The following is a 144,179-nucleotide window of genomic DNA, read 5'->3' as shown; positions in this document are numbered from 1 at the left end:
TCCAATGCCTATACTGAAAAACTTTTATCTTGGTATTCATGGATAGCTCCAGGATGTCAAAGACAGAACTCATTCCCTTTACTCCTTAATTTCACTCTATTTCCTACTCAGTCAAGCTACCCTTCATCCTGCATTCCCTGTTTTAGTAAATAAAGGCACCACAATTTATCATGAGTGCAAAACAGGAAACTGAGTCTTACTAAAATCTATGTTCAATCAACTCAACCCCCAAATAACTCTCCATCTCTTCTCCCACGCTTGTTGTTTCTGTTTAGTCTCTAAGTTGTATCTGACTCTTTGCAACCCCATGGGCTGCAGTCTACAAGGCTCCTTTGTCCATGGGATTTCCCAGGCAAGAATACTAGAGTTAACATTTTCTCCTCCAGGGGATCTTCCTGACCCAGGGATTGAACTTGTGTCTCCTGTATTAGCATTCTGATTCTTTACCACTGTGCTACCTGGGAACACAACATTAGGCTCTCACTTTTCTTGCCGTAAGTACTGTAATTACTTTGCAGTGGGATTCTATGTCTCTAGTCACTTGTCCTTCTAATTCTTCACCTGCTGACTCTCAGTGTTATCTTAATAAAACAAAATTTTTATCACATTATTTCCTTCTTGCAGGCCATTTGGTGATACTTTGTCACCCACAAGAAAAAAAAATATTTTAATAGGAAAGTTCAGCATCATCTTTCTGCCATTTCTTAATAATTTTCTCACTTAGACACAGTTAGTCTTAGAGATTATTTTTCTCTAGTTCTCTTCCTTTACTCAAGACTTAAAGACTACATACCCTAAAAGAAATGAATTTGTGTTTGATTTCCAAATATTGCCACTTCACTTCCCTTCTGTAGATTACTGCAAGCTTCCCTTTGTACATCACTATATGTTGTGGTATGAGGAATACAAAGATACCCCACAGATACTTCTAGTATGACCCTGTATCACAACAGTGCTGGTCAGGCAATGCTTAGCATGTAACTTATTTCATACAAGTAATAAAATATAACTATCTTCAGAATTTGGCCCTTCCTACCTATAGAACTTCATCTCCTTTTACTCCTCCCCTTCTCTCTATGCTTTAAAAAAAAAATTCACCTGTTTGCTTGTTTTTTTAAGATTTATTTATTTATTGTTGGCTTTGCTTGGTCTTCATTGCTGCGCACAGACTTTAATTGTGATTGGGGGAGGGAATGGGGTGGGCTACTCTTCCTTGCAGTGCACAGGCTTCTTATTGCAGTGGCTTCTCTTGTTGCAGAACACAGGTTGTAGGCACATGGGCTTCAGTAGTTGCAGCTCCTGGGGCTCAGGGATCGTGACTCACGGCCTCCAGAGCACTGGCTCAGTAAGTTGTGGCACTCAGAGCTTAGTTCCTCCGTGGCATGTGGGAATTTCCCAGACCAGGGATCAAATCCATGACTCCTGCATTAGCAGGCATATTCTCAACCACTAGACCACCAGGGAAGCCCCCACCTATTTTTTTTATTTTTTTAATGTAAAGACCCTTTAGTATAATTGATTGTGATTTAATTTACAAAAATCTAGTACGTTCATAACTTTGGGGGGAATATTTGCATAAAGTTGAATATACTACACAAATGTGTGTTAGCTTTTAGATATTTCTTTGCAAAGGACTATATTCTTGCAAGCAGCAAGAATATAAAAGCTGTGTGTTTAAAACTAGCCCACTATCAGTCAGTTCAGTCGCTCAGTCGTGTCCGACTCTGCGACACCATGGACTGCTGCACGCCAGGCTTCCTTGTCCATCACCAACTCCTCAAACTCATGTCAATCGAGTTGGTGATGCCATCCAACCATCTCATCCTCTGTCGTCCCCTTCTTCTCCTGCCTTCAATCTTTCCCAGCATCAGGGTCTTTCCCAATGAGTCAGTTCTTCGTATCAGGTGGCCAAAGTATTGGAGTTTTAGCTTCAACATCAGTCCTTCCAATGAACACCCAGGACTGATCTCCTTTAGGATGGACTGGTTGGATCTCCTTGGAGTCCAAGCAACTCTCAAGAGTCTTCCCCAAAACCACATTTCAAAAGCATCAGTTCTTTGGCACTCAGCTTTCTTTATAGTCTAGCATTCACATCCATACATGACTACTGGAAAAACCATAGCTTTGATTAGACGGACCTTTGTTGTCAAAGTAATGTCTCTGTTTTTTAATATGCTGTTGAGGTTGGTCATAATTTTTCTTCCAAGGAGCAAGTGTCTTTTAATGTCATGGTTGCAGTCACCATCTGCAGTGATTTTGAAGCCCCCCAAAATAAAGTCTGTCACTGTTTCCATTGTTTCCCCACCTATTTGCCATGAAGTGATGGGACCAGATACCATGATCTTAGTTTTCTGAATGTTGAGCTTTAAGCCAACTTTTTCACTCTCCTCTTTCACTTTCATCAAGAGGCTCTTTAGGTAGCCCACTATACTAAAAAAAAAAAAAAAAAATTAGAGCCAATAAAGTTGCCCAGTGGAAAGCCACTAAAGAGAGCTTGAGAAGGACTCCATGAAGGATGGAATTTCCTGAAGGATGGGATCTCCTGGGCTCTCTTTGCAGAGGAAATCTTTGCCTGTTCTCCCCATGGATAGTGGAACAGAGACATCTGTGTCCAAGTCAGAGAGTAAGGAGCATTTCTTAAGACAAGCCCAATATCACATCTAATATGATCCACATCCTTCTGAGACACTGCATGAGGAGAAGACAGAGATGATAGGGAAGTTTTCACCCGTTGAACTATAATTCAAGTGGCGTCTCCACCCACAGAGAGGCACTTACACAATCAGACATATTTACAGTTCATTCCATTCCATTCACTGGCACAGAATAGCATGCATAATGCAGTGTTTTTATCAAAAGTTTCTCATGTAAGAAATTAATGCCGAACACCCCTCAATTCCTGTGAATGGAGTAATGGCTCCATGGAATAAGAAATCACTAGAATTGTAATAAATGGTGAAAGACTGAGACATTCTACAAATGAGAACACATGTAAGTTTTAAAAGATACTTGAACTAAGGGATTGTGGTTTTTAAAATTTGAAGAGGAGCATCGTTTGTCCAAACACATATGGAATGTACTGATTTTCCAAGTGATTTTTGGCAATTAAATTGTAAAATCTAGTCTAATTATTCTTTTACTTTTCTTGGATTAAGGTGGGCTTTTAATTTTCTATTTTTTAAAAATAATGTACTATAGAATAGACTTTATTTTTTCACATAAAATGGCCTGTTTTTCATTTGTGGGTTATCAGGATTGAATCAAAGCTACTGTTTTAGTGAAAAACTTGAATATATTCATTAATTCATTTTAAATGATATGGCTCAATTTATAGTGCTAAATAGTAAAATACGGAGCTTATATTTTATTGAAAGAAAAAATAACAACAGTAAAAAATAAACAAGGCAATCTTTGAGAGTGGTAAGTGCCTAAAGGAAATAAATAAGATGATATGAAAATATACAATAATAGCTAACATTTATTGAATACTTATTATGTGCCTGAATACTACAGTCTTCACATGTAATCCTGTACTATAGGTACTATTATCCCTATTTTACAGATGAGGAAACTGAAGTTCATGTAGCTTAAATGATTTATCCAAAGTCATACAGATACACAGTAATAGAATGAGGATTTGAAGTGAAGCAGATTCCTATGTAATGATGGGCTACGATATTTGAATCAACTGTCCTGCTGAAAATAACCAAAATACCTCAAAGAACCTCATCTTAAAATCATTAAAGAGATAAGACAGTTTTTAAAGAGACCAAAATTGAAGGAAAATGAGAGCTCTGGAAGGTAATGGGTACAGAAGGGAAGTGGGCACTGAAACTGTTTTTGACTTGAAGGCATTTCCCCATCTGGGTAAATCAGAAGCTTTGTTTTGATGGCCTTGTTGGACAAGAGAGATGACTCAGTGGAGAATCTAGTGGAAGACCCTCCTTTCAATAAACTGAGAACCCTCCTCCAAAGGGCTGCACATTCAGGACAGACATGAATCAGAAGGGAGACAGCCCAGAAGAAAACTTAAAACCTCTAATTTAATTGCTATCTCAAGACTTAAACTTATAGCTTGGGATGGCAATGTCCCCCAGAAGTCTAGCAAAAACAGAAAAAAATTCTCTCTGGAGTTAAATACCTTCATCTGTGGGCCTCCAATTATTTCTACAAATAATTTTCAAATATAGAATTCTATACCTAGAGAAAACCAGGAATATAAGGAAACTAGATTTGCAACCCCAAAAGACTTCGGTGGCAGACAGTAAAAGAACTGTGCTGACTTTGTTGAAACAAATAAAAGATAAGCTTGAAGACATTAGGAAATAGAAAACTATAAAATGGTTGCTTTGTAAAGGAGGAATTTAAGAAAGATAATGATTGTTGCTGTTTTAGTCGCTAAGTCGTATCCTACTCTTTGTGACCCCATGGACTGTAGCCCACTAGGTTCCACTCTCCATGGGATTGCGCAGGTAAGAATACTGAGTGGTTTGCCATTTCCTTCTCCAGGGGATCTTCCTGACCCAAGGATTTAACCCACACCTCCTGCACTGGCAGGCAGATTCTTTATCACTTAACCACCAGGGAAGCATGTGGATAAATGATGAAGACAACAATTAAAAAGCTATTATAACAGTTTGCACAAGGAAAATTCTTTAAGAACTACTAAGCATATTAAAAAGCAGAGATATTACTTTGCCAACAAAGGTCCATTTAGTCAAGGCTATGGTTTTTCCAGCGGTCATGTATGGATGTGAGAGTTGGACTGTGAAGAAAGCTGAGCGCCAAAAAATTGATGCTTTTGAACTGTGGTATTGCAGAAGACTCTTGAGAGTCCCTTGGACTGCAAGGAGATCCAACCAGTCCATCCTAAAGGAGATCAGTCCTGGGTGTTCATTGGAAGGACTGATGTTGAAGCTGAAACTCCAATACTTTGGCCACCTCATGCGAAGAGTTGTCTCACTGGAAAAGACCCTGATGCGGGGACAGATTGGGGGCAGGAGGAGAAGGGGATGACAGAGGATGAGATGGCTGGATGGCATCACCGACTCGATGGACATGAGTCTGATTTAAACTCCGGGAGTTGGTGATGGACAGGGAGGCCTGACATGTTGCGATTCATGGGGTCACAAAGAGTCAGATACGACTGAGCGACTGAACTGAACTGAATGAATAAATAGGTATCAATCATAGAAATGATTAGCCACACTTTAACACTATATTCAAAGTGTAGATAAAGTTATAAAAATGTCTAACAAATCTGCGGATAATGTGCAATTAGGATCAAAGGAAACTATATTAGGTGATAAATTAGTACCAAAGAAGACCTCAACTTCTTGGTGTGAACAAATAAACTGAAATTAAGCAGGGTAAATATAACATAGTAATGACAGGACTTAGTACAGCTCCTATAAGATAAAAACAAAGATTTTCTTGGACAGTGAGTCCAACATGAATGAACAATTTCAACAGTGGGCTCATTAATTACTCTAAATGATAGTGCCCCATTCCTTTGTACTATATAAACCAAACCTTCACGTTAAGGTCATTTATGGGCACCTTGCTAAGACAAAGGGGACAAAGATGATGAAAGAGGGCAAAAAAAACACATCATGTTAGGAACTTTTGGAAGAACTGGGAATAATTTAAGGTTTATCATGTTTTAAAAAATGGATATAACACCTAGGTAAGATTCAGGACCTGTGAGTAAAATATTTAACTTATTAAAGTGAACAGTTTCCTAAAAATGATAATTTCCTTAAGACGGAATGAACTACTTTTTATAGTAGTAACTTTCACGTCACCTGTGCCATTTAAACATAAGTTAGACATGCACTTGGTGGACAGTCACATTAGAATGTAAGGTTGGACTGTGTGCATATACACACTACTATATATAGAAGAGATAACTAATAAGAAACTACTGTATAGCACAGGGAAGTCTCCTCAATGCTCTGTAATGAGTTACATAGGAATAGAATCTAAAAATGAGTGGATATATGTACACATAAAACTGACTCGACTGCTGTACTGCAGAAACTAACACAACACCTTAAATCAACTATACTCCAGTTACAATTAATTTTTTAAAAAGGTTGGACTGTGTGATTTTTAAAAAAGTTCTTCCCAACCTGAGAATTTATTATTTGATATGTATTAGTTATCCATTACCGACTAACAAATGACTACAAGTATAGTAGCTTAAAACAATACACATTTATTATTTCAGTTTCTGTAAGTCAGGAATCTAGCGATGGTTCAGCTGAGTTCTCTGCTGCAATGAAGCTCTGACCAGGGCCGAGGTCTCAAGTGAAGATTTGAATGGGGAAGGATCTGGTTGTTTCAGTTCTTCAAAGGGTATTGTACTGAGGGCCGTAGGTCGCCATAGATCACTCTCATTTTCTTAGCATGTGGGCCTCTCCAATATGGGAACTTGTGTTATCAGTATGTAAGCAGTCTGTTAACAAGATAAGAGTGACCTACCTTAACTGTGACTTACTGTGTAACCTAGCCACGGATGTGACATTCCAGCATTTTGCCCTATTCTCTTGATAGAAACAAGTCACAGGTCCTTCTGCATTCAAGATGAAGGTATTACAAGAAGGCATGACTACCAGGAAGTGGGACTCTCTGGAGGCCAGGTCAGAAACTACCCTTGTCACACTATGAATCAATAAAAGAGGTATGTTTAGAGTATTGAGGAGATAGGGAAAATTGGGAGGAATCAGAGAGTTGGTTATCTAGTCAAGAGTAAAAGGGATTGAGAAAGGGATGTAAAAATTCAGCCAGAATTTAGCAATCTATGATACAATGTTCTTTAGGACAAAGTCTGTTATGTTAGAAACTTTGCTCTGGCAGAAGAGTTATAACTAATACCAAAATCTAACAAATGTATCACAAGAAAAAGAAAACTACACTTCATTTATAAACATGTGAAGTCTTAATACTAGCAAAGAGATTAATCAGTATAACAACAACAAAAATCTATAACTTAATCAAGTATAGTTCTTTCCAGGCAGGCAAAGAAAGTCCAATATTAGAAAATCTATTAAGATCATCAATCCTATGGTTCAAAGAAGAAAAACTCCAATTCATGATCATCTTCACATATGCAAAAAGGAGGGGATAGCATTTAGTAACATGGAATATTTACTCCTGAATAAAAAGTCTTGATAAAATCAGAAATAAAAATATGCTTCTTAAATAAATGATTTAAAGTGTTAGAACAAAACTAGCTAGTATGGTAGACTGGTCGCCTGACAGTCCCCATTAACAGCCTTCCTGTATTCACACCTTTTGAAAGTAACTTTGCCTCTCCCTGCATCAAGAGGTAAAGTCTGCTTCCCACGTCTTAAATTTAAGTTGGTCTTATTACTTGCTTAGGCTAACAGAATAGGGCAGAAGTGAATTTGTGTCAGTGTTAAGCCTGGTCCCCAAGAACCCTTGCTTCTTTCTACTTTCTCTCTTGGACATCTGATTCCATCTTGAGCACTAACTCTGGCTAGCCTCCTGCAGAATGAGAAATCACATAGGGGAGAGTCAAGAGGTGCCAGGCAAGCCTTGGAAGCAGAGTTACCTCACCATCAAATGGTTGCATGCAGACACATAAGGGAGCCCAGGTGATACCAGCCTAAATTACCAATTTGACTTGCAGTATCATGAACTAAATAAATGGTTGTTTGAAATCATTGTTCTGAGGTTTGTTTGACAATAGCAGCTGATACAGCTAGCAAGTCCATGAAAATCCTGAACTGATTTTCTTGGTTTTGGAAATGTTAACATCTGGCTACTTCATCGCTCCATTCAAAAGAATGGAAGGAGGAAGGCAAGGAGGAAAGGATGGAGAGAGAAGAAAGGGGTTCAAGTTACATCCAAGTCACTTAATGTTAAGTTTCTGAATGGTGACAAAAGGAAATATAATGGAGTGATGAATCTGTAAGAATAAGAGCTTTCATTATTGATTTTTTGATCAGACTTAGGATAGTGATACTTGGCTCATTGTCTCAAGATGAAATTATCTCTAAGAATGCCTTAATGCATTTAAAGGAGAATTGCCTTGGATGAGAATTTTAGCTGGGTTATGTCTTTTTCCCTTACAGCTTGAAATGCAGATTCATGATAATTACTCAGACTTCTTATTCATTTTTTTGTTTTTGCCAAGATGATTACTGTAAGCTACAACACTTTAAATCACAGTGGAGTCATAGAATTTCCAAAGGCAGAATATTACCTTCATGTTTTGGTTCAAAATCCATCTGCTTTTCAACATGTTCTTTTGGCATTTGAGCACTTTCCCTCTTGTTGTGCAATTAAAATAGGATCCTTATATTTCCATTTTCTTTTGGAAAATATTCAGCAAACGATAGAATTGGAAGGATTGTTTGGGGGATACTATCTCCTTGCTACTTAATGCTTTTCATTTTTATTGCTGTTGTTGTGTGGTTTCTAAGTTGTGTCTGATTCTTTTGTGACCCCATGGACTGTAGCCCGCCAGGATTCTCTGCCCATGGGATTCTCCAGGCAAGAATACTGGAGTGAGCAGCCATTCCCTCCTCCAGGGGATCTTCCTGACCCAGGGATTGAACTCATATCTCTTGCAGCTGCATGTGGGTTCTTTACCACTGAGCCACCAGGGAAGCCCTTTCCTTTTTATTACATGTTACTAATTGCTCCACATTAAACACTACTACTTTTCCTTTCTGATGCTCTGCAGGATTGACTACAAAGTAAAATATAACTCAGATATTCAAGATTATCTTTTGAGGATTGCTAGTCATTCAATTATATGCTACAAAAATTAGATCTCTAGATTACACAAAGCAAGGTAAATCTGAAAGACTAAATAGTCTATTAAACATCCGAAGTCCTGATTAAGTGAACACTGTGAGCTCTAGATTCTTCTTGAGGAAGAAACAATGGGCCTTGGGGATTTTTCATAAGTCCCCATGATGTCCTCGAGTCTAACATTATTAAAGGATATGAGTAACTTCAAGTCTGTTTAGAATCTCTAGAACTGAGATTTCCCTCTAAACTTAATCCCAACTCTTAAGTCAAATCTTATAAATGAATGAACCAAATAGTTTTCAGGAGTAAACACCCTTCTCTCTTTATTTTCTTCTCTGAAGGTCTATTATTTGACTGGAAGAGGTCTGTCCTGGCATAAAAGCTTTAGAACTCCACCACTGCTTAGTATTCCTCCCATCTCAGGCCTTCTCTTTTTGCTGCAGTCTTTTCTGCTATTTATCTCAGAGATATTTACCAAGCATCTGGTATGATCATGACATTATGCCCTTTGATAAAGAGGCTGTGGTCTTCCCTCAGGGAGAGAGATATTGAAGTCATTCTTTGAAAAACACTCCTTTAAAAGGTATTGTTACCTCCATCATCATCAAGAAAGCTTTTTGGCATCCTTCTCTTAAAAAAAAGCATTCACAATTCCTTCTCTTTAATAATAAAGACAATTACGCTTTGTTATCAAGTTCCAAGCTCAGTTTTCCTGCTTAGAAAATGCATGCACTCTAACCAATAAACTAGATTCTGAAAACTATGAAAAATACATCCTTAATTGCTTGGCAATCAGAGGTTGAGCTCTGGCAGGTTCGGACAGTGAGTCAGGAGGACAGTGAAGGTGCAAAGGGCTCTAAACACACTTCTCTTTCCATTACCGTCACTGGAACGCACAATTGTGCTTGGTCAAAAGCAGTACAACTGTTAACCACATGGGACAGAAAAGTCTGTTTTGGGCAAATTCTTTTCACATGTAGCACTTCATTACTGTTTTTTGTTTGTTTCATTTTGTCACAAATTGCCTGTAAATTGGGAATAATTTCACTAGCAAAATGGTTATGGGGAAAATGTAACATGGTGTGAAAAACTTATCAACCTCTGGGGCCAGGTTTTGTGACAAGATCCAGTTCTTCTTAATGATGCAATACTCACAGCCAATCAGATATTGACTCCTGTCAAGCTGACCTCTGTAAATCCTCCCATTTCTCTACTGTCTACAGTCCAGTTCAGTTGCTCAGTCGTGTCCGACTCTTTGCGACCCCATAAACCGCAGCACGCCAGGCCTCCCTGTCCATCACCAACTCTCAAAGTTTACCCAAACCCGTGTCCATTGAGTTGGTGATGCCATCCAACCATCTCATCCTCTGTCGTCCCCTTCTCCCCCTGCCCTCAGTCTTTCCCAGCATCAGGGTCTTTTCAAATGAGTCAGCTCTTCACATCAGGTGGCCAAAGTATTGGAGTTTTCAACTTAAACGACTGTCAACAGCTGTCTACAACCACTGCCCTAATTCACTTCCTTTCCTCTATTCTTTTGCTTTTGGTTCTAATTGGGTCTCCCCAGTTCCTGTCTTTCTCTTTCCTGTCCATTCTGATTTTAATAATCTTGAGACACACTTCAGTATTATGTTTAATACTGACATGTTTAAAATTCTTTCCTTGTTCTCCATTACCTACCGGGTAAGCTTCACACTTCTTCTGAGGCACGCACAACACTCCTCCTTCTTGACACCACTTCTCTTGCCCACTCTCCTCAGCTCCCCCCACTCTCACAGGTACTCTGGCAGAATCAAGTTCACCTCCTCACTCTGTCCTGTACCTACTCTTGTCTTCCCTTCTGCTTCTGCACTTTCAGTTCCCTTTAACTGAAACATCATCCTTATCACTTCTAGTGTAAATGCTCTCTCTCCTTCTCGGGTCAAATCTGATGCCGCCTTATTCACAACATCTCCCTAATATCTCCATGTAAGTGGGACCAATCTAACCCACTTCCCCAGCCTGAGTGGAAGAACTAGTTCTCATTTCAGCTTAAGTCACTCTGAGGCTCTGTTTTACAGAATATCCTTCCTATGGGAGAGCTGCCCTCCATGGTAACTCCAGCACCCCTAGGCATGCTGTCTCAGGTCCCGTGGGCAGTAGCAATTACTCTCATCTCCAGGGCTTGTTGCTGTTGTGCAGACCTGCAGTGGTGTCCAACTCTGGGCAACCCCATGGACTGCAGCACGCCAGGCATCCCCGTCCTTCTGAGGAGTTCATTTTCAACGTCATATCTTTTTGAAGAGCCTTTTCACACTGTTCATGGGGTTCTCAAGGCAAGAATGCTGAAGTGGTTTGCTATTCCCTTCTTCAGTAGACCATCTCCAGGGGAGGGGGCAGAAAAACAGAAAACGTGTTTATAAGCCAAGAGGCCCTTTCCTTTCACCCTCTTTGCTCTCATTACCACACTACACTGTTGGGAAAACACCAAGAGAGTGGTGTCACACCTGTGCCACACTTCATGTCCATTATTTGAGAATCCTTGTCTTCTTGGACACATACTACCATCCTCTGAAGAAATTCCCTTGGAGGCTTCCCTGGTGGTCCAGTGGTTAAGACTCCATGCTTCCACTGCAGTGGGTGTGGGTTCGATCCCTGGTCAGAGAACTAAGATCCTGCATGCCTCACAGGTGGTGTGGGGCCCCCCTCTCAAAAAAAGAAACAAAGAAATATCCTTGGAAACACCTAGGATTGCATGACTGTTATTCCTCTGCCATCATTTCCTCCACAGGAGGGACAGAAGGAAAAGCCTCTCTACCTTCAGGCACACACAGCTGCATCTTTCTCCGACCACTCAGAACGCTGATGGACTTTGGTTACTTGACTCCTCAAGTCTACACCGGAGCCTTTGCCCAAGGTAACATGGGCAGTGCCAGAATAGCTTGTTGCTGAGGGGTTTCCTTCTCAGTCTCACACTCTAGCTAGAGCCTCCATCCCATGCAAGGTAGGCAGCCTCCTCTTGCTTCCTGACTTGCGTCTCATTACCACGAACAAAGCTTCACATCACTCTCCATTCAGGTAAATGTGCCTTGCAGTAAGCATCCAAGCCTTTAGGAGATATATTGGTTAAAATGCCCTTAAAGTATCAAAAAACCCCAAAAGGAACAAACAAGAAAAACCTCTAACTGGATTAAACTATAATGAGATTTGCTGATTGACAGCTCTGCAAACTTGAGGTGGGATAGGGTGAAGGACGACTTAATCCTATAGATAGCCCTGTTTCCTAGTGATTCTTGGTACTGTCTTGCTCTTCATACTGACTTCCTCCTCAAGCCTGGTGATGGGTATCCTTAGAAGTCTGAGTCTCATACCTACACACAACGTCCAGAAAGAGTTTCTGGGTCACTTCTGCAAACGTTCCTTGAGAAGTGAGCAAAAAGTTTCCCAGGAGCCCCAGAAAACAGACACGGAAGGACAAGACAACCAGTCAGGCTCACCCCCTCCATATGCATATTGGTTGTATGGGACACAGGAACAAAAGTGGGTTCTGTTAGGAGTGACAGTAAAGAATGCTGGGCAGGCATCCTCTAGAGAGAAATTTCATGCATGCCTCTTAATAGCTGTCTTCTTTCTGAACTGGTGATGCAGAAAACATCTCACATTGATTAAAATCTTAGATACTGAAATATTGCTTATTTCTTTTAAAAAAAGCTTTTAGAATCTTACAAACATAATATTGAGAGAAAGCAGACAGACACAAAAGAGGATATGTACTGTATGACTCCATTTATATAAAGTTCAGGCAACATTCTTTTGTGTTAGAAATCAGAGGGGCAAAGACTGGAAGGGGGCATGAAGAGGAATTCGAGGGATAATGTTCTGTTTCTTGATTTCTGCTAGTTACACAGCATGACTTTAATTTGTGAAAATCCATCCGGCTGTGAATATATGATTTCTGTGCTTTTTGAGATGCCTGTTTTACTTCAATTAAAAAGGTAAACATTTAAAAATGAAATTAGAGCATGAAGTGCTGTGCAAGTATTACAGATACTGAGGCAAACAAAGCCTACTCCAGATTCAAGGGCTTCATAGCTGAGTGGAGGATTCATGAGTCCGTGCGTGTGTGTTAGTCCCCCAGTCGTGTCTGACTCTTTGTGACCCCATGGACCGTAGCCCGCCAGGCTCCGCTGTCCATGGAACTCTCCAGGCAAGAATGCCGGAGTGGGTTGCTATTTCCTTCTCCAGGGTCATAAGTCCATAGCCCATCATTATACGGTGTTAGGACAGTTTCTATGATATGAGGCATCAAATCCAAGGTTGGGAAAGGCTTTCCAAAAAAGGATGATATGTCAGCCGAAACAAACACAGTGTGTTTGTGGGTATGAATTTGCCTGGTGAGGGATGAAGGGTTGCTGTGAATGCAGAGATAACAGACCACTTGAAACTAAGTCAGCATGACCGGATCTGGGCGTTTAAGGGAAGAGCACATGTAAACGCTGGAGAGGTCAACGGAAGCCTTTTTGGTTATGTTAAGGCGGCGGCCTTATCCTGAGGGCAAAGGAGCATCATAGAAGGGAACTGCCCCTATCTGTCATCAGCCAAGAGCACACTCAGCACCCGTCGTGAAGGGAATCCTACTTCTGTGTCTAAGATACTGGAAGTAACCTCCATGAAGAAACTGACAGGCCTTACAGCTCGGCTGAAAGGAATGAGCGGGAAGCTAAATGGTCTGCAAGTCAGATGATCTAAATTCCTACCCCAGTTTTCTTACAGCCTTGATCTGTACCTTTAATCAAGGAGGAACAGGGACGGGAAAGAGCACTTACTGACTAGATCCACTACTTAGGCTTAAAAACAGAACTTCTCCAGGCAGGAAGAAACATAAGCAAGTTCATTTCTTGAGAGTAGAGGAGCACAGACAAAGGCATTTGGGCATTAGGTGTGGTCAGGCCAAGCGACTAGTGTGGTGAGGGAGGGATGCTGAATGAGTGAAAAGGAGCAGGGTGGGAAATGCAAAGGTGACTCTGGGCCGAGTTCAGTCCTGGCACCATGGCAGACTCAGTTCAGTTCAGTTCAGTTGCTGAGTCATGTCTGACTCTTTGTGACCCCGTGAACCACAGCATGCCAGGCCTCCCTGTCCATCACCAACTCCTGGAGTTTACCCAAACTCATGTCTATTGAGTCGACGATGCCACCCAACCATCTCATCCTCTGTCGTTCCCTTCTCCTTCTGCCTTCAATCTTTCCCAGCATCAGGGTCTTTTCAAATGAGTCAGCTCTTCACATCAGGTGGCCAAAGTATTGGAGTTTCAGCTTCAACATCAGTCCTTCCAATTAACACACAGGACTGATCTCCTCTAGGAAGGACTGGTTGGATCTTCTTGCAGTCCAAGGGACTCTCAAGAGTCCTCTCTAGCACCACAGTTCAAAAGCATCAATTCTTCGGCGCTCAGCTTTCTTCACAGTCCACCTCTCACACCCACACATGACTACTGGAAAAACCATAGCCTTGATTAGATGGACCTTTGTTGACAAAGTAACGTCTCTGCTTTTTAATATGATGTCTAAGTTGGTCATAACCTTCCTTCCAAGAAGTAAGCGTCTTTTAATTTCATGGCTGCAATCACCACCTGCAGTGATTTTGGAACCCAAAAAAACAAAGTCTGACACTGTTTCCACTGTTTCCCCATCTATATGCCAGGAAGTGACTGGACTGGATGCCATGATCTTAGTTTTCTGAATGTTGAGCTTTAAGCCAACTTTTTCACTCTCCTCTTTCACTTTCATCAAGAGGCTCTTTAGTTCTTCTTCACTTTCTGCCATAAGGGTGGTGTCATCTGCATATCCGAGGTTATTGATATTTCTCCTGGCAATCTTGATTCCAGCTTGTGCTTCTTGCAGCCCAGTGTTTCTCATGATGTACTCTGCATATAAGTTAAATAAGCAGGGTGACAATATACAGCCTTGATGTACTCCTTTTCCTATTTGGAACCAGTCTGTTGTTCCATGTCCAGTTCTAACTGTTGCTTCCTGACCTCCATACGGGTTTCTTAAGAGGTAGGTCAGGTGGTCTGGTATTCCCATCTCTTTCAGAATTTTCCACAGTTTATTGTGATCCATGTAGTCAAAGGCTTTGGCATAGTCAATAAAGCAGAAATAGATGTTTTTCTGGAACTCTCTTGCTTTTTCGATGATCCAGCAGATGTTGGCAATTTGATCTCTGGTTCCTCTGCCTTTTCTAAAACAGCTTGAACATCTGGAAGTTCATGGTTCACGTATTGCTTCAAGCCTGGCTTGGAGAATTTTGAGCATTACTTTGCCTGAATGTGAGATGAGTGTAATTGTGCGGTAGTTTGAGCATTCTTTGGGATTGCCTTTCTTAGGGATTGGAATGAAAACTGACCTTTTCCTGTCCTGTGGCCACTGCTGAGTTTTCCAAATTTACTGATGTATTGAATGCAACACTTTCACAGCATCATCTTTCAGGATTTGAAATAGCTCAACTGGAATTCCATCACCTCCACTAGCTTTGTTCACAGTGATGCTTTCTAAGGCCCACTTGACTTCACATTCCAGGATGTCTGGCTCTAGGTGAGTGACCACACCATCACGGTTATCAGTATCATGAAGATCTTTTTTGTACAGTTCTTCTGTGTATTCTTGCCACCTCTTCTTAATATCTTCTGCTTCTGTTAGGTCCATACCATTTCTGTCCTTTATTAAGCCCATCTTTGCATGAAATGTTCCCTTGGTATCTCTAATTTTCTTGAAGAGATCTCTAGTCTTTCCCATTCTATTGTTTTCCTCTATTTCTGGAGGAAATATATTTCTGGAGAAAGGAATGGCAAATCATGGCAGACTAGATACTCTGAATGATTCTCTACTATCACACTGCCAATTCCTTAATACATTTTCAAAAGCATGCTTTTAAGAGAAATGCTGAACTCATAAGAAATCAAGACAAATAACTTAGGGCCAACTTATCCAAGTAACTGGGAGGGTGATGAAGGGAAGTGTAGGTTTTTAAGGGAGTTGGCTGACTGAGTGACCTCCAGGAAGTCATTGGCCCCTTTATATCACATTCTCTTCATGTGCAAAACGAGGGTGCTGAGCAAGCTCTAGTGTTTCCCCCGTAGGGGGTAGGGAGGCTGGGTGCTTCTCCTCCCAAGCCCTTCAATTCTCACTATTGTGTTTACTGCTCTGACCTCTGCGAGGCAGAGTGGACCTTGGAAGGGTCATAGTCTCCTGTTTCTATTCTTTTTGTCCTCTGGAGATTTAAAGCCTAATAAATTATTCAGAACTTCAAAATTTTCAGGTAAAATATAACATTAAAATATTGAGCTTGGCCAAAAGCAGCAGAAAAAAAGCAATTCTCATTTCCTTTTTAAAAAATCCTACATTTACTTCATATAAAGTTAATAATGTAAACAGTGGGTGGGGGGAGGGTAATAAATGGCTTACTCAGAAGAAATGCTATCTCTTTTCCATCAGTACGGAATCAACTATGTAAATCAACTATACTGCTTATCCATCAGTATAAGCAGAATTTCTAGCTTCAGGTATATAAAAATACTCAGTGAATATTATCTTAGGAAAATGATAATGCTATCACTTAAATGAGCAATTTGTGTGTTTTAACAGGCTTATAGTTGTGCAAGAGTGAGTGCAATGTTCAGAAGTCATCCTTTAGAAATGACTTCTATTTCAGAGAAGCAATGTTCTAGTATTTTGGGGAAGTAGTTATGCAAAAAATTTTACACAAAATACATTACTTGAAAAAAAAAGCATTCATTTGGTTATGGTTCTTTAAATTCAAATAAATTAATTTTAGGTTTTTAAGAAGCTGTTGAAAAGTTCTCTTTCAAGAAGGAGGCGACTGTTGTTTTTCTTTGGGCTACTATATTTGCTTTGTTCCCAGACAACAGGATTTATAAACTTTTGTATTTGTTAAATCAGTGAGAAAAGCCTCAGTCACTCTTCAGTGGTAGCTATGGAAATCTAACTTCAAACGTGTATGTAAATTATTGTAAGAAAATAAGATGGAAAGAAAGAAAGGAGAAATCCATAATGAGGAAGAAAAAAAATAAATTTTCACTAGGTAAATATAACTCACAAGTGCTATTGGGAACTATTTATCCCTGCATTTTTCTCACTTACCAGGCATGAAGAAATATCATTAAGACCCTGCTATCATTTTTATTGTATCACTTTTTAAGTTTATCCTATGCTTAAGCCCCTTCTGGGGGAAAATACACACCCTCATGCAGGATTTTGAAAATCACTCTGGAAGGGATTCTGTGAAAATATATATATATACATATATAAAATGCAACAGAAAAATGTGACTCAATAGTTATTTGTCTTACCTACCCCATAGGTAACATTTAGGGAAATTTAAACCAATATTTTCCATTATTATAGGTAATAACGCTGATTTTCTTTTGGTACTAAGTAATATATTTCCTTACAGTGGAATTAGCTTATCTGAATGACAATAATTCATTCCCAATCTTTCCCACTGGAAGAGTTAACAAACATGGTTAAATACTGAGGGAGAAAAACAACCAAGGTTAGGGTCCTTATTGGAAATACATTGAGTCCCTCAGTTCAACTCACTTTATTTTCCCACTTCCTGACTAACATGCAGCATCGTGCTTTGGCACTAGCACATTTCTACACACTTCTCACGAACTAGCCTTTGATTAAATGATGAGTTAACTTACTGTACCCTCCCTTCTATAGCCCATAAAATAAATCAAGAGCTCCAGAGTAAATATATATGACTTTTCACAGATATAGAAATCGAATTAATGGTTACCAGGGTATACTGATTCACTTTGCTCTACACCTGAAACTAACACAACATTGTAAATCAACTATACTCTAATAATAGTTAAAAATTTTTTTTAATAAACTAAAATTGCAACCTGACCTCATTTGATAAAAAATGACTGTTTTCCTCATCATCTTCTAATACATTCAGACAATAGAGGAGGCAGAAAGTTTTAAGTGCTATATCCAAATTGAAATCTCAGACTAAAAGGTAGAGATCGAAATGACAACTCTACCTTGTAAAGTTCACATGTCACTGAGTGACTTGCAGTCAAAGAACTAGGAGGTTTCAGAATTGTGCTTTGCTAAGCATCCCTGGAATTGAATTCAAGAAGAGGATTATTCACAAATGATGAGGTCATCAATGAAGCACAACTGGGTTTATATACAAATAGGAAAGAGAATTGGTTAGATTCATGATGTATCAGATTAAACACAGAGATGTTAAGCAGAGACGTGATTCTTCCTATAGCAATAACTGTCAATATAATTAATCAAATGTGCTTATTCTCCTTCTACTCCTGGCATGACTTGTCATTTAAACCATATTGATTTTTTAACATTAAAAATTTTTATATCCAATCCTTCTAAGACATAGCTGGGAACTCCTCGATAGCCAAAAAAATTATCTTTTAAAAATATCTTCCTATAACGTCTGGCACTAGGTTGGGTATTCAATAAGTACTGGTTTGGATAAGGCTGAGCACCGAAGAATTGATGCTTTTGAACCGTGGTGTTGGAGAAGGCCCCTCTGGACGGCAAGGAGATCAAACCAGCCAATCATAAAGGAAATCAATCCTGAATATTCATTAGAAGGACTGATGGTGAAGCCAAAGCGCCAATACTTTGGCCACATGATGTGAAGAGCTGACTCATTAGAAAATACCCTGACGCTGGGAAAGATTGAAGGCAAGAGAAGGGGACAACAGAGGATGAGATGGTTGGATGCCATCACCGACTCGATGGGACATGAGTTTGAGCAAACTCTAGGAGATAGTGAAGGACAGGCAAGGCTGGCATGCTGCAGTCCATGAGGTCACAAAGAGTTGGACAGGACTGAGTGACTGAACAACAACAAGGAAATTAAACAAAAATTGATTTTAATTTGAGCAATTCACTTAACTGTTTTTTTCTACTTAGAAATAACACATGGTCATTGGAGAAATTGTGAAAAACACAGAAAAGCTAAAGGAAAATTAAAGAGTCATCACAAATCCTAAACACCCTGTCAATTTTACAAATAAAACCACCAGTTATTTATTTTACCAGCAAAATGAGTTTGGAAATGACAGAGAAATTATAATTCATGACATGCAAACTATGGCAAACTGTAGGCCAGTTCAGACAACAAAGGTGAGGAATGTTTAATTTTATAGGGAAAAGAAAAAAAGGGTGGGGGCAGAGTTGGGAGAAGGCTGCTTTGAACTGAAAGTCCATTGGTGGAAATTTAATGGTGGACAGTTCAGGTGGTAACGGTTGCCCATTGGCTGAGTAGTTGCAATTCTCATTGGCTGGGCTGTTGCTGTGCAAGGAAAAAAATCTTCCTTTTTCCTGCTAGAGTAGTAAAATAAGCATCTTCCTGCCCAGGAATGTAGAGTGAGCTCTGAGAGGAGCCTGAGAGCTCCTCGTTCAGGGTTTCCCAGCTGCATTTTAAATGCGATTTCACTTTATTGATCTTCACAGTCTTTTCCCTACTCCTCTTCTGCCCTTAGAAATAACTGAAAATTCTTAGTCTTTTTGCTATGTTGGTTTGTAAGAGAAAAAACTGTATAAAGCTACACATAAAGTTCAATGCCCAACAGTTTTTACCTAATAGTATAGAACTTTTTCCCATCAATAAACATTCTTTTATAATATGACTTTTGTGCCAATATAGTATTCCATTTCATGGGAGTACCTCAATTACTTTGCCAAAATCTTATTGTCTCTCATTTTTCCATTATAAATTATTCTACTGTGATTATCCATGTTCATATCATATCAAATACACACAGCAATTAATAATTAATCAAGTGATTGATTGATAAGCTCTGCTAAGGCAGGACATTTAATTTAAAGGAGACAAAGAATGGAATTAAGAAATTAAATAGATATGTATAATCATGTATTACAGACATTACATTTTCATATAGAAAAATTACCAACCTCTTGAGTTTTGAAGTGTGGCTAAGAAATAAAATACTAAGATTTTTCAAGAAAAAAAGTATGCCTTGATAAAGTGACTAATTTCTATTTTTAGAGAATAATGTGACTATAGATAATCAAAGCCTTAAATCATTTAACAGTGGAGCAAACAAAAGGCCTTGCATTTATTTTCTGCACAATTTTCTGTATCTTAGTGAGTTACTAAAAAAGAAATATGAGAAGAATTCTAGCTAATTCAGGAAAGTTTGAAAACAAATGCATTCTATACAAATTATAGAAATGCTGAATGAATTGATAGATGATCATTGCTCAATTTCAGTCTTGTGTCACATGTAAAAACCTATATTGCTTTTTTTTAAAGCCTAAAATTCTGGATTATAGTTACATACTTATTTAATTCTCAGTATAATGAGACCATCTATCACAGGCCAATATCAGATTTCTAAAAAATAACTACCATCAATACAGGTGGATGAAAAAAACTCAAAAATATCTCAGAATATGCTATTTAAAGGAATCAGTGCATGGACTATTTGTTTTTACTTCTTTTCATTGGTTAGCCCTACTGATAGTTGGTGATCTTTTTTTTACCCAAAAATTTCAATAGGAGATAAAACATCAAATTATTTATAAAAAAGGCTTTAAGGGAAAGTATTATTACTAAGTTTATCAGTCTTTTATCCAATTTGATCCCTTGCACCTGAAGTAGCTTTATACCTTAAATAAGGACCAATAAGTAAAAGAATAATAAAAGAAAGCATCAAGAGGAAAAGAAACAAAATGGAATTAAGCAATGGGATGAAGAAATTCACAAAGAATCTAGGACTAAATAATTCACACTATTCTCAGAATTAAAATTGTAAATCTAGCCCTGTAACTACAACCGGTTATTGCTTAATAATGACATAAAGACTATCGAAGTTCTGAGAGGAACATGTTTAGATAAAATACATTTACAAAGTGTCTAGACCCACATCATCACCGTCACTCCCGTCCCCGCCACCATTTTTATCAATTTACATCATTACTTATAACAAAGGAATGTTCTGGTCAAAAATGATTTCCCAGGCATTTATTGAGCAACAGGTTGCTAGAACTCAAGAATGAATAAATACAGTCCTCAAGAGTACCACCTGGAAGGGAGAACGATTTGTAAAAACAGCAGGTTTTGTTGTTGTTCTTTATTCGCTAAGCTGTGTCCAACTCTTTTGCAATCCCAAGAACTGTGGCCCGCCAGGATACTCTTTCCATAGGATTTCCCAGACAAGAATACTGGAGTGCGTGCCATTTCCTTCTCCAGGGGATCTTCCCAACTCAGGGAATGAACCTGCTTCTGCGTTGCAGGTAAATTCTTTACCACTGAACCTTCAGGGCCGTTCATAAATGATGCATATTTAAATTTTATTTATTTATTTTGGCTGTGCTGGGCCTTTGCTGCTGCACGTGGGCTTTCTCTAGTTGCAGTGAGTGGGGGCTACACTCTAGTGATGCACAGGCTTCTCATTGCAGAGACTTGTCTTGTTGCCGAGCAGTGCTCTTGGGCACATGGGCTTCAGTTGTTGCAGCTGCCAGACTCCAGAGCACAGGCTCGATAGATAGTTGTGGCCAACTGGCCCAGCTGCTCACGGCATGTAGGATCCTCCAAGACCAGGGCTTGAACTCGTGCCTCCTATGCTGGCAGGTGGGTAGTTAACCACTGAGCCACCAGGGAAGTCCCAATAATGCATATTTAAATGCCTATTTTTCATCACCTTATAGAGTTAATCTATACAGTTGCCCTTCCCCAACATAAGACATAACTCTTCACATATTTCTACTTGCCTCCATCCCCCACTGTCTTCCACATTGTGATGGTCTGATGGCCAAAGAGCCCATTTGATATCCACGGTCTTAATTTAATGTGATTCAATAATTTGGTGAAGGGTGTGTGAGAGACAGGGTTAGAATTAGAAATGAGCAGAGCTGGTGAGAGAGAAGGGGTGACCTGGAATATGGAGTTTCTTGTGGTGAATGACATAAACACTTAGACAAAGGCAGCATGGAGACAGTCCTGGTAGACTCAAGGCAGATAGTGGGGTCATAGGAAGGCTGTGTATGTGAGCGGCAGGGAAAGAAGATCTGCAGTATATTCAGGGCTCATTTATGACCTCAAGAGTTAGAGATAAGGAACCAGAGAAATCCTATTTCCGAGTCTTCTTGACACCTACTGACGAGGCTGTGTGACCTGGGAGATATGTCTTACTCAATGTGTACTAGACTCACCTTTGACCCCTGCTTGTCAGGACTGCAAATGGGAATTTAATAACTGACTACAGCCTCTTTATAGGGGAATTCCATAGTACCTAAGTAAACAAAAAGTGAATATATACTTTGACTCAAAAATTTTAGGAATTTTCCTGCAAAATATTGTCATGTAGCAATCGACTTAGAAGCAAATTAAATAATCAATGGTAAGTTTAGGACATAATTGAGAAGGAATACTCCAAGTAGCCATAAGTGTGGGTAGACCCTATCTTGGGGTCTTCTCTGATGGTTCAGTGGCTAGGACTCCACGCTCAAAATGCAGGGAGCCCAGGTTCGATCCCTGGTCAGGGGAACTAGATTTGACATACTGTAACCAAGACCCAGAGAAGCACACACACACAAAAAATAGATATAAAAAATATAATCAATAATTAAATTTGTTGTTGTTCAGTCACTCAGTCATGTCTGACTCTTTGTGACCTCATGGATTGCAGCATGCCAGGTTTCCCTGTCTTTCACCATCTCCTGGAGTTTGCTCAAACTCATGTCCATTGAGTTGGTGTTGCCATCCAACCATCTCATCCTCTGTTGCCCCCTTCTCCTCCTGCCCTATGTCTTTCCCAGCATCAGTATACAGTAAATTCATATTATAATATAGGATAGATAGCTAAGCAAAGTTAAAAGCTGCAGAACAGTAAGCATAGTATAACGTCCTTTATATAATTTTAAAAAATCATAAAAACCGATGCTTGTCTAACATACACAGCAAGCACTTTGAAGAGTATACTACACGCAGGGCACTGTTTTAGGTGCTTTATGTATTAACTCAATCAGCTATGAATTATCATTATTACTATTCTGTAGATAAGGAAACTGAGACACAGACAGTGTACGTAATTTGCACAAGAACCCCAAAATGTTATGGGGTAGAGCTTGAATTTTCTCCTGAGCAGCCTGGGTCTATGGTCTGTGTTTTTAAGTACACTAAATTGCCTATCGGGTATATAAATACATAGAAAAAAAATTAGAAAAAATATGTCCCTAACTGTCAACTATAGTTATTTCTGAAAAGACGAAAACTTCTAACAATTAGAAAATATTCACTTGTGTAATTTTTTTTACTCTCTCAAAAAGAAGTCACTGTATGGTTCCACCAGGGTTGTGTACAAGTCTGCATCAGATTATGTGCAAAGTACAGTGGTGGCATTATTTAAAAGGGTAAGCATATGGTTATTAACTTGCCTTGAGGAATGAAACTTCAAGGAGGAGGGGACTTTTGAGTTCTGAAAGCTGAAGAGTTTGCCAGGCAGACATTCAAGGAGGGACATATAATTGGTATTAATTAACCTTTTTGAATGGATGTAATCTAGGCAGAGGGGACACATACACAAAGTCTCAAAGGGAGGAGAGTAGAAAATAAGGCCAGAAAGATAGGCAAGGGAAAGATCATCGAGTCTTAAGTGTTAAGTAAAGGACATTATCTGGAGTCAATGAGGAGACTTTGAAGGGTTTTAAGTGGTGGACATCTCACTATTCTTTGCTTGAGGGTTTAATTTAAGCTCATCATTCTATTGAGGTTCACCCCACATTAAACACTCCACATTACAAGCTTTTATTATTCCTCCTGAAATCAGCTCATTTGTGGATATTGGGTTTTTCCTGAATTACCTCCAAAGGTGTCTTTGTTGATGTTCTAATGTTTTTGGCTACACTATGCATAATATATCCAGCCAAGGATAAGCTTATTATTTTTAAATAAGGTGTTATTGATGGCATAGGCCCATCAATGCATTTTTGGTAAGAATCCACCTATGATTCACTAAGCTGGCTTTACATAAAAATTGAAGCCATTTACGGTCTGGGAGCCTGCCATGTTCTTTTGGATGTGTGAGAAGCCTCTCTCTCCTTTGGGATTTCAGAATTTGAAGCTGCTGGCTAAACAGTTGAGCAGAGAAAAGAGTCCACATGAAATAAACAAAACATCCCAAAGAAATGCCTCCTTTTTGTGGTTCAGTAGCTGAGACTAATGTCTAACGTTTATGAGGAACACTTTAGTGTGCAGGAATTGTTACAGATAACAGCTCTTTTGTTATTGTACCTGGACTCTGCAGCAAGTGGCACCTTCACAGGATTGCCAACAAAGCTCCCTTTCCAGGAGAAATCAAATTTAAGCCAAGCTTCAAAGCTTTCATTTTCAATTATACTTTCAATTGATTTTCACTTTCAATTATATTTCTCCTGATCTATGGTCAAACTGAAATCTAGTGTATGCAAAAACTATAATTTGTCTTCTCTTTGGTTTACAATAATGTAGATCCTTACAGGGATCGATCTCTGAATTTGGAAGATCCCCTTGAGTAGGAAATGGCAAACCACTCCAGTATTCTTCCCTGGAAAATTCCATGGACCAAGGAGCCTGGTGGGCTACAGTCCAGGGGATTGCAAAGAGTCAGACACGTCTGAGCGACTAAGCGCACGCACACACACAGATCCTATAACTGCTCTCCATTCCCACCTCCAACTCACAATCCTAAGAAGTTCTGATTGTGTTGTATCCAACGCTTACATTTTAAAAACCCAAACTTTCGATGGAGACTCAGTTGTCCCCATTTGATTTGTACATGTCCAGTTGGACTTTTCTAGTCCTTGCAGGTGGTATTGAACAACATTGCTTCCCAGGAACCCTCATAGGCATCACTTAAAACTTTCCCTTTGAACACTTATTCCATTGCAAAGAGATTCAACAATCTTCCCTATAAGGGCAGTTACTCACAGATTTGATTCATTGTGCACACATGTGCTAAGTTGCTTCTGTCATATCCGACTCTTTGAGACCCCATGGACTCTAGCCCACAAGGCTCCTCTGTCCATGGGATTCTCCAGGCAAGATACTGGAGTGGGTTGCCATTTCCTTCTCCAGGGGATCTTCCTGACCTAGGGATCGAACCCCCCTCTCTTATAAGTCTCCTGCATTGGTAGCTGGGTTCTTTACCTCTAGCACCACCTGGGAAACCCTTGACTCATTGATTAAGACGTAAACCACATAACCTATTGCATGGAAGGAATGGAAACACAGATGTAGAGAATGGACTTGTGGACATAGTGGGGGAAGGTATGGGTGGGACAAATTGAGGAAGTAGCATTGATACATATACACTATTATGTGTAAAACAGACACACAGTGGGAAGTTGCTATATAACACAGGAAGCCCAGCCTGGTGATCTGTGATGATCTAGAGGGGTGGGATAGGGAGTTGGCAGGAAGGCTCATAAGGGAGGGGATATATATATATATATATATATATATATATAAAGCCATATATATATATATATATATATATATAAAGCCATGACGGATTCACACTGTTCTACAGCAGAAACCAACACAATATTGTAAAACAATTATCTTCCAATTAAAAATATATTAATTTTTTTAAATGATGTATGCTACACAATTTTCCCCAGCATCTGAAACTCTAAGAAAGGATTTATTGCACTAAAAAAACAAAAAACAAAAAAATCTATTGCTCTACAGAGGTAAGTGGATAAAACTATTGACATTATAAAGATATTAATATATATGTTCAAACATTTAGCCAGGACAGCACAGAGGGATTCAAGTATTATAAGGTGATCAGACTAGATGTTCTTTCAGATATATTTCAAATCCATAGTTCATGATTTTTTAGACAGTATAATATCCTCCATCCTCTATCCCTAAAGTACTTAAAGACATTCTGTTGTTATAATATTATATCAGAGGTATTAATAATTTAGCTATATATTTTATGTTGCTATGTGACTATCTTGTAATTTTAATTTTTAATCAAAATTTGCATTAAAATGAGTCCACTGAGCATCCCATGAATGTGGATATTTCATATATTTTCGAGATAAATTATTCCAGGTGAATATAAAGAGAAAGAAGTAGAAAACTTTATAAGTCTTCTCTTCTATTTCTTTTTCTTTTTTTATTCTCTTAACTCTTTGCCTGGGCTTCCCAGGTGGAAATGGTGGTAAAGAACCCACTTGCCAATTCAGAAGACCTAAGGGACATGGGTTCAATCCCTGGGTTAGGAAGATCTCCTGGAGGAGGGCAACCCACTCCAGTTTTCTTGCTTGGAGAATCCCATGGACAGAGGAGACAGGCAGGCCACAGTCCATGGGGCCTCAAAGAGTCGAACATGCCTGAAGCGATCTGGCACACACGCAGGCAAGCAATCTTTGCCTAAGTTGAGTTACAAGGTAAAGGAGTTACATCTGAAGATGAGGGACAGCTAAATGGGGTAGAGGAGTAAGGGTCTGGCTTAAAGCAAAGGGGAAACATGTCCTTTACACATGTAGAATGTTTAAGAGAGGCCCACTTCCCCTTCCCTAAATCCATACCTACTTAGACCTGATTAAGTGTCCAAAAGTCAAGTCTCTTCTCATCCACTGGTGGTAAGTAGATACTCATGCTTTTCAACCAAACAAAGGAAGCAAACTGGTAATAAGGAGACTGACAACTTTATCCTAATTCTGTTGCTGAACAATTCCGACCTTGGAATGGGATTGCATTTGCAGCCTGAAAGTGATGTGCATGTAGCACAGAATAAATTAGACATGAAAAAGTATATGAGTAAGAAAAGGAAAGAGAATTGCACTTTAGTTTTTTTTTTTTTTTTGCACTTTAGTTTTAATCACCATTTTTACTGTATTCTAAGGACTCACCTCGAAAAGAATAATATGAATAAGAAATGACTACTTAGCTCATTTCACTAATGGTGAAAATACTACGATTGGAAAACTTGAACTACCCTATTTTCTCAACCTCCCTATCTGACAGGTGACTTAGACACATTTCTGCCAGTTTCCCATTTGTAAGTGATCAGGACTTTTTTCTTCCCTCAAGGAAAGACAAATATAACTTTGAGGAATATGTCTTTAAATAGGCTTTGAAAGGGGGTGAGCAGGAATCATAAGGATTAGGATGAGGCAGAGTTGTTCTTGCCCATGTCAAATATAGAGGCTGGACAGATTTGATTTCTGCATGTACATGCAGACAGAGGTCAAGGAAGTGAAAGCTAAGTATTCACCTTCACCTCTCCTCAAGTCTCAAACACAACAGCACTCTAAGCCTTGAGTAGCAGTGTTGGCTGAGTGTTAGGTCACTCCTCAGACTGTCAACACAAAACTATAAGCATTCATCAAGTCTGTATCTTACTAAGTAGAGGGTATTGCTTTCCTTCAGTACTGATTTCACATAAAAAATCATCAGCAAACATTGAAAAATTAATTAATAAGTTAATGCATTTATTCCCATGGGAAAGTTATTCCGACCTCTTTCAGAACCTAATTTACTCTTGGAGATTACTGCTCTGGGGAGGACTGTGGATTTTTTTTATCTGTAAAATATAATAATTGTCAAGAACTCTGAGATATTACACTATTTGCAAGCTAACAATTTGGTCAATAACTGTTTCATGGATGCTAGCAGAAGGCACAAAACTCCTGGACCAGAAACAAAGGACAGTTTTTTACTCACAGCAATAACAGTAGCTGGAGCATCAGCATTTGTGCCAGTTTCCAGAGTGTCAACTTCCACAAAGTGACAGGAAGGGGACCAGATGATTCCTGGACATGCAGTGGGTTGCCTCACTTGAGAGGAACTCCACACCTGGGCAACCAAATCTTCTATACTGATCAGTAAGCTTGCTTGCCCTTTACCCAGTGGGAGCATCATCTTTATTATACTGGACAGTAGACAAACCTACTCTTTGTCCAGAGAGGGACACTATCTCTGCCTTCCAAAGCTGTTGGCCTTTTACAAATACTCTTGCAAAGATATTCCAGAACAAAGGCAGACTCTGTCTCTGCTTGCAAGATGTATAGAAATAGGAGGCATTCATGGAGGATTGTCTTCCAACAATAACACATTTCTGTCCCTATTTTCTCAAGATTGGGGCTATACATAAAGTCTAGGAGGCTTCCCAGGTGGGTCAGTGGTAAAGAACCTGCCTGCCAAAGCAGGAGATGCAGGTTCAACCCCTGGGTTGGGAAGATCCCCTGGAGAAGGAAATGGCAGCCTACTCCAATATTCTTGCCTGGAGAAGACCATGGACAGAGGAGCCTGGCAGGATACAGTCCATGGGATCACAGAGTCGGACATGACTTAGCAACTAAACCACCACCACTACCATAAAATCTCTAGCTGTGCCTCTTAGTCCATTTTCGACTCCCTCCTCAAATTGCTCCCTAGTGACTCAGACGGTAAAGAATCTGCCTGCAATGGAGGAGACCTGGGTTCAATTCCTGGGTCAGAAGATCCCCTGGAGAAGGGAATGGAAACCCACTCCAGTACTCTTGCCTGGAAAATTCCATGGACAGAGGAACCTGACAGGCTAACAGTCCATGGGATCATAGAGAGTTGGACACGATCGAGAGACTAACACTTTGACTTCCGTCAAACATCACCCTTTCTTGAGAGTGTAATGGGAAGATTCTGATGAAAAGGCTTTAGGGGGGCAAATGTAAAACGTTTGGGAATGGTAACTTTAGTAACAGGGAAGATAAAAGTCAGAAACCCTGTAGGAAACTTCCCCCTCCACCAGCTTGCTCCTTGGCAGTTTCTCACCCTTTCCCATCCCTCTAAAAAAGTATATTCCTTTCACTTCACTTTAATACACAGCTAATAGTTCCACTAAATGGATATTCATTGCAATTTTTGAAAAACTTAAATCTCTTGGAGGATTAAAGACTCTCAGATGTTCACACACATTAGCATGAATTTGTGTAAGAAACTTTCCATTTAACATCTAGCTGAGATTGGTTGCCCTGAAGCAAGAATAATTTTGACTGGCAGGGGATAGAAGGGCGATTGTAAAGCTTGGAGCACTTTTGAGGTATAGCAGGCCAGAGAGATAACATTGTGGGATAATTCAAACCATATAAAACCACTGAGCCCATAAGAGCCAGGGAAGGCATGCACCATAAAGTTGGAAAATAGGTGAGAGAAGAAAAGACGACAAAGATACCAAAGAGGAATTTTGCCCATTCCCAGTTTTTATTTGAAGTTGGCACTGTGTCCAAAGCAGAGGCCATTCTCTCCCTTCTCCTCCTCACACCTGAATTTTCATTCCATAAATATTTTCTGAATATCTGCTGCTGCAATTGTCACTCTGCTACTATTACTAGTTACCACTTCTTGAACACTTGCTGTTTCCACATTTATGATTACACGATGTGACAGTGTCAGATAAGACACTGTCTCTGCCTTCAATAGAGCTTAGCAGTGGGGGAGACAGACAAGTAAGTCAACAGTTATGCAATTTAGTAAATGCTATTTACTAAGTACAATTACACAATTTAGTAAATGCTTTTATATAGAGAGGCATCTAAATCAGACATGGCAGCTCCTTGCCTTAGGATCCAGACTTCAGACTTCTATCCAATAGTGAACTAATAGTAGATAATTCTCACACAATATCTTTGGGTAAGTTTTCCATGCGATTAACATGAGAATCTTTATAGCATCCCTATAAAATGGGTACTATGATTATATCTTCATTTTACAGAGGAAGAAACTGAAGCTCAGAGAGGTTAGGGAGCTTTCCTAAACTCACAGAGTAGCAGACATAGGATTGGACTCCAGGCGTCTCTGGCCCAGAGTACATGTTCTTAGATACTTCCCTATACTGTCACTGAAACCAGTTTAAGTTAAGTAAGCGTTTGTGAGCTGTTTAAAATATATAACCATCACTTAAACCTTATATCTATGACTAAGTAAATTTGGGGTTCCAAACTTGTGACCCATGAACAAATTTTCAAAAAAATGTTTTAAGGTAGGAAACTACCTGAGACCTCCTAGGCTGCAAGCATTAGTGAAACGCTGTTAAGAGAACACTGCTGATTCTGTGTAAAAGTCACGAGAGTACCAATCTCCACGTCATACATTCAGTGATGCTCTTTTTTCAGGTTCAATGATCCTCATATGTAGCATTCCCATATTACAAGTTTATGCTGCTAAGAAAAATTAATGACTTATATTTCCTGTAAAAAGCAAAGAATCAAGAGCCTGAAAAGACAAGCCACAGACAGGGAGAAAATACAGTAGTTCCCCCTTATCCTTGAGGGATATGGATGTCTGAAATCACGAATAGCACCCAACCCTAAGTCTTTTCTTATACATGCGTACCCATAGTAAAGTTTAATTTATAAATGAGGCACAGTAAGAGATTACCAACAATAACTAACAAAATAGAACGATTATAACAATATTCTGTGATAAAAGTTATGGAAATGTGGAGCTTATTGTACAATAAGCTCTCTCAAAATAGCTTATTGTACAAACGCAATGCTTTTTCCATCCTAAGAGCTTATGCACTGTAGCCATAACCTTTGCAGTTTGAAATGTGACAGCAAAACTAGATTTCTCTTTCCTTCCTCAGAATTCCATGAAGAGAAGATTCAGTCTTACCATATATCTTAGCAAATGTGGCATACGATTTTTTTTTCTCATGTCGAAAACTTTCAGTTTTTCACCTCCAAGAAGCACTTTACGGCTTCTCTTTGGCATATTCGAATAGCCAGAACCACTACTCTTGTGTTTTGAGGTGTTTATCAAGTAAAATACTTGAGCTTAAGCACTGTGAGACCACAACAGTGGATCTGATAACTGAGATGGCTATTAATAGACTAACAGAATCAGCGGGATGAAGGAATAGACCATGTCCTGAGTGGGGTCGTGCAAGACTTCATCACGCTACTCAGAAAAGCCCGTGATTTAAAACTTTGTTTTCTGGAATTTTCCACTTAATATTTTCAAATCATGGAAAGTGAAACTGCAAATAAGAGAAGGCTACTCTATTTGCAAAAGGCATATCTGATAACAGACTGTTATCCATAATGTACAAAGAACTCTTAAAATTCAATGATAAGAAAACAAACAAACAACGAGACCAAAAATGGGCCAAAGATCTTAACAGACACCTCACTAAAGAAGATATACCGATGGCAAATAAGCATGTGAAAAGATGTTGCATATCTCATCAGGGAAATTCAAATGAAAACAACAATGAGCTACCACTACTTACCTTTTAGAATGGCCAAAAACCAGAAATTGACAACACCAAATGCTGGCAAGGATGTGGAGCAACAGGAACTTTCATTCGCTGCTGGTGAAAATGCAAAATGATGTGGTCATTTTGAAAGATAGTTTGGAGGTTTCTTATAAAACTAAACATACTTTTACCATTCCCAATAATTGCACTGTTTGATATTTACCCAAAGGAGTTGAAACTTATGTCTATACACAAACCTGCACACACTTGTTTATAGCAGCTTTGTTCATCAATGCCAAAATTTTGAAGCAACCAAGATGTCTTTCAATAGGGGAATGGATAAAGAAACTGTGGTGCATTCAGATAATGAAATATTACTCAGTGCTAAAAAGAAATGAACTTTCAAGCCATGAAAGGACATGGTAGAATTTTAATCTAAGTGAAAAAAAGCCAATTTGAAATGGCTATGTACATATACAAAGATGTAATTCCAACTATACAATATTCTGGAAAAGGCAAAACTATAGAGACAATAAAACAATCAGTGGTTGTTAAGGGTTAGGTGCAAGGGTGGGATGAATATGTAAAGCACAGAGGATTTTTAGGGCAGTGAAAGTACTCTGTGTGATGGATATATCAATATGTCATAGTAAATTTGTCCAAATCCACAGAGTGTACAATACAATACAAAAAGTAAACTGTAATGCAAACTATGGACTCTGGGTGATAAAATGTGTGACTATAGATTTATCAGTTGTAGCAAATGTAATACTCTGGTGAAGAATGTTAATATTGGGGGAGAGCTGTGCGAGTGTCAAGGCTTCCCTGGTGGCCCAGATGGTAAAGAATCTGCCTGCAGTGCAGGGGTCCTGGGTTCAATCCCTGGGTCAGGAAGATCCCCTGGAGGAGGAAATGGCTACCCACTCCAGTACTCTTTCCTGGAAAATTCCATGGACAGAGGAGACTGGTGGGCTATAGTCCATGGGGTTGCAGAGTCGGACACAACTAAGCAACTAACACAGAAAGATGCAAGTGTCAGGGTGGGAGGTATAAGAGAACTTTTTATACTTTGCACTCCTTTTTGCTGTGAATCTAAAACTTCTCTGAAAAAAAAAATAAAGTCTATTTTTCTTTAAAGCAAAGCAAAGTCCCCTTATAAGAGAATATCTACTCTTAAGGAGGAAAAAATGTGCACTGTTTGGAATATTATAACTATGTCCATGCTCTTCCTCCCTTGAGAAAATTGCTAAGTCTAACCTTAATCCCAAGATACAAGAATTACTGCTCAACAGTGCCTTCTTATTAGGTCTGTTACAGACAATCCTGGAAGAAGACCGAGGGAGAGAGAGGAGACAGAGAGACAGAGAACAAAGCCTTCCACCGAGTGTGAAACAGATTTTATAGAAGGTATAGCATTTCTTAGCTTCTTCTCTGCCTTCGTGACCATCTCTACTTGAAAATAACCTGCCTCAACAGTTGATTTCCTGAATATTGAATACTGATTTTGTTATTGCTGTTTTCCAAAGGAGTAATGGATTTTGAATGTATGTTAGGTAAACACTGATTTCATGAGTATACAGACAGTCAACAACTTATATACAGTGGGAGATCCTCTTTTACAGAAGAAGAGAATGAAAAAGACAAAGCTGGTTTATGCCATGGAGGTCCGTATTTTTTCTCTTCTAAGAACCTACTTTCTTTTAGATTTCCCTTCCCCTGGATTTTCATTAATTTCATGAATGTACTTCTTAAGAATAAAAATGTCGGCAGACTCTGAATGGAGCAATTCCCTCAGCCCAGGAGAGATGATTTGTCTTATATGCTGAATTGTGTCCCCGTCCCTCATATATATGTTGAAATCCTAACTACTATACCTCAGAGTGTGACTATAATTGATTACAAGTTTTTAAAGAGGTAACTAAGCTAAAAATGAGGTCACTACAATGGGCCCTAATTCAGTCTGACTTGTGTCCTTTTAAGAAGAGGAGATCAGGACACAGATAAAGTAAGTCCAAGTGAAGACTCGGGGAGAAGACAGCCAAGGAGAGAGGTCTCGGAAGAAACCAATGCTGTCAACAACTTGATCTCAGACTTCCAGGTTACAGAACTGTCAGAAAATGCATTTCTGTTGTTTAAGCCACTCTGACAGTCTGTGACACTTTCTTATGGCAAACGAATACCATACATAAGAGTAAACCTTTGTGATTCCAGCACTCCCACAGTGCTTTGATCCAGAGCCTCTTAAAAGCAGTTCTGACACTTGCTAACATAATTATAAAGAACCTATAGACTTCTTGAATTCATTCAACAAACACTTATTGAGCTTGTTCTGTGCATCAGGTACTGAGCTAAATGCAAGGAAAAAAGAGGAACACTCAAGAAGCTCAAGGGTAAAATAAGACCCCAAACCATCCTCCAGAATTCACAGTCTTAAAAGTAGACAGGCATATAAGGAGTTAATTTCAATGTGCGGTCACTGTTGGTGAGACTGTAGTATGCACAGCGTGCCACAGGTGAGGACCAAGGGCTATGGGAACTTCACGGGAAGGCAGGAGGGGTATCAAATAGGATGCCATACTTAGTCTAAGTCTTTAGTAAAAAGTAAAAGTGTGCTAAGGAGATGAGGGGAGAGAGACATTTCAATGACAGGAGTACCACAGACAAAGGTAGGAAATAGGAAAGTGGGTGGAATGTCAGGTGATGGATGAGAAGGCCAGGATAATTGGAGTTAGGATGATATGCGGGAGGCTGGGAGGAGGGACTGAAAGATTAGGGTCAGACCACAAAGAGTTGGGTATGCCAAATTTGGATTTTAACCTGAAAGCAGTGGGAAGCCACCAGAGATTTTTGCAGTGAAAAGTCATGATCAGACTTGCTCCGAGCATGATCTCTCTGGTAGCCTGGAGAATGAAATGGTTTGGGGAAAAGGTGGGCTGCAGAAAGACTGGATGGCAGGGAGGATGATAAAGCCTTAACTGAAGCAGTGGTTTGGGGGTGCAGAAAGCAGTCCTGCTTTAGAAATACCGCAGGGGTCTGGAAGCTTGCTCTATGGGGATTTTAACACTTCAACTTCTATGTGTGCTAGTATGGGAAAGGTGTTTCCAACTGTAAGACACTAGATAGTATTTATTTTTTCTGTACCAGATGTATAAATAAATATAAATATCATTGCTTCCTTAAACATACAGACATTATCATCTTAATAAAACACACAATATATTATTTACTTTTTAAGACTATAATTCAAAAGAGCTAAATTTCCTTGTGTTTTGTTTAAATTTGAGGATAATCGCTCTTTAAAAACATACAGTGTAACTGGATACAGGTAAAAATGAGTATCTTATTTCATCATAGTATATCTGGTGCATTTGTGATTCTTCTAAGTTGGAATTGCTGGAAAGTGTTTATTTGAGGCACTAGAAAACTTTGGAAAATACACTTGCCTAGCTCTGAGTTTTCTATTACCTATTTTGAGTAGTTTACTCAGTCTCACTAGGGCTCAGTTTTCTTATTTATAAAATAATACTCTTCTATATTATTCTAATAATATTAATTCTATACAATTATTATTTAATATTAAAAGAATATAATTCTAATAATATTTTAAAATAAATTTCTTATTTCTAAAGAGATAAATTTCTTGATCCTTAAAATTCCTTCTGTCTAAAATCCCACGAAGCTTTTTCTCCCAGAAGAAATACTGCTCTTGAATCTTTAAAGGCAATTTTTACGTTTTAAAAAGGATACTTTAAAATTTGCCAGAAAATAGTTCTTGGAAAGTATATAAATCTTGTTAGATGTTTGGAAATTCATTAAAAAAAAATCTATCTGAAGCATTATGCACGATTAAAACATTACCATTCTTGGCACTCAGGGGAATGTACTTAAACCTCAGTAGGTTCAACTAAGTTTTAGAGTGAGTAACACAACGAACAAATGTACCTCTTGAAAGAAATATAAAGCTGAATAGGGTAAATACAACTGCAGGAAAATTAACAAGCCAGACGATTTCCTTTTCCCCTTCCTTGGGAAACCTGTATCTCTAAGGGGAAAAGGGCTCTTCTGGAAGAGAAAGGAGAGATTGGGGAGGGAAGTTTCTCTGATTTCTTTATGCCCTGCCTGCTGATCTGTCTGCTTTCCTCTCCAGTTCTCGCTGTCTGATAAGGAATTGATTCTTCCACTCCTCTCCCTCCCTCCCTTCCTCCCTCCCTCTCTCTTCCTTCGCCCTCAGTCACGGTACTGTCCTAGCAAGTGATGCTGTCGGAGACAGGAGACGGGCACGGAGGAGGCACCGCCGCCGCCGCCGCGGGGCGGGAGAGCGTTTCCCAGCACCCGCGCCCCGCTCGGCCCAGAGCTCCCTCCTCGCGGCCACGGGCGCGGCTGCTGCCCCCGCGGTTTGAAGGTGGGCGCCGGCGACCCGGCTTTGGCTCCCGCCTCTAACTGCTCGGTCTCCGGCTGCGCGGGTCTCTCTTCCTGCCTCCCCGCCCGGGGCCGCCCGGGGCCCGCTGGAGGTGGGGAAAGGGCGCCGCGGGGAGAACGCGCCTCGCCGGCGGTGGAGACCGAGGCCGGCGGCCGGCATCCCCGCGCTCGGACCGCGGCCGGAGCGATGTCCAGCAAGGTCAGGAAGTGCAAGGAGCAAGCGAGGGTGACCTTCCCCGCGCCGGAGGAGGAGGAGGAGCAGGAGGGTGAGGACGAAGGCGCGGAGCCGCAGCGCCGCCGGCGGGGCTGGAGGGGCGTCAACGGGGGGCTCGAGCCGCGCTCGGCGCCCCCGCAGCGGGGACCGCGCGCCTACTGCCCGCCGCCCTTCTCCCCGGGGCCCGACATGTGAGTATCCGGCTGGCCCGCGGCCCGCGCCTCGGGCGGGGGGCGGGCAGGCGCGCCCCTGGCCGCCCCGCGCTGTGCCCCGGACCCCCAAAGTCCACCCTCCGTGGCAGTCCTATTCGGGGCAACTCGGGTGGGCGGTAGACCTAGGCCGGGGTCTCGCCCCTCTGGGTCCTGCTCTGTGGAGGGACTCCGGGGACGCCCGAAGGCGTGGCCGGGGTCTCCGTCCCGGCTGGAGCGCACGGACCAGCCCCGCGGACGGAAACAACGGGCGCCAGACACGCTGCCCAGTAAGCAGACGCCCGCTCTCCTACAACCGAGGATGCGCGCATCGCCGCCGGTGGTCTGGGGGCCTCGCGGAAAGTGTTCCCTGGGGTCCCCGAACTGCCCCCGGGAGGTCAGAGAAGGGGACGGTGTGCTTAGGCCCCGGCGTTCAGCGTGGAGCCACCCCGGGAACCTGAGTCCCTTCCGACGCTCCTGGCCGTCGGGAGTGGGGAGAAAGGAGCGGACGGTGTGTGGGTGGAAGGTCTGTCTGCCCGGGCGCGGCTTTCCCCGACCGTCCATTCACAGCTGGGGCTAACCTGGAGCCGAAGCCCAGTGGGTCTCCCCCGGGAGAGTGAGCGCGGGCCGCCGCGGGAACCGCCGTAGATCTACTTGGTTGGCGTTCCCTGGCGGCTTAGGGTCAGTAGCTGTTCCTTTTTTTTAAAGGAAGGTAGAGGTCCGCGCTTTAACGAGTGAGTAAGAACAACTTTTCTTCATTTCCAAATCTTGGAAACAGCCTCTCTGAGACGCAGAGACGATGAAGAAGAAAGTAGTTAGTTTTATAGGGTGCATGCTCTCTTTCTTTTGTCACGTACCTTGGACGTGTCGCGGGGTTACTGTCTTTTTAGGAAGAACGCACAGATAGGTAGAGACCTTGGGGCCGGTCTTTGCGGGCGGCGCTAACCGCTTGGGCCGGGGAAGGGGGTTCTCCCGGGAAGGGACGGAGGTTCCGCAGCGCCCCCTGCTGCCCGCGAGCTGCACAGAGCTAGGGTGTGAAGCCTCTGCGGCGACCTCGACCCGGCAGGATAGTGCAAGGCTGAGCAGGTCTGGGTCCGCTCCTAGCTCGGCTGGACCGGCCTAATTAAAAAGAGAACTCAGTGGCTGGGAAAGGTTTCTGATTTTAAATGAACGACACATCCCAACGTGGCTTAGTTATTGCTGAAGATTACCTGGAGTGGAAATGGCCCAGGGAATGGACGGAAGGTAGGTCCTTTGAGATTAAAGCCCCGGCTAGCTCGCTTCCTCGTCTCCCCTAAGGTTTTAAGACATTGTCCATATTCCCTTTTGCCAGTTTGGTTTTTAGAACCCAACTCAATTTCTTGATTCTTACATTTTTTTTTCTTTTGTCTTAAATCCACACTAAATGGGACACCAGAGCGCGCTTGTCTGAGAAAGTAGGGCGAAGCAAAGATTACACTCTCTGCTTTTTGAAGCTTGAGGTCAATCACACAAAGCGCTGGGACAAATTCTAATGTAGACTTGCTGTCTAACTGGTAATAGAACATCTTTCCTGGCTATCTGCTGACTTTACATAACTCAACAGGTAAATGTTGTCGTATATTTACTTTGTAAAGCGGCTGAAAAGACTGTCATGTGAAGGAGATACCATTAATAAACGTTGCTTCTAAAGGTAGAGCCGCAAGCGCTTCATGTCTTTTCCAGGCCTGTCACTTGGTAATAGCAGAGACTAACTGGATATTTGTAGCAGAGATTAGCTGTTTATTCCAACTTTGAGTGGAATATGGCCACAGTTTAATAGCTCAGACAGTGAACACAGCCCCAGGATGAAATTGGAGGATACCCAGTCTATCAAAGACCCAGGGTCATTTTCAGTAGGCAGAATAGAACAGCCGAATTTAACAGTCAGAGGGATGCTGAGGGTAGAATCCTGCTTTTACCAAAAAGATTCCTTGACATAACCCTTTTGCTCATTTCACTGCTCCATGCTCCAGTATTCCATTTGGGAATTTTAAATAGACTGACTCGGGGGAATAGTGTCATCTGCTATATCACTAGCAAGAGGTTTTTTTTTTTTGTTTTTTAAATTATCCTTTGATAAAATTCTTGATGTAGCCACTGATTCAAGCCAAGACTTCCCTTTTCCCAATTGTTTGCAAACCTAGGAACAAGTAGTATACCGTTTGCATGATTAATTCAGCCTCAAAGTTTTTAAAAATATTTAATGAACTCCAAAAGCATTTGAAGTCAGTTCTTGTGAGTTTTAATCTGAAGACATTCCTTAAACATTTACATGTGCAAAGTTCAGACTAGGTACAGCAAGCCACAAAGATGAGTATGGCAACTTTACTGCACTCAAGGAGTTTAAAATCTCGTAAGGGAGAGGTGGAAATGAAGCTGGGCGTAAATAATTATGCTATTAGACTAGAATGAGTGCATAAATACATACATATGAGGAGAGAGCTCTGCAGAGTGAAGTGCCAAGAGGAAATGGATAACATAAGATTGTGGAGAAATCAAGAAAACCTTTTATGAGCCTGAAAAGGTAAATAAGATTGGAGGCAGAAAGAGAGTGGGCAGTTAATTCAAGCACCCCACCCCACTTCACCCCCTATTCCAAAGTGCCTGGCATGTCCAGGGAATGTTGAGGGAATATTAAGTTTTACTGGAACATAGATTATGTGTAAGACAGCAGTGAGATTTAGCTGGATGTATTAGTTTGGGACATTAATGTATAGGATCTTCTATATCATGGAGAGGCAATAGGGAGTCATTGATTGTTTCAGAGCAGCAAAGGTTTGATCCAAGTCATTCTGAGAAGGGGATGGATTGAAGTGGCAATTGGCAGAATGTGAGTAAATACCTTAGAAAACTACTGTGGCTTTCCAGGCTGAGATTAGGATCTGTGATAGTGTAGGACTGGTGGGATGGAATAGGGAGAGATAGGAAGGGGGGATACACAGAAAGAATCTATGGAAATTTGCCTATCCATGAGGGGTTTAAAGAGAAAGCAGGGTCAGAGGTGACTTTGTGATTTTGATGTAGATGACTAAGATCATGATGTCATTGTTGAAAAAAAAGAAACTAAATGATCTGACTTTTCAGATAATTTTCAAATACATGTCAAACAGGAAGAAAGGAATGTAAGTTTAAAGCTTGAGAGAATTTGAGAGTCTGCTGTCTGATGGGAATTGTTTTTAAGTTGTGTAAATTCATGATATTACCCAAGGAAGGAGTTCGAAGAGAGAAACAAAGGAAGGCTGAGTTAGTTTTCTGAGGGAAATTTCTTTGTTTAGAGGGGCAAAAAGAAAGAGTAGCAAGCAAAAGACACGGAAAAAGATGAAGCAGCAGGTGGTACAAAAGCGAGGCTGCCCAGAGAGAAGAATTTCAAGGGAAGAATAGTAAGGCAAAGTCCCTTTGTGGTCCACCTGAAACTATCACAGCTATTGTTAATCAGCTATATGCCAATATAAAATAAAAAGTTTAAAAATAAAATGAAAAGGTAAGAATTGACCCACAGTTGGCAAACACTTGGTAAATCAAGAGAGGAACTTGGTGGGAATTACCTAGTGGCCCAGTGGTTAGGATTTACTGTCAAGGGCCAGTGTTCGGTACCTGGTTGGGGAACAAGCTGAATAGCTTGGCCAAAAAAAAAAAAAAGAGAGAAACTTTCTGAGTCTACTTTTAGTAAGAAGACTCATCCCTTACACTGTAAAGTACATGCACAAAACCATTAGATTTCTCAGCAGTGTTATCTTGAAGAGAGAAGGCTTCTGCAAGAGAGGATTCTGGGGAATTCCCTGGTGGTCCAGTGGTTAGGACTCAGTGCTTTAGCTGCTGTGGCCCTAGTTAAATTCCTGGTCTGAGAACTAAGATCTCGCAAGCAGCTAGGCCAAAAAAAAAAAAAAAAAAAACCAGCAATGAACATACTTTAAAAAAAAAGAAGAAAAGATTCTGTTTGGTTTTTCTTGGAAGACATGCTGTCAAAAATTTGTCATAATAAAAGCTGTAATTTGTATTTATGTAATACCTCATGCTGTTATTTATATGAATTAACTTGAATCACACCTCTTTAAAGCAGGTTTTATCATTTGGCAAATGAGGAAACTGATACATAGTGAAGTCAAGTCAGTTTCTAAAGATTAATTGGTAAATCAATAACAGAGCTTCTGTATTCTATAGAGTATTATTAACTATAGTCCCCACATTCTACATAAGATCTCTAGGCTTATTCATCCTACATAACTGAAACTTTGTACACTTTGACCAACATCTCCCCAGTTTTCCCACCTTCCAGCCCTTGGTAACTATGGTTCTACTCTCTGCTTCTATGTATTTGACTTTTTAAGATTCCACATATAAGTGAGATCATGCAGTTTTATTTTTTTTCCCTGTGCCTGGCTTATTTCACTTAGCCTAATGTCTTCCAGATTCATCCATGTCACAAATTGCAGTATCTCCTTTGTTGAGGTGAAATAATACTGCATTGCATACATATATACCACAGTTTCTTTTTCCATTCATAGTCTGTGACACTCTGTGTCCGTATTTTGGCTGTTTGCTAAGAGGGTAGATTTCAGGGTTTCTCATTAATACACACCCCAAAGATAACTGTGTGAGGAGCTAGATATGTTCATTACCTTGCCTGTAGTAAACACAGAGGTTAAGAGCACCAACCCCCACCCCCTGCCGCCACAGTCTGAAATCCACATATAACTTTTGACTCCCCCTGAAACTTACTATAGTCTACTCTTGACCAGAGCCTGGCAGATAACAAAGACATTGTTTATGTGTACAAAATACACATATTTTCTATGTTTTTTATTATACAATTGTATTCTTCAATAGGTGCTGCAGTGGTAAAGAATCTGCCTGACAATGCAGGAGATGTGAGTTCGATCCCTGGGTCAGGAAGATCCCCTGGAGAAGGAAATGGCTAGCCCACTCTAGATTTCTTGCCTGACAAATTCCATGGACAGAGGAGTCTGGAGGGCTTCAGTCCACGGGGTCACCAAAGTTGGACATGAGGGACTCACTGAGCACACACAGGCACTCATTCTTCAGGAGAATGAGTTAGAGCAAGAAGATGTTATCAAGAAAGAGCCTATTATGCCGAGTGAAATAAATCAGAGAAAGACTAATATTGTATGTTAATGCTCATATATGGAATCTATTAATAGAAAGATGGTACCGATAAACCTCCTTGCAGGACAGCAATGGAGACACAGACATAGAGAACAGACTTGTGGACACAGGCAGGAAAGGAAGGGGGGGACGAATCGAGAGAGTAGCATTGAAACATATATGTTACCACGTGGAAAATTAGATAGCCAGTGGAAATGTACTGTATGATCCAGGGAGCTCAAATCTGATGCTTTGTGGTAACCTAGAGAGTTGAGATGGGGTTGGAGGTGGGAGGAAGGTTCAAGAGGAAGGGGACATATGTATATCTGTGGCTGATTCATGTTGTTATGTGGCAGAAACAAACGCAAAATTATAAAGCAATTATACTTCAATTAAAAATAAATTAATTTTTTTAAAAAAGCATAAGGAAAATTTACATTTACAGTATTGCACTATATGTATTGACACCATGCTTGTGTTGTCTGTTTACAAAATTAACCATCTATCAGTACCTACAAGTGTTGTCTTATACAAAATACTGTAGACGTTCTATGTATTACTAACACTGGATATCAAAAATGAATAAATAATGTGAAAAAAATTCATGTTTATTTGCAGGTGTAATGATTCCTGCATTGATAACAAAGAAGCAGCAATGTGATTGCTTTTAGGGTAGCCTGATGTAATTGATACAGCTGCTTCACAGTAGCTCAGCCTATTGGCTAAAGAATGAACCATTGCAAACATTTTATGGCATACAATATCACTGTGACATCTTCATGATACAGTATTGGAAACATGATTTGTTTATTTATTTATTTATTTTTTTTATTTTTTTTTTTTAAAACCACTTAACTGATGATAGGCTGCTGCAGTTTCTCCAACTGGAAGAGAGGAAGGGAGAGAGACAGGGGCATACTATATGATAATGTAATTCTTTGAAAGCAGAGTTATAAAGCAGTAACAAAACTAACATTATTTTTATTAAATATATTTAAAGTATATAATTATTTAAGCATATGATAATTAAATGTCACTCACCTTATGCCTACTTAAGGGATAGACTAGTATTTACATACATCGTATGCTTTCATGACATACCTAACTTTTTCTTAGTTTTTTCAGTATTTCCAAGCTACAGAGTTCAGAAGTTTTCTTTTTTCAAATTGTCACAAATCTCCAAATCGTTTTCCAATATACTTAAAAAAAAATATGTGTACAAATGGACCTGCACAGTTCAAACCTATGTTGTTCAAGGGTCCACTGTGTATGTATATCAAATCCTATTATTATACACCATAAATGTATGCAATTTTTATTTTGAAAATTATATAAAATAAAGCTACAGAGTGATTAGAAGATTTAAAAAATACCAGAGTGTCTGATGCTCAGCTTTGATAGAAAATCTGAAGATGATCACACAATGCCTTGTAACTCAGATTATTTACTTGAATGTTAGTTTCTGTGGTGCTGGCCCATGACAGTCTTTCAACCTAGGCTTAGCTTGGCTGTCACTGGAGAATCTCCAGAGGAATTCCAGAGGAATTTGGACTTTAAGGACTAAAGTCAGACTAGCATTGTTAAGGAAGAGCCAGGTTTCTCTTTAGTTATAATTGTCAAGAATAGCACAGCACGGCATTAGATTTGTTCAGTCGCTTAGTCGTGTCCGACTCTTTGTGACCCCATGGGCTGCAGCACGCCAGGCTTCCCTGTCCTTCACCATCTCCTGGAGCTTGCTCAAACTCATGTCCATTGAGTCAGTGATGCCATCCAACCATCTCAGATTCTCTGTGGTCCCCATCTCCTGCCTTTAATCTTTCCCAGCATCAGCGTCTTTTCCGGGGAGTTGGCTCCTTGCATCAGGTAGCCTAAGTATTGGAGCTTCAGCTTCAAGCAGTAGTCCTTCCAATGAATGTTAGACTTGAGACCTTTAATAATCTGAAATTTTGAGTTGTATTTTTAGTTTGTCCCATAGAGCAGTAATTTCACTATATACAATATAGAGTCATTTCGCTGGTTTGTTGTAAATTATTTTTTCTTGCTTGCTTACTTCACTTCAGACGTGTCAGACTCTTTGCGACCCTATGGACTGCCAGCCAGGCTCCTCTGTCCATGGGATTCTGCAGGCAAAAAAACTGGACTGGTTGCCATTTCCTTCTCCAGGGTATCTTCCTGACCCAGGGATCAAACTCCCCTCTCTTGTATCTCCACTAGCGCCACCTGGGAAGTCCAAAATTATTTTTGTATAATATCAAAGTAATGCATGAATACAGTTTTAAAACTTAATGCCTAAAAAAAAAAAGGCTTATAATATCAACAGCAAGCCCATGACAATTCCCTGTTTTTTTTTCCTTTTTTCTTCCTGTCCCCTCCATTTCATTACACTTAAAACTCCTTCAAGGATCGCATGCTTGTATTCATGTGTTTTAGATAGCATCATTATTCTCAGGTGAACATTTCACTCACTTATAACTTTTATTCTCCCCCATCCTCCCATCACATGATTTATCACAATCTGTGGTTAATAATTCATTATGATGATCATGTAATTATTATTCACTGCAGAGTCAAGTAGTATAGTATAATTGCATTTCTTTTCTTTTATAATTAGTTGTCTTTCTTGGCATATTTTGTCTATCTTGTTCTTTCCTTTTCAGCGAAATCCTTTAGTTTCTGTGTGTTTTTTCTGGAGACATCCCTTCTAAAACCCTCTGACTTGGTTTGTCATTTTTAATTCTTTTTTTATTCTTCAGGAAGCTTTTAGATTGAGCTATTCGTTAGTGTTGTTCTGAAATGTCTAAACGATGCCTTGATATGAGTCTTTTTTAATTCAGTGAATGCTTCATTGATAAACCCTTTCAGTATTTGGATATTATGCCCTTCGGTTTGGAGAGGTTTTCTTGTATTATTCCTTTTATTATTCCTATGCACTATTTTCATATTTCTTCCTTCTTTCTGGAATTTCTGTTATTTGGATTTTGGATCTCCTGGACTGATCCCCTAGTTTTTGTATCTCTTCTACGATTTTTTCTAGCAATTGTCTTTTCTGTTCTTTCTGAGATATTTCCTTGACTATATTTCCCAACTTTCACTGAGTTTTTTTCCCCATTTTATCTATTATATTTTTAATCTCTAAGAGCTCTTTTTGTCTAATGAGTATTTCTTTGTTATAGCTTTCTGTCTTATTTCAGAGATGAAATATTTCTTTTTTTTTAATTTTTCAAGGGAAAAAGGATTGGGAGATAATAAACCTGGCTGTTAATATTCTAGAACTGGCCGGGGATCTCCCTCCCTGTTCTTAGGTTCCTAGCCTCCCCTGGGCCTGGTATCTCCACATTTAGAGAATCTCTGCTACTATTTCTCCAGAGATTTGGTATCTTATATTTCTTATAGGGATGTGGGAGGATTGTCACTTGATCATATCAGTTGGAGGTCAGCGATCTAGGGGGAGGGTTACTACACACCGCTTACACAAAATTTTAGCTCATTCCTCCATTTTAGGCTCCTGCCTTGTCTCTTGTGGGATTTCTTTTGCCTTTAATTTCCTAGTCTTTTCTGGTATTGACTGGACCGGCTTGCTTTTTGTTACAAGCACTCTGGTTGCACCTTCCTTCTCTCTGTCAAATCACTCACCATTTTTCCAACTTATCTCTTTTTCATATATTGTAGTACTTCTGATTTCATGGAAGATGAAATTTGTGTTTTTTGTTCTCTGTGTTGTTTAGGGGGGGTAATTTTCAAGAGGTGAAGGGGTGAAGAAGGCCTTTATTCCATCATCTTGAAAGCAAACATCCCTACCGTTGTGTTTTAGGTATTCATTTTAAGCCTAAGTGAAGACAGAATTATTAACAGGTCCAAGATTGAAGAAGGAAGATTAATAAATTTTTAAGACTAATTATGACTGATCTTGTTAGACTAATGGAGTAAACAGTAATCTTTATAGTGTGATCTGTCAGTCATCTGAAGTGCCCCACCTGAAATCACCTTAGAACCACACTCCCCAAATTTAACCGATGTACAGTGTTTTGGAGAAGAAAAGAATGTCTGAGTCGAAAAGGACTTCATCTAGTCGGGTATCTTCTTAAACAAGTTGAAAAACTGAAACTGGAGGTCAACATTGAATTCACGGCAGTCCCAGGCCTTCTGAAATCTCCAGTTCCCTTCGCTGTTTTGTTTACACTGTGGGCTTGGGTTAAGCATTTCTGTCTTCCTCAGAGAAATTTGAGAGGCATTTACTCCTAGGAGGAGCAGCCCAGAAAATTAAGTATTAACTCATTTATGAGATTCAATTAATTCATCATTTCAATTTGACTACTGATGGCAGACCAACTGGAGAAAGTTTGTAAGCTCAGCAGGAGAATTTAGAACGGGGCAGGGGCAGAGAGAGAGGAGATAAGAATGTCTCAAGGAACAGTTGACCCCCTGCCAAATGTCACTGATAGGGTTCTCTTTTCTTAACATCTAGGAGGTGAAAGGATCCTGGACATCATCTGAAGACTAGGTTAGAACTTCAGGAGTTTTTCATTACTGTGCTAGGGTAGCAGATGTCTGTCTATTCATGTTTTCTCCTTGTAAAACTTCACAGGAAATGTAATGGGAGGAAAACTGCTTTTGCAGAGCTCTCTGCTCTCCATAGGAAGGAATGCTTTCAACTTCCTGGCTCACGGGTGAGGTTGCCCTCATCAGGCAGTCAACACCACAGCGTCAGTCTGGCAGGGGAGCCAGATGAATGGCCTATGGAGGGTGTACAAAGAGGAATCTGGCCCCAGACAAAAGGTCCGGAGTTGGGAACTAGGGCTGCCGACTTAACACTTAACGTATAAGGGGCTCAGAAGTGACTTTATGAGATTAATTAGGATTGTTATAGCATTTTTTTTTTTTAATTTAGCATCTAGGTTGGGGATATTTGTCTACACTTATCTAGTCAAAAAAAGTCCCTGTTCAAAAGAAAACTCCCTTTTCTTTGCACTATTCAAATAATTGGTGACAGTATGAATTTAGTCCTAGAATAAACCTTTTTTAAAAAATGAGGATTAAATGTCCACAGGTACACGACCTGTGAAGGAAAGAGCATGACAGTACTAAATATTTTACACCAGTTTTGCATTTCTGTATACATTTTGTCAAATAGGACTGATGTATATGGATTTTCTGTTGAAAACTAGATCTCAGGGTGATGAGATGGGAGCAAAAATCTAAAAACCTCAGACTTTTGACTTCGGATATGGATGATAATGGTGGAAAACAAGATCTTTTTGCTTTTAATAACATTAGAGGTTTATATATATATAATTGATAGTGACTGATATAAATAGACAAATATGAACTTCCCTTGGGTCAGGAGAGGTTTTTTATTTTATTATTGAGTTCATTATTGTCTCAATTCTTGTTCAGTTATAGACTGAATTTGTATTTCACGTCTAATTTCATTGTCACTGATCTTCCTGAAATAATAAAAATTTGTCTTCGAAAATATTGAGTTTTATGAATGAGTTTGGTTTTGAAGATAAGCTTAATTATTAACTATAAGAGCTCACTAATTCTAAGATGTATCCTCTGTTTGCCCTCAGATTATCCTGACAAAACAACTTTATGTAAGATTGAAATCAAGAGCTATAAGATTCATCAGTTACTTTTTGCAGTGTAATTAAGAATTAAGTGCGATTAAGCAGAAATCTGCTTTTAAAGAAGAATGATTGTTTATGTTACTTTAATTCCTGAGAATTAGTTTATGTTAAAGTTTTCGCAGTGTTCTTTTTTATAGAAGAATTACTCCAAATTCCCCTCCACCACTGCTTCCACACATTATTTCATGTGAAGGGTATTCTTTAATCTGAAGAGTGTCCGCTTTCAAAGCCTTCAGTCTTAAATACTGATTTAAGCACACATATATCTATGTCTCCAACAGATAGATATTCATTAGTCACGTACTAACAGCCAGGCCTACAGAAATACAGGTTTTTCTCCTGAAGCATTAACATGTTACAGTTATTGTTGAGGAGACTGGCATGAAAGCAAACAATCATAAAGCAACTCAATAGTCAGTTCAGTGGAGTTACACACAAAATGTGGTTCCTGGAAACAGAAACATCTACTTTCTAGAAGGCATTTACTTGAATGTTTTGGGGGGCACATATGTTTAAGAAGAATCACCAAGAACTCTTGTAGGCAGTGGTTAGGGGTCCTTACCTCTGCTCCCAGCGGACCATTGGAGGGAACAACACATTCTTAAATGGTTTTTTGCTTTTCTGGTCTCAGCTGCTCAAGTGTCAGTGACCCTTGAGAGGACAGGGAGCTTTCCTGAGAGGACAGAGAAAGTGATGAAGAGCAGAGATGGGAGCTTCCCTCCAACAAAGCTTCTTGTCTCGGACTTAGTCCCTAGGACATGTACCAAAATTAGCAGATGTCTAATAGATTTATTAAAATGATACATGGAGAATTCTGAAGATAACACTGGCCAACAGAAACTCTCAGGGATTAATTACAGTGGAGACTCAAATATCTCTCCCGACCTGTAAGTGCTGGAATCTCCACATGTTAACTGTTTTCTGGGGTGGGAACCCTTAGACTTGGAAGTGATGCTTTCCTATTTCTGAAATGGAGTGCCTCATCTTGCTTCCGGGACGACGTGCTGTTGAGCGCCCTTGGTGGCGGTAGATGCAGGCTGAGGAGGAGGCGGTGTGGGACCCGGCAGCAGCCGCAGCGCTGTCCCCCGCACGAGACGCTCGAGCCGACTGGGCCCCTTCCCTCCAGCCTTGCACGCTGGTGCTCTTGGGGCTTCTCAAGTTCAGAGCGTCCCCCCCACTCTACTTCTTCGCCTCCTCAATACACAGAGTAAGAGATTTTCCAAACGTTTTGTTTTTGATGACATTATCGAGGCTGTCAGATGCCCTTTCCTTTTTCCAGACACACTCACGTGTAGGCACAGAGTGTAGCTCTCCGGTGTCTCCAGGGGCAGTTGCATTGACCGACAGGTGGCGTGTGCCAGGGGGACTGTGCGGTGTGTCTATAATTTTAACTTTTCATCTCTGACTGTCTTGTCATTAGTGCCTGCTGCTTCCCACCTTCATTACTACTTCCAATTATCACCATCCCCAATACGAGAACTACCATGGTGGTTGCTCTCTAACACCTGTCCCCCCTCCTCTGTGCTCTTCTCACTACTTATCTTCCAAGGCTCCTTCTACTATTTTTTTTTTGCCCTTCACAGAAGGACAGACTGGAACCTAGCCGGTGGGCACCTTCTGCTTCTTTAGTGTGGTGAACGAAATAGTTAAAGCAATTTGACTGTTATTCTTACTGCTTTAGCTCACACTGGTGATGGGGTTTACTTTGCTAGATGGATTGAGTAGCTGGTTAATTCTTAACATCATTTAAATAAAAGATTTGAGGTGACTTCTTTACTAGTGTTCATTTGTTGCTGAGTGCTAAAGAATTTGTGATTCAATCCAAAGAGCCATTTTAGAAACTGTTTTCATAGAACCAAAGTTTTCCAGCACACAAGCTAAACACATATTTTTCTAAGAATTTTTTTGGGGGGGATGTAGAGAAGGCAATGACACCCCACTCCAGTACTCATGCCTTGGAAAATCCCATGGACAGAGGAGCCTGGTAGGCTGCAGTCCATGGGGTTGCTAAGAGTCGGACATGACTGAGCGACTTCACTTTCACTCTTCACTTTCATGCATTGGAGAAGGAAAAGGCAACCCACTCCAGTGTTCTTGCCTGGAGAATCCCAGGGATAGGGGAGCCTTGGTGGGCTGCCGTCTATGGGGTCGCACAGAGTCGGACATGACTGAAGCGACTTAGCAGCAGCAGCAGCAGACCGTTTTTAAAATCTTTATTGAATTTGTTACATTATTGTTTCTGGTTTTTATGGGTTTGGGGGGTGCAGAGGGTTAGGCCACAAGGCACGTGGGATCTTAACTCCATGACCAGAGATCAAACCCACACCCCTTGCTTTGGAAGGCAAAGTCTTAACCATTGGACCGCCGGGGAAGTTCTTAAACATGCATTAATAGTGTTATTTTGATTTGCAACTTGTTATTCATTTTTCTTGTTCCCTAGAGACAGCATGGTAAAGTAGAGAAACACTACTGAGGGAGCCTCTGAACTCTCACTTCTCTTTCTTTCAGCGACCTTAAGGAAGCTAATGTTCTGAGTAAGTCACTTTATCTGTAGAATTAGCATCAGCTGACAAGTATTTTTGAACATATAATGCGCTATATCAGGCACTATGGAGGTGGCTAAGAAGTGTGAAAAATTAGGAAGTATAGGGCATTTATTCTCAATCAAACTTAGGGGACATGAATATCACAGGAGACAAAATCAAGGAGTGGTGGGGGGGAAGTATAGGTTTATGGGCAGATTAGCAGTAATACAAAAGGTCAGACTGAAATGGTCCAGAATAGTTTCAGAAAGGTTCCAGAGTGAACAGAAGATTGCAGGTCTTCTAGTTATTAATCCTGTGAAGTTTTACCCTCTGTTTTCAGAGGTGTGATGCAAGCTGGACCACAGAAGGTAGGAGGGATTTGAATTGATGAAGGGCCAAAATAAGAGTATGCCCAGGATGGAAACAAAAGGAACACCCCAGAGGCAAGTGTAGCAGGAACAAGGCAGCCGAATGACTTGGATGGGCATGTAGTGACATGTAGCCCGCAGAACAGGCCTTTCCCCTGAGCGTCCCACCTGCTGACAAGGGGAGAAAGAAGGTGACCGGATGTTCAATCTATGGGTTAAATTAGTTTTTCAAACTCTGTTTTGTTTTTTGCTTGCTAACAGACACGTATTCTCATTCAACAAGTGAATGAAACAATCAGTAAATTAAGCAGTTAATTAAGCAATTATGTAAGTTAATAAGAAGGGAGGGCATGCCCTACATTATCACAGGGATGTAGTCAACTAGGACAGTGTCTTCCTGGGCCGTGAGCTGGTGTCTAAGGGACCTTTGCTTATGGATTCCTCCCTGCGATCTCCTTGCGGTCTCTTTCTGGTCCGCATGACCATCCCTGCTTCAGGGCACTCAGGAGAGATGCTGTGAGGCCAGTTTCATTCATCTTAGTTTGATTCTATAAGTTTGTTTACTTGGGTAAGATTGCTCATGTTCTTGGTAGAACGCTTTACCTCCTGAGCTACCGGAGAAGCCTTTGCTCATGTTCTTGGAAAGCTGCTCCTTCCCCTGCTCTTCTCAGTAGCATCTGGCCTTTGGGGAAGGGGAGTTTATGTGTCCCTTGGAGGGGCGAAAGGGTGGGATTCTCTGACTCTTTTGGTCTCTAGGCATTGTTCATTATCTGTTCGGGTGCTGCTTTATCAGTGGCAGTGACTTGATCTTGGCTGACTTGCCTTTGCCACCCGGATGTGCCCTCTGGCGTGTGTGGTTTCAGCTCAGCTCCTGGGGCTACAGAGCTCTCATAACCGCTGCAACATCGTCTCACAGTACCAGCGGTCATCTCTAGTCTTGGTGCAGGCTCCCTGGCTGTCAGTGCAGCGTCCACACTACATGGGAGCTGAGGGTGGCTCGAGAAAGCCCAAACCATGCCCTGCGTAACCAGGCAGGACTGTTCTGATCTCCAGATCAAACCAGCGGGTCAAGAATCCCCCCCACCCTCAGGGGTTCCTCACTTATTGGATCCACACCTTGGCTCTGACTTCCTTTCTGTTATTTCTTTCTCTCCCAGGAGAGTAAGCATCGTGGCTTTACTGTTAAAAGTGGGAGATCTACCCTGTCTACATGATGAGAGCAGTCAGGGATCAGGTTCTGTCAGAATTCATTAGAGACTTAAAGGAACTAAGCAAATCCTTGCTCAAGACAATTTCCCCTTTCGCAGATTCTGCTTGCAAAATCCCATTTTTCTTGCAAAAAAACCCCAAGACTTAAACATAACCTTACTCCCTCTATGTGCACTCCTCCTCTAAAGTTTATCTTATTTTCCCCTAAATCCACCCAACTCCATTCTCCACCTTTTACCTCCAAGGCTGAAGCAAGATGTCCCAAGTTAACCAGGGCCAAGATCTTTAAAAAGATCTTGCAAAAGAGAAAAGCTCCTTGCTAATTTTTCAAAAAATATCCTTGATGGTATAGGAATACCATTGATAGAACCAAAATAAGCAGAATAATATGCTTACTACCCTTGATAGTACAGAAATAAGCAATGTAATGTGTTTGTAGGACAGTGAAGAATGAATCTGAGGAGCAAGGAAAAGAAGGTCGGTTAGGGAGAGTGGGGCAGGCTGTCAACATCCTGGAAAAACCAGGTGGAGGACCTCGTTTGTTTTTATGTTTTGTTTTTAAGAGAAGTGTGATGGTAAAAGCAGAACTGAAGCAGCACCAGCTGCTGGGGGTGCCTGTGGGGTACAAAGAGGCAATCAGAAGCAGCAGGAGAGAGAGAACAGGAGTCAGACAGCCCTAGGTTGGATCCCAGTCTTTGATTTACTCTCTGTATTACCTTGGCCAATTTCTTTTGAACCCAATTTCTTTTGAACTCTTTAATAAGTTTTCTTATTTATGAAACAGGGAAAAATAATACCTGCTTCATAGCAATGTTCGGAGAAGTAAAGATGATAGTGCATGAAAAGCACGCACATACACCAGATACTCAGTAAGGTTTAGTCGCCTTCTCTCATGCCATCTCTGCTGGAAAGCTGTTGTAATTAACCATCCATGATGCGCTTAAGATCTAGAGGCTAATGTTGGCAATGAGAACTGGAAGGAAGGATCTGGTACAGGAAGAGCAGATTTTAAGTGGTAATAAAGGACAGAGAATCTACATGAACGTAAGGCAAATATTGTCCCTTACCTGGCACTGCTCAAACATGTTATTCCAACTTGGCTTTTAGTGGGACTAGTGTGACAAGTGTTTACAGGCCTCCTCGTCTGGGGTCACTGATCCAGGATAGCTCTGTTGTTTTTATACTGGAAGTTTCCAACCTTCAGTGTGTATAGGAATCGCAAAGGATGCTCATTTAATATACATATTCCAACCTCCCCCCATATTGCAGGGCCCCAGCCCTGAGAGATTCTGATTTAGTTCATCTTGAATGGGATCCAGAAATCTGAATTTTAATAGGTACTCCAAGTAATCTTAGGCAGGTGGGCTTCCCGTCCCACCATTATAAATCAGGGGAGTGGATGACAAAGTTATGAAAACTGAGTGTTGCTTGTTTTGCCGCTGAATAGAATGGGGCAAAAGATTGCCTTTGGGTGTGGAAAAATATTCCTTAGGAAGAACTTTTTATCTGCTTGAGTGTTTGGACAATTACTAAGAACCCAAAGTTTGTTTCATAAACCATGAAAAAAAATCTTTTTGCCTTAAGATGCATGGTCAGTGTCTTACTCAGCTTAGGCTGTCATAACTAAGTACCACAGCCTGGGTGGCTTAAACAACACAAACGTATTTTCTCACAGTGCTGGAAGCCAGAAGTCTGAGATCATGGTACCAGTATGGTCAGGTTCTTACAGATGGCTGCCATCTCACTGTGTCCTCACAAGGAGAGGGTGAAGCCAGAAGCAAACTCTCTATTTCCTTAGGGTGCTGATTCCACCATGAGGGTTCTATGTTCATAGCCTTATCTAACCCTAATCACCTCCCAAAGACCTAATCTCCAGATACCATATTGGGGGTTTTGTTGTTTAGTTGCTAAGTTGTGTCCAACTCTTTGCAACCCCATGGACTGTAGCCTGCCAGGCTCCTCTGTCCATGGGATTTCCCGGGCAAGAACACTGGAGTGGGTTGACATTTCCTTCTCCAGGGGATCTTCTCAACTCAGGAATCAAATCTGCATCTCCTGCGTTGGCAGGCAGGTTCAGACATTGAGCCACCGGGAAGCCTGCATTGGGGGTTACAGCTTCAACATACGGATATGTGGGGGCACACAGTTCAGTCCAGAGTAATCTAATGTTACCTGCCATCTGTATCAGCTATGAAGGAGCTGGTGCTTGTAGGGCAATTGATTTAGGTCAGTGGTTCTCCAGTGCTCTTACCAGAAGGAAGGCCCTATCCGATTTACCCTTGCAGTGCTAGATGAGTCGATCCATTGCATGGGGATTTAAAGGTAAAAACATGTCTGGCAAAATGATTTTATTGTTAGCACTACTAAAGTTAGACATCCTCTCCCATTCACCCTTACCCCTTCTTTACTTCTCATCCTGGAGGAGATGCTCTGTCAAGACCATCTGAGATTTGGGCCACGTTTATGCATTATGGGGGAATTGATTGTGACTCATACCATTTTATCAGTCTGGATTAATGAAGCATATCTTAATACTGTAAGGAAAGGTTTAAAAAAAAGACACTTCTTATGTGGATTCACAAATGAAAACAAGTAGCATTCACAGTACTTTTATTTTGAAAGAGCAGTATAATTTGTTCCAGCTGAAAAATCTTACTTCACACTTAACTCAGTGTTAGAATCTTTTAAAGACGAAATCAAAATGACTCATGTGACTTGTGTTGTATAGTATTAAAACCCCACATTTTGGCTTAAATGCAAAAACGGAGGTATAGGTTCCAAAAGAAGAAGAGATACTAAGAAAAAAAAACTTTACTAAGAAATGCAAAGAAAAAAATTTTGAAAGAGTCATTTTCTGGTATTTTCAGATCACTGTCTTTGGGGAGAAAAGGTAGGGTTTTATGAGTGATTATCTTTGTGGGTAGCAATCATCAGGTAAAAAACCCCATTCTATTCAGATGTGACACTTTAATAATGAGTTTATTTCCCCAAAGATAACCCATCTGGGATAGATTGGAATTCCACAGACTTAACACATTCTGCATATATATTCTGTAGTCATGAATAATGTCAATATATTATCAATAGTAAGCACAAAATTCATCATTTATACAAGATAGAAATTCTAGCCATTTGAAGAGTGCCAGTTTAATAGTAAAATGTTGATCTAATGAAGTCAGTACCACTAATGTAATAAGTGAGTATGTCAACTTTTTACAGTGACAATGTTTTTAAGATTTAAAAAAAAAACCCCTTGTCATAGAGTTTGGTTTTGAAACAAATGTCTCCTCTATGCAGTTCAGTGAATGCTATTTTCCAGTTCTTGTCCATGTGAAAATTATCATTATAGAAAGGCACATACACACAGCACAAAAACCACACACAAACACAGGCCTCCTCAACCCAGCCTTGAACCTCCTGGTTTCCCACACACACCACATAGTTTACACACCTCACTCCATTATTCTTACACATCACACCTACTAATAATGGTCAAACATATGGCATTTGGGCTGTCCTTGTGGCTCAGTGGTAAAGAGCCCACCTGCCAGTGCAGGAGATGTGGGTTCGATCCCTAGGTCAGGAAGATCCCCTGGAGAAGGAAATGTCAACCCACTCCAGTATTCTTGCCTGAGAAATCCCATGGACAGAGGAGCCTGGTGTGCTGCAGCCCATGGGGTCGCAGAGTCAGACACTGTCGACTTAGGGACTGAACAACAAAAACATATGGCGTTTATTTAGCTTCAGAAGCATTATAATATAATGATTGCTGGTATGTACTTATATTTTTAAAAATTTTGTCAACTAAGGGATGAAGATTTTTTTAATTTAAGCATAAATTTTATTTTTAATAAAAATATTCAACTATGGTTAAAACTATTCAAAATGTATAAAAGGGTATAAGTTTAAAGTAAACTCTCCCTTCCCCTGTGGCTCCTTAGTTCTACTCCCCAGAGCCCCAGGTATAAATACAATGAAAGGCTTCTTGTATTGCTTTCTAGAAACTCCCACGAACAGGTATGTGTGTGGGTACATATGTGTGTGTGTGTGTGTATGACTGTGTATGTATTTAGTTTTCTAAAGTTAACCACCTGATACTAGTTGAGCAGTTAGAATGAGGGGTCAGTCACAGCACCCCCCTGCCCTTGGACAAGTTTACAAGCTTGTCCAGGAACATCTTTGGTTTCCTTACTTCTGTAGGTTTGCCTGGCCACATTTCCTTGGTCTCTATCTGGGAAATCTCTGCCAGTAGCTTCAGTGTTCCTTTCTTAGTTTGAGGCCCACAGAACTAAGAATTGAGTGAATGCTGGTGCCCACCTCTGAATTCACCAGCTAGAGATGCTCCTTAAGGTCCATTTCCAGACCCCGAGAGAGGCCAATGTCTTCTCAAGTTAGTTTTCAACCCCTGACTATGTGAATGCTAATGGGTAGAAGGTATTTCTGGAATATATATTATAGAAGGAAAGCATTTTTTCCCCAGATGTTCACTTTTAACTTGGAACTCTTATTTGTTCTTATTCAAAGGTCAGTAATATGAAAGAGTTTAACTGGTACCTTTAATTCATACAAAAGATAAAAATCACAGATTTTTAAAAATGAAGTTACCTTAATCATTTCAATCAGTAAGAATGTTAGAACTGGGTTAAGGTGCAGATGTGTATTTATAATAATAGCTGTTGAAATATTAAAAATAATCACAATGTTAAAAATTATATTGCTTGTTTAGCATCATTTTTAGAGACTCAGAACTTCCAAAAATGCTTTTTATTCATGAGCCCTTGAGGAAAATCAAGAGCCTTTTATAAATTTCCATTTTACATCTGGGGTAAGGGAGCCCAGGGAAATGAAATTATTTACCCAACATCACAGAAATTTAAAAATGAACTCAAATTGCTGTACACATCAATTAATGACATGACTTTTATAATGCAGCTAAATCTTAACTAATATGGTAGGTGTTAGGATCTCAGTGCATGTTGTTCTGGATACACAATTGGTGCCCTGTTGCTTTATTCCTGGTGGCTCAGATGGTAAGCCTGCAATGCAGGAGACCCAGGTTCTATCCCTGGGTTGGGGAAGATCCCCTGGAGAAAGGAATGGCTACCCACTCCAGTATTCTTGCCTAGAGAATTTCATGGACAGAGGAGCCTGGTGGGCTACAGCCATGGGGTGGCTAAGAGTTGGATACCACTGAGTGACTAACACTGCCTTATTCATAGAGTACTACTTGTGATTTTTTAAACCATAAATCATACTATATATCCTTTTAGTTCAAAGAGACTACATAATATAGGTCATTAAACAACTCCTATTACAAAGGCACAGTTACTTTCAAAAATAAATCTAGACTGAATTCTCATTTTATAATTGCTAAATCTTGTCTGTATCACTAAAAAAAAAAAATGAATTTTGTAAGTTTTTTGGAGGGTGGGGAGTATGTTGGGATACCCGTAATAGAAAAGATAGAAAATCTAAGATCCTGAGTATGTTGGGATACCCGTAATAGAAAAGATAGAAAATCTAAGATCCTGAAAGATAGTACTTGGCCTAAATACTGGACTTTGTGTGTGTGTGTCAATGATCTTATTTAGTTAAAAATGACTTGAGAGGATTGTTCTGGCCTAATTCTTGAAAAATTTAATATCTTTAGCCTTCAAGCCTAGTGCTTTGGTGCCAAGTACCTGTTTGTCCCTATTTTCAAGACTTTTTAAAGCAGCAGTAAGTTTATTCCCACAGGTATGATGAGTTCCTGTCTTTATCAGGGTCACAAAGGGAGACCTGGAAATCGTTTATGTTATTATTCCTTATGAATGTCATTCTCTATGGCAGGGGTCCCCAACCTCGGGTCAGATCAGCCAGGGCATTAGATGAGCAATGAAGTGCACAATAGATGTAATGTGCTTGAATCATCCGGAAACCATCCCCTCCACCCTGGGGGAAAAATTGCCTCCCACAAAACAGGTCCCTGGTGCCAAAAAGGTTGGTGATGGCTTCTCTGCGGAACAAGAACTCTTGTTCTGAAGGGTTTCTGCTCGCTGGGTTCTAGCAGCCCTTATTGGGTGCAGGTGTAAGCTTCAGGTGAGTCTTAGCATCTGACCTGGCTGTCCTCAGGCCACAGATCTGCCGTGTGTGTGACCTGTACTCCAGAAATGGCGCGATATGTGGGAAGAAGCAATACGCCCTAATATTCAACAGCTGGGGTTTTGTTGTTTTTGCTGCTGCTGGTTAGGTCAATGGAGGAGAGCCCGTCACTGAGGCGCAAGACGGCGATGCGGGAGAAGGGCCGGCGCCAAGCCGTCCGGGGACCGGCCTTCATGTTCAACGACCGGGGTACCAGCCTCACTGCAGAGGAGGAGCGCTTCCTCGACGCGGCCGAGTATGGCAACATCCCCGTGGTGCGCAAGATGCTGGAGGAGTCCAAGACGCTGAACGTCAACTGCGTGGACTACATGGGCCAGAACGCGCTGCAGCTGGCCGTGGGCAATGAGCACCTGGAGGTGACCGAGCTGCTGCTCAAGAAGGAGAACTTGGCACGCATCGGCGACGCCCTGCTGCTCGCAATCAGCAAGGGCTACGTGCGCATCGTGGAGGCCATCCTCAACCACCCCGGGTTCGCGGCCAGCAAGCGCCTGACCCTGAGCCCCTGCGAGCAGGAGCTGCAGGACGACGACTTTTACGCCTACGACGAGGACGGCACGCGCTTCTCCCCGGACATCACCCCCATCATCCTGGCGGCGCACTGCCAGAAGTACGAGGTGGTGCATATGCTGCTGATGAAGGGCGCCAGGATCGAGCGGCCGCACGACTATTTCTGCAAGTGCGGGGACTGCACGGAGAAGCAGAGGCACGACTCTTTCAGCCACTCGCGCTCACGGATCAATGCCTACAAGGGGCTGGCCAGTCCAGCTTATCTGTCCCTGTCTAGCGAGGACCCTGTGCTCACTGCCCTGGAGCTCAGCAACGAGCTGGCCAAGCTGGCCAACATAGAGAAGGAGTTCAAGGTAAGCTGTGCGCGGCTGCTCCGCGCCCTCTTCCACTTCCCGGCGAGGCGCCTTCTGCAGTCGGCTCCCAAATCAGTTTAGTCCAGTGGATCTAAAATCTCAAGGGATCGGGAGCGTCGTTCAGAAGTGATCTGATGATTTTTCTCTTCTCAGCCTGGTGCTGTGATAAATTTGTTTCAGGGATGGGTATATACTGGATCAGAGAGCTGTAATGATGGTGGGGCTCTGTGTTCTGGTTAGGTGTTAAGTAGTACACGAGACTTCTCTTTTGTTGAAGGAGGGATTTGGTTATGGTCTTCCTTCCCAGTTCTTCCTCTTTTGTAGTTAGTTGTATGGTGGCCCCTAATATAGAAATAGTTTTGTATGCACTGTTTATTGGCCAAACATTTGTATATCCTTTTAGTTAAAAGTCAAAAGACTAGTATACAATTTTAAATGAATGACTAAAATCATTTTATTTATGATAAAAGTGGCTGCAACTGAAATCCACGATTGAAATCCACAATATTCAGAATGGTGAGCTGTGGACATCAGGTCAACCCAGAAATGTAAAGAAAGAAAAGTGGTTTGCTTTAGTAGATTTTTTTATGAGTGAACTTTTTTTCTGGTCATCATCTCCAGTCAACAGTATTATTTATTTTTATTAACTATACATTAATAGTGGAACATTGTTTAATTGTTACATTTTCCTATGCATTTCAGATGGTTCTGCTATTAAATCTAGGGCAGAAGGAGACTTTGTAGATCTGGTGAAAGTCAGACTGTTTTCTAGCAGGCTGTTGATTCCCGTTATCCACCAAAGAGGATGATTCTAGGCATCAGTTCCTTAAATTATTTTTTGGATGCTGAGTTAATCTTTTTTTTAGTGGTGTGGTGTCAGATCACAGAAAAAGTGAATGTTCTGTTTTTTAGGTTTTATTGCAGTTTTTTTTACTTATTGAGAGTCACACAAATGCAACTAGCAATATAATTCAAGTTAACTAGTAGAAAGAAAATGGTAGGAAATTTTTTGGGGGGTTTTCCCTTCCATATACACAAGATTTCCTCGACATCCATCAACACTCATCTTGTGCTGGTGGAGATCTGGTCTTAGTATGATTTTATTTGTTATTCCATTAAATTCTTTCTAATATGAAGGCTGTGCATATTTATTGTTAAAATTTGGAAAATGTGGGAAAATACAAAGAAGAAAATAAGTATCACCTATATCTATCTACTCCCTTTGAAAAGATTCCTTATGTGGTATTTGAAAAGATTTATTTCCTTGTACCTAAAATGAATTATTATTATTTTTTTTTTTACAGAGCTAAGGTAGAGCAAATTCCTAACTTCAAATTCTGTTTGAAAAGAATAGAAGTGCATTCAGATAAAAGTCTAAATGTCACTTTATTTCATCATAGTAATAAAAAGTATGGGCTTCCCTGGTGGCTCAGATGGTAAAGAATTTGCTTGAAACGCAGGAGACCCGACTTTGATCCCTGGGTGAGGAAGATCCCCTGGAGAAGGGGATGGCTACCCACTCCGGTATTCTTGCCTGGAGAATCCCATGATTAGAGGAGGCTGATGGGCTACAGCCCATGCGGTTGCAAACAGTCAGACAGGACTAAGTAACTAACACTTTCACTTTTCATAAAAAGTGTAATTCTAAATTTATTATTTTACTATTCCAAGGGTCACTCAAAGCTTGTTTTTATGCATTTTGCTTGGTATGTACTGTAAGTCTATATAAGAAATTCTGCAAATATTTGCCTAGATTATGTTTTAATAATTAACAGAAGATGGTGACATAGCTAATTCTGCCCAGAGAAGTAGTCTCAGTGAAGTAATGTTAAGAAAATGTGTTATTCATAGTTCTCCCCTTGATGCCAACTAAACCCATATTGATAATACATGGAATCTCCTTTACCCTGACATAAAGAGTCACCTCTGATAACCTTTCAAAGATGAGAAATGATTACAAATGAAGAGGCAAAAAGAGGAGAAAACACAACTGAGTTTAAGAAGGCATCCATAAAGCTGCCAGCTATCTAAGGGCATGCAAAACTCATTGAAATCTCACGGTTCCTTTTTTCTGAATTATATGGAAGGTGTTTTTGTAGTGTAACCATTTCAAAGGCAAAATACAGACAGTTCTTTGTAAGTTATGGTCTTGTAGGACTATAGGTCTCTCTCTCCTGACTAAATGTTTCTTTTCTTTCCCATACTCACTTGTTCTTGTTATCCTTTTCTTATTTTGTTATCCTTTTCTTTTCTTATCTGTCTGCTTTTCATCTCTTTGCCTTCTCATCCCACACTCATGTCCATCTGTCAGGACTTTAGACAGAAAAAATAGTGCTTTCAGCACTGACCCGGAGACTGCCTCCCCTGAAAGGGCAGGAAGTAAAGCTTATTTCTGAGTCAGGGTCACTTAATCTGCCCTATTCCATGGTGTTCATTATATTCTTTGCATAAAGACTTTGAGCTTAAAGTGCTAGCCTTGAAATAAAAAAAAAATAACACGTTCCCTAGTGAAAAAGACATGATTTTTTTTCCATTTCAAATGCAGAAGAGTATTCATCTTATCAGTGGCCTGTAAGACCCAGTATATCATCCCTCAGACTGCCATCACTTAGGTGCTTCAGCGAAGGTTCTCAGCTATTGTGCAGTCTTCAAAGGTCCTTGAAGAGTACAGGCAGCATGGTGTCAAAAACATATGAAGGTCATTATCCCAAGAGTTGGACATTCTAGGATATAGATTTAGATAGATGAGTGGAGGACAGCTTGGTGACAGGTTATTAAAGAAGTATTTTCAATGTGCAAATGCTGTCTGAAACTGTTCGGAGAAGCGGAGTATTGGAGAGGCTAAGCTCCATGTCTCATCTTCCAAATGTCAGTGGCGAGGAAGCTAGCCATTTATTAAGCTGAAATTTCCTAATTCTGAATCAAAGATGCACTTTAAAAAAAGGCATTGTGCTTTCCCTGTGCCTTAGATTTTCCTTTTGTAAAGTAGAAAAACAATTTCAAGTTATATCACAGTAGGACAGTAAGGAAGAGGAAAATGAATGTAGTCCAAAAGCAAGGTAGCATTTGATAGCAGGAAAATACTCTAGGAATCATCCGCCTATACAGACCTCTCATTTTACAAGTGAGAAAAGAAAGACAATAGCCAACGTACCATCTGCTAAGCCTAGGTTTGGGTGCCCTGAGTCCCAGTTCTAGCTCTTCTATGTAACATGCTGTACCTAGTAATGTGGAAGCAATTCTGTAGTTGACGTGGACCAAGCCCACTCAAAGCATTTAATCCTCATAGCAGCAGTACTTTGCTGTGCTGTGCTGAGTTGCTCAGTCATGTCTGACTCTTTGTGACCCCATGGACTGTAGCCCGCCAGGCTCCTCTGTCCATGGGATTTCTTAGGCAAGAATACTGGAGTGGGTTGCCATGCCCTGCTCTAGCGGATCTAACCCACCCAGGGATTGAACCCAGGTCTCCCACACTGCAGGCAGAGTCTTTCCCTGAGCCCCTAGAGAAGCCCAACAGCAATAATAGACAGGCTTATTCTCATCAGAGAGTTCTCACCTTCTCTAAGGTCACACAGCTAGGAAGTGGTGGAACCAGTATTCAAATCCAGGAAGTCTGGTTTCAGATTTATCCTTTTAACCACTACACTGTCCTGCCTCTTTTATTATTAGGGAGAGGATCTGACAGGAGCAAACCTGCTTAGTGTTGAATTTCAGTTTTCCTGTTAAGAATTAAAAGCGATTAAACCATGAACGTTAAAAACCTCCTGAAACCTGCAGACAGGTTGTGACGAGGCCCAGGCTTCATTGTTCTTCCTCTGGCTTGAGCAGGCCTTCCAGGTTTTGAGTTTCTGCTCTGTACAGTGGGCTGCAGACCCATCTGGGAAATTTGTGGAGGACCGTGGTAATGGAAAAGTCACACAAGAAAGATAACCAAGCAAAACTAAATTTAGAGAAAATCATTAGAAAATTTGGACCAGACGAAAGGTCTGAGTTGTGAAGTAGTGAGACAGGACCTCATGGTAGAACTGATGGAGTCAGCTGCATATATTGGCGAAATGGTATTCTGTAAGCCCAATAGAAGAAATCGCCATTACCTCCATCTCAGATTATTTTCTGTACTTGGATAGCAGATTTCTTCCAGGAGGAAATGATTAAATTGTTACAAAAACAAAGTGTTGTCCTTGCAACTTACTTGTTTGTTTTTTGCTTCCTGACTGATCTTTTAGTGGATGTGAAAAAGAAACACAAAGCTTTCTTTAGTATCAGATAATTTACAGGTTATAATTTTAAAGATAATGAGTTAGTATTTGGGTATTACTGCAGAAGTGGTTTCTATGTTTTATTTGAGAAGAGAAAAAAGTCTTTTTTTACTTCTGATCAATGGAGAATCGGCCATCCTGTGTCGTATCAAATCTTATAGAACAGTCTGAACTGACGAGTAACAGGAGGAAATTTCATTTAAAAAATGTACTAAGAGGGGAGCTTTATATGGAAACAGACATGGATTTAATACTTCTTCTGGATGCTATAATAAAATATTTCATTAGTCTTCCAGGAATGGAAGGCAGATGGATATTTAACTGACACTCTGCATAGAAACCAGAGATTGAACATTTTATTAATTTTATCAGTTGCATGGTACCAAACTTGAATGGAAACCAAAGACTGAAGTTTTTATTCATTTTATTTGTTCCCTTATGAGGGGAAAAGGATTAACTGCAACTCTTCTTTATCTGAATTTCTGATATCTGAAATGGAAACTATTTTAGTCTGTGTAGGCTTTAAACAGTCTTTCCTCTTCTTGTTTATTTTAGTTGGTGCAGTGATTTTTGCACATCAAATCAAGTTAATTATTTAAGGGGAAAAATGGAACTTTTTCATGTTGTATGAAGATGATTTAAATATTTTAAGTATGATATTTGGAAACTGAGAAATTCTGCCATCCCAAATGTTACCCAGTTATTAGACATGTACAGTATCTCAGGACATGTTGAAATGAGGAATTCTATTTTCCTCAAGTGAACCAAACTAGATTATCATCTGATAATATTATCATTATTATTATTAATTCTCCTGATTTTAGTGAAAGTTGTAGAAGTGGAGCTGGGGGTTGCAGAAGGAAGACATTTTCCTGAGAGATGGTCATTAACACCTGGATTGGAACCAATGGGCTGGAAATAGAGCTCCATTCAGAAGGTAGCAGGGAATGCTGACAAATGCCTTCTACCAGTCCATGGCACTACATAAATATGCTAATGAAATTAAAGATTCACAGATTATTTTTAGCAAGGTGTCAGTTCCAGTGGCCTGAAAAATTTTCTCTCAGGTATTGATATTCTGCAACCCTTGAGAATTCAATTATATATAATCAGACATTTCTCTCCTTCTGGTTCTACAGGACATGATAATGTGCCCTTCAGACAAACAAGAAAAAAATACCCTCTGTGTTGGTTCCTGTCCTCCTCTTTGCTTTCACTGTAAACCGTCATTCTCAAACACAAGTGTGTGTCAGAAACACTGGGAGAGTGTGTTAACACATTGCTGCCCCTCATCATCAGTTTCTAATCAGGATGTCTTGGGTGGAGTCTGAGAATTTATGTTTCTAACACATGTCCAGGTGCTACTGAGGCTGCTGGCCTGAGGACTACAGTTTGAAAAGCACTGTCTCCAATAAGGCAATGGATAGTAAACCAGACAGGTTATATTCATGTATAGTCAGTTTTCTATGTCAGATCATCACTTAAGGAATTTTCATCATAGAAATGGCTTTGTTTTGGCTTTAAGAAAACTACTGTTTATCTGTACAAGAGAGACGCAATTTGATACTCATTTGATACTTTGGCCTTTCAGCATTAAGCATTTATCCAGTATTTCTTAATGAAAACCAGTTACTTATTTGCACACCATTTTCAGAACTGTCTTATATGTATTAGGTCCTGGGTAAGGAGGGAGGTGGAAGCAAATCCAGCTGGTATCTAACTCAACAAACCTTGCATCTACCTGAGGGCTAAAACTTCCTGCCCAGAGTTAGGTAGACTTTTTCTAATTTACAAAACCCCTGAACACTTTCCACTGAACTAAAGCACATTCTCTGCATTAAACTCTAACCATCTTGTTCTTAGAATGACTATCGGAAGCTCTCTATGCAATGCAAAGACTTCGTGGTGGGGGTGCTGGATCTTTGCAGAGACTCAGAAGAGGTAGAAGCCATTCTGAATGGAGACCTGGAATCGGCAGATCCTCTGGAGATGCATAGGCACAAAGCTTCACTGAGTCGGGTCAAACTTGCCATTAAGTATGAAGTCAAAAAGGTGAGTGGCCTACTTTCATCCAGCTCCATATTGAAATAAACATGTAATATCAACTATGCCATAATCCCAGGAGAGTTTTTTAAATAATAAAAACAGATATTGACAAAGAAATTTTTTCCTTTATTAAATAGATTAAATGGTATCATGGTGAAGTTTTGAGTCAAGTACCTAGCTCCAATCTTTTCCACTTTTTATCCATTGTCGGATCTTGGATAAATCATAAAACTTCTTTAAATTTCATTTTCCTCATATAAAAGGAGAATAATACCTCTTACCTATATCAGGGTTTTGGTGGGATTTCAGTGGATTAAGATATGCAAAAGAACTTTGTAAACTGCTCATAGCAATGTGGTTAAAGATAATAAAATCTGTTACTTGTATACATTTTTTGTAAGGCACTGTTACATATGTACTCAGGTTAACTCATGTTAACCTTGGGACAAGCCTTTGTTATTATCCATCTCATCTATAAAATAGGTGTTTGGTGATGAGATTTTTATTCTATAAGGGCACTGAAGTTCACCAGACTTAAATGACATGTCTAAGATCATACAGCTATGGAATTTTATGCAGTTGCCAAAAAAATAAAAATTATGATTACCTTTTTACTCTGGGTATTGCAGATAGATGTATTTGCTACTTGTGTGGGGCTTTAAATAATTCATATCAATTGTAGTTACGTTGTTCCACTTATAATAAAAATCTCAGCTATTCAGAATCTAATCATTTATGCATATTTTACGTAACTTAAATTTTTATACTTTAAATCATGAAAAAGTAAGCTATTGTCAGGAGTAGATCTGGGTTCACGAAATGGTCAATCTGTGTATAGTGGAATCTTCTCTTGTTCCTGCAGTGTGGTGTGGTGTTTAAGAGGGCAGACCCTGGAGCTAACTTGCAAGAGTTCAAGTCCTGACTTGTCTTCTCTGGCAGGGCAAACCTCTTGATCAATCTAAACCTCATTCTGCTTTTTGGTGGTGGAGACAACTACTATTTCAGTTGTTTTAAGGATTACATGAGCTAATGCAAGTAAAGTAATTAGCACTGGCATAGTGTTAATGGTGATTGCTCAGTAATTATTAGCTAATCACATTTCTGCATTTGAAAATTCATTCTCAGAATGATGACTCTTGAGACTTCCCTGATGGTACAGTGGCTAAAACTTTGTGCTCCCAATTCAGGGGACCCGAGTTCAATCCCTGGTTGTGGAACTAGATCCACAACCTAAACCTGTCACAGTCGAAGTAAATAAATAAGAATGATGATACTTAAGTTCAGTTCTTAGTCATCAAAGACATTTCATGTTTATTGTGCTGGTTTGGTCCTTAGTGGTAGGTTATAGCCAATTTAAACAGAAAAGAATTGAGTAAGAAATATTAGCAGGCACACAGACTCTTTGAGAGGTGGAAGAGCAAGATTATTTAAGCTGTGCTTGCAGAAACCTTGCCCAGAGCCAGGCCCAGAACTAACTTGGTATGGACGTTTCTATGACCCAAACAGAACAATTCTGCCTCTGCTGCAGAGGGTCAGTTCCCTACCAACAGAAGGGACTTCCTGAGTCCTGCCTGTTGTAAAAGGCTCCTTCCAAATCAGAGGTATGCACACATGCCTCTGACCAGGGGAACCTAGGACAGTGTTTGCACCCTAGCAGCAGGTGAGCATGGGGGAATCTGTGTGTGTGTGTGTGTGTGTGTGTGTGTACACACAGTTCTACCACAATGTAAAGAACTTCCACATTGTGGTCTTCACAAAATTATAGTCAGCAATTAATGACAGATCTCCCCTCTACTTAATAAGAAGTGAAATAAGAAGATTCTCATTAAATGTTGTTGTAAAATAACTTCAAGAAATTGTCATTGGCTCAACTGGCCCCTCTCAGAGCAGGCATGCTAGTTGACATTTTGCTGTACTGGAAGAAAAAGATAGCTTTGAATAAGATTGATATTAAACTGTTTTTAGAAAACTAGACATTTATTCACAGACCTTGCAACAGGCATCTCTTGCCTTTAGCTCCTGAGAGGAGAGAATTGATTTCAGTTGTCACTGGTTCTTTGTCATTGCTTTCAAAGTGTCATATTAGCAGAGATAGCTCATCTACAGATGTGCTTCTGTTAACCAAACTGTCTTCCAGAGTGAATGTCTTCTTGCATGTTAATTTTAAATGAATTGATGTGTAGGGTTACAATGTATGAGGTGTCAGTTAATAATAAATTTCCTGTCAGTCAACCACCAGAAAACAACAGCAAAATGTATCTGGAACTGAAAGGAGATTTAGGACTTTGCACGTACTTCTGGTTTTGTCTATTTTATGCTATAAAATAAGTATTAGTTAAAATCTTTGATTTGGAATCTTCACCCAATAAATGTATATAAGAAGTTTATTCTGTAATGTCCCCAAAGCCCCAGATCCTCTTTCTTTCTTTCTCTCCAAATCTTCCTTCATTCTTCACTCAACACTCACCCGTCTCCATCTAGCAAGGAGCAAAAATTCTTCCACCCACTTCTGCTACTTCCTTTTCCCATCATCTCCCTTCTAGTCCCCAAGTAAAATAACCTCTTGGGTTGTAATATTCATGAACCCTACAGACTATGGCACTGAAATTGAGCATAGCTACATGCATGGCATTGGGATTTCAAGATACTTTGTTGTGAAATTTTTCCCCTTGTAATTTAATAAACATATTTATTCAAATCAGTCCATAATTCCACCAAGGAAACCAGTTTTATATAATGTTAAATTATTTAGGTCCCCTAAGAAACTCAAGATGTCTCTTCTGCCATCTTTCCAATATCTGCTTCCAATTGCGATTCTGGGTCTATTGAGTTCTTTCTAAGCTCAGAGTTCCCAGGGCTTAGGTCCTCCCTAGAAATCACTGTGAGTTCACCCCAGGCCTTAGAGACTCAATGACAGTTAACCAAGAAAATGAAAACACAAAAGAAATCTGAATTGAAGTCTGAACATGAGTTTAACGTTTATGTGGGAAAAGATTTTTTCAGTATAAAAGCAGTAGAAAAAATAGAAAACAAAAATATAAATTATTTGACCATATGTAACTTAAAACTCTGTACAGCAAAAAGATCATAAAAAGGCAAAGGGCAAACTAGGAGAATTTTTTTCTATACTATAACTTAGAGAGACAGAGGATTGATATTCTTTTTTTTTTTTTTAAACAGGTCATTCCTTTCCCTTTAAAAAATTATTTATTTATTTTTGGCCACACTGGGTCTTCATTGCTGCACGTAGGCTTTCTCTAGTTGCCACAAGCAGGGGCTACTCTCTAGTTGCGGTGCTCGGACCTCTCTTTTTGCAGAGCACCAGCTCTGGGATGCGTGAGTTCAATAGTTGTGGCATGTGGGCTGAGTTGCTCTGAGGCATGGGGGATCTTCCCAGACCAAGGACTGAACTCGTGTCCCCTGCATTGGCAGGCAGATTCTTAAGCAGTGGACCACCAGGGAAGTCCCAGGAATGATACTCTTGATAACCAAAGTGCACAGGCAAATTTATAGGGAAAATTTCCAGAGGTCTGTAGAAAAATAAGCAAAAAGCTTCTATAGGTAGGTAATTCACAGAAAAGAAAATTCAAATGGCTAACAAATGCATTTAAAAATTTCAAACCCTCTAGTAATATGAGATGCATATTATCATATAAATACCATCTGCCTTCACTCAAATTATTAAAAAATTAAAAATTATAAAAAATTACAATCTCAGTGCTTTTAGTGAAATGAGCAATCATACAGTACTGGTGGGGGATGAACAATAAGGCGTTCTCTATGAGGGAATGGATGTTGAAGGTTATTCATCTCTGAGTTACTTCTGAGGGGTCTCTAAGGTAGATCATACAACTAAAAGATAGTAAATGTTGTTACTATTTGTAGTTACACACATTATGGAAGAGTGGAGGGTGAAATTTGGTTTTTTGAAAATAAGTACAAGAAAAGTAACTTTTAGGCAAAACCATTCGTCGTTTTCCAATTAGAGTAATGGATTATTTGCTAGCGCCCCCCCCCCCCACAGTCCCGAGCTCTAATTGTGACTGTACCTCTATCCTCTGACTTGTGGATTAATATCAATCCATACCCACACATAGAAATAACAGGAGTCCTACCTACCTCAAGTGAGCCTTGTGTATTTTAAGGAAGCCTGTGACAAAGATAAAAAGATACCAGAACTTGATGGACCATTGAATCTGGAAAACCAAGCTCTTGAGAAAGAGGAGACCTTTCCTAAGTTTTTCCTCCTTCCTCTATTTCCTCCAACAGTGAGATTAGGTTTAACTATAGAAAGATCATCTAGAAAAGAGATATGCAGCCATATAGACACCTAAAATGATCCACTGTATTTGCAGAAAATGTGCAAAGAAAGTCCAGAAGTTGAGCAATGCAACGAAAGAGTGGTAAATCCACTGCAGAGACTTTGGGCTGAATGTACCGGCCAGAGCGGGAATGGGTTCTGCATGTCAGATCTCTGCCAGGTGTGTGCCCGGCACGGAGCGGTAACAGCGGGTTAGCTCCTGGTAGCAGCATTTTGCACTCAGTAGGTTTGAAATACAGAAAATATGTACAGTATAAGTTTTCAGGATTTTTAAAATTTTTATATTTTTGAAGCATGATTGATTTACAGTATTGTGCCAACCTCGACTGTATAGCAGAGTTCTTCACAATTCAAAGAACTTTAAAAAGATGAATGACCTAGTTTCTGTTCACGAGAATATTTGCTTTTAAATATTATAAACTGTGGCTCCAGCAATAAAAACAAAAACAGAGTGTTCCTACCATGTTTCTGTACAACAGTATTCCCGTGAATATAGTTCTTGGAAAAGCTAATTTGGTAAAGAAGACAGTGTAATGTGAATTTTATTTAAGTTGAAATTTATCAGCTGCCCGTATTGGTGGCTCCGTTTATAATCTATCAGTTATTTGACAGGGAATAAAGGTTGTTCTCTATGCTCCGGTAGTTTTATTCCACTGAAAGACTGAGATTTTTCTTGTATGTCAAGCATTTTCCCTTTAAATCAGAAAACCTCAAATAAGGGTATTATTTCTGTAATGGTTTCAATTTATTGGTCCACTGAAGTTAGGAAACTGCATACAAATTTTATTCAGCTTGCTCTGACTGGTATGGAGGCACAAAGAGATTTTTTAGGAGGTAAAACAGTTTTAGGAGATAAAGGTTACTGCCCTATTTTGAAAGTCATTGAAAACAGCAAAACTCATCTCCTAAAGGGATTAGCTTCTTTGTCCTCATTTACTACTATTATATTGGTTTTATTTTCTTTTAAAAACTGTTCCTTCTGTGCTTGTATTAGGATTTTAAATTGTCACAGGAAACTATCTATTTGTGTTTTCTTTCCGTGGATTAAAAGGAATCAACAGCTGCCATATGGTGCTGTATTATGATCTCAATCACTGGTGTAGAAAACAAGATTATGGTTACCAGGGCTAAGAGCGGGAAGGGATAAATTGGGAGATTGGGACTGACTATATATTAAATAGATGTTAATAACTAACAAGAAACTGCTGCACAGGGAACTGTACTCAGTACTCTGTCATGGTCTATATGGGAGACGAACCTAAGAAAGGGCTTCCCTGGGGCTCCGTGGTAAAGAATCTGCCTGCCAATGCAGGAGACATGGGTTCCATTCCTGGTCTGGAAGATCCCCCAGGATGCAGAGCAACTAAGTCTGTGTGCCACAACTCAGGAGCCTGTGTTCTGGAGCCCAGGAGCCACATCTCATGAGCCTGAAGTCCTGGAGCCCATGCTCCACAGCAAGAGAAGCCACATCCCATGAGAAACCCATGCATTGCAACTAAAGAGTACCCCTACTCACCACAACTAGTGGAAAGCCCGCATAGCAAGAAAGACCCAGCACAGCCAAAAAATAAATAAATAACTAAATACAATTATTTTTTGAAAGAATCTAAAAGAAAAAATGGGTATATGTATAACTGATTAACTTTGCTGTATAGCTGAAATGTATGCAACATTGTAAGTCAACTATACTCTAATAAAATTTTATAAAAAGGTAGAATTACTACTGTGAGATACACCTGAATTAAGCTGAATTTTAAAGTATAACAAATGAAGTACAAACTCCATGATTTTTCCTAGTATTTAACATATGTTAAGTGTTTGCATTGTATTGTACAAGTCACACCAGGTCAAAGGTTGATCTTTACATAAGGCCATGTGCAAAGGATTGGTTTCCACCAAGTCTTTAGAGCTTTGTAAACCCTGCACAGTGTAATTAAAGCCACAGAGCATTTACAGATTTAAATGTAAAGATTAGCTCAAGGATGGAGAGCAAGAAGAGGGAGCCATGCTACAACGTTAATATTTCTGTACTCAGGAGTTTGAAACCTAGGAAAGAAGAGGTGGACACTCACCAAAGGGGAATGTGTCCGTCAGTTTCATACGAACACATGTCCAAGTGTGTTAACTTGTGTTAACTTCAGGTGGATTTTCTGTTTTACAGAAACCTTGACCTATTTAAAAAAAAAAAGTGCATGTTGACTTCCTAAGTGTTAATCTGGTTTGATGACATTGTATTCTCCACCTGTAGATTTCTCTGAATGCACCATCCCCTTCCTAAGCTGAGCCTGGCTGGAGTCATAGGACTGCCTTTTATTTATATCTATCCCACTTGGGATCATCCAGACCCCAAGACATTTGGACCAACATTCAAAATTAAGACTGTTTTAAATGCTGATTGTTTATCTTGGCAAGTACATGAACTCCAAGTCTCTGTTCTAATAACTTTTTCACATTTATGTAGAGCTTACTGTGTACCCCTAGAGCAGGGACCATTTATGACTTACGGAAACACTGAAGCTCCCTTTTCATCTTCTTGTACCAAATACTGAACACCTGCCTGGCATCTATGAAGGGTTTATGACATTGTAGAGAATAAAATGAATTAATGAATGAGACAGGCATTTAAGAACCATGGAGGAGATGGGGATTTTTAACATAGAAGGAGGGGTGAAGCAGGAACATAAGGATCCAGTAGAGTACAGAGCAGAAGTGGAAATTTGGAGAAATTCTTGGCAAGAATCCTAGGAAATTGTTACACAGACCCCCAGGAAGCCTTTAACTTTGATTATATCTCATCACGAGTTTGAATAATGGCTGCATTGGTCTTGAAATACTGTTTTCAAAAATTAGAACTTTGAAAGAGTGACAGAATCTTGAATTTGGAAAGAAGATCTAATATATGCTTAGAAGCTGGCAATAGCCTGTGAGCCTCTGGACCTGGGATGTCTATAACTGAATTGAAAGGAACTTACAAGATAAAATATGCCCCTTTGCATTGAACTCATACAGCAATAAAAAAAAAATTGTACCTTTTTCTTAGTACTTTCAATCTCCCTAGTCCTACTAGCCTGTGTTAATGGGGAAAAAATTCAGTTAAGAATGTCAGACCTGATATTTGTAAATTCATCCTCACCACCTCTGTCAATGGATTGTCAAGTTTGCCTCTGCACGATGTTGGCAGCTGTCATAGCAGAGTCAATGGATCTCCCAAAGGGCGGGTGCACACTGGGAGAAAGAGTGGGGATTTGGGGAGAATTGCACCTTTCCCGCCCACCCTAGGGGAAGAGGTTTTATTTATCTATTTATTTTTTCTCTTCTTGTTTTAAAGTTAGAACAGCTGATTGGAAACTATACACCACTGAGTGAAGACCTGTTTATTTCCTTGTCGGTATGCTATTGATAAATATCCAAGTAACTAGAAGAATTGCCTAGAGTTACTAAAAAGCATTCAGATAGTTTCCTGGAACTTGATTAGAGTTGAATGCTATGCCTAGGAAGAACTGCAGCTGCTTTCTTTGCATCTCAGAATTTGCAAAAATATTTCACGTTTCACAAGTATTTCCTAAACAGGTTCTTTGTTGTTTATTGCATTTATATAGAAGATAGTGATTCGTTGATTTTTGTGTTGCTAAGCACTCCTTTTTAAAACTATATCAACACTCATAGTTGAATTGTGAGTGACCCTGAATAATTCCCAAGTTTGGGCAAAGTACACCTGGCCTTTCAAAGAAAGGCATATCCAACAAATGGGCACCTTTTGACATAGGGACCTTGTACAGATACATTCTGCTCCCCGAGTAAAGACAAGGCCTTAATGAAATCCCAGTTCTTCTAAATTGATGCAGACAGATGACTTAGCAAAATCAGATGGCAACAATAAAATAATAAAATAGCAGGGCTTTAATTTGCTCATTTTTTTTCCTGATTAAAGCTGTAGTTATAAAAGAACTGATGGAGATAAATGTTTGTGTGAGTTTTTTTGACCTCTGATAGAGGAAGCCACAGAAAGAGTAGAGATTGCTGAAATAGGAAGAAGTGATATTTGATGCCAGTTCCTGGAAGCACAGCAAATGTGGGTTAAGCGTAATATTTGGAAATTCATTGAGTTTTTGCAGATCTTTTGCATATTTGCTATGGTAGAACATGCATACACATAGGACACATCATGTATACATTTTTCATAGATGTAGCAGTTTAGGAGTTGCTCATGAAACAATAAATCCAGCTTCCCAGGAGGCACAGTGGTAAAGGGCCTTCCTGCCAATGCAGGAGATGCAGGAGACAAAAGTTCCATCTCTGGGTGGGAAGACCCCCTGGAGGAGGAGATGGCAACCCACTTCAGTATTCTTGCCTGGAAAATCACATGGACAGAGGAGCCTGGCAGGCTACAATCCATGGGGCCGCAAAAAGTCAGACAGAACTGAGTGTGCACGTGTGCACGCAGAAAACAAAAACATTTCTCGTTTAGCCATAGGGTCCAATAAACCAAATAACTATTTTCTTTTCCATTTTGAACTGAATACAAGTCAGCTGGCAGACAGCAAGATGGGACATGTTTCCACAAAGAAAAGCATATGTCACCCATATTCCAGAGAGAAGTCTGTGAATATGGGGAGTTTCGATCAGAAGGAATTATGATGAAGAACAACATCATCATTTGTGTTTTCACTTTGGTTCATGTGATAGTTCTGAAGCAAGTTTGAAAAATATGGGGAAGGTAAAGAATATTGCCAGAACCTTCCGATGCCCATATTCTGGAAAGGTATGCATTGGTATCTCTAGGATGCACCTGCTTTAGAGTAGCTGGGCTGTCGACAATGGCGTGGTAACCTTCCTCTCTCTCTCCCTCTCTCCCTGTCCGACCACCAGTTCGTGGCTCACCCCAATTGCCAGCAGCAGCTGTTGACGATCTGGTACGAGAACCTCTCGGGCCTGCGGGAACAGACGGTAGCTATCAAGTGTCTGGTGGTGCTGGTCGTGGCCTTGGGCCTTCCGTTTCTTGCCGTCGGCTACTGGATCGCCCCTTGCAGCAGGGTACCGGCTTTTCCACCCCCGTTTCCTCTGTGGTTGATGTGCCATGTCCTTTGAGGATGAAAAAAGGAAAAAGCTTCCTGCTTAAGGCTCTTATCAGTTTTACAGCTGAATGTTAATTGACTCAAGAGCCTCAAGTTTGCCTTTTAATGACCGGATTAGTTCTAATAAGGGATGAAAAAGGATTTGGTCCTGGTGGGATAGGTCCTATGCACAGGCATATAACACTTAGACTTTTAAGATAAAATCTCCCCCCACAATGATAGGGAGGAGGAAAAGCTGTGAAGAGGCAGTCGTGTCCTATTGCTGGCTTACTAAATAGTCCACCAGGCTGGCCTGCGGAAGAGGAACAGCGCTCCTGCGGTGGTTCCAAGAGACAGTTAACTTGAAAACTGGAAGGGCAGCTTGGTTGAACCTGTGAAAAAGATCTGAGACTGAGTGTGTGAAACATGGTTGTGAACAGTGGTATCATCCAAAGTCTTCAAGAGAGCGCATACCAGGTTCCCCAAGCCCTTTGTTCCTCTAGGAGATTGAAAAAAATGTAGAATTGGGGTCGGGGGGCTTTTGGATTTTTTTAGATTCTTTATCTTCTTAGTTTTGTTTGAATCATTTTTGTTCACGACTTTTATCCCCCTCTCAACTTGGCCAGTATACAGTCCATTTAATTGTGCCTAAGAGAGTCCTTAGATAAGATGTGGACAGGAATAGGAGTCACGCTAACAGAATCCGTGTTCAGTTAATGAAAGGCACTGCCAGGGAGAGGCAGCAGTTCTGAGATCCTTTAATCCTGTTTTTATATTCCCAAATCTGGTTTTGTTTAAATGGAGGCAGTTTCAGGCCAAATGAATCAAGGCCACTCAAAAGTGACCCTGGAAATCTGTCATCTCTCGGTCTCCCCCCATAGAGTCCTGCTTCAGGCCCATAAATGTGAGAATATTCATCCATCTCACTTCATCGTTGAGCTGCCCTTGTAGTTTAATGCAGAAGGGTTGTCATTTTGATCAGTTTTGATGATTCAACTAATTTCCTTTGTTTTGAATCATGATTCTGATAATACAAAAACATGAAAGACTAAAAACTTTATAGATAAGGAGAGAGCGTGCATTTAAAGCAAAAATCATATCTCACTCAAATAATTTCCCCTTTCTGGGGGAAATGAATTGGAAAGGTTGGGTTTATATGTATGTGTCTCTTAAGGCTGCTCAGTCAGTTAAAACATATTGGGTTTGAAGTAGGCATTTTGAAGTCCATTCTTTTTTCTCTTAGCGCAGCTGAGGATGTGGTGGACTCTGCCCAGCAGAGAAGGGAAAGGAGGGAATTGAGTTGTTCCTGGAGCCCGCGTTTATACCTGCCATACACCACTTATCCTGTGGTGAAAAGATGGTATAGTAAGAATTCTCCACATGTATCCCATTTTTAAGATAGGCAGACTGCTGTTTTTTTCATGTTACTTAACATTTTCAAAGATCAGCCTTTAAAAGAAAGAGTCTTGGCAGCTCCCTGCAAATCACTTTGTGCTATGGATAAACTACCCGGACGTGCCCTCTCTGCAGCTGTGGAACAGCACAGTGATATGTAAATGTGTGGTTTATTTTTCTATGTCTAATATGGAAAATGTGACATTTGTCTGTGTGCATTCATGTCTAACCCCAGAAATGCTTGACATTCTTTGGTTATTTGTTGACATCAAATTAAGGTTCTGGATATACAAAAACATTTGTTTGAAGTTACAGTCTTTTAAATGTGAACCTTGGTGCTTTTTAAGGTCACACGCTGAGTTGGAAAGTAGGGTCTGAGAATAGAGAACTTATTTGATGAATCTACCAAATGTACCTAATTCTTAGACTGCAGAAACCCTTGGAACAGAGGAATTGTTTTTCACTTCCACTAGAACACAGAGCTCTTAAGGACATTATATCACAGGGGATTTTAAAAGAGTTACCTTAAAATCATTATAAACTAAGCTTTAAAAATACTTTTTAACTGGTTATATGATTTTCCAAAACCAGGGATGACTTTTAATTAAGTTAACCTACTTAGAGGTTTTAATTACTGGGTATCTCTCTGTTTTATTGGATAGTAACAGATAAAGTATTTATGTTGGTTATAATATTTTTTGCCTTTTTATATTGTACAGAGTACAAATTGATTTTGGAATATTTAGAAATGAGAACAAAAATTTACTTCTGTGGTAGTAAGTATTTTTTTATCTTCAAAGGGTTTGTAATGTGCTACAAACACATCATAACATTTCAATTATAAATGAATGAGTCAACAAGCTCATCATAACATTTCAGTTATAAAAAAATATACGTTACAAATTTGGAGTTTCTTTTCCTAGGTTCTAAAAACCTTGACAGTGCATAGTCTTTCACATAAAAATAAGAATAACAAGTACATGCCTTGTAATTTACAGAAAAGCATCTGTGAATGAAGTACATCCTAAGACAAATTGGATATTTAGAAACAATGAAGTTTGAAGGCTTCTTAAATTATTCTTAAAGGAAATACCCCCTAAAAGGAGTAATTTTCACAATGTGTAGCTCTTCAGAACAAAAGCAGAATTTTGAGTGTTCTCACTTCATTTTTTTTTGTATCCTGTGTATATAGTAGTTTTCATAAGTGGAAGCCAGATTTTCTAAAGTTAAAGGTTTTGGATTGTTTTGTTTTTTTGCCTCATTACAGCTGGGGAAAATTCTGCGAAGTCCTTTTATGAAGTTTGTAGCACACGCTGCTTCTTTCATCATCTTCCTGGGCCTGCTTGTTTTCAATGCTTCAGACAGATTTGAAGGAATCACCACATTGCCAAACATCACTGTTATCGACTATCCCAAACAGATCTTCAGGGTGAAAACCACACAGTTCACTTGGACTGAAATGCTCATTATGGTCTGGGTTCTTGGTAAGCCTTTTATTTTGAGTATTCTAATTTCTACCAAAAATAGCATCTATATCATGATTGCCATTTTCTATTTAAAATTCTGTGGTATGTTATATGGTGACAACATTACCGTTGTAAGATAAACAGAATAGCAGGTAATGGAATAATTTGGCAGCTTGATGATGCCGACAGATATTCCTTACCACTAAATACAAATTTTATGAGTAACATGAGCTTAATTATAAATGCATTAATATTAATATCATGTTTCAGAAATCTAACTTCAATTATTGAATAAAATGCAATTTTTAAAATGTGACTCACTGTGGTGATCAAACATTTAATTGAAATAGTTCTGCAATAACCTAGTGGCCATTAACTGATGATTAAAGAACATTTATTGCTTTATTTTCAGAGGTTTTTTTAAGGAGAGTTTCCATTTTAGGAATGTTTGTTACTTCATCTCACAATAGCCCATTTGGGGATTTTTTTTTCTTTCATTTTTTTGTTGGCTGAGCTGTGAGGCATGTGGGATCTTACTTCCCTGACCAGAGATCAAAGCTGTGCCCCCAGCATTGGAAGAACAGAATCTTAACCACTGTGCCTCCAGAGAAGTCCCACAATAGCCTGTTTTGAACAGCAGCTGTGTTAAAGTAAACATTTTAAGCAATATGATTAAAAAAAATGGAGATTGAAACCATATTATTGATTGATCACTAATCCAAGTCAATTTTGTGTATTATTTCACCCAGCATGTTTCTTGGTATCATCTCAATTCCTGAATTAATGGATTGCTTCTCCTCTCATTAACTCCTATGGTCTTCACCTGGGTCAAGTAATTGTTTTATGAATTTTATTTTGAGCCACTACATTTCTTTTAAAAACTCTACAGTATTTTCCCCTTATGTAGTCAGGCATGTGTGTGTGCTAAATTGCTTCGGTTATGTCCGGCTCTGTGCGACCCTATGGACTGCCAGGCTTCTCTGTCCATGGGATTCTCCAGGCAAGAATACTGGAGTGGGTTTCCATACCTTTCTCCAGGGTATCTTCCCGACCCACGGATCAAACCGTCATCTCTTATGCCTCCTGCATTGGTAGGCAGGTTCTTTACCACTGGTGCCACCTGGAAACAGTTGTTAAATTGAAATATTTTGTCCTCTTCCCCGGTACATTTTCTGCTTTCAGTTTCTTCATAATGCCCTAGGGCCGCCTCCTTAATTTTCCATTAATTCCTCACCTTTTCATCATGAAGCTGAGATGAGATGAGAGGGTAGGGGAATGAGGGAAGTGTTCCTGGATGATTGGAAAACTGTTCTTGTTAAAAGTGCATAGTAGGTTTCTCAATTAAGGGCTTATTTCTCCAGTAATCACCATTATTTGATAATTAACCATTATCATTTTATAAAGATGAATTTTCTCCTTTCCTCCATGTGTTTCATGGGGCAAAATCATTTGCCTTGAAGAGCCTTCCTTATTTCCCTCCCTCCCTCCTTCCTTACCCCCGTAAGAGTAGCACCATTTCTGGTGCCACATTTAGAACTATGTTTCACCAAAGTCTAACTTGGGGGAGTGAATCATTCCTTTAGTCAAAGCTTCTCTCGTGTAACTCTGCCCAGCCCTTCTATGCGCGATATCAAGTCAGTGCTCTATGGTACCCAGTGGCATGCTTTACACACGGGGCATTTTAAATATGGGGACTGATGGACCAAATCATGGCTTCTCAATCCAAGATATAAACTCTTGTCTGTAACATGTGTGTCTTATGACAGGAATGATGTGGTCTGAGTGCAAGGAGCTCTGGCTGGAAGGACCCAGGGAGTACATTTTGCAGTTGTGGAATGTCCTAGACTTTGGCATGCTCTCCATCTTCATCGCTGCTTTCACGGCCAGATTCCTGGCTTTCCTTCAGGCGACAAAAGCACAACAGTATGTGGACAGTTATGTTCAAGAGAGCGACCTCAGTGAAGTTACACTGCCACCAGAGATACAGTATTTCACTTACGGTGAGTGATCAGGTGCAGAGTCCTCTTATGTCTCAGAAGGTATTGGAATCACATTTTGGAGGAAGTGCCCCTGAAGGGTATGTTTAATATGAAATGCGTGTTGAAAGATAGAGAGAATGGAGACAGCCTGAACTTTCGAGCTGTATAAAACTGGATTCATATCAAGACCCTGACCCTCCCTTGCTGTGTGACCTTGTTCAAATTAATTTACTTCTCTCTGTCTCAGTTTTCACATCTAGAAAAAGGAGATATTTCGAGGTGGGAGAAAATCACCTTTAAGCCAAAGAACATAGTTACTCTTAAATATTCTTAGGACATGAAATTGTCATAATGAGGGGGAGAAAATAGCTTGATAAACTGCTTAATGTGAAAGATGAGTCCCTTAGAGCTTGGGTTAGAGGAGATAAAATAATTAAAAAAAAGTGCTAAAAACTGCTGTAACAGAAGTGAGCAAAAATTCAGCAGAGGCAGGAAATAGGAGCTATAGCGATGATGAGCCCGTAAAGCTTCGCAGAACCAGCAGAAATGCTGGGGAGGATGTTGTGCTTCTAAGTACACCATGGGGTGGAGTTCCTGCCAGTCTTCTTTAGGCCATGAGAGCAGGGAGATACCCAGGGACCTTTGGTGTGCACAGACACTGATGCCATCCCAGCCCACTGCACACCAATGTGAAACAGTGTTAGCCTTCCTTCCCTTAAGGCCTAACTGGGGAGCCGCAGTGAGCTAATTTTCATATAGCTACAAAATCTTAAACCTGGAAAAGACTTTAGCAGTTATTATGTAAGCCTCATTTTACAGATAAGGACATTTAGGCACAGAGTTTAAATGCATTTTGACTGTGAGGAATGACTCTTTATAAGTACATCGTGATGCATACCAATGCATGTTAACATTGTTGAAGACTGGGTGTCTGCTCTAAAATGAAGTTGTATGCATGACCAGCAAGGACATACGGTATAGCACAGGGAACTCTGTTCAATTTTATGGGGCAGCCTAGAGGGGAGGGGAGTTTGGGGGAGAATGGATGCATGTAGATGTATGACTGTGTCCCTTTGCTGTCCTCCTGAAACTATCACAACACTGTTGATTGGCTATACTCCAGTATAAAATTAAAAGTTTTTAAATATATAAATAAATAAAATGAAGATATTAATGTTTTATAGATTGTGAAATTGAAACACATTATCTCTTCTTGTCACCAAGCAGAAGTTTTTATATACCAGTGAGGCCAGATCAAATGAATAAATGAATACCGTTTATAATTAAGGAATTAGCTTGGATTGTATTTGTGTGTAACAGATATCATAACTATTTCAGTACCTCTTTATTTAAATTTACCCCCTGGTGGGCTGCCATCTATGGGGTCGCACTGAGTCGGACACGACTGAAGTGACTTAGCAGCAGCAGCAGCACGTGTGCTTATGACTGAAGGGGAATTTGTGAATTAGGCTTCACTCCTTATTATGATTTTGATCCAGTTTTTAACCTAAGTCTTGATTTCTACATCTTTAAGAAGAGAGTGACTACCTCAAATCCGTAAGATCAATGAAACCATAGTGTCTGCTATGTATTAAACATCCAATAAATGTTCATTTTTGTTGTTGTCAGAAATATATGCAATGCACCATCCTTCTGGGAGTGACCCAGTTTGCACAGAATTAACCACACAATGTTTAAGTGATCTTCCAGAGAAATGAGTATCCAGTTGTCTGCTGTGAACTTACTGAAGTGACCTTGAAAGGAGTGTTGGGGGTCCTCATTTAGAATCTGTCTCCAAGATTTTTGCACTTCAGTAGCATTTTATGCTTTTCTGGGACCAGCAATGTTGCTCAGACATCATGCTGACAGCCCTATTGTGATTCAGCGACATTCTCACTTTTTGTGATATGACATTTTACTTGCATAAGCTGTTAGATAAATTAGTTTCCCCATGAAATATGGAAAAGAACATGTGTGCCAACTGAGCCCATAGCATGATAAAATGGCTGGTTGATAAACCTGGTAACTGAGGGGACAAACCAATCAAATCAGTTGTTCTGTCGTCATGGACACAGTCTGAACTTAATGAAGCATTTTCAGCTCTTTTTTTTCATCTTTTGTACTTCATTCTATTTCTGCTCAATGTGAAGTCTGATAGTATTTCCTCCATTAAAAGAAACCACATGAATGTAGAATTCATGTGTTTCTAGTTTAATATGAAAAATAGTGTCTGGACAGTTAATTAAATGTGGAGTAGTTTCAACTGAGATAAAAACCACCTACCTACAAGTCAGATCCTATTTAAGGTATTTTGTGTAGTTAGCCGTGAATAGAAAGTTCCATTTTTAATCTCTCTCTCTCTTCTTGTAGCCAGAGATAAATGGCTCCCTTCTGACCCTCAGATCATATCGGAAGGCCTCTATGCCATAGCTGTTGTGCTCAGCTTTTCTCGAATCGCCTATATCCTCCCGGCGAATGAGAGCTTCGGCCCCTTGCAGATCTCCCTGGGAAGGACTGTGAAGGACATATTCAAATTCATGGTCCTCTTTATTATGGTGTTTCTTGCCTTTATGATTGGCATGTTCATACTGTATTCTTATTACCTTGGGGCTAAAGTCAATGCTGCTTTTACCACGTAAGTAAAACATTTTACTAAAAAATGTATGATTAACAGAAATACTAACAAGTTTAGATGAAGTAAAAAAATTATTTTCAATAATTGTAATAAAGATGCTTTTAAGAACAGGAAAAATCCATTAAAAATGGTTAGTGCCTCAAATAGCAAATGCTGGCCAGTATATGGAATAAAGGGAACCCTTGTGCACTGTTAACGGGAATGTAAATTGGTGCAGCCACTGTGGAAAACAATATAGAGGTTTCTTTAAAAAAGTGGAATTGCCATATGACTCAGCAGTGCCACTCCTGGGTATATATCTGAAAAAAACAAAAACACTAATTCAGAAAGATACATGCACCCCAATGTTCATTGAATCATTATTTACAATTTCCAAGATACAGAAGCAACCTAAGTTTCCATCCACAGATGAATGGATAGAGAAGTTGTGTGTGTGTGTGTGTGTGTAAAATAAAATACTACTCAGGCGTAAGAAAGAATGAAATTTTGTCATTTGCAACAATATGGGTGGACTTGGAATCACTACGTAAAATAAGTCAGACAGAGAAAGACAAACTGTATGATATCACTTATATGTGGAATCTGAAAAATAGAGCAAACTAGTGAATATAACAACAACAAAAAAGGTCACTCATACAGAAAACAAACTAGTAGCTACCGGCTGGGGGGCAATGTGGGGTGAGGGAAGTCCTAACTGCTGGGAGTAAGATAGGCTTAAGGATGTACTGAACAACACAGAGAAACAGCCAGTATTCCATCACAACCACAAATGGGACATAGCCTTTAAAAATCATGAGTCACTGTGCCCTACACCTGAAACTTACGTGATATTGTGCATCAACTCTACCTCAAAAAAAAAAAAAAAAGAGAAAAAGAAAGGGATGGATAAAACAAACAAACAAAAAAACCCCAAAACCAGAAACAGTACTTGTGTGAGATTACATTTCTTTGAGTTTAGTGTTTGATCACAGAATGGATCAAAATTTGGTCAAATCCTAGATGAAACTAGCTATTTTAAGAGAATTGGGTAGCAAATGTTTAATACTGGATATTTCTTACATTATAAATTTAGTTTCATCATTTTGTACCCATTACTGTTATTTCAAAAAAAAAAAAGGAACGTTGGCTTTTATTTTCATGTATCATTAATCAGTGCAGGGAGCTGAGGAAGAAGAAATTACAGCCGATGTCGTGCAGTAGCACACCTCCTTCCTTTGGTCCTACCGGGGTCTGCACTGCAGGCTCACCTTTTTCACGAAGTCATCCCGCGCTCACTTCTCTTAGGTACTGTCCCTGTAAGTTCCCTCCACATTGCCAGACCCTGTCTCGCCTGTTGCTGTTCGGTGGTCAGGAAGGCAGGCCGTCTGTCTGTCTGTACTGTGGTCCTTCCCAGTGAGGAGAGCGGAAATCTCCCCGGCCTGCCTCTGAGCCCTCCATCCCCTGGAGTGCCACAGCTGGAAACAAACTAGACCTTCAGTGAGTTCCCTGTAAACTAAAAGAGACTATCAAGCCCTTCCAGGCATCTAAATTGTTCTGGAATTAATTTTTCCAAGTAGTTATTATAGAGCTGATAATAGGGGTGAAAGAGAAGTGAAACTCACTTTGTTGTAATGAAAAGCAAGTTCCGTTTGGACCCAGAGGGGAAAGGACCAGGGAAGTCCCGCACAGGTGGCATCCCTCGGACCTCTGGGAGGACTCATTCTATACCCTACCCGGGCATCACTGCTGTGTGTGAGGACCTGGCCGCGCGGTAGAGTGCAAAGAACGCGGGCTGGAAATCAGGCAGACCTGGATGTGAATGCAACGTCCGCTCTTTTCTCGCTGTGGTCTTTTGATTAATTATCTTCACATTTCTCAGTGTTAGCTTCCTTGTTTTTAAAATAAGCACAATAAGGTTTGAATCAGGTTGTTGGGAGGACATGGAAGATAATTTATATAAAGTCTCTTGCCCACAGTAGGAATCAGGAGCTGCTCATGTCCTCTCCTTTTCACTCTCCCCCTCTCCCTTCTCACGCTCCCCCTCTCCCCACATGTATGGATTCTTGGGAATCTATATTCTCAGCGTCAGAGGCGAGAAGGTTTGCAAAGGACCAAGAGGAAGGGGTGGGGGCATTTTGTGATGCTGTTAAATTCATGGCAGGGAAAGAGACTATAGTTTTTCTTAGTTTTCACCATCAAATGTTTAATAATAAAGATTAACTCTACATGAATAGGAACCTTTCTATTCAAACCTCTGTCGCTAGGGTCTAACACAATGACTGAAACATACGAGGTGCTCCATCAGTGTTTGTTGAATGAATGAATCAATAAGCTAGCATTAAAACCCACAAAACTATAAAATTGTTGTTTAGACTCTAACAAATTTTAAAAGTACTACTTCCATACATATTTCTTCGAAAAAAAAAAGGGGGACTTACTTTTGAACTCTCCTTTTTAATGGAATTCTACATGTATAATTGTTTAAGGATGATTCTTATAGTTGACAGATCAGTGATTACTGCTTGGTTATATGACAAAACCAGCCAAATTCAGGCAAGGTTCATTTAAGGGATCCAAGATGTAATTAGTCTGTGAGGGTTTACTTGCTAATTGCTGTGTTGGAAGAATCAGGAAGTAGATTATATAAATTAAGAGAAAAGAATCAGAACTCTTAATTTTGTTCCCGTCTCTTCACTTCTACTAAAGTATAGTTTTTGGGTAGATGATATATTCTTGTAGTGAAAAATCTATGTAGAGTAATATCTACAGCCTGTTCCCTTCCTCAGCCTTGGATCCCAGTCTCTTAATTCTCCTTAGGTCCAGAGGGGTCATTGGTGGCTCAGATGGTAAAGAATCTACCTGCAATGTGGGAGACCCAGGTTTGATCCCTGGGTCAGGAAGATCCACTGGGGAAGGAAATGGCAACCCACTCCAATATTCTTGCCTGGAGAAATCCATGGACAGAGGAGCCTGGTGAGCTGCAGTCCGTGGGGTTGCAAAGAATCGGACACGACTGAGCGACTAACACTTTCACTTTAGGTCCAGAGGCAATGGTTTCTTTTGAATGCTTTCAGAGGTATTTTTTACGTAAACAAGAATATAAGTATTTGTATACCCCTCTTTTTATTTAAATGGTGTACTATTTCAGACTTGCTCCATCTCATTTTTTCACTAATAATATATCTTGGACATCATTTTATATAAACATATGAAGCTAGATCTGTTTTTTCCCCAGTGGCTGCATAGCTGTTTGTAGATGTACCAGAATTATTTATCCACTTTCCTATTGATGGATATTTTGGTAGTTTTCATTCTTCCTTGCTGCCATGCTGCAAAGAATAAGTTTGTACATAATTTTTTTGAAGTGGATATATAATTTTAATCCCTATTTTGTTCTGTTCCAGAAAACCTGATTTAAAATTCTAAACCGCCTGCAAAATCAAACCCCAAACTTCTATCCTTTTAGGAGAAAGGAATGGGTATCAGGGCATTACTTCAGTTTTCACCTGCCGAGCTCAGAAAATTTTCACTTGATGATAACTCCTGGAAATACTAGGCATCAGTGCCATTTAATCACCAGTTTCTAAAAAGCTGAGAGAAAATTTTCTTTTAAATATCATAATAAAATAATTGTGTTATTGTTCAGTCACTAAGTCATGTTCGCCTCTTTTGTGACCCCATGGACTGTAGCCCACCAAGTTCCTCTGTCTATGGGATTTTCCAGGCAAGAATACTGGAGTGGGTTGCCATTTCTGCCTCCAGAGGATCTTCCTGACCCAGGGATCAAACTCGTGTCTTCTGCATTGGCAGGCGGATTCTTTACCACTGAGCCACCAAGGAAGCCCAAAATAATTATACTTGGGGTATTATGATATTTGACAATAGCGTTTTCTATCTGTGCAACATTCAGACCAAAACTTGTTTTTACTTTTGACTTTTTCGCGCTGAAAACTGTTCATTTATTTACTGTGTACTTTATTCTTTCAACAGTGTAGAAGAAAGTTTCAAGACTTTGTTTTGGTCAATATTTGGACTGTCTGAAGTCACTTCTGTCGTGCTCAAGTATGATCACAAATTCATAGAGAATATAGGATATGTTCTATATGGAATATATAATGTAACTATGGTCGTTGTTTTGCTCAACATGCTCATTGCTATGATTAATAGCTCGTATCAAGAGATTGAGGTAAGTCTGCTTTCTACCCACAGTGTCTGTCCTTACCGTTTCATTCTACTAGCACACCGCGTCTGCTTTTGTGTCCCATGGCGGACATCCTGCCCTTGTCTACAAAGAGCCTTAACACCAAGCAGGACCCTCCTCTGTGCTTTCCATCTGGATAGGGGGTAATGTACCTCCCAGTGTCTTCAGGAGCACAGCGGAGTTCCCATGAATTTACCATTATGCTGCCTTCTCTCAGAACCGTCTGAAAGATCCTGGTAGAGGACTTACTAGATGTCTCCCAAACGTTAATGATGTTCTTTATGCAGTCAGACTTTTTAGTATTCTAGAAGTCTATTTTTGCTTTGGACTGAGCTTGATTTGGTACCTTTCTTCATCACGGTGTATGTTTTCTTATCTCCTCCAGTTTAGTGTCCTGGATCTTTTTAGTACTGTGCTGTTTGTTAAGTTCACTGAGTCTCTGTGTTTCAAAAATATGTAAGGTAGTGTTTTCAAAGAAGTTAGATACTGCAGAGATGAAAACTGTGGTGCTCTGAACACCTGCTTCAGTGTGGTAATGGTAGACCCTGGGCAGGATGAAATGACTGAGCCAACTTCTTCCACCCATGGACCAGCTCTTCATTTCTTCTCTCCATCTGTCTACCAGTTAGAATGGTTGTTCCCACCACCAGGGGGCAGCACTGGGACTGGAAGGCGCTATAAGACAGGAACAGGCCTCTGAGGGCCTTATGTGACCTTTGAAGACTCATAAGCTTCAAAGTGCAATTCATTTGAATACTGCCATTTTTCTCCTTCGCTCTTGGAGTGCAGTATGCTATATCTACAGTCTGGCTTGGATGGGTGTGGATGAGAAAGGAAAGTGGGGAAATATTGTTGAATGTGCAGAATTGCGGGGCGGGGGGGGAGAAAAAATTAATCTTTTCATCCTTCCTTGACCCTCAAGTTTTCTTGTGCTTTTTGCTTTGTTTTATTTTATTTTATTTTTGGATGGGGGACAGGAAATTCTGGTTAAATTTCAGTGGTACAGACAGGAATATGGAAGAGAAAATTGAAAAAAAAATGAGTATCATGAGAACGATGCTTGGGATATTATATAGCCCAGTAGAGATTATATGCAGATAAATGTACATATACCACTTTTTCTATTTCAAAGCATAATGTAGGTTCATTATAAGGCCCTCCTGGAATAAATTACTAGAATCTTTAGTTTTTAAAAGCAGTTGTCATATTTTTTCTATCTTTGTGACACAGGATGACAGTGATGTAGAATGGAAGTTTGCTCGCTCGAAACTTTGGTTATCTTACTTTGATGATGGAAAAACATTACCTCCACCCTTCAGTCTAGTTCCTAGTCCAAAGTCATTTGTTTATTTCATCATGCGGATCATTAACTTTTCCAAATGCAGAAGGAGAAGACTACAGAAGGATATAGAAATGGGAATTGGTAACTCAAAGTCCAGGGTAGGTATCAAAAGCTTGCTGAGACCTGAAGATAAGTGCTTTGTCTTTCTCCTTGTCTTTTGATGTTTGTTCAATGCGTGACCTTAGAAGATGTTGAAAGTAACTGTCCATTCCATAGTCCTTCATAGACTAATACTTAAAATATTCATAATGTTTCAAGAAGTCACTTAGTCTATGCTTTGTTTTCAGTCAGAATTTCATGTAAACTACCAAAATAAAAACAAACAAAAAAACTTCTTTAACTTGTTAAAAGTCACTGTCAGAAAATACTTTGTGTGTTTCCCATGCTTCTTAACTGTTGTTCTAAGTTACATATTTCTCATCTTAAATTTTTCTGTTGGTTGTATATATAGTTCACCACCACCATATTCTTCTTATTTGTAGAAATCCATTATTGAGCTAAATAATCTTTCTTTCCTTTAATGTCATAAAATTTATGCAGGCTTAAGAACACCCCCAAATATTAACCATTAAAACTCCCTTTTATAAATAATCAGGAATGGCTTGTATTTGGGTTGTCCTGGCTGAGTCATACTTTAATTTTAACAAAGATGAGTTTCATGCTAGCACTTTATTATCATGAACTTTATTTTCAGAGACAGAATTGGCATAGGAGACAGAGGATATGGGCAGAACCTCAAATAATAGGTTGTGAAACAGGAGCAAATGTATGGTGTTAAAGAACAATTTTTCCTGAAAGTTGTGAAAATGGTCTGTAGCTGTAATAGCCTGGGAGCCCATGAGATAGCAGTGTTACCTCCATAAAGTGCATATTTTTTCTCAGTTGATGCTGAGGGTAAAGATGGGATTAGCACAATTTAATTTCTTACTTTTTCAAAGCGATGTGCATCTCCGAGATTTGTAATACCCTGCATCTTACTCTTTAAGAAGGCAGCCTTTTAAACCTTCTTTGTTTGACCTGAATATGGGCTCTTAAGAATATTAAGTTGCATGACAGTGATTGGCTGTGACTTCAAATAATACCTCATTATATACAGTGAAAAGCAGCATAATGTAAGGAAGAGAACCTTGGCACTAGACCTGGGTTTGAATTCTGGCTTATTAGAAACTCACATGGACAACTCATTTCATCACTCTGAACCATAATGGTCTCGCCTGAAAGAGAGAAAACTTCATAGCATTACTGTGAGGATGCTATGAGATGTACAGAATTCCAGCCTCAACAAATATCAGTGCCCTTCCTCATTCACAGTTTACAAAGTGCTTTGCCGTACGTTTGAACCTCATGCAACGCTGTAAGGTAGGTATTATTATTACTCCCATTTTATAGATAAGACAACTGAAGTCATTATAATAACTCACTCATGCAAGGTCACAGGGGCTCACCAGTGTGGGGCAGTTATGTAGGTCATGTTTTCCAGCATCAGAGTCTAGCACTTTCTGCTGGACCTGGCCACCTCCTGCTCAGAAGCTGAGGCTCTGGCTGGGTTTCTGCCCCTCTTCCTCCCCACAGGCCGTGCCTTCGGCTGCAGCCTAGCTGGTCTCTTAAAGGAGTTGGGCTCTAAATGCCATCCTGGGTGATTCCTGCTACTGCTGAGATGGACTTTGTTACTCTGGGGATTTGATTATTATTCTCTGAGACTTTATTATTTGAAAAGGAAGTTACTCGAGCATGGGAACTCAGCTCTAGCATGTCACACCTTCAAGTTTTCTTTCTGTAGGCAACTGATTTCACTGACTTCTGACTTCATTCCTAATATTGTTATAACGCAGAAGGGGAGAAACACGAAGAGGCTGAAGAGAGCACGTTCGGATGGCATGTGGCCACCTAGACCCCTGTTCATTTGCTTTAAAGCAGCTCGCTTGCAGGGATGTGAGGAGAGCAAGTGATATTCTCTGTTCAGGGTGTCCTCTTCTGCCTGCATGGTACCACTGGCAGGAAGAATAGTTTTCTTCAGGGCAGCTGCTGGAGACAGGAGGAAGATTGAGCACAGATTTCTCAGGAGCCATGATGCCCAGCCTCCCCATCTCCCCATAGCAGGTTGTAAACTGCCCTTTTGATTTTATTTTTTAAGTTGTGCATGGAGCTGCTTTTATCTCCTTAATCTTATTAATCGTCATAGATAATCTCTGTGTCCAGAGTTTAGTTAAAAAAAAAATTGGAGAAATTATATGTTTCTGTTTTTCTTTTTTAGAAGACAGGGAAGAGACTCAAGAAATCAATCTTTTACAGCTAACCCCAGTCAACAGTCAGAGACTGACCTCTAGTGGCAAAACAGGAGAATTAACACCAGGGAAGCCCTACTAGTCAACAGAGACTGACCTCTAGCGGCAAATTAGGAGAATTAACTTTGTTCCCCGAAGTTTTTTCCTGCCACTGTTGAAAAGAGGACAAAATCAAGAGGATCATTGCCTATCAGTGCCATTTCCTATCCCCTAGTATCCCACCTCTTCCTGAGTTATGATGCTGGAAAGGCAGGTGGTGGAGTGAGTACATATTTTTGGATAAAGGGACCTGCCTTTGAATCACACCTTATAGGTAGTGGCGTATCTGCAAATAAAATGCAGGCCTCGTTCATGTACATGAAGGGTAGACAGTAAGGAGCTTCTCTTGTTTTCTTTTTATACCCAAAAGTTAAACCTTAAAAAAGAAAAGAGAAAGGAAAACCAAATACTTGAGTCCAATTCTGTTCAAAGTGGTGAAGCTGACACAGTCTAAGACCAAGACACTTAGTAAGACATGTTGGTTTGGTCCTGTTTTTGGATTACAAAATGCCAGATGATACCATCTGAACACGTAGTGTATTTCTGTTCAAGTGTAGGAGAGGAACCAGACTCAAGCAGATGGAGTTGGTTCGTGTAACTTCTTCTCAAATCCATGAAGGCATTTTGACAAGTATACAAGGACCCCAAGAACAATTGTTTAACACCAGCCAACTTAAAAAAAATTTTTTTTTTCAAGAAAAATTTTTTTTAAATGTATTTTTTTCAATAGTTTTATTGCAGGACATTCTGCCAACATTTTGATAAATGTGAGCATGTTACTCACATTAATTTTTGCCTTTGGAAATCAAGTCACTTGTAAAACTCAGCTTCCACAAAATGTCCCTTGGAAATGCTGACTCCAGAAACGTTATCAAGGAGAATAAAGTGGATTGTATTTATGATTTCCAAATAAATGTATTCTAATTTACTAGGTTAATTGTATTTTTTCCTAGTTAAACCTCTTCACTCAGTCTAACTCAAGAGTTTTTGAATCACACAGTTTTAACAGCATTCTCAATCAGCCAACACGTTATCAGGTAAGCATTCACAGACATTTATCTTTATCTGAATGTAGTTCCTCACGTGTCTCTGTGCTGCTGTCTGTGTGTGTGCTTGCATGTGCTTGTGTGTGTGTGAATAGTGAGAATTATGTACACTTCCTATGTACTGTGAGGTCAAAACGGAACAGAGAAAATGGTATGTTATTTGGAGAGCACTTTAGCAATCAGAGTCCAAGTTCTTCTTCTTTCCTTTCTTTAGAAGAAGAGTACCTTTATGATATTGATAACAAAGCATTGCCACAATTTTCCAAAGGTCACTTTCATGTACCTTGAGCTGGAGAAAGCAGTGGGAGATTTGGCATATTAGGAAAATAATGTTCTCACAGTGCAAAAACCTGGTACATTTCTGCACATAATCTGTTTTTCAAATGGAATCCTAGGTTACACTGTTGCATCAGTACTACTTAATAAAGTATCTATTGCACTGTGATATTGAATGTGACATTTCAGCACTGTTTTCTAACTCAGAAGAGGGTATAGTTCTTCTCATCTGGTTTTGACTACCATTGGTAGTCGTTTTGACTACCAAAGCTTTAGATTGCTGCTGAGTACAAGATCACAAGAATGAGGATCAAAGAATTTATAATGAATGATAATATCAATTAATGGGTATGGTCCTCTTCATAACATTTTCTTGGAAGCAGCATATTCTACAGAATTGCTTAGCATACTGATTGTCAAAGCCTTACTTGGTTATATGGTGGTGGTTTAGTGCTAAGTTGTCTCCGACTCTTGCGACACTATGGACTGTAGCACGCCAGGTTCCTCTGTCTGTGGGATTCTCCAGGCAAGAATACTGGAGTGGGTTGCCATTTCCTTCTCCAGGGGATCTTCCCCACCCTGGAATCGAACCTGGGTCTCCTGCATTGCAGGCAGATTCTACCAACTGAGCTACAAGGGAAGCCCTTTGTAATGGTTACAATGTATTCTATTATATGGATGTATTTATCAGCCTTCTAGTGATAGAAATGTCTGCTCTATTTCTATCATGTTGCCAGTATTTGCTCTGATTCTATCAGTAGAAGACTGATAAATTAAATACACCCATTTAATGGAATATAATGTAACCATTACAAGCTATTACAAGCAATACTGTAGTAAGTAACCTCCCCATTTTTTGTGTGTGTGTGTCTTTTTAGTACATATATATATATATATATATATTTTTTTTTTTTTTTTTCCCCCAGCTTTTGAAAATTGTGTGTGGTCAACTTCACAAAATTTTTACGACTTCAGATTTTGTGTCCTGTTTCAAATGCTCCTCTCCCGTATGAGGATATTTAATAATATTTTTACCTATATTTTCCTTGGTACACTCATGTTTCAGTTTTAAATGATAACATTTAACCTGTATAGAATACATTTTTATGCAGTGTGTTGGTGGGGACCCCAATATATTTTTTTTCCAGATGATCATACAGCTGGGTGTGTTGAATAATCTATATTTTCTGTTGATTTGAAATATCACTTTAATCATTTACTAAATTCCCTTATCTACTTAGATTTCTCAGTTTTCAATATTCTGTAGGACCACATTGTTTTAATTATTATAGTTTAAAACAGAATCAAACAGAATATAAACACTTACATATGTCCTTACTTTAAGATTCTTATTTTGCATAATTTTCCTGATTATTCTTTCATGTTTATTTTTCTGTTTAAACTTTAGAGTCAGCTTGTCTAGTTTGCAAAATATTCTGTCGATATTTTTATTGGGATGGTGTTCACTTAAGAAGAATTGACTCCTTTATAATGTTGTGTCTTACTTCTTAAGAATATTTTTACCTTTCCATTTGTTCAGATTTTCATTCCTGTGCCCAGTATCATTTTAAAGTACTCCTCAGAGTGTTATATTAGTTAGGATTAACTGGTGCAAATCACACAAAACCACCAAATACCAACCACCGCATAAGCTAAAAGAACATAGAAATGTATTTCTCTCTTCTATCCAAGAACTCCGGAGGTGGCCCTTCCAGGGCTGTTATGTATCTGCCACCGTCACAGACCCAGGCTGTTTCTGTCATGATTGGCTTTCATCTGAACATGATCTCATGGTCCAAGAAAGCTACCAGAGCTCTGGCTGTTATTTCTGCATTTCAAAATATAGTCAGACAGTGATAGAGAAGAAAGATGCCTCGTTTCTCTAAGGAGCTTCTGTAAAGTTACACAAACAACATGTCCGCAGTAGAAGCTGGGAAATGAGTCTTAATTCCTAGTCTCCATGTACTGAGCTAAAAATCAAAGGAAGAGAATTGGCAGTCTCTGCTGAATGGATTATATTATTTGTCTTGGTGCTGTGCACATATCTGTTACTTGATTTATAAGTTTCAAGCTAAAATACGAAAAAATCAGTGTATTTATCTTTCACCATTTCCCCCCCTCCTCCTCCTCCCAACTTTTGCTAGTTAAATATTAGAATTGCAGGGATAGGGCATAAAATCTTTCCTCTCCCCATTAGGTTCAGTAGCTGGGGCCTGTGAATTAAGCTGACAAAAGGCAGGTTTACAGGAGGAAAAAAAAAATAGTTTTATTTATGCGTGCAAAATGCAAACACATGGGAGGACTCAGTGCTGAATAACTCAAAGGGGCAGTTAGAATCTGGGACTTAGATACCATCCTAAAAGTGGCAGTGAATTTGTGGAATAGTGACAAAATGAAGAGATTTGTGCTCCCAGGGGTGGTTAATTGTGGGAAGGTACATATGTGGGGAGATTATGGAAGATTAGGGTTACTGTAGTGAGGTTTGTGTTTGTGCAGACACATCTCTGAGCTATCTTCCTGTTTCTAGTGATGATGGTTGTTCTCTTCCTCTTGGTATGGGACAGAGGTGGGAGGGGGAAGACCTTCACAAAGGGAAATTTATCTCCTGCTCTTTGGCAACCCACTCCAGTATTCTTGCCTGGAGAATCCCAGGGACAGAGGAGCCTGGTGGGCTGCCGTCTATGGGGTTGCATAGAGTCAGACACGACTGAAGCGCCTTAGCCGCAGCAGCCACAAAAAGTTCTTATGTCCCAGTGGTATACTTGGCGGCGGGCAGAGGTATATTTTCTGATCCTTTTCACTACCTTGTAGGGTTATAATCCACATTTGCTCTAGTTTTAGTCCGTTAGTTAAACAGAGTCAGTAGTCACCACTAGTCTTTTTGCCTTAATTTTCCGTTCATCTCTTTATCAGGTCGTTTGTCTCCCACCAGTTTCTTCAAAAAGAGCTCATGGGAACCACGTTCTATGAGTTATTTCATGTCCTAAACTATTTTCTACTTTCTGTATATTCATATTGACCAGCTGTGAAGTTCTTTGATAATGACTTAATTTTCTTGATGTATTAATCAACATTGCTCTGCTGCTCCAAGAATGGAATGTTGGTGTGGAAAAGTTTGAAGCCAACCTGATTGTTTTTCTCATATGCTTCTTCCTTTGACCTGAGATTTTGATACAAATGCCCACATTTTCTTTACCTTTTAAGTCCAACAACTTGATTGTTTTGAAGATTGGATCTGTATGCATTTTTTCTGGCATAGAGTATGTCTTTTTAGTCTGTACATTCAAGTACATGCCTTTTATTTCTGAATAATTTCTTTGAACTATATTTTGAAATATTTTTTTCCATTCCATTATTTGGAGTCTCTTCAAAGAGACCAATCAGAAGTCTGCGGCGTCTTTTTTCCTCTCTGCCTTTTGAATTATTTTTTTATCCATTTCCCCCTTTGGCTTCTCTTTTCTCATCCTGTCTTTTATTCCTGTCTATCTTCATATGGGCTGCTTCAAATATATCTTTTATTTCTGTGATGATTTTAATGTTTTCTTCCTCTTCTTCCTGAGATTTTCAAACTTAAATATCATTTCCTCCTTTGACTTGCCATATTTTCCTTGTGCTCTTGGTTCAAGACAGGATCAGCTCCTATTTTTAAAAGATTATGTATCAGTAATGACATTAGGTGTTTTCATCTCTTCTTTTGTATTTTTCTAATCCGTGTTCTTTATTTGCTCTTTGTTTTATCCTTTTTCTTGGACTATCTTAGTACAGATGTTCTGTAGATTTCTTACTGACTATTACTCAGTCTTGAATGAAGTAAGTTCCTCCCAGACCAACTGCTTTCAGGAATTTGGAGTGGGGTCAGAGAATTCCAGGGCCCCATCCCAGGCTAATAGGAATTTGCCTTTAGGTACAGGATCGTGTGGGGCTTCCTAGGTGGTGCTGGTGGTGGAGAACTCACCTGCCAATGCAGGTAGACATAAGAGACGCCAGTTGGATCCCTGGGTCAGGGGATCCCCTGGAGGAGAGCATGGCAACCCACTTCAGTATTCTTGCCTGGAGAATCCCACGGACAGAGGAGCCTAATGGGCCACAGTCCATGGGGTTGCAAAGAATGAGATGCGACTTATCACACATGGACACACAGGGTTGTGTGTGTGAGTTCAATTTATTCTTTATTTTCCTTTGTTGAGAATAGCACTGAATGATTGTTCACATGGCAGACTCTCCCTCTCCACCTCACTGACAAAGTACTTCTAGCAAATACAACTTTTCTTTACAGTTTTCCTTTTAGCCCTGTATTCTAAGCTTTGGAAGACTTGGTATCAAAGGTCAAGGGAAGTCCTTAGCCATGAATGTCTGCTCTTGGCATGCCTCCACATCCCCATTTGACCTTTTCATAACCTTTCTAAAAAAAAAATGTGCTCCTCTAAGTCTCATTAATGAAGGAGTTAGTGTTTCTGTTTCCTGTTCTCCTTATAGCTTTTGAGTGATTTAGAAGTAGAGAAAAGTCTGAGTTTATTGTCACATTGAAAATTGCTGTGCTTTTAGAGGAAATGGTCCTTGCTAAATGCCTAGAGACTCCAGAATCCTGTACATTTTGTGTTTTCTAAGGAGATGAATTCCCTCTGCCTGTGGTATAATCTTCTGTAGCTCCCCAAAAGTGATAGTAGAAAAAAGAGAAACTGGGGGAAGAGATCTCAGCTATATACACAGCAAACTTCAAATAAGTGTCTTGATTATATTTAGAATAAAGTCTACCTGTTAAGAACTCCTTGAGCGATAACAACTGGTGTATTTGTTAGGAGTTTTTGTTTCACGTAGTGTGATTATATGACTTACCTTAAGGAAATTTCATATCTTAATCTGCTAAATGGGGAGATTTCCTTCAGAGGGGTGACTTTCAGAATACACTAATTCTAGTCATTCTATTACAGATCAGAATATTTTTGAAATACCTCTAAAAATTACTTTTTAGTTTTTAAGACACACAAAAATGCCTTGTTACTTTCTCATTACTGAACTCAGCTGTATTAACAAGGCTCAGTGCCATCTGACTTCACATTTTTTCAAAAACAATCACAGCCAGATAAGAATCCGCCTGCCAGTGAAGGGGACGTGGGTTCAATCCCTGGTCTGGGAAGATTCCACATGCCACGGAGCAACTTAGCTTGTGTGCCACAACTTCTGAGACCCATGCCCCTAGGGCTGTGCTTCATAACAAGAGAAGCCAGTGCAATGAGAAGCCCATGAACCACAACGCTAGAAGACTAGCGCCCACTCCCCAGAAATAGAGAAGGCCTGCGGGCAGCAGCAAAGACTGAGTGTAACCAAAAATAAATAAAAATAGTCACAGCTACCCTCAAAAAAACATGTGACCATCACCAGTCAGGTCATCACCTTACATGTTTTACATTCAAATGAATGTTTCTTCTCCAAGACAATTACTTCAAAAACGCATTCACATTCAGATGTGTCTCAAAGGGCAGCAAAGGAAATGTTTAAAAGGCAGTATTATTTATATTACCATTAATTATTAATAGCATGCTGGAATTTTTTATGTATATAAAGAATTTTTCTTGAAACTGGGAATGATTTTTCTGGGGTGCATAAAGATTTGGAGGGCTTGTTCAGTCGCTAAGTTGTGTCCAGTTCCTTGGGACCCCCATGGACTGCAGCATGCCAGGCTTCCCTGTCCTTCACCATCTCCTGGAGCTTGCTCAGACTCATGTCCATCGAGTCAGTGGTGCCATCCAACCATCTCACCCTCTGTTGCCCCCTTCTTCTCCTGCCTTCAGTCTTTCCTAGCATCAGGGTCTTTTCCGATGAGTTGTCTTCACATCAGGTGGCCCAAGTATTGGAGCTTCAACTTCAGCTCCAGAACATAAAGACTTAGAGGGATGGCTATGATTAAATTCTTCTCATGAATACCTGTGCTATTCAAGTTAAAAGTACTTAGATATTCTAATTTGACTTTGAGAAATGGGAATATATTTTAAGACTCCTCCACAAAAGCTGAGCTGTCGGCTCTTGTGACTTCTCTCTCCACTGTCTTCTGTGGCAGTTCTGCTTTCCCAGCCTTCTTTGGCTTGGGAACAGCCTTGGCCCAGAGAGTGTTAGACTGTTGTTAGTCCCCATGTTGGTCTCTGGTCTGATCCATGAAGGCTTGATTTTCCTGAAGCACAAGGCATAAAGAGGCACTAACTTTAAGCTTCATGGCACATTCAAGATATCCTCTGTCATGCATGGTCCTAAGTTCTAAGACTACAGAGATCTGGTCCATGGCTTCAAGGATCTCACCACTGGAATGGAAGGGCAGCACAGAGATGGAGAGGAAGGGGAGGAAAGAAAAAAGCAGGTGGACCTTCACACAGCCCTGGGATAGGGCTCCGTGGTGTAGGTGAGATGTAAATAAGATGGTATGGGGACCCAGGGAAACGCAGAGGAGGCGAAAGCTGATCAGGCAGAAGAAGCAGCAGATCTGCTCTCCATTTCTCCAAAGAACAAAACTTGGACCAGTAGTTAAGAAAGTACAGTGAAGCAGACTTTTGGCTCAATACAAAGGAATTTCTTAACAGCTACAGTTGTCCCAAAATAGACTAAACCAGCTGTCTGGAAGAAGTAGCAGGGTCTGAATCACAGACCCTGTGATTTATTCAGAGGCTGCACAATGGTATGTCAGGATATGTCACAATAAGTGGTATGAAAAATGAAAACCACATGATTTACAAGGTCCCTTCCCTCCCCTAAATGCTGCTGTCTACTTCCAAGTTCTTTGTGTTTGTCCAAACCTATCTTGTTACTTTATATTCATACTTTATAGATGTATGAATCTATACATACATACATGCATGTATGTATGTCAAATCAATTTTGGCTGATGTCAGTCAACTTTGACTTCTCTCTAGGAGTAAATGAGAAGGTGAATGTAAAAATGTCTGATAGAGTACTTAAAAATTGTTAGTTGAATTTTTTAATATTTTTTTATCTGGCTGCATCAGGTCTTAGTTTCAGCACACTGGGTCTTTCGTCGCGGCACACAGACTCTCTAGGTGCGGCACATGGACTTAGTTGCTCCAAGGCGTGTGGGATCTTAGTTCCCCAACCAGGGAATCAGACCCATGTCCCAGCATTGCAAAGTGAATTCTTAACCACTGGACCACCAGGGAAGTCCCACCAATTGTTAATTGAATTAGTAAAAAATAAGGAAATAAAAAGAAAAGCTTTGATGCCTTTTGGAAAGGCAGAGCATAGCAAATATCCAACCATGCAAATCTCATTCCTTCTTCCAGTCTTAATGGAGGACTGAGAAGTGAACTTAAATTTGTTTGCAAGAGATAATGTTTGAGGTAACTACCACCAAGCTTTCCATACCCTGGACAGAGAATATCATAGTCCACTGAATAAAGTTGCAATATCTCCCTGAAAGAGTGACTCACAGGCTCATACAGAGATATATGGGTAATTCCAGGAGGCCTGTGGAATGTGGAAGTTAATTTATAGACTTCCCTTGCATTAGTTAGCAATTTAACCAAAAGGGAAAGAAGATGATTCTGTTAATGACCAATTTAATTTTTGATACTGGCTTTGATTAAAGACTCCATTGGAAATCTAGTAGAGATAATATTTTAAATGATACTTTTACTTATTGCTCAGAAGTTTCATGATCCTTGCCTGCAGTCCCAGCATTATTTATTGGTTAATAAAGACTTTGCTTTGTAAAAGAAGCGTAAATGCTAATAAGGAATAATAGTTACATTAATTGAGCACCTTCTATGTAATTTACTTTTATTGCCTTTTACAAGATATGTTCTAACATTTCCACTACACAGATTGTCACCAAGATTCTGTAGCCTGTAAACAATTCAAACACATTCAAATTCAGGCAAGTTGGTAGGTTCAGAACTGGTCTAGAGATTCTTAGTAAGCTCCGAGGGGAGGTAGCTGGCTCCAACTGCAGGTGGCAACATGGTCTTAGACCATGGGGTACTTATCATCCTTTGTCATCAGTTTTGAGTTTATCAGCAATTCTAGGACAATAGGAAAAATCCCATTTGACATAAGATTGCATGTTATCTGGTATCCTTCCTTGTATGAAAGTTATAAACTGTCTTGATATGGTTAGATTTATCAACCTTTTCCTTATGGCTTATCCTTTTAACTTCCTTGTAAGGATGATCTATTATCCCAGAGCTATTTGCTGAGTAGTCTTTTCTTACTGATTTGTATTACTGCCTTTGAAGCTGCTTTAAACTGATAAACTTTTGTTTTTTCTTTTATAAGAATATGCCTACATTGTCCCCTAAACTTAATTACATCCTGATATGTTGATGCGTCATAGTGAATTCTTCTGGTGAAGTTTCATCGGAGCAGTGATCGTGTTCCCCGTTGCATCCGCAGTGTCTAGTATGGTACCTGACACAGTTCAGTTCAGTCGCTCAGTCGTGTCCGACTCTTTGTGACCCCATGGAATGCAGCACGCCAGGCTTCCCTGTCCATCACCAACTCCTGGACCTTACTCAAACTCACCTCCATCGAGTAGTGATGCCATCCAACCATCTCATCCTCTGTCATCCCCTTCTGCCTTCAATCTTTCCCAGCGTTAGGGTCTTTCCAATGAGTCAGTTCTTCACATCAGGTGGCCAAAATATTGGAGTTTCAGCTTCAACATCAGTCATTCCAATGAATATTCAGGACTGATTTCCTTTAGGATGGACTGGTTGGATCTCCTTACAGTCCAAGGGACTCTCAAGAGTCTTTAACACCACAGTTCAAAAGCACCAATTCTTCAGTGCTCAGCTTTCTTTATATTCCAACTCTCACATCCATACATGACTACTGGAAAAACTATACTTTGATTAGATGGACCTTTGTTGTCAAAGTAATGTCTCTGCTTTTTAATATGCTGTCTAGGTTGGTCATAGTGTTTCTTCAAAGGAGCAAGTGTCTTTTCATTTCATGGCTGCAGTCACCATCTGCAGTGGTTTTGGAGCCCAAAGAAATAAAGTCTGTCACTATTTCCATTGTTTCCCAATCTATTTGCCACGAAGTGATGGGACTGAATGCCATGATCTTCATTTTCTAAATGTTGAGTTTTAAGCCAGCTTTTTCACTCTCCTCTTTCACTTTCATCAAGAGGCTTTTTACTTTCTTTCAAGTGCTTCTTCACTTTCTGCCATAAGGGTGGTGTCAGCTGCATATCTGAGGTTATTGATATTTTTCCTGGCAATCTTCATTTCACCTTGTGCTTCATCCAGCCTGACATTTCGCATGATGTACTCTGCATATAAGTTAAATAAGCAGGGTGACAACATACAGCCTTGATGTACTCCTTTCCGATTTGGAACCAGTTCTCATGTCCAGTTCTCATTGTTGCTTCCTGACCTGCACACAGACTTCTCAGGAGGCAGGTCAGGTGGTCTGCTTTCCCATTTCTTTAAGAATTTCCCACAGTTTGTTGTGATACACGCAGTGAAAGGCTTTGGCATAGTCAATAAAGCGGAAGTAGATGTTTTTCTGGAACTCTCTTGCTTTTTCGATGATGCAATGGATGTTGGCAATTTAATCTCTGGTTCCTCTGCCTTTTCAAAATCCTGCTTGAAATCTGGTAGTTCATGGTTCATGGTTCATGTACTGTTGAAGCCTGGCTTGGAGAGTTTTGAGTGTTACTTTGCTAGCGTGTGAGATGAGTGCAATTGTGCAGTTGTTTGAACATTCTTTGGCATTGCCTTTCTTTGGGACTGGAATGAAAACTGACCTCGTGCAGTCCTGTGGCCACTGCTGAGCTTTCCAAATTTGCTGGCATATTGAGTGCGGCACTTTGACAGCATCATCTTTTAAGATTTGAAATGTCTCAACTGGAATTCCATCACCTCCACTAGCTTTGTTTGTAGTGATGTACAAAGGCCCAGTTGACTTCACACTCCAGGATGGAATGTCTGGCTCTGGGTGAGTGTGATCACACCATCATAGTTATGTGGGTCATAATGAGCTTTTTTGTATAGTTCTGTGTATTCTTGCCACCTGGTACCTGGCACAGAGCTAAATATTTTGTGAATGAATGTATGAGTCCTGGCTAAGATCCACCCAGCCGTGAGTCTGTCCTGAGGTTCCGATTCCACACAACCCAACACATTTTATATATAAATACATATATATAATATATATATTTATATATATATATATATATTTTATGACTGATAAAATGGGCTCTTCCTTCCTGATAGCATGAATTTCCTTCTCAATTTATCTTTATTCTCTGAGGCAGACATTTTAATTGTCCAGCATTTCTCCTTTTTACGTGACCTTGGCATCTAGTGGGTCACTTCAGTTCACAATTTTTACTGTCTTAAAACTGAGGTATATTTTCCACCCTCACTATATCTGCATTTCAGTTCAGACTGTTTTCCTTTATTATCTTTTTAATGTGATGTATGATATATGCAGAAGAATGTGTGCAACACATAATCAATTATGATATATAACTATGTGCATACCTAGGAAGCCACCACCTCCCAGAAAGTGATAACCGAGTCTGTTCATTGCCTCTGCCTGGCTTCTCCTCCTGAGGCCACACCCTTGCCTCCACCTAAGGGGTAATCAGTATCCTGAAATTTGGATTTCTCACCTTCTTGCTTTGGTTTTCTTTTCAAATATAGGCTTATTGCATATATATTGTTTAGTTGCTAAGTTATGTCTTATATATTGTTTAGTTGCTAAGTTATGTCTGATTCTTTGTGACCCCATGGACTGTAGCCCGCCAGGCTCCCCTATCCGTGGGATTTTCCAGGCCAGAATACTGGAGTGGGTTGCTATTTCCTTCTCCAGGGGATCTTTGTGACCCAGTGATTGAACTTGAGTCTCTGCATTAGCAGGTGGATTCTTTACCTCTTTGCCACTGAGCCACCAGGGAAACCCTATTACATATATAGACAATCTGAAAAATGCATTGTGTAGATTTGTTATTAACTTTATGAAAATAATTTCATACTTAATGAAGTCTGCAACTTGAATTTTTTATTCAACATTTATGCTTCTAAGATTCATCCATACTGTGTGTGGCTCTGGTTCATTAATTTCACTAATGAATTTCATTGGTGAGCACAATGACATTACATTGTGTGATATACCATGATTTGTCTATTTGGTATTTGTTTGGATTGTTTCCAGGTTTTTTGCGTCTCAGACAAGGTTTCTATAAACCTTGTCTACATCTGTCTCTTGGTCCACATGTGCAGAGTTTCTCCTGTACCAAGGAGTGGACTTTCTGGGTGAAAGGATATGCAAGTGTTCAGTTTTAAAAGATAATAACAAATCAAAAAAATAAAAAATAAAAAAATAAAAAAATAAAAGATAATAACAAATCAATAGGAAATTAAGAGGCACAAACTACTATGTATAAAATAAGCTGCAAAGATATATTGTATGGCACAGGGAAAGAGAGCCACTTTTTAATAACCAATATTAAATCACTTTATTGTACACCTGAAGCTAGTAGAATATTGTACATCAACCGTATTTAAAAAAAAAAGATAATGCCGAATTGTTTTTCAAAATTATCTACTTATACTCATACCTTTCTTTCTTTCTATAGTTTCTTTTGGAGAAGGAAATGGCAACCCACTCCAGTACCCTTGCCTGGAGAACCCCATGGACGGAGGGGCCTGGTGGGCTGCGGTCTATGGGGTTGCAAAGAGTCGGACACGACTAAGCAACTAACACACACACACATACTCATGATGGTAAAGTACAAGAGTCCCATTGATCCACAGCCTTTCCAACACTTGGCATTGTAAGATCTATTAATTTTTCCCTTTTTTGATATAAAATTGTGTTACGTTTTTCCTCTTTCCAGCTTTATTGAGATATAATTGACATACAGCTCTGTATAAGGTTAAGGTGTACAGCATAATGATTTGACTTATGTACATAATCAAATGATTAGCACAGTAAGTTCAGTGAACATTCATGATCTCATATAGATACAAAATTAAAGAAATAGGAAAAAAATAGTTTTCTTGGGACAAGAACTCTTCGGATTTACTCCCTTACCAACTTTCATATGGAACTACTGCAGCATTAATTGGATTTATTATGATGTGTATCACATATAGTATTTACTTATCTTATAACTGGAAGTTTGTACCATTTGACTGCCTTCATCCAATGCTTCTTTCCCCCATGCCCCTGTATCTCTTTTAATTGTAATTTGTATTTCCCTAAAGAAAACATTTTGAGATTGTTTCATCTGCTTGTTGACCATTCACAGTTCCATTTCAGTGAAGTGCCTGTTTGTTTTTTGCCCATTTTCCTGTTGGATTATTTGAATTTTTCTTATTAAAGCTCTTCATATATCTTGGATCCAAATTCTTTGCAGGTTGTAGGTATCATCAGTGTTTTCTCCCAGTGTGTAACTTGCTTTCTTTCTGGTATCTTTATAAAAAGAAGTTTTAATTGTAATGAAGTTGAGTTTATCAATCTTTTCTACTATATTAGAATTTTTAATTTTGTTTGGAAAACATCCAGTTGTGCACTGAATTTATAAATATGTTTTCTTCTATGCTTTCTTTTAAATGATTTAGAAGCTTTGCCTTTCATATTTAAGATGCATATGGGATTCATTTTTGTGTGCTTCTGTGAAGTAGGGCTCCAATTTAATTTTTTCTGTATGGATAAACAATTATCTTGTAAGAGCATTTATTTAATTTGAAATATGTTCACAGTATATATTGCTGTGAAAGAAAAACATAATATAACAATATGTGGTATTTAGAAAACATAATACATATGGTAATTAGCTTATATACAAAATTAAAAAAGATGTTGGAAAAACAAGCACTAAAATAACAACAATGATTATCTTTGGATGGTGGAATAATTGATGAGGTTTGTTTATTTTTTGTTCTCTTTACTCTCCAAATTCTGTGTATTGAGCATATGATTGTAGATGTTTTAAAAAATAGAGTAGTGTCTATAGATGATAATATAGTATAGAGAAATCATTAGATGAAAGAAAATCATGAATTGAAGTCTTTCAACTCAACTTTTCTTGTAAAGCTTCTTGCATTCCTGGAATAGGGTGGCTGGTGGTGAGAGGGTGGAGGTGAAGGGTGGGGCAAGGGAATGCTGTGGATTATGCAGAAAAACTGAGGACAGGTGAAAAGAGATTAAATTCTGAAATCTGATGAGTCTTCCATTAGTTTCTCTTCCCTGAGTTCTTTACTGGTATGTAAAGCTCTTTGGAAATAAGATTCAGATCACTTATATGTATCATTGGTGATATAATGTTTTTTTGGCCCAACAGCAAATAATGAAAAGACTTATAAAGCGATATGTTTTGAAAGCACAAGTAGACAAAGAAAATGATGAAGTTAATGAAGGTAAGCATCTTCAACTTAAAAAACATCCTTTTACAACTAATTTAATGAACGGTGGAGAACTTCATATTGAAGGATACTTTTAAAAATCCAGTCTTGGTTAACTGAGTTCTTCCAGGATTGACAGGAAAATCTTATGTTACATTTCTAAAGCTCTGTCTTTTAAAATAAACAGTTATTTAAAATGTCAGTCAGAGACAGTTTATCACTACAGAGTGCTCTAACTGATTCTTAGAGTGTAAAGTGATTCTTAGAGTGTCATCTTTCTGGGAGTTTTTATTCCCTGTAACATAAGTAGTCTGTAGTTTCAGTTCTGTTTCAGTGAGCTGAGTGTTAACATTTTTCCAGTGATGCAGGTAAAATAAGAATTAGCTCAAACATTTTTGCAGAAAAATTTTTACTTGTTGTCCAGAAAGAAATCTGTAACCCATTTTTGTCATATGATGTTTCTCTTTTGCTTTTCACTTCCCTTCTTGGCACCTTACTTGAACGTACCTATTTTCCAGGCATATTCTAGGCAGCGCATCAGTCTGGACTATAAAACTTTTCATCAAGCACTGAGATGTAAGCCAAAGCACAGGTCCATGGTTGGAAAGAAATCAGTCAGGGAAAAATAAGTTGCCCTAAAAACGGCAACTACAGGGAATTCCCTGGTGGTTCCGTGGTTGGGACTTCTTGCTTCCACTGCAGGGGGCGAGTGTTCCAATCCTAGTTGAGGAACTAAGATCCTGCATGCCTTGCAGCACAGCCAAAAAAAAAAAAAAATTAATGAAAACTACAGCTTTCAACACCAATGAGATGCTATTAGATCTATCTACACTTTTAAGAAAGGGCTAAACTAAACTGTTGATGAACTCTGAAGCCATTACTTGATTAATGCAAGAAATCCCTTGCAAATCTGAGTCAATGCCATATGTGTTTGTAGCACAGAAATCTAAGAATGTATGTTTGGGCATCAGCAAAAAATCAAATCATGGTCACCAGAAACAATCTCAAAGACAGAATTGAAATTGAGTTTTAGTTTAGAAAGCAGAAACCTTATCAGTTGTGCCATAACCTCCCTGAAGACAAAAAAAATTAAGTGAAGTGGCGAATTGGGCCACCATGACGTCAGAAAAAAGGAGCCATCTTCGAAGTCCTTTTACACAAAAGAGGAAAATGAATTAATGAGAATTAATGGACTAAAGAGAATTTAGAGTTTTGGACAAAGTTCCAACTAAAAGAGTATATCATACAACGTAACGTCCTCATTTAATATATTTCTGTATTGGTAAATACAGCACTTGGTATGTTAGGCTTCCCATAACTCAAAAACAAGGAAGAAGGATATGGTAGTAGGGAGGCAAGAGGAAGCTCACTGGCTTATGGTCCAAATATGATAGTAAATGGTGTGAGAATCCATTTCTTCTGCGGAAGCCTTTTGATTTCAAATTTGATCAGTTAATTTCCACTCTGTTGCCATATGTGAAAGGAAAAGCACCTCCACTTTTTTTTTGCCATGAAAACAATAAATAACTTTTGTGTGTATTCTTGAAGAAGAGTTAGGATTCCTTAAAATAAGAGGGTCTGTCTTTTAAATATAATCAAAGAACATGGATTATACTTTAAAACATCATAAAAATACCAGGACATATCATGAAAGATATATTTTACATGTGATTCTATTATAAAATGCTGTTAAAGTGCCAGTGATTTGAAGAATCATTTCTTGGATTCTTGATAAGTTCATGGCCCAAAGGTTACCTTTCAAGGTCAGTGACTTATCTACATTTCAGTTCTTGGCAAGAGAATCCAGCTTTTAATTGTAATCTACACATTCTCAAAATATTGCCAAGCTAAATTATGGGAATAGTTGTGTTTTAATAGCCAGAAGTTTCCTATAGTCTTCTGTGTATGTAAACCTTGCCAGTGGTATCACAACTAAGCGTCTTAATTTCACCATTGCTTGTTATTTCCTTGTATTAAATACATCATTGCTTGTGCCACACAAACTGTGTCCTTAACTCCATAGTCATTACCATTGGCTTTCCTAAGAAAAACCCTTACTCTTTTTCCTTCCTTTCCCTTACTTCAAACTTAACCTCAAATATACTGCTTCCATGTGAGTATTTGCCTATTAAGTTGATTGATTCATTTTTAGTAATGTTCCACTTTAATAGGATTCCATTCTAGCCTAGCAGTGGGAGGTGATCTATAAAAGGTGTCAACTCTTATGGCTTAGGGAACCAGAGGAACTCCCTGAAGGCAGAAAGGAGATACCCTGATTATAGATTACTAGTTAACAGATAAATCTGCTACCTGGGAAGCCCCAACAGATAAATCATCCTGTGTAAAAAATTGGTTGAGCCAGGACAATACTTTAGTTGACTTTTACTTTTAAAACACAGTTGGACTACTGTTATAGCTTTTTCCAGAGTCAGTACATTTTTAAAGGCAAAGCATTTCTTAAACATTTTAAAGGAAAAAAATCCAAAATAACTATGTCAGAGACAATATGAGATGAATGTATTAATGTTGTATGAATTTCACTCTTCGTTTTTTTTCTAAATCCAAAGAGCAAATGACCAATCATATGTTTTTTTAATACAAACGCTATAGGTGAATTAAAGGAAATCAAGCAAGATATCTCCAGCCTTCGTTATGAACTTTTGGAGGACAAGAGCCAAGCAACTGAGGAATTAGCCATTCTAATTCATAAGCTCAGTGAGAAGCTGAGCCCCAGCATGCTGAGATGTGAATGAGTCAGTAACCTGGAATTATGGCTTTGACTATAGCACAACTGTGGGCAATAATATTTCTTAGTACAAAATACTTGAAAAACTATGGTGTAAATTTTTAGTATTAACTACCTTTATCATGTGAATCTTTAAAAGTTAGGTCTTAATGATTTTACTGTTTTATCACACGAAAATGGTCTTCATTTTAATTGTTTGCCTTGACATTACAAACAATGATATGCCCTTGTATTTAAAGGCCCCAGATTAACTACATTACTGACATTTTTTGTCCGTTTTAGAATAAACTCTGTCTTTGCACTACCTGTTTGCCTCCAAGAGACTGTAAGCTCCTTGGGGACAGGGACCATGTCTTATTTATCTACATGTCTCCAGCATCTAGTACAGTGCCTGGTACATAGTAGGTGCTCAATAAATGTTGTCAAAACCAACTGAACTGCCAACAAAATACAAATAAAAATTAAAAGGCCATCACTATGTAGCATACCTTCCCTTGTCCAAATGCTGAAGCGATTTTTTTTTTAAAGAAACAAAAAAATTTTACAAATAGCTATGACTTGGTCAGATTTTCTTAGATTTTTGGCATCACTGATACTCCTAGAACCTTTGAACCTTGAATGAAGAATTTCATAATGAAATGGGTTAATAGAAAATATACTTGCATTACATATTTGTTTCACAGAATTGTTCAAAGCAACATATTAAAGGTTTTTCTAAAGTATCTACTATACTGTTTGCTTACTGTCTTAGATTGTCATTTGTTGTTTTTCAGTAATGTGAATTTAGTCAGCAGAGTGGTGAATTTTTTTTAAAGTTGGAAGTTATACAGGGCTGTTAGTTATAACCTCCTAATTCCTGGCTCTGATGATGTAATACTAAATAAGTTATCAACAACTGACTTCGTATCTTGCCTGTTAGCTCGACTCTGAGTTTTGGAGGGTATCCTATGGGAAGAAGTGGAGAGATGGCCATGTACCTGAAAAGGCATGGCCAGGAATCACCAGGGGTGTTTTGTTTCCCTTTGAGGCATCTCTTGCCATTATTGCTTATGCTGATTGACATCTTTTTTTTTTTTTTTTTTATCAAAGCATTTCTTTTTTTTTTTTTTATCAAAGCATTTCAATTACACTTGCTACACTGAATAGATTGTGTTATTTCTGTATCTGACTTGCTATATAAGTGGGCTGAACACTGGTAATATTGAGGGCTCTTGACTACTAGCGAAGGAGATACAGGCTGGTAAGCTCCCTCATCTCTTCGTAGACAGTAAAATACACAGAGTATTTTTTTTTTTTTTTTTAAACCAGCTAGGTTTAAATCTCTCATTACTGTCCTGATTCTCTTCCATCTGTTCTTATCAAATCATACCAGAATACAAATTATGGTCGTAGTTCAAAGATTGCTTTATGGGTTCTAAAAGCCAAATAAATATACAGTATTTTAACAGTCACTACATCACACAGGAAGGCTTTCTAGATGTGAAGACAAAAGTGAACATTAAACGGAACTACATAAAACTCTTTAAAGATTATTTTTTAATTTCTACTTTTGGAGACTTGATTAAATTAAGAAAAGAACTTTATACATTTTTGCTACCATTGTAGGATATTTCATTAACTTCTGTGCTATGCTAGTAGTATTTTGTCTTAAACATTTTAAAAACTTTATGTATTTTATGTTATGCCTCAGAACTGAATAAAACACTGAATTTTTTCATTGCTATGTGTTACTATACTTTATATGAAAACAGTAAAGATATCAAGTTTCTATTGTAGGCAACACTTTCAGTCTTACATATAGAATTGTTTAGAATTCCAAGTGTGAATATTTTTGACTACAGTTATAGAATAGAATATTAAGTAATGTTTTTTACTGAGGGTAGAAAGATGTTGAATGTAAAAGTGTCAAATTCAGCTAGTTTAGGATTCTTAGAGTCGTGAGTGAAGATAAAACTCATGTCATCTGTGCCACGTGAGTCCATACATCTAATATTTTAGTACATGCCTTTTGCAATTCTAGAACTCTCAACATAGGTTGTTTTTCCTGTATTTACTGTGTTTGTGTAAAACTAGCATTTTTTCAGTGTTTAGGAATTTATTTATTCAACCAGTATTTATTGCATGTTAATAGGTGTTTAATAACGTTTAAGGGGAGAAAAAGTGTAAGTAGCAGACAAAAATCCCCATCCTCCTGGAGCTTATGTTATAAATTAATCACAGTCTAACACGAAAATAATATAACAAACATTTGTGTCACACAGAAGCAAAAGTGTCCATGTTGGTGATCTGTTACCTTTGGGTCTCTTCTTGGGTCGTCTTCCCAGGGGCTCCGGTCCCAGCATCGTGTGTAAAATTAGTATGTTATTGATATTTCACCTTTTTCCTCTCTTTATACTTTCTTGGTGAGAGTCAAGAGAAGGATGTGATGCCAAGGCATGGTAGATGCTATTAGTACTATGGATGCCCTGCCCAGATCCCTTTGAATGGACCAGTGCATGTGTCTCTGAGATCCTGCATGTCAGCTCCTTAATAATACCCAACTATCAAAAAAAAAAAAAATAATAATACCCAACTATCCTGCTCCCCAGGGAATTGCCATCAGCTGAAAGAAAGCAGCCTTGTCCTAGTCTGGTAGTAACCAACCAACTTCTGTGAAGGCATGAAAAGCTGTTTTCTTGTGTCAAGGTGGGGCCAACTCTTTTGGTGTGAGTTGTGCTTCAGAACTCTGGAAAGCATTATTAGCCTACAGCTAGATTCCAGCAGGCCTTCCCTGGTGGCTCAGATGGTAAAGAATCCACCTGCGATGCGGGAGACCTGGGTTCGGTCCCTGGGTTGGGAAGATCCTCTGGAGGAGGGCATGGCAACCCACTTCAGCTTTCTTGCCTGGAGAATCCCCAAGGACAGAGGTGTCTGGCGGGCTCCAGTCCATGGAGTCACAAAGAGAACAACACTCAGCACCGCACAGACTCCAGCTGAGACCAAATCTTTGTTTACCTTCTTCCCTGTTACCATTTCCTATCCTGCTTCTTCCCTGTTATCACTTTCAATGGCTGCATAATAGCCTACAAAGCAGGTGCACTATTTCCCTATTGGTGGATGGTTAAGTTTCTGTTTTAAATAACGCCTTGAGTATGGCTTCTAACCTATTTTTTGTGGTTTTCATAGACTAAATATCCAAAATTGGGATTATGAGTTAAAAATATAGCCACACAATTTATAGACTTGGATACGTACTACTAAGTTGCTTTTGAAAATAGTTTTATAACTAGTTTAAAGCATCATAGTTAAGCTCATGCTCTCTCTGCAGCATATAGTGGTATCATTTAAATGTTTTTCTCATTTGAAAGGCAAAAAAACATATCTTACTTTAATATTATTGATTACAAGTGAAGGTAACAAATTTTTACATGATTGTTCAACTGTCACCTTCTTTGTGAATTTTTGTTCATGTTTTTCTTATTGGAAATATTGTATTTCTTTTTAAAATATTTGTATGAATTGTTTATAAGGATACTAACATCACACATTTATCCCATTTTTTTATATTTTAAAATGTTGTGACACTGAAATGTCTAATCTTTATTTTTCATATCTGTTTTCACCTTTGTGGCTTCTTCTATTCCTTTTGTTGTTGTTGTTATAAATTTTTTTTTTCTTTGACATCTGGAGGTTGCCCTCCAACCACCAGAGCCCCTGCTTCCCCCTCCCACCCCCTTCTCCCACATGTCCTCTGAGAGGCAACCATTGAACTCCCACAGCCCACCCTCTGCGGGCTGGGGGGCATTCTATTCCTTTTAAGATGAGACAGATTTCTTTCTGTTATGGGCTGAATTGTGTCCCCCCACCTGCCTGTCCCGCTCCCCGACCCCCTCCTTATCTCCAAATCCATCTGTTGAAGTCCTAACCCCTAGTACTTCAAAATGTGACTGTTTTTGGAGAAAGGACCTTTAAAGAGATAATTAAGTTAAAATTAGGGCACAGGGTTGAGTCTTTATCCTTCATGACTGGTGTCCTTATTGGAGGAGGAGATTAGAACACAGAAGAAGACACGGGGAAGACGCCAGTGTGCTGCACCAAGGAGACGTGCGTCCAAGGACTGGTTTGGCTCCCTGCTGGAACCTTGATTTTGTACTTCTAGCCTGTGAGATCTCATAGGAAAATAAGTTTCTGTTCTATAAGCCACTTCGTTTGCTCTTATTTTCTAACTCCTTTAGATGGAAAGTTAGGTTGTTTACTTGAGATGTTCCTCATTTCTTGGTGTAATCCTGTATTTCTGTAAACTTAATTAGAACAGAATAGCTTCCCTGAGAATAGCTTCTTTTAGAATAGCTTTTTCTGTGCGCCATAGATTTTGTGATATAGAGACTAAAAACATAATTGAAAAGATAAACAAAACTAAGGAATTTTTTTTTCAAAAAGGAAACAAAAACTGATGAACCTTTAATAAGACTCATAAGGAAAAGAGAGGACCCAAATAAATAAAATTAGAAATAAAATAGAAGTTACAGCTGAAACCACGTAAGTGTAATAAAAAAAAAAAACCTGCTATAAAGAGTTATAAACCGACAAATTGGAAAATACAGAAGAAATGGATGAATTGTTAGAAACATACAATCTTCCATGACTGAATGAGTGAGAAATAGAAAATCTTAACAAACCAATTACTAGGAATGAAATAGAATCAGAAAAATATAAAACAAACTGCCCCCAAAATAAAAGCTCAAACCCAGATGGCTTCATAGCTGAAATGTTTGTTGTTGTTTCATTGCTAAGTCATGTCCAGCTATTTGTGACCCATGAAGTATAGAACATGAGGCTCCTTTGTCCTCCACTATCTCTTGGAATTTGTTCAAATTCATACCCATTGATTCAGTGATGCCATCTAGTCATCCCATCATCTGCCACCCCCTTCTCCTTTTTCCCTTCAATATTTTCCAGGATCAGGATCTCTTCCAATGAATCAGTTCTTTGCATCTGGAGGCCAAAATATTAAAGCTTCAGCTTCAGCAACAGTCCTTCCAATGAATATTCTGAGTTTATTTGCTTTAGGGTTGACTGATTTGATCTCCTTGCAGTCTCAGGGACTCTCAAGAGACTTCTCCAGTGCAAGAATTTGGAAGCATTGATTCTTTGGCATTCAGCCTTCTTTATGGACCGACTTTCACATCAGTGCGTGACTAAAGGAAAAACCAGAGTTTTGACCATACAGACCTTTGTCGGCAAAGTGATATCTCTGCTTTTTCATATGCTGCCTAGGTTGGTCATAGCTTTCTTTCCAAGGAGTAAGCTTCTTTTAATTTCATGGCTGCAGTCATCATCCACAGTGATTTCAGAGTGCAAGAAAATAAATCTGTCACTGTTTCCACTTTTTCCCCTTCTATTTACCATGAAGTGATGGGACTGGACACCAAAATCTCTCTCTCTCTCTTTTTTTAATGTTGAGTTTCAAGCCAGTTTTTCCCTCTCCTCTTTCTCCTTCTTCAAGATGCTCTTTGGTTCCACTTCACTTTCTGCTAGTAGAGTGGTATCATCTGCATATCTGAGGTTGTTGATATTTCTCCCAGCAATCTTGTTTCCAGCTTATGATTCATCCAGCCCAGCATTTTGCATGATGTACTCTGCATATAAGTTAAATAAGCAGGGTGACTATATACAGTCTTGTATTCCTTTCTCAATTTTGAACCAGTGAATTATTCTATGTCCAGTCCTAACTATTGCTTCTTGACCTGCATACAGGTTTCTCAGGAGACAGGTAAGGTGGTCTGGTACCTTTAAAAATTTTCTACAGTTTACTGTGATCCACATAGTCAAAGGCTTTAGCATAGTCAATGAAGTTGAAGTAGATGTTTTCCTGGAATTCCCGTGATTTCTCCACGATTCAACGAATGTTGGCAATTAAACTCTGGTTCCTCTGGCTCTATGAAACCCAGCTTGTACATCTGAAAGTTCTTGGTTCATGTACTACTGAAGTTTAGCTTGAAGGATTTTGAGCATAACCTTGCTAACATGTGAAATGAGTGCAATTGTACGGTAGTTTAAACATCCTTTGGCATTGCTCTTCTTTGGGATTGAAATGAAAATTGACTTTTCCTAGTCTTATGGCCACTACTGAGTTTCTCAAATTTGCTGGCATATTGAGTGCAGCACTTTAACAACATCATCTTTTAGGATTTTAAGTAGCTCAGCTAGAATTCTGTCACCTTCACTACCTTTGTTGGCTTCCTATGATCCTCTTGACCTCACCCTCCAGGATGTCCAGCTCTCGGTGAGTGACCACACCATTGTGATTATCTTGGTTGTTAAGATCGTTATTGTATAGCTCTTCTGAGTATTCTTGCCTGTCACTTCTTAATCCTTTCTGCTTCTTTTAGTTCTTATCCTTTCTGTCCTTGATGATGCTTATTCTTGCATGAAGTGTTGCCTTGACATCTCCAATTTTCTTGAAGAGATCCCTAGTCTTTCTCATTCTTCCTCCATTTCTTTACATTGTTAAAGAAGGGCTTCTTGTCTCTTTTTGATGTTCTCTGGAACCCTGGGTTTAGTTGGGTATATCATTCCCTTTTCCCCTTGCCTTTCACTTACCTTCTTTCCTCAGCTATTTGTAAAGCCTTCTCAGATAACCACTTCCCCTTCTTGTATTTCTTTTTCTTTGAGACAGTTTTGGTCACTGCCTCCTGTACAATGTTACAAACATCCATCCATAGTTCTTCAGGTAATCTATTAGATCTAATCCCTTGAATGTATCCATTACCTCCACTGTATTATCATAAGGGATTTTTTTTTTTTTAGGTCATACCTGAATGGCCCAGTGGTTTTTCCTACTTTCTTCAATTTAAGCCTAAATTTTACAATAAGGAGCTCATTATCTGAGCCACAGGCAACTCCAGGTCTTGTTTTTACTGGCTGTATAGTGCTTCTCCTGCTCTGGCTGCAAAGAACATAATTATTATTATTATTTTTTTGTCATGACCACCTGTTGATGTCCATGTGTAGAGTCATCTCTATTTGTTGGAAAAGAGTGTTTGCTATGACCAGCATCAAAGTTCACAACCAGATGGCTTCATAGGTGAAGTATGCAGGACATTTAAAGAAGAGCTAATATCTTTACTTCCTAAAGGGTTCTAAAAAAAATGAAGAGAGAGCACTTCAAACTCATTCTATAAGACCACCATCACCCTGATACAAAAACTAGACAAAGATACTACAAAAAAAATTACTGGTTAATATTCCTGATGTACATGGATGCAAAAATTCTCAACAAAATTTTAGCAAACTGAACTCAATAATGCATTAGAAGGATCATATTCCCTGGTCAATAGAATTTTTTCCAGGAATGCAAGGATCAACATCAGAAAATCAATGTGATACTCCACATTAACAAAATGAAGGATAAAAATCATAAGATCATCTTAATAGATGCAGAAGAAGCATCTGATGAGCATACACTCATCATAGTAATTCTCAGCAAAGAGGTGATAGAGGAAATATACCTCAACATAATAATCATTCATGATAAACTCATAGCTATGTTTTCTATACCTGAGACTATGTTTCTGTTTTGTAAATAAATTCATTTGCATTATTGTTTAGATTTACATATAAGCAATATCATATGATATTTGTCATTCTCTGTCTTACTTCACTTAGTATGATATTCTCTCTGTCCATCCATATTGATGCAAATGGCAATATTTCATTTTATAGTTGCATAATCCTCCTGCATGTCCTATCTAAAACATGGAACCACTTGTTTGGAGGGCAATTATAGATTTTAGTACTGGTTTTGGTGACCCAGAATAAGACCTTCATACTTGATATTACAAACTGTACATAGTCTACCTTTTAATTTTCTGTCTTTGAATCCTAAATTTAACCAGGTGATGTGCACTGCCTGCATACATGGAGTCTTATTTTGTATTCCTTCTTAAAAATGAGTCAGATTCAGGAAATGGATCTACTTAACACCTATGAAATCAGTTAATTTATTTCATCTCAAATATTTAGTTTAGTTTGAAACTGAGCAGGACCCTGAATGATATTCCCAAAGACAGAACCCCCTCTTCTGCCCTCCCTCCCCCCGACCCCCGCTTGTTTGTATTAATAGAAAAGTTTTAGCCTCCTAGACCTTCCCTAAATTTCAAAGAAAAAATTTAATCAGAGAAGTGAGAAACTGCAGAAACAATGGAAAACAGTCAAGCAAGACAAAATAATAATAGTTAAACCATAAAACAGTGAAGAATTTCCAGTCCCTCTTTCAGGGCTGTAGATAATGTCCTGAGTCATATCCTTGAGTTATTTGAAAAAGGCACAACTCCCGCAAGATGGAAGAAGCTAACTGTATGCTTCCCACCAGCACGTAGACCCTAGACTAGTTAGAATCAGAAGGTTGATGATTGAGATTTCTGAAACATCACCCTCAACATCAACCAGAGAACTGAGCAGTAGCTGATCATGCACCCCACCACACTCTCCCTCACACTAAAACCCCTTCCCTGAAAGCCATCTTGGACTTTGGGTCTTTTGAGCATGAGCTGCCTATACTCCTTGCTCGTCAAGAAATGCCGCGGTAAATGCTGCACTTACCTTCGCAGCCGGCTGGTGTCAGTAGATTGGTTTGCTGTGCATCTGGTACTCTGGTTTGGTAACAGGTTTAAAACTGAATAAGCCAAAAGGAATAGAAGAGAAAGACAAAGTTAAAAAGTTGAGGAATTAAACCTGGAGGTATTAATGTTAATTAACTAATTAATATTAATAATACTGCTACTGGAGGGAGCAGTATTATTCAGGAGTTTAGATTTTTAACTTTCATGAAAAGAATGACTGTGTCATATTGTACTAACATATCCTGAGGTCCCAGAAAAATGTCTGGGCAATTGCAGTCACTACATAGATATTGCTTAATGAATAAATAAAGACAGTAGAATAGGAAATTAAATTCCATATTTTTTATCAAAGAGATTTAAATGATTATTCAGCCCCAAATGATAGAGAATTGAATATCTAGAGAACAAGGAAGAAATTGAGATAATTTTAAAGAGACCATCAGTTGAAAGGGTGTATATGACATTATAAGGGATCTACAAAACATAAATAAAAGAACAAGAAAGAGAAAATATCAAAAAGTGGAAGACTAATCTTAAACTAAAGGAAAGTTTAATGATTACCTACTAAAGGTTCCAAAAAGGGCAACAGAAAAAATGGAGTGGGAAAAAGAATCAAAGTTACAGTGCTGTCAATTGGCAGAGCCAAGGAAAATATAAATTGTCAGTAAAAGCCTCAACCAGTGATAAACTAGAGTACTCACAATTACAGGTATACTTGTGAGTTTTCAAGTCACCAATGTAAGCCTTAGAAAGTATCTAAAGGAAGAAACTGAAAATAAATATTGACAGAAGAATGCAAACATCAATGAAGTATCAGATTTTTTGTTAGCAGCATAAAATGGTAGAGGACAATAAACCATTCAGTTTCATTTTTTTGTCCCATATGGATCATCCATTAAAGACATTCACTTTTCCAACTGACAAGTAATACTGCACGTGCCAAATACCACACTGCAAGTGTGCATGTGAGTTCTGATCTGGGCTATTTGCTATGTTTCAATGACCTATTTTTTAAATCATTGTACAAATAACTCTGTGAATTCCTCACAGTGTCTAAGTTATAATAATTTTCATGTTTTGATGTTTGATTCATCAATCAGGGATAGGCTACCCACTCCAGTATTCATGGGCTTTCCTGGTGGCTCAGATGATAGACAGTAAAGAATCCACCTGCAATGCAGGAGACCTGGGCTCAATCCCTGGGTCAGGAAGATCCCCTGGAGGAGGGCATGGAAACCCACTCCAGCATTCTTGCTGGAGAATTCCATGACAGAGAAGCCTGGCGGCTATAGTTTCCATGGGGTCACAAAGAGTTGGACACAACTGAGTGATTAAGCACAGCACCGCACATACATAAATGTGTGTGTGTATATATATATATGTGCACATATTTCATAATCTGGATCTCTGAAAAACATTTGGTAATGTTTATTGGAAATGAATTTAAATTATGAAATATTTGAAAGGAGTACTGCTTTTCAGGGATACAGAATATTCCTGTATGACTGTGATATAGGTTTCCATTTAATTACACTTCCTTATGTTGTATGATTTTTGTTATATAAGTATTTCACAGCTCTATCAGAGGGATGTTTACATGGGACATTTTTGGTTGTTTTTTAAAATTGTATTTTGTAAAATTCTAGATGCTCTTTTTGCTGACATTTTGAAAGACAGTAGATTTTGTGTATATTGATCTTAAATTTAGAAAACTTGCTGTACTCTCTCTAATTGTAACAATTTGCTTGCATTTTCCATTTTATAACTATAAAAATCATGCGTAGCTTTTCTATTTTTAAAATTTGTTTTTCTTTTATGTATTTGAAATTCTTAAAACTTTTTGATTAGTTATTGTATTTCACTAGAAAGGCGGTTTCTAAAATAATTTTTCTATGTTAACTTACAATGTCTTTAACTCTAATTTCCTTGCATAGATTTTATATGTTTCTCCCTGGTAGCCATCTATGTATTGTCTCTCAGCTCCAATTCGCCCTTCATCATCTGCGCTGTGAAAACGGACTTGACTAGGCATTTCCTCCATAGGGTGAGCCTGATGTTAGGCTGCGTCCAGTAGAGGGCGCTGAAAGGACATCACAGGTGAAAGTGTTTCTGGTTTCAATTCCTATATTTTGTTTTACCTTCCTCCTGCTGCCCAAGTCCATGAGCAGAGCGCCTGTGGGACACAGTGGCGGTGTGTGTGCGGGCACTTGGTGATGTTACATTTCTGCCTAATTACAATGGCCATGTTTCCAACAACACTGCCAGTTACAATTCCTTGTCAATTATAATGCCCACTTCCAGTTCAGATGCCTTGTAATGCAGGCCTGTGTTACAGTATTCTGATAATCTCCTTCAGCCCTACCATATTTTGTAACATCTGTCTATCTTTTCAGTTATTCTCCTATTCTACAGATGAATAACTATTTATGTTAAACTTTCTCTGTTTCAACTACTCAGTGGCTGTATAACCTGGTTGAATCCAGATTTATAACTCCCATTTTTTCTTTAGAAAATGGAGTTTGCAAGATTTTATTCAATAATGTAAAACCGAGCAGCTTTAGATAATAAATATGCTTATAAATAATAAATAGATGCCTTTATTAATGTTGTCCGTGATGTCTTTGTTAAAGTAGATGAATTCCCCCCCAAAGACTGAGCCTTTTCAAATCTGTGGGTGTTTCTATAAATTGTTAGAAAGTTATACTAACATTAGTGATAATAACATTTGTGGTAGTTGATACACTAATGAAGAAAGGTATGATAATGCTTGTCTTGTCAACTAGGAATAAGATCACTATGGCTGAAAAGGTAACCATTCCATCTCTTGGGTTCTCTTCTCTATACAGAAATCAGACTTTTCAATGACAAACTTAGACCCATGACTGAATGTAGACTGGTCTGGCAAGTAGACTGTTTTAAGTGAATGTTTTTCCAGTACCCTAAGAAGATGATGCTTCATTACGAATCTAAATTAATATCACTCTTTCTAGGGATACAAGTTACCACTAGTGAAACAAACATTTAATGATATTAATTTTGTTAATGAGAGTGGTCATTTAGAATGTGTCCATCTCTTGGCTGGCATAGTGAACAGCATGGCCCAAGTTTTAAGGCAGCACAAACCATTTGAATTTATTAATTAAAGTTGCTGTGAACAATAGATTCTTCTTGGATTTTCATTCTTTTGTTCAAAGGAGAGTCTGTGCTACTGGTAATAATTCATGTGAACCAGTAATGTGAAATAGGCTATATGTCAGTTTAGAGAAATGGAAACCCAGTAATATTAGACAGGATGCCTTTGGGTCTTGCTTTCTGTTAGGCAAGGAAAGTCTTGGTTCATAGTCCCAGAATCTTTTATTATTTTCTTATAATTCTATTAAGGTTGCCTTAGAGCTCTTTGAAATTTGTTGTCCAGAATCTTAAATGCTTCTGGGCATTTTCTCAATAGATAATTCAAAAAGTAACCCATATGGGAACAGAATCTGAATATATATATAACTAAAACACATTGTTGTACACCTAAAACTAACACAACATTGTAAATAAATTATACTCCAAAATAAAAATAAAATTTAAAAAGTGATTTAAAGAAAAAGTTGGAATGAAATCATGCTGACTAATGATCAAACTGTAAAATATTTGTCAGCAGTTGTTGAAGCCTCCTTTTAACAATAGTAGTGAAGTCACGGGCCATCCTTGATGGTCTCTCCTTTGATGTTGGCTGTGCAAAACTGAAAAAAGAAACTGAGAATTAACTATTACCACAGCCCTAAGGAAAGACTAATTATTCTCTAACTATTTATCAAGCAGTCACCCATATTGGACTTTAATCCAATTGATGACAAGGTTTTTTTTTTTTTACAAGCAAACCAATCAGTGACAGCCTTTTACTTCAAACAGTCCAATAATTAGAAATGGACCCACTCCCATAACACACCTTCAAGGTTCCAGCCCCGCAGCAATCTTATATGAATTTGACACCTAACGTCATCTCACCCAAGTTTTTGAAAGACCATCAATTTTTGACCTCCCATGCTTCCAAAAGTTCCTACCTAAAGGCAGCAGCTTGTTCTCTGAGAGAGGATGTACCTGTTCATCATACTAGTCTCTTGGTGGTGGTTTCCTCAGCATTTGACCTATCATTTTTCCCATGGCAGAATGGATGGTAACATACCTAATTCTGGAATTCCTTTTAGATCCACCTTCCTCTTAATCCAAGAAATACTTTTTCAGTATTCAAGATTAAGTGGAAATCAAACTCAGAAACACTTTGATTGATTGATTTTTGCTTAGTCGTGTCCGACTCTTTGTGACCCCGTGGGCTGTAGCCTACCAGGCTCCTCCGTTCATGGGATTCTCCAGGCAAGAATGCTAGAGTGGGTTGCCATTTCCTTCTCCAGGGGATCTTCCTGACCCAGGGATTGAACCCGGGTCTCTCGCCTTGCAGGCAGATGCTTTAACCTCTGAGCCACCAGGGCAGTCCCCAGAAACAATTTAGTAGAATTTATATTACTGTTTTCCCCCTAAGCATATCATTGTAGCTTCAATACAATGAAGAAACTTTATCCACCAGTCAGTCCTAAAGGAAATCAGCCCTGAGTATTCACTGGAAGGACTGATGCTGAAGCTGAAGCTCCAATACTTTGGCTACTTGATGAGAAGAACTGACTCATTGGAAAAGACCCTGATGCTGGGAAAGATTGAAGGCAGGAGGAGAGGAGGTCAAGATGGTTGGATGGCATCACCTACTCAATGGACATGAGTTTGAGCAAGCTCCAGGAGATGGTGAAGGACACGGAAGCTTGGCGTGCTTCAGTCCATGGGTCGCAACGTGTCTAAGATGACTGAGGGACTGAACAATGGCAATCCCATAGACAATAAAATACAACAACTTATAACACTACTCAGCTTAGGGCTTTATTCACTCAAAAAAGGTGATTGGAAAACAAAATTTAAAAATGACATTGCAGTAATCATTGCTTTTCTTCTCAATATATGAAGGAGCTTGATTTTGATTTTACATAAAATGCGTATGACTTCATTTGTCTTCATCTGTGTATAAATATATTAACAATAAAAGGTGCACAAGTGAAAGCATGCTTGTGGAAAATCAGGTTTCAGAGAAAATTGGCTGTGTTTTGCTTTTCAAGCCATCACTGAACCTTGAAAATTTTCTCCTGTGATAGAAAAATGTTGTCCAATTCAAATGAAAACAAACTTAAATCAGTGATGACTAAAAGAAATATGGAATTGAATTAGATTGCCAATATCAATTATTTGCGGCACTTCTCTGTTCTCATGGCTTTATCTTCTAGACCACTTGTTATGAAGGTTATGATTATTTTCTGCTTGTGAATGAGAATTTATACTTGTGAAAACACAGTATGGGTGATATCAGTATTGGATATATTAAAATGTGTCAGTGGCTGGCAAATTCTGGTTTTCTTACTGAGGAGAATTGCCTTTTTTTTTTTTTTTTTTTAGTATGTTCAGCTGTGGGACAAGAAAATATTATGCTTCTAATTTAATAAAAGAATAAATATTGTTATTTTTAAAACTCTGAATTTAGATAATCCCATGTTTATAAACTATTATATGTGACCTCACTGTACTATCTTTTTATTAAATTTATGGCCATATATTCAGAATCTTAAGCTTTAAAAAATTATGTGTAAACATGTATTGGTGATTCATCCAGTACACACTCTGAATGTTTGCATATATATTTAGAGTTACACACAAAAGAGACCTGTAACTCAACTTTGAAATTCAGAGCAGGTCTTTTTGAGTGGGTGACTTCTAAGCTGAGTCTTTAATGCATTTTCAATGGTAAAAAAAAAAGGGAAAGTTTACTAGATTCAGCAAGTAACAATACAAGATGCCCTGTTAAATTAGAATTTCAGAAAAAATACAAATAAAATTTTAGAATGTATTTATGTGAAATATTGCATGGAACATTTTTATGCTAAAATATATTTGTTTGAAATTCAAATGTAACTGAGGTCCTATTAAGATCTGGAAATCTTAGGAAAAGGGAGACTAAGATAGGATTTTTCAGACACAAGGAGAATCTAATTCTCCTTTAGCTAAGGTCTGAAGATAAGAGATATTGGGGCAACATTTGGAGAATAGAAAATTATTAGTTCTTAAAAATTAGATGTATGGGCAAGGACTAGAATTGGGATTAAAACTAGAGAATAATTGCATTATATATTCCACTGAATAGGTACCTGGTCCATGTGTTACACAGGTAACAATAGGTAACACAGGTCCATGTGTTAAACTTATTTAGGAGTAGTTGCATTTATTATATTCATACAGTCCCAGGATTATGTCAGTGGTAAATACTGATTTTTAATTTCAGATAATTCAATTATGAACATTGGCCTCCTAAATAATAAAAAATATATATTTTAAAACCTCAGGGACTGAAAAAGAAGACAAGGGAAATTCTGGGGGTGGGGGGGGGGTGGATGCAGTGTTTTAAAATCTTTCCTTAAAACTTATGGAATTACTAAGGTGGTGAAGCTAAAACTTTATGGACATGTACAGTAAAGATAAGTAATATGGTTTCACAGAACCTCCAAAGTGAAGACAAATTACTGAGAGCTACAAGATTTGCATAATATAAAAATCCATTTGGAAGAAAGCTGAGATAAGGAGCAAGGAATCTGAAAACAGTAAAGCTAAAAAATAGCCAACAAGCTTTCCCTGGAATTGTGGGAAGACAATCTGTCTGTAGACTCTAAAAGTGGGAGGAGTTTGCACACATGAATTCACAGGTCAGTAGGAGGTTCTGATTATGTTCTGAAGGGTGTTGAGAAGCCTTCACCACATGCTGCTGTTTGGTTGCTAAGTCATATCCGACTCTTTGTGACCCCATGGACTGTAGCCTGCCAGTCCCTTCTGTCCATGGGATTTCCCAGACAAGAATACTGGAATGGGTTGCTGTTTCCTGCTCCAGGGGATCTTCCCAAGCCAGGGGTTCAACCACATCTGCTTGAGCCACCTAGGAAGCCCTTTCATCACATGACCTCTTGTAACAAACCATCGAAGGTCTTTTCCTGGGTGAAACTCCTGCCGAGTAGAAAGAGTGGAGAGCAGAATTCACCTGGAGTAGCACAGAAATAATAAGATTTCAGAAAAGAGAATCACATACATTAGCTTTATTTGACAGGTAAAAGTTGAGATGGTAGAACTTCAGAAGACAAAAGAAACAGTCATTTCAAAAGTGATGCATTAACCAGAGTGAATAAACACAACAGAGAATGGCTATGTAGACACTCCTAGACATCTCACCCAGATTCCATTTAGCTGGTGGATGTACTCACTGGCAGAAACTCAGCTGAACTGGAGAAGCACTGAGCTGACAACTGTCAAAATAGGCCATTAAACTGATAAACCAGAATGGAATAGCAGTCAGCTTAATCATTTACCACGATGATATGAAAGTGGTGTTTGGAGGGCAATTTTCTCCCCATGAGGCCTGTAAGGGAAAGCCTGTATAATTTCTCATAGTCAGGCTTGAAAAATCGAGCTTGTACTTTTAAAAAGAGCCAGATGCTTCATCCATAGTTGACTAATCGTCCCTAGAGGCTCTTCCCCATCACATTCACACCGGACACACAACACCCCATCTTTAACCTCAGTCAATGAACAGCTGGCATGGTGTAGTAAGCCAACTCCCTTGCCTCAAGGCGAGACTGAATCAGTGGTGCATTTTGTGCTCCAGAGTCTTGAAGTGGAAGCAAAGTCTCCAACTGAGAGCCCATTTTTTGCCTTGCTTTTCTCCTCTGGCCTTAGTTTATTTCCCTTACTGCTCTCCTGAGAGCACTCCCGAAATAAATGTACTGCTTATAAGAAATCTAATCTTATTTTATTACCAAATGTGGTTCAGGGATGCATTCTCTGAGGTGGGATTATTGAGTTAACACTCACTGGCTGAGTGGGACTGAGCACCTCACCACGGGTATTAGATGTAGTATACAAAGTGCCCTTCATGCCATAGCATTCGTATTGCTGAGAGATTGCTAAGAATTCCACCGGTCATAGAATGTTTTACCCAAGAAAAATATCTTAAAATAATAAAAGATAAATAACAGATAAAGATAACAATAATATAATACAAGAAATAATAAAAATAAGTAATAATATATAAATAATTTTTCACAGAAAACAGTAACTGTGTGAAAATAAAATCACGGCAATCTAACTACAAGTAAACTGATCATAACTTTCTTCAGCATTTCTGTCGCCAAATTATCTTAGATTTTATTATCTGAAAATGTATCTTGCCTTCAATTTTGAAGGATATTTTTGTTCAATTTAGAATTCTCACTTGCCTTTCAATTTGTTTCTAACATTTAAAGATGTTGTTCCACTGCATTTTTGAGTTTCATAATTCTCATTAGGATGGTGAGTGGTCATTTGAATAGTTTTTGACTGTATGCAAAATATGCTTTTTCAGTGGTTTCTTATAAGATATTTATATATTGACTTTCAACTGTTTGACACTAATGTGCCTCAGCATGGTTTTCATCATATTCTTTCTTTTTGTTCATGCAGCAAGTACTTCTTGAATCAGTACTTTTATACCTGTCAACAAATTTGAAAAATTATATGCCAGTATTTTTACAAATATTTTTTCTGAATTCCCTCTTGTGACTCTCATCATGTTTATACTAAATGTTCTAAGATTTTCCCACCAGTTCCTAATTTTTATTTATTTCTTTTAAAGCATTTTTCACTGTTTTTATTGTATAATATCTATTGATATATCTCTCCAAGCTTATTCCTCTTTTTATCACAATTAGGCTCTTAAGCAATCCCATTATTCCTAAAATATATTTTTTCTTTAATATTGTAATTTCCATTTGGTTTCTTCTATAGTTTATGTTTCCATGCTTATTTCTTATATTTTCATTTATTATTAACAGTTTTTCCTTTTTCTCATTAAGCAGTGCTGTAATAACTGCTTAATTTGCCTCATCTCAGATGTGCTCTCCCTTGATTATTTTTTCTTTTCACAGTGTATTTTTTCTTTTCTGTATATTTGTCTGTCAAGAAATTCTGATTTTTATTCTGAACATTATGAATATTGCTGACCTTTGGGGGATGACACCAATATAGCAGTTTTCTTTTTTCCCCTAAAGGGAAATTTTGACGTAATTTATTAAGTAGAATTTGGGACAATTTATCTTAGTTCATTCCTTTACAGAAGTACCCTCTTATTGTTCAGTGTTGAGGTTATGTGTAAATATGCCTTCTTTCCTTCACATGAGAAATAATACGGCTGTCTCTGGCCAAAGTGCCAAATGTAACCCATTCTCAGACTAAAGACCAAAACACTTAGAAAAGCAAACTCACCATTATTGTCTAGCAATAGTCACTTTTCCTTTATAGAATGGCTTCATTTATTCACTTTTTATTTCTTTCAGATAATTTTTCTCCATTTATTGAACATTTATAGTTTTTCACTTCTGAGAGAGTCAGTCAAGTATGGACTAACTTGCTCTGCTCTTAACAGATACAGAACTCTAGTTACATATTTTAAGTAAAAAATAAAAGTTGAGGGATATACATATGTATACATATCATATATAAAATACATATCATAACATATATATCATATATATATATAACATACATATCATATATATGTATATCACATAAAATTTACAAGTCATTCCAAAGATTATTTAATCTCATATTTCTAACTGAATACACATGCAAAAGAAATGCTTATCATTAATCATATTGTTGAGTTGTAACTTTAATATTTTTATTTTCAGATTGTTGTATATATAATATATAATAAAACAAACCAGAAACTCTGTTATCTCGTGTGTCTCTCATCCTTAGTTTTTCTTTGAGTCAGGTTAAGGAATGAGAAAAGGGAAATTAAGATTATAATAGAAAATGATAAGTAACACACTCTGAGTCCTGAGTTTAATTTTAAGTTTGAACACATGTTATATTGTGTGTTAAAGCATATTATTAACTGTATCACCTGAAAATGCCATTTAAGTTTCAATGAACATCCCTTTAAAAAATGGTGGGGTCTCCAGATATAACCTGGAGGGAATGAGTAACTGCAAGTCTGGTTTAGAAAGTGTACAAGAAGAATCTGCAACATCTTGTCATACCAGACTGGAAAGAAGCTATTGAAACGATGTGATTGAGCCAGTAATCAAAGGCCCCCCACCAAACACAATTCCAGGACCAGATGGCTTCATGGGTGAATTCTATCAAATATTCAAAGAAAAGTTAATACTGATTCTTCTTAATCTTCAAAAAAAATAGAAAAGGGAATACTTCCAAATTTATTTTATGAGGGAATATCACCCTGAGACCAAAGCCAGACAAAAACACTACAAAAAAGGAATTACTGGTAAATATCTTGGATGAACATAGATGCAAAAATTCTCAATAAAAATTCTCAAACAAAATTCAATAGCACATTTAAATTATTATATAGCATAACCCAGTGGGACGTAAGTTTGGCTCAATGCTCACAAATTAATCAATTTAATAATTTTTATTATTAGCAGAATAACCAAAAAACTCCACAATGTCATCACTGCAATAGATGTAGAAAAACCATTTGACAAATTTATCAATTTTAAATGGTAAAAAAATCTCAACAAAATAGTATAGGCAAAACTTACCACAATAAAATGAAGCTTACATATGAAAAGCACACAGCTTACATTATAAATGAGGAAAAGCTAAAATCTTTTTCTAAGATTTGATACAGGGAAGGAGGCCAACTCTTGCTATTTCTATTCAATATAGAATTAGAAGTGCTATCCAGAGCAAGTGGGCAAGAAAAAGAAATAAAAAGCATCAAAATCTGAGTGGAATAAGTAGAATTATCTGTTTGTCAATGACATAATCATGTATATAGGAAACACTTAAGATTACACACACACATACACACACAAAAGTCATTAAAATTATTAATGAATTTAATAAAGTTTCAGCATACAAAATCATCATACAAAAATCAATCATATTTCTATATACAAACCCTTTCCAACTTTTTGTGACCCCATGGACTGTAGCCCGCCAGGCTCCGCTGTCCATGGAATTCTCTGGGCAAGAATACTGGAGTGAGCAGCCTTTCCCTTCTCTAGGGGATCTTGCAGACCCAGCTATCAAACCCGGGTTTCCTGCATTGTGGGCAGATTCTTTACTGTCTGAGCCCCCAGGGAAGCCCTTCTGTAAGCAAAATTATCATACAAAAATTAATCATATTTCTATATACAGATAACTAACAACCCCACTTACACTAGCAGCAAAAAGAATAAAATAGAAATAGATATAACCAAAAATGCGAAAGACATGTATGTTAAAAATTATAAACATTGATGAAGGAGTACAACACAGAAAATTGGAAGACATGTTTCCAGATTAGAAGAATCAGTGTTGTAATAAAGCCCAGACTACCCAAAATGATCTACAGATTCAGTACAATTCTGACCATAAAAATCCCAGTGGCATTCTTTATAAAAAATAGAAAAAAATTCTAAAATGTACATAGAACCACAAAAGACACCAGTCAAAGCAATCTTGAAGAAAAAAGGATGTATTATACATCTTGACTTCAAAATATAAAACTAGAGTAATAAAAATAATTTTCCTCACATGAAATTGGTATGTAAGCCAATGAGACAGAACAGCACCTAAAAGTAAACCCATGCATCTCTATTCAACTAATCTTCAAGAAGAGTGCAAAGAACATACAATGGGAAAAGAACAGTTTCTTCAATAAATGATGTTGGAAAAAATTGGACTTCTACACACTTAACAATTACATGGAACTTTATATCACACCATATACAAATATTCATTCAAAATGGTTTAAAAACTTAATCATAAGACATGAAACTAAAGGAACTAAAGGGCCTCTTGATGGGGGTAAAAGAGGAGAGTGAAAAAGCTGGCTTAAAACTCAACATTCAAAAACTAAGATTATGGCACCTGGTCCCATCACTTCATGGCAAACAGATGGGGAAGCAATGACAGATTTTGTTTTCTTGAGCTCCAAAATCACTGCTGATGATGACTGTAGCCATGAAATTTAAAGACGCTTGCTACTTGAAAGGAAAACTATGACAAATCTAGACAGCACATTAAAAAGCAGAGATATCATTTTGCCAACAAAGGTCTGTATAATCAAATCTATGGTTTTCCAGTAGTCATAAACAGATGTGCTAGCTGGACCATAAAGAAGGCTGAGGGCCAAAGAATTGAAGCTTTTGAACTGTTGTGAGTTCAAAAGACTTGAGAGTCCTTTGGACAGCAAGGAGATCAAATCAGTCAATCCCGAAGGAAATCAACCCTGAATATTCATTGGAAGGACTGTTGCTGAAGTTGAAGACCCAATGCTTTGGCCATCTGATGCAAAGAGCCAACACATTGGAAAACAACCAGATGCTGGGAAATATAGAAGGCAGGGGGAGAAGGGAACAATAGAGGATTAAATGGTTGGATGGCATCATTGACTCAATCGACATGAGTTTGAGCAAACTCTGGAAGAGAGTGAAGGACAGGGAAGCTTGGTGTGATGCATTCCATGGGGTCACAAAGAGTCAGACATGACTTAGCTACTGAACAAAAACAACACAAAAATAAGCTAAAAATGAATTAAATACCTAAGTGTAAGACCAGATACTACAAAATTCTTAGAGGAAAACATGGGCAGAAAGTTCTGACATAAAAGACAGCAATGTTTTTTTGGATCCACTTCTTAGAGAAATTTCTCTTCATGGATCATAGCCTTGTAGAGGTGAAGAGGTGTGCATAACTCAATTAAGCTGTGAACCATGCCATGCAGGGCCACCCAAGACAGATGGGTCTTAGTGAAGAGTTCTACCAAATTTTAGTCCACTAGAGGAGGGAATGGCAAACCACTCCAGTATTGTTACTATGAAAAATCCATGAACAGTATGCAAAGTCAAAAATATATGACATCGAAAATGAACCCCTTGGTCAGAAGATGTCCAATATGCTACTAGTGAAAAGTGGAGGGCAATTATAAAAAGCTCCAGAAAGAATGAAGCAGCTGGCCCAAAGCAGAAAAGATGCTCAGTTGTGGATGTATTTGGTGGTAAAAGTAAAGTCTGAGGCTGTAAAGAACAATATTGCATAAGAACCTGGAATGTTAGGTCCTGTGAATTGGATGATGGCAAATTTAATTCAGTTCAGTTCAGTTCAGTCATGTCTGACTCTTTGCAACTCAATGGACTGCAGCATGCCAGGCCTCCCTGTCCATCATCAACTCCCGGAGTTTACCCAAACTCATGTCCATTGAGTCGGTGATGCCATTCAACTATCTTATCCTCTGTTGTCCCCTTCTCCTCCCACCTTCAATCTTTCCCAGCATCAGGGTCTATTCCAATGCGTCAGCTCTTCACATCAGGTGGCCAAAGTATTGGAGTTTCAGCTTCAACATCAGTCCTTCCAATGAACACCCAGGACTGATTTCCTTTAGGATGGACTGGTTGGATCTCCTTGCAGTCCAAGGAACTCTCAAGAGTCTTCTCCAACACCACAGTTCAAAAGCATCAATTCTTTGGTGCTTGGTTTTCTTTATAGTCCAACTCTCACATCCATACATGACTACTGGAAAAACCATAGCCTTGACTAGATGGATCTTTGTTGGCAAAGTAATGTCTCTGCTTTTTAATATGCTGTTTAGGTTGATCATAACTCTCCTTTCAAAGAGTAAGTGTCTTTTAATTTCATTCAGATGATCATTATATTTACTACTGTGAGGAAGAATCCCTTAGAAGAAGTGGGATAGTGCTCATAGTCAACAAAAGAGTCTGAAATGCAGTACCTGGGTGCAACCTAAAAAATGACAGAACAATTTTGGCTGGTTTCTAAGGCAAAGCATTCAATATCACAGTAATCCAAGTCTATGCCCCAACCAAAAATACTGAAGAAGCTGAAGTCAACTGGTTCTATGAAGACCTACAAGGCCTTCTAGAACTAATACCAAAAAAAGATGTCTATTTCAACATAGGGGATTAGAATGCAAAAGTAGGAAGTCAAGAGATACCTGGAGTAACAGGTTAAGTTTGGCCTTGGAGTACAAAATGAAGCAGGGCAAAGGCTAACAGAGTTTTGTCAAGAGAACATGTTGGTCATAGCAAACACCATTTTCCAAAAACAAAAGTGATGACTCTACACATGGACCTCACCAGAGGGTCAATACTAAAATCAGATTGAATATATTCTTTTCAGGTGAAAATGGAGTAACTCTATATAGTCAGCAAAATAACACTTGTGGCTCAGATCTTGAGCTCCTTGTTACAAAATTCAGGCTTATATTGAAAGTAGGGAACATCACTAGGCCATTCAGGTATGACCTAAATCAAATCCCTTACAATTATACAGTGGAAATTATAAATAGATTCAAGGGATTAGATCTTGTATACAGAATTCCTAGAAAACTATGGATGGAGGTTCATAACACTGTAGAGGAGGAAGTGACCAAAACCATCTCAAAGAAAAAGAAATTCAAGAAGGCAAAGTGGTTGTCTGAGGAGGCTTTACAAATAGCTGAGGAAAGAAGACATGCAAATATCAAGGGAGAAATTAAAGGTATACTCAACTGTATGGAGAGTTCTAGAGAATAGCAAGGAGAGCTAGGAAGGCTTTCTTAAATGAACAATGCAAAGAAATACAGGATAACAATAGAATGGGAAAGGCAGGATAATTTTTTCTTGACACTTTTTTGAAATGTCAAGAAAATTGGAGCTATTAAGGGAACATTTCAGGCAAGAATGGTCACAATAAAGGACAGGAAAAGTAAGGACCTAACAGATGCAGAATAGATTAAGAAGTGGCAAGTATACACAGAAGAAGTGTCGAAGAACTGATGTTTTTGAATTGTGGTGCTGAAGAATACTCTTGATTGTCCCTTGGACTGCAAGGAGATCAATCCAGTCAGTCCTAAAGGAAATCAACCCTGAATATGCACTTGAAGGACTGATGTTGAAGCTCCAGTATTTTGGCAACCAGAGGAAAAGATTCAACTCATTGGAAAAGACCCTGATACTGGGAAAGATTGAAGATAAAAGGAGAAGGGGCAGCCGGGGATAAGATGGTTAGATAATATCATTGACTCAAAGGACATGAATTTGAGCAAACTCTGGGAGACTGTGAAAGATGGAGGAGCCTGGTATGCTGCAGTCTATGGAGTTGTAAAATGTCATATATGACTTAGTGACTGAACAACGACAACAACTTAGAGTAATTAAAATGAAAACAAGAATAAAGAAATGGAACTTAATTAAAAACTTGTACAGCAAAGAAAACCATAAAATGAAAACACACCCCACAGAATGGTACAGAATATTTGCAAATGATACACCAGATAAGGGATTTATCTCTAAAATGTTGAAAGAGCTCATGCAGCTCAATATAAAATACAAACAAAAAGCAAAAAAAAAAAAAAAGCTTAATCAAAAAATGGGCAGACATAAATAGATATTTCTCTAATGAAAACATACAAATGACCTAAAGGCACATGAATAGATGTTCACCATTGCTAATTATAAGAGAATGCAAATCAAAATTGCAATGACGTATCACTTCACACTGGCAGAATAGCTGTCATCAAAATGTCTACCAACAGCAAATCCTAGTGTGGATATGGATAAAAGTGAACCCTCTATACTGTAGGTGGCAATGTAAATTGGTACAGCCACTATGGAGAACAGTAGGGAAGTTCCTTGAAAAATTAAAAATAGAGCTACCATGTTATCCATCAATCCCACTCCTGGTTATATACCCAGAGAAAATCTTAATTCAGAAAGATACATGCACCCCAATGTTCAAGAAGCACTGTCTACAATAGCCAAGACATGGAGGCAACCTAAATGTTCATCAACAGAGGAATGGATAAAGAAGATGCGGTGTATGTATACAAAATGAATATTACTCAGCCATAAAAATAACGAAGCAATGTCATTTGCAGCTACATGGATGGATCTAGATATCATCATACTAAATGATATAAGTCAGACAAAGACATATATGATACTCTTACATGTGGGATCTGAGAAATATATACAAATGATATATAAATGAACTTATTTATTAAACAGAATCAGACCCACAGACTTAGAAAAGAAACTTAAGAGGAAAGAGGTAAATTAGGCTGGCGTTAGGATATACACACAATTATATATAAAATAGATCATCAACAAGGAACTACTGCATAGTACATAAAGCTCTGCTTAATATCCTGAATTAACCTGCATGGGAAAGTAATCTGAAAAGGAATTAATACGTGTATCTGTATGGCTGAATTACTTTGCTGTACATCTGAAACTAACACAACATTGTAAATCAACTATCAGTTCAGTTCAGTCACTCAGTCGTGTCCAACTCTTTGCGACACCATGAACTGCAGAATGCCAGGCCTCTCTGTCCATCACCAACTCCTGGAGTCCACTCAAACCCATGTCCATTGAGTTGGTGATGCCATCCAACCATCTCATCCTTTGTCATCCCCTTCTCCTCCTGCCCTCAATCTTTACCAGCCTCAGGGTCTTTTCCAGTGAGTCAGCTCTTTGCATCAGGTGTCCAAAGTATTGGAGTTTCAGCTTCAACATCAGTCCTTCCAATGAACACCCAGGACTGATCTCCTTCAGGATGGACTGGTTGGATCTCCTTGCAGCCCAAGGAACTCTCAAGAGTCTTCTCCAATACCACAGTTCAAAAGCATCAATTCTTTGGCGCTTGGTTTTCTTTATAGTCCAACTCTCACATCCATACATGACTACTGGAAAAACCATAGCCCTGACTAGACAGATCTTTTTTGACAAAGTAATGCTCCTGCTTTTCAATATGCTGTCTAGGTTGGTTACAACTTTCCTTTCAAGGAGTAAGCGTCTTTTAATTTCATGGCTGCAATCACTGTCAGCAGTGATTTTGGAGCCCAGAAAAATAAAGTCAGCCACTGTTTCTACTATTTCCCCAACTATTTGCCATGAAGTGATGGGACCAGATGCCATGATCTTAGTTTTTTGAATGTTGAGCTTTAAGCCAACTTCTATACTCCAATATAAAATAAAAATTTTTTAAATTAAAAGATTTTAAAATCTACTTGGCTTTGTGTTTTCCTCATTCTTCCCTCTCACTTTTAAATTGGCATTTATACTTTTGCAATTTACCTTGGGAACTACTTCACATGATTTCTATCATGTTTATGTTTGTAATGATTAATTGAGCTCAATGGCATTGTTTACCTTCTCCTTATTTAAGAAGAGTGGAGACACTTCCTTAACTTGTACACAGCCCGCCTGAGAAGCTACACTTTCTGTCCCAGGAATCAATCGACAAAATCCAGCTGGTTAAGGGCTGAATGTAACAACCAATACTTGAGCGACATCCTTAAACTGAAAGGAACTTCTCTATTTTTATTATCTACATTTGTTGTTCAAAAATTCAGTTCTGGTTTTTAAAATTACATGTATGTGTTCTCATAATTGACCTTTCAAAAAACTTAAAAGAATTTTAAAAGGTAAATATGCTGGTTAATCTGCTGCTCTGAGAGGCAGAAAAATCTCCAGGTGAATATACTTCTCTGGACACTTCTTGGTACATCATGCTATTTAATGAGAATACACATACACAGGCTGTAAACACACATGTGTATAGCACACACATGTGTTCATATGTATACATATTTATGCCAATTATAATTATTTATATTTTAATTTTTAGAAACCCTGAAATTACAAAGATTATTTTTTATTTTTATCAATTTTTTTTTTAATCACCACCTGGTTTATAATAGCTTGTTGCTGCTGCTGCTGCGGCTAAGTCGCTTCAGTCGTGTCTGATTCTGTGCAACCCCATAGATGGCAGCCCACCAGGCTCCTCTGTCCCTGGGATTCTCCAGGCAAGAGTACTGGAGTGGGTTGCCATTTCCTTCTCCTATAATAGGTTAGATGTTCAGGAAATGCCTTTTGAAGAAATCAAATTAGGGACAACCCATTCTATCATTATATTACTTGGGAACCCTAAGTATTTATGGAATTTGACTTCAGAGGATAGGAGTGATCAAAAAGATGTAATTAAAGAGAAAACATGTAATAAAATTACATATATATATGTAATTAGGACATACTTGCTTTATAATTTGTGTTAGTTTCTATTGTACAATGAAGTGAATCATCCTTACACATAGGTATATTCCCTCCCTCTTGGGCCCCCCTCACCCTCCTACATTCTTCCACTCTATGTCATCACAGAGTACCAAACTGGGCTCCCTGTGCTATAAGCAGCTTCCCACTAGATATCAATTTTACACATGGTTGTGTACATGTGTATATACATCAATTTTAGTCTCCTAATTTGTTCCATCCTCCGTTTCTCTTCAACTGTGTCCACGTGTCCATTCTCGATGTCTGCATCTCTATTATATCTGCCCTGGAAATAGGTTCATCTATAGCACTGAATTCTTCCTAGGGCATTTTCAAGTACTCAGCTACTGGCTCCTTAACTACCTATTTATCTTTCTGTTTCCTGGTCAGTGACAGAAAAATTTTAGATGGATGTACTTCAGGTTCTTCTTTCTGTATATTATATAAAAATAGCATTTTTATAACTTTTTTTCATTAACTAGGTCTTATTCAGAACAACTGTATTTATTCTGACTTCAACTAATGTTTTATTCTTTCTTCATTCATGGGATTTCCCAGTCAAGAATACTGAAGTAGGTTGCCATTCCTTTCTGCAGGGGATCTTCCCAAACTGGGGATGGAACCTGTGTCTCCCACATTGCAGGCAAATTCTTTATTATCTGAGCCACCAGGGACTCCCCGACTAACACACTTTCTTCATTCATTCTAAGTAAAGTTTTTTGTTAAACTACTCAACAATACATTTACAGGTATTCTTTGAGTTACTTACCAAATTCCTAATTAAATCTGCAGTGTGCTCCTTCTTTCCTTCTGTAAACATTACTTATACTTCAAAAATGTCTTGGTACATTTATTAACGCTGAGGAATTTGAGTAGCAACATCATTTATTGTCATACTGAAACATGAATGTCAGAAAACACACAAGATATGCAGAATATGACTATTATTGACTGATTAATGTTAATCTTATAAAGTGTTGTCATTAATTATCATGCATTAAAAAGTATGCTAAAATATGTCTATTAACTTAATTTATAGAGTTTTCTAAAACCTGTCACTCAAATCTTATTATTGTGACCTATGCTACTAGGAGGAATTCACTAGGCTTTATGGTTTAGAACAATATTGAATCTTTCAGTTGTTTTATCCTGTTTGTAGACTTTGCAAGAATATAACAAAGGATGAGGATTTGCAATTTACTGGGCAAGATCTCAACCAAATGACAAAAGGCAGGTTATTCTCTTGTGACTTGAAGGCACAAAACATATTTTATTCACTAGTCCTCTCTCCCTGTATGTTGATATTACAGGATTATAAGATAAAAGTGAGTGGTAGTATTGTATTCTGAAAAGCCCTTTCTCTTGAGTTTACTTCCCTGGAAACAGTGTCTATTTTACCATATTTTCTCAGCATGTTCTTTAAAATATAAGGCAAATATTCCTGAATTCAAAAGACATGTTAGCTAAAATATCAATCAGTAGTTGTCCTTACAAATATGTTGCTAGAATTCTCAGTGCTAAGATTTGTGCTTTAATGGGAATTAGAAGAAATAGGCCTATGGAGTATTCCATTATTTATCCTATTATTATTCCTTGAGAGTTGCTTTATTGGTAAGTGTTATTTTCCTCTTTAATTCTCAACCAGCTCTTTAATGATCTCAGTTTCTCATTTTTGTTAATGAAGGGCAACAGGCAAGGAAAATGAATTTCCCCATAATCCCTCACTCTAGCCTCTGGTGAATTGACTTTCCTCGTATTCATTGAAATGTGTTATCTCATTTATCCTGAAATGTCAATGACTTGTAGAAAGGACTGCACCTGAATGTGACTTGGATAAACATGGGCTAATAATTCAAAGGAAATATCTCTCCCTTTGCCCTATGGATATAATTTATTAATATTAAATGACCTTTTTGGGAGAACATTAAAGTGGAGGAAAATACATGCTACCTGGAATGTTTAAAAGCATAGATAAAATAAAGCTAATGACAGCAAAGCTATTATTTTGATTTTAAAAGTAAAATATGTGTGTGTGTGCGCAGCATCTATAGAACTAACATTTGCTGGGAAGGCACTATTTGTATCTAGAATACACTTATATTTTATCATTTTACTTTCAAAACCATCTCTTTGGAAAGAGTGGTTATAAAAAGCAGCTCCTTAATGATTATGTAAGCTTAATTGTGTAGGCACTGTGTGGGGTGGGAAACTGTTAGTCCTCTGTGGGGATGGAGCACCCAAAACCTTCCCTGCAGTCTCTCAGAACCTAGAACACCTTAACACAGAGCAGAGACGGTGCTCTGTGGAAACTTGGTGACAGCTGAGTGTAAATATGTTAGAGTGTGTTTCTCACTTCTTTCTGCCTCAATGATAATACAATAGAGAAATTCAGGTTCCAGGTCAACAGCTTCAGTGCTATTAGGGGAAAAAAAAATCTCACAATTTTGTATCCTTGTTGCTTGAATCATTTCTCTACTTAGTCTTAGGTTGCTAAAGACCAGATAAACCAATTTCTCACACAATTTGCAAAAATGAGGAGAGAGTTCTCTACTGTCAGTTTTTCCACTAAATACTGCCTATGGATGGGGATGGATAAACCCCCATGGTAGCTGTGTTTGAAGTGAAATTCAGGCATAAACACGATTTCTTTTTTAAATAAGAAAGAGTTATTTGAGGGATGTAGGAGAAAAACAGCACCATTAAGATAACCAATAGAGAGATGAGTAATATTCTAAAAGGAGCACGGGTGTGGGTGATAATGTTTAAATAATGGAAGTATATTTGTCCTTCTATATCCATTGGGTCTAGCCATAAGCATACAGCACTGCCTAGATGCACTTATAGATTATCTCATTGGATTTGTCATATCTTATTAGTGGAGTTGTACATGATTATTGATGTACACTAAAAATTATCTTTAACATCCACAGCTTATACAGGACAATAGAACTTGGTCTAAATACATGTCAAAGATGAAAATCAAACAGATTAAGACTTTGATCTCATTCTGGCTATTGCAATAGAGAGAGCACCCCAGATCTGAGATTGACAGTGTATCAGCAGGTGGTTTCAGCTTACTCTTTATGGGAAGAGTAGAGATATTACACGTGATGTGGTTTACAGTTGGAATTGCTTTGCAAAAAGAGGAAGTCCTGGTCAGTTAGCTTTATAGGAAATGTTCATCTCTGTGTCTCTTTTGTTTCAGGAGTAAAAGTTCTAATATCAGTTAATTGTTCATCAAAATACAGGGGGTTTGGCAATCTGTGTCTGACCTCGTCTGCGTGTTCAGGCAGAAGGGAAAAGGTCTGTGTTTGGACTTGTCATAGGCAAGCAAGGGTGTCACATGAGTCTTATGGAAGTCCTGAGAAAGAGTAGACAGTGCATCTTACCCACATCATATGGGGGAAAGTGGTTGGTTCTTTGTAGCACGCCATGTCCCAGAACACAGAATGGTGGAGTTGGAGAGTGTTGAAAAGCAGAAGGTTAGGTATATTTCATAACTCACCTGTTTTGTGGTAAAGTCCAATATCGTCTGTATTACTAAATTTAGGGCTATGAGAGAGACGCAAGAGCACATTTACCAGATGATTCTGGAAGTTTTATCTTTAGACTTTCTAATTTCTATCATGTCATTAGGTTAAGGGAATCAGAAACAGAGGAGAATAATCCTATAACTGGGGGAGCTATACACCCAGGTCTTTCCAAGACTTTCTTCTGGATCTCTCTCCTCATTTCCTCAAGGTGAAAATTGTTTCACTGTGAGGGTAGGGTTTTCATGTAACAAGGGCCATGAGGGCAACTATGAGAATATTGAAGATTGTCATTCTTCTGATCGTCTCCTAGGTACCATCTGTTCTGAGATCAAAGTTGTTACCAGGTGAAAAATAAGGGCAAGCTACAGTAACGCAGAGACATTCATAAAGGGAAAATGTTAGTCTTATTAATTTGGGGAACAGTCTGCCTGAAGGTGACTTGTTACAAAAACAGACCCCAAACTAAATTGACAAGCAGAATGCTAAGATGTTATGCTATCAGGAATCTCAAAGGAAAAATTAATATTGTATCTAATTTAACTAACTGAGTTTAGAGACCAGTCTTCAAGTATCAGTCAGGAGTGGATTGTTGTAAGGATACTGCACCTAAGCCTACCCCCATGGGTGAATAGCTCTTCATTACCTTTGTAAGGTAAGTATTAAATCACACCTGACAATGAAACTCTTGCAGCAAGAAGCAATACCTAACCAAACCTCAAACTCAAGAAGGGCAGATAAATATTTTGTTCACTGTGGAATACTCAGTACTGTGTTGTTGGGGTCCTTTAATGGACCGGAACCTTGTGGTGCGGAGTCGACGATAAGAAAATGAAAGAGAGAAAGAGAGAGAGAGAAAGAGAGAGAGAGAGAGAGACGAAAAAGACCCGGGGACCTAAGCTCTGATGGAGCAAAGGTGCTTTAATGATTTTTCTATGAGTATATATAGGCTGCAGTACAAGAAACTTCTTTCGGGAATGATAGAGATCAGAAAACCAAACGTACAGCAACCGTTACCAAGGGACCAAGGGGTAACGTTAGTCACAAGGTCAGGACACATCCATATCTCAAGTAAGGGGAAGGAGATTAAGCTGTTTTGTCCTAAGGAGAATGTTTACTAAAGGAGACCCATGCTTGCCTCACATAATGACCTCAGTCCCTGGGAGCAGCGTGCTGTTCCACTTGAAGAGGGACAAAGGACTCATGAGAGACAGCACGTAGGAATCCTCCCGTCAAACATTCCCTGACAATTCCCCCTTATTTATTTATAATATTTGTAAGAAGAGTTCTGACCATCAGAGTTTGTTTAGTTTTGACAGTCTTTGCATGAAGGCAACAGTAGACAATAAATATAATTGTTAAGACAATCACCAAAATTATAGTTCTAGACCCAATGCTATGAGTAAGGCTTTGAAACCATCTATGTGGGTCTAGCCCAGATAATTGATTAGCCAATTGTATAGCTAAAGTTCCCATACTAGTGGAAGAGGGCAGATTATTAGAAAAAGTTTTACATATTTCTTTTTGTAATAATTGTACATTCAGAGAGGTATTATCACGTATGTTTTGTAAATGAAACTTAATTTGTTCCCAGTTGTAGGCACTATTATTAAAATGAACAGGAGTAACACAAAATTGAGTAGAATTCCAGTCACATTTTAGCATCACCTGTTTTTGTACATCTGTTAATTGATCTCCAACCCATTCGATGGCTGTTTTCAGTTCCTGTATTTCTTCTTGAATTTCCTCATCTATCTGAGTCTGAGTGGGCCATATAGTATGGGCATCTTTAGTCCAATTTTGGATAAAATTATGTGTTTGAACTGAGGTTGGTAAAGTAACGCTAGTGATGACAGCAATGGTGCAAATAGTTATTAATCTTATAATGCCAAAAATCAGCCATCCAATGAATCGTTTACATCGCTAGAGCAATTTAGTAAGCAACCAGGAAGCAAGTCCAGCCATGGGACCTTCTTCCCAGGGCCGTTGGAGATTTATTGGTAACCATAGACTACGTCGAGATCGAAGAATTAAAAGAGAATCATATCTTAAGGAAATAGAGGAGTTAAGACAAGTACATAATCTGCAATTTATGCAAGTTACAGAACGTATAGTCTTATTGAATTGTAAGTTTCCTATAGCTGTAACAAAAGGAAATGGAACACAGGCTTGTATAAAATATGATTGATTATAGCAAAAGAAATAATTGTTATAGCTATGATTGGTCCCTGTGGAATGTCTGGTCCAAGTCCTAAGTTCTTCGGTGTTTGCAGCAAATTTCCAGATGTCCCATTGTTTAGGCCCAATCTGTTTATCAAAGATGATTCGAGGACGAGGTGGGGGCCTATTCCATCATCAAGCTAGCCAAGAAGTCCTCTGTCATGGTAATGTTCCATTGTAGTATTAGTAACCTTCCATGTTACTTGAGTAATATAATCATACATAGTATTGTTAATATCATCTGAGCAGTTCAATAACCACATACTATGGGTTCCCCAATTGACAATTGTATGATTAGCTATAAACATTAATTTTCCTGGTTTGGCCTGACATTTGTCCCAATGATCAGGAATATATTTAAAGTTCTTATTAGTAAACCCTTGGCATGCTGTTCTTTGTTCTTTCCCTAATTCTTTCCCTAAAGTTTCAGTAGTATAAACATGGTTTACTGACAAAGAAAGGGCAGTAAATAATCCAAGTAGTGTCTGAAAATCCTTTTCTGGAGGCAGGACGAAAGCCCAAGTTTGTCGACTAACGTTTATACATAATCTTGGGGCCCATACATAAAGGAAGGACTTCATAACCTAGAACGATATTAATTAGTTTTTCTTTTTCTTCAGGATGAGAGGGCCCCTCCAAGTTCTAAGGAGGAGGCATATGTGTTGACTCATTAGTGGATATGGTTGGTCTTATATCTGTCCATTTTACAACCTACAATAAAAAAGGGGGGTTAGGTATATAAGCCCAGTAAGTGTGATCAATAGGTCAGCCTGAGCGGGGGAAGCAAAAGCAAGCAAAGCAAGCATAGCAAAGAAAAATATTTTTAGGATTCCGAGGCATTCCCTGTTGAGAAATCAGGTTTTCAGTTTAGTTAGCAAGGGTTTTTATCTGTCCCCAAATAGGGAGATCATAAGGTCGATGACGTCGAGTGCGGCGTTTTTTGGAAATTTTTAATGTCGCCATGGCTTATATTGGAATTCTTTCTTCCTGGGTTTTTTGCTGTTTCATCTCTAGTCTGAATGCTGGGGGTCCCCTTAGGTTGAATCTTCTGAAGAGGAAGTCATGTGAGCTCGTTGGATCCATCTGGAGAAATAGAAGCATATCCTTTTCCTGTAAGATTAGTTTCTTAGATTTCTATTGATTAGTTAACCCGTCTTGATATCAAATGGGCAAAGGAAAGGAAGTGTCCTATAATGTTTCAAAACTTCTTTTTTTGTTTGTTTGTTTTTTGCTTTTGTCAAAACATCTCTTTGTGGTAAGTTTAAAAACTATAAAACAAATAAGGCTATATTAACAACAGTTATAAAAAGAGAGGAAAGCAATAACAATGAAAACATTCTTAGGAAATATTTCAGTCTAAAAGAAAAAAAATCATTCAGAAATCTGTTTGGGACTAGTATTTGGCTGTGGTTTGTGTTATTTGGGGCAAAGGATTAGGAGTAACCATTCAAATATTTTTTCCTAAGTGAAATTATTGAAAACGTGATGCAGAACAACTTGACAAATGAAATGTTGCTCACATCCAAATATATTTGACCTTGTCCTTGAAAAAGAAATGCAGCTTAGCAACTGTTGAATCTCACTGTTCAGTGTGTTAAAGAGGATGATTACACTTCCAAGACAGACCTGAAAAGAAGGCAAACATTCCACATTTCTGATATTCTTAGGAACAAATAATCGATTCGGGAAATGGTGTTTTTTTTTTTTTTTTTATGCCGTTTTTGCCCTGCTTTAAGAATCTTACAGATTGGGAACAGAAATAAAGTCACACCAACAATAGTTATAGGCTTAAAGACTACATTACATCAGAATCTAGTAAAGTTTGCTCTGGACAAGGAAGACAAAAGTGTTCCTGTGTATTTTCTCTTATTTAATTTTTTATTTGCAGCTACAGTGTGTAATGTGTTTGTCCAATCATGTCTTTGTGGACTATAAGGAATGTCTGCAATCTGTTTAATAGAGAATGAATGTAAAAATTGTTTGAACTGCTTAGAAATATAGGCAGAGTCATTGTCTGTTTTTATAGAATTAGGTGTTCTCATTATTGTGAAGTAAGTTGATAGGTGAGTTATAACATGTTGTGTAGTCTTACCTTAGAGAGGTGTTGCCCCTAGAAAAGAAGAATTTGTATTGATCGAGACATGTAAGAAGGAAGAGGAAGAAAGTTCAGGACAATGAGTTACATCAATTTGCCATAAAATTTTCTTTCATTTGTCATAAGCCTTTTTAAAATTCTAGCACTAAATATCTTTAAAAGTTAAAAGGCCAAAACAAAGTATGATAGCATAATAAACAAATCCAATGTTTATTTTAAATAAACATACTATACTTTGTGGTTTTCATTGTGATCCACCCAAGCATTTCAACTGCATTTTCTAATATATTTGCAGCCTGAATGTATCTGCTGACCAAAGTTAATTCTATTAAATATTGTTTTCCTAGAATTTTTCTCGTTTCCAATTTGGTTTAATTTGGAGAAAGAACATTTGCTGTAGCTAGAACGACAATGAAAAACTAGTCTAGTAAAGTTCATGTAAATACCACTTTATTCTATAATAAATGTTTCAACAATTAAAAAAAATATTTTTGTATTCATCATTTTATTTGCCATTTCTTATATCTTTCTATTAAAAGCATATATTTTACTTTTCTATAGCAACCATGAAATGTCTTGTATGTTAGCATTTTATAGACCGTTGAACATATTTCTCAAATCATATTATATTATATATATATCCATTCATATATAAATATATATTTATATTCATTAACAGCTCAAAATCTCTTTAGCTCTTCTGCAAGAAAAACCCCTTTTAAGAGTAAGCCAATGTTCAGCAATTAACGTTTCAAAATCTTACTTCATTTGGACATGACCCAGCCATTCACAAACTTCTACTACTTAGTTCAGCACAACTCTAGAAACCTAAGTCACTCCAATCCCAAGAGATGGCTCCAGATTATAGATAATAGATCATTCTATCAAAAATACAATTATTTCTAATAGAGCTTATCTAAAAGTTTTTATCTCATCTATATATTTGTGCATATATATATATATAAAGAGTTACCCTTTTGTTGACAAACTTAGTTTACCTTAAACCAAGGCATAATAAAAGTATTATATAATGTTAATGACTCAAGACATGTCCCAACTAGATTAACAAATAATTATATTTAAATCACATTCACATTTAAATAAACATTATACCCAACATTGAATACCCTTCAGTTCATGTAAAGCTGAATCTAAATAGAGCTCATTAATTCCACACTATCTAAAAACAAAGACATACATTGAGACATAGATAATTTTAGATACATAGGCATAGTTCTCCATTTGTAATTTAAAATATCCTTTTGTTTTATTTATTTATTTTCAGCTCCACCAATTTGTTAATGGCTGGAGTCCTAGATAGAGTGGGCTGTGTATCCCAAGGACATGATAAGAGTTAACTTAAGGTTTTTTCTTAGGCCTATTTTTGTTTCCCAGGCAGAACTGGAGCTCCAAAAAAAAAAAAAATTTAACAAGTTAACCTTTTCCTAACTGCACGTGCAAGAAGAATCGGTTTTGCAATTTCAAAAAATATTTTATTTTCATCAGTTTCCTCCGGAGTCTAAAGAATATCATAGCCATTCAGTGTCAAAAATATCATTTTTTTTTTTGTAGCTATAGTATATTATTAATGATATATGCATGAGGGAATTGTTGTCACATAGGAAGTAAAGCCTTGGCTACAAAATTTTGACAAAAACTAGGACTGTTATGGAGACGGCAATGGCATCCTATTTCAGTACTCTTGTCTGGAGAATCATAGGGACGGGGGAGCCTGGCGGGCTGACATCCATGGGGTCGCATGGAGTAGGATACGACCGAAGTGACTTAGCAGCAGCAGTAGCAGGACTTTTAAGCATACCTTGAGGTAACATAGTCTATTGAAATCTTTTATGAGGCCCGATATGATTAGGATAAGGGAGAGAGAAAGTGAATCTCTGCCGGTCTAAAGGGTGTAAAGGTATATTTAAAAAGCAATCTTGTGAATCAGTAATAATAATGTGCCAATTTTGAGGAACAGTAATAGGTGATGGGATCTCTGGTTGCAAAAAAGAGCAAGATTCTTCAATATGTTTCAATTTTAATTGTGTGTTTATAAGTTCTTTAGTAGCTTGTAATTTTTCTTTCATAAGGGGCCATTGCTTTGTCCAAATAGGCTCATAATTTTTCTTAGTTATATTAATAATTGTTTTGTTTGTTAAATGAGCAGTGGCCCCTAGGAAAAATGTGGAATGCATATCTGAGTTTGCCATTGTTTAAGTAAGTCCCTTCCTATTAGATTAAAGGGTACATTTATCACATAAGGTTTTAATGTTGCAGGTTGGCCTTCGGGTCCCTCACATGAGTATATTTGAACAATTTGATAAACTTCTTGTACTTCAGTTTGAGAAATTCTTGCAATTTGGCGAGAGACCTTTTGTACAGGCCAGGATTTGGGCCATAAATGTTTGGAAATAATAGTAATATCAGATCCAGTGTCGAGGAGACCAGAAAATCTTTTACCATTAATTTTGATATTTATATTTGGTCGGGCATACTCAGATACTAATGATGTCCACAAAGATTGTTTTTGATCTGTACTTTCAAACCCATCTGTCCATACATTATTAGAGGAATTAATAGAAATGTAAGGTAAAAGGAGTAATTGAGCAATTTTGTCCCCCTTTTTGAATTGCCATAGAATCTGAGATGACATCAGAATTTGAATCTCTCCTTTATAATCTGAATCAATTATTTCAGGGTGAACAGTAATTCCTTTAGAAGTCAGACTAGATCGGCCAAGCAAAAGACCAAAAGTTTGTGGGGGCAGGGGTCCAAAAAGTCTGGTAGGCACTCTAGTAGGGACTGCTTGAGGGTAAGGAAAAAATCATTTAGCGCTGGTATATCGACGGCAGCACTGCTGGATGTTGAGGGTTTGAGGGAAAAGATAGAACTTGCCCCTTTTTAAATGATTTTTATCTCCACAGTTAAAGCATCTTTCATTTTCCTTTCTAAAGGTAGTAGCCATTGCCTCAATCAGCATTTGTATCTTTTGAGTTTCTGATCCTAGATTGCAATAAGCTTTCAAATAATCAATAATAATCTTAGTCTCACAAATTGCAGCTATAGCTCTTTGACATTTTTGATTTGCATTCTCATAAGCAAGTAATTTCTCTAGCTGTTTTTTGGTTTCTTCTCTGATTACAGTATGGGAAATAGCAGCTTCTAATCTAGTTTAAAAATTAGCATAACTTTTCATTAGGTTCCAACAAAGGAGAGACTTTTGGAGTTGTGACTGTTGGCAGAGGAGAAGCATTTGGAGCAGCCGGGGCAGGGCTAGTAAGAAAATTTTGAGATATTTTGTATTGTTTTAATTGGGCCTTTTGTAAAGTTTAATCATTTAATTTATATTTATGTAATAAGTGTTCTGTCTGTTGCTAAATATTGGAAGGGCTAGAATGTACCTTGAAATGGCAAAATTATAGCTTTAATAAGAGCCCATAGGGGCT

At 38.7% G+C, this 144,179-nt stretch overlaps 1 protein-coding gene across 4 annotated transcripts; it reads left to right on the top strand.

Annotated features, from left to right (window-relative positions):
* The first annotated feature begins 35,284 nt into the window (after positions 1-35,284).
* Positions 35,285-106,608, top strand: TRPC3 (transient receptor potential cation channel subfamily C member 3). 4 transcript variants are annotated; one of them, XM_043902334.1, is made up of 12 exons: positions 35,286-35,843; positions 56,923-57,694; positions 63,817-64,005; positions 73,190-73,267; positions 76,037-76,253; positions 78,002-78,235; positions 80,585-80,849; positions 84,819-85,014; positions 86,260-86,469; positions 89,649-89,732; positions 103,315-103,390; positions 105,986-106,608. In XM_043902334.1, the coding sequence occupies exons 1-12, from the start codon at positions 35,626-35,628 to the stop codon at positions 106,126-106,128; spliced, it is 2,682 nt and encodes an 893-aa protein (XP_043758269.1). In that variant the 5' UTR covers positions 35,286-35,625; the 3' UTR covers positions 106,129-106,608. The 4 variants fall into 4 exon arrangements, with proteins under 4 accessions (XP_043758268.1, XP_043758269.1, XP_043758267.1 ...); XM_043902332.1 differs by having other exon boundaries at positions 73,190-73,354; XM_043902335.1 differs by lacking the exon at positions 35,286-35,843 and adding an exon at positions 36,931-37,085 and having other exon boundaries at positions 73,190-73,354.
* Positions 106,609-144,179: the final 37,571 nt, after the last annotated feature.

The sequence above is a fragment of the Cervus elaphus genome, chromosome 5 (assembly GCF_910594005.1).
Source record: "Cervus elaphus chromosome 5, mCerEla1.1, whole genome shotgun sequence".
In the NCBI taxonomy this organism is placed as follows: Eukaryota; Metazoa; Chordata; class Mammalia; order Artiodactyla; family Cervidae; genus Cervus; species Cervus elaphus.
This window is presented reverse-complemented; position numbering and strand designations above follow the sequence as displayed.

Coding starts and splice junctions, on each gene's coding strand:
- TRPC3 (XM_043902332.1), top strand. CDS start 35,626: ATGTCCAGCAAGGTCAGGAAGTGCAAGGAGCAAGCGAGGGTGACCTTC. Junction 73,355..76,036: donor GGATCGCCCCTTGCAGCAGG/GTACCGGCTTTT, acceptor GCCTCATTACAG/CTGGGGAAAATTCTGCGAAG. Junction 76,254..78,001: donor CATTATGGTCTGGGTTCTTG/GTAAGCCTTTTA, acceptor GTCTTATGACAG/GAATGATGTGGTCTGAGTGC.